Raw genomic sequence first — 141978 nt, 5'->3', positions numbered from 1 at the left:
TAGTAGAGCAGGGGACTCCTGATCTCTGGGTCATGAGTTCTAGCCCCACGTTGGGGGTAGAGATGACAAAAAAGAAAAGTCTCCATTACCTGTGAACTAATGAAAGGCCCTCAAAAATATAAGAGACCTCAATGGGCATATCCTAAGAGAGAAAAGGTTAACTGTTAGTTTGTACCAATCATACCAACTCATAATTCTTTCCATCCCTACACTTGTTCATATGTATACTCTTAAGTTTCTGGAATTCATTATCCTTATTGGGTATGAATGTAGGTGGTAGTTCTTTGTCACTTCAAATCTCCGTTCCTCAAGAGATCTTTTTGACAACAGATACCTGAAGAATCTCTGCAAAATTGGGAACAAGTCAGGAAAGGCTTGTGTTCCTCGTGGATAGTCATTTACCTTCTTTACCTGTTCCACTTTACTCAGTTGACAGCATTTACCTCTTAGGAGTAGCATAAGAATGAAATCATACAGATAAACAAGGTTTGAAAACATTTTTAAAGCAGCATAAAAGTGTAGGTTGTAATATTGTCTCAGTGGTCCCCACGCATTCTCCCTTCCAAAATTATATTTGGAATTCTGAGCAAGAGCCCTTCTAAGCCCGCAAAGTACAGTCTCTGGTCATGGTCTTGCTTACCTCTAGCAGCCTTACTTTCCAATCTCCAACCTTGCCAGTTAGCAAGACAGCCAATGGCAGGATATATGACCAGGAGAAGTGAGCTCCACATACTTTGCCTTTTTACATTATTTCAGGTTCAAATAGACAAATTTGTGGTGGGCTAGGATAAATACAAGACAGTTGGCTCACTGTGTAGTCCTGTATAAAGCTCTGGAGTCAGACAACACCTCAGATAACTTCTGTGAAAGGATGGACGGCAAGGAGGGGAAAAGCTTGTTTACGTCTGCTGTAATCCATGCATTATGGCTGGAACCAGACCTACTCCTCTGATGATCCTAACCCTGGATTCATGGGTGTTATTTTGACTCCTTTCACACCAGCTATCAACATATTTTATATTCATTGTCTACCCGGTGGCTACACACAGTCATTCCTTCAAGTATTCATTGAGTAATATTGCCTATTATTTGCCAGGCGTCATTTTACAGCAAGACAAAAATTCCTGCCTTTGTGAAGCTTACGTTCCAGTAGGGGAAGCAGACAATAACAAGACAATAAATTACACAGACTATCAGAAGGTAATAAAGTGTTAGGGAGAAAAGGCAAAAGCATGGGGGAAGAGAGAGAAAGTGTGGTGTGGGAGGTGAGAGCAGGATGTGCACATACGTAGGGTAGGGTGTTCCAGTCAGAGGGAACAGCAAATACAGAGGCCCTGAGGCAGGACTCTACCTGGATTATTAACGAGTTGCAAGATCACAGCAGCTGGAGGAGAAGGAGGGAGGGAGGAGGAGGAGGCAAGCAGAAATAATAAGGGACCAGGACACACAAGGCCTGGTGGGCCCTCACTACTCCAAGTGTGCTCTGTGGGTAGGCCTGCAGCATCAGCACTGCCTGGGAGCATCTTAGCTATGCAGAATCTCAGACCTCACCCCAGACCTGCTGAATCAGAATCTTCCTTTCAACAAAATCTCTAATTTGCATGCAAAAAATAATAATAATTCGCATGTACTTTGAAGTTTGAGAAACATGTTGGAACGTTTTAAACAGAAGAGTGACATAAATTCGTTTTATAAGGCTTACTCCGGCTGGCAGCTGCTGTATTGAAATCATATATGGTAAAGGTGAGGGTAGAAGCAGAGAGACCAGTTAGAAGGCTATTGAAAAAATAATCTCGGTAAGAGATGATGGTGTCTTGCACCAAGGTGGTAGAAGTGGAGCGGTAAGAAATTGTTGGATTCAGGACCTATTTTTGAAGATACGGCCAAGAAGATCTCCTAATGTGTTAGATGAGGGGTATGAGAGTCAAGGATGATACCAAGGATTTGGGCCATGACCTGAGATGAGGTGTCTGCAGGCAGGTCAGATTGAGAAGGAAAAATTGGAAGCTCAGTTTTAGATACAAGAAGTGAGATGGTTATTAAACACCCAAGTGGCAGAGGTCTGGCCTGAAAATACAAGTTTGGGAAGCATAAGCCAGAGGTGGCATTTAAAGCCAGGAGACGATAAGGTCACCAAGGAAATGAGTGTAGAGGACAGGTTTAAGGCCGGTAGAACCTGAAAAGGAATGGTCAGTGAGGCAGGAAGAAACCCTGGATAGTATGTTGTTATGGCAGCCAAATGGAATGTCTCATGAATCGGGGAGTGAGCAGCTATGGCAAGTGCTGCAGATTGGCCAAGCAAGATGAGGACAAAAATAGGACTTAGTTTAACAAAGAAGGGATCATCAGTGACCTTGACAAGAGATGTCTCCATTCTCACTGAAGTCTCATCTAAGGGAACGGGGGAGAAAAGGAAGAACTTACTGGAGGTTTGTTTTTGGTGATCTTGATGGTGAAGTAGGTAGAGGCAGAGACTTGTGCAATAGGTATGTTAGCAGTTGGGTTGCTCCAGTGTACACAGTAGATGTAGTGGTAGCTGTGAACCAAGTCTTCTCTCTCTATAAACTTTGTGCAGTGCACCCAGCAGTCTTCATACTCCCAAGTCTGTTTCACAGAAAAAGGAAAGAGCACATAGAACGAAAGGCAAACTTCTATTCAAGTCCTTTAGGTAAAGGCAACACACAACAGTAGGGGTTACAGCCCTGCTCCTGGCATCCATTTCTAACATTTTTTAAAATATTTTTTCTTTTTTTTTATTTATTTATGATAGTCACAGAGAGAGAGAGAGAGGCAGAGACACAGGCAGAGGGAGAAGCAGGCTCCGTGCACCGGGAGCCCGACGTGGGATTAGATCCAGGGTCTCCAGGATCGCGCCCTGGGCCAAAGGCAGGCGCCAAACCACTGCGCCACCCAGGGATCCCCATTTCTAACATTTTAAATTGGGATTCAAACTAGAGTCAACTCCCAATTATCTCCACAAGTGAAGGAGAGAAAAGGTGGAGCGACCTGAAGTGAGTGAATAATGCAACATCACTGGAGATCGGGCTTTGGAACACAGAGGCACACACTCAGATGTGTAGGTACACAAACACACCACATATGTATACACACTGACCTGCCTCCAGACCCTTACTTGGGAGGCAAGTTTGGTTAATTGGAGAGTAATTGGAAGTGATTAGAACATGTGTTCTGCACACTCCTCTTGGGAGGCCTTATGACTGGAAAGCAATAAGGCTGATTTTCACAAGCTGTTTTTGACAATCAGACTCATTTCAATGCAGCCATCGGTGGTCTAATAAAATAAGTTTAGAAAAGGAATGAGGGCAGCCCCTGTGGCTTAGCGGTTTAGCGCCGCCTTCAGCCTGGGGTGTGATCCTGGAGACCCACCATCCAGTCCCACATCGGGCTCCCTGCATGGAGCCTGCTTCTCCCTCTGCCTGTGTCTCTGCCTCTCTCTCTGTCTCCGTGTCTCTCATGAATAAATAAATAAAATCTTTAAAAAAAAAAAAAAAGAAAAGGAATGAATCAGGCACTAGGATCATCCAGGCCCCTCAGATCCCTATTTATCCCCTTGGAGAAGTTTTTCTCTCCAAAGCACGAATCTTACTAGTGCCTAGGGCCCCACAGAAGTAGCAATGCAGCCCCTATTCTCAGCACAACGTATGGAATGCTGTAGGTATTCAACAAGTTTGATTCAACTGAACCCCCTTGGGTTGGCGACTGGGGCACAGGAAGCTTCCACATTAAAAAAAATCCTGAATGAAGATGAAGGTCCACAGAAGGAAGGAAGTGGGACAGTCTAGTGATTTCAGTGGTGGAGAAGGAACAGTAGGAGGGGCATGGCTAAAAGACTTCAGGCCCTCTAAAAAAAAAAGTAGGTTGAGCTTCTGCCTCAGCTTCCTTTATTTCAAACTTAGACCCAATTCATTGATTCAGCCAGCCAGACAGGAGCACCAGACTCTAGCTTCCTTGGGATCAGGATTGTGTTTTACTCAAATTGTCATTGCTTTTAATGAAGGAGCCTGCTAACCCTTTGCAGCCCATTGGAACACGTCTTTTCTTTCCAACCTTTTGAAATTAATAGGTTTCTTCAGCCCTAATGTTTAGTCTGTCACACAATCAAGGACTTTGTACCATCATAAGGGTCCCTAGAGATCACTCAGGGAAGCCCTTCACTTTGCAGGTGAGAATATTGGGGCCTAGAAATGGGAAGGGACAGTCCCGTGCAACAGCTGGAACTGGGACTGGGACCCAGGGCTCCCAAGCAGCCAGCTCAGTGCTCTCTCTACCCCACCAGATGTCTCAATTCTAAGATTTTCTTCCTCTCAATTTGGTCCCAAGTGTTTTGTTTCCCTTTGGTGAATTAAGGCAGCCTTAGACACATTAAATTCAGCTATTTCCATCAGGCCAATTTCCCCATTTTTATCATTGTTCAGGCAGCTGACTCTTATGTAGCTCCAGGGAGTGTGTGTTATTCTTGTATTTTGTAATTTTTACATAACATTGCTTCATATAGTCGCTTCCAGGAAACAATATCTCATTGTGCTACTCTACCATGGATGGCTTAGCCAATTACATATTATTGGACACTCAAAATCAACAGGCACCTGGAAGTATATGCACAAAACTGTTATCAATGGTAAGTGACCCTTGAAGGAGTAGAACTGGGTATTATGGGAGTGGCAGGGGAGCTTTTGTTTTTTACTTTGTGTCCTTTTGCTCACTGGGGTTATTTCTTTATAGTCTTATTTTATTATAAAAATAATTTTAACTGTGTGTTAGGCATTGGGGATTTTCTAAATTTTCTCTTATAAAGAACTTATTTGTGTATTCCTATTGCCAGATTGTGTCCCTTAGAATAAACTAATTGTGCCCATTGGCAATGTATAAGTGTACCTATTCCCTCCCGCAAACACACACACCTTTGGACACCAGGTTTAATCATTCTTATTCACATTATAATACCTTAAAATCTTAAATTTGCATTTTTCACTGATAGTAAAACTCCATTATTTTTGTCACCAAAGAAAACTCTTCCTCCCATGGTGGCCAAAGTATATCAGACTTGTGATCAATGCTTTATTTTGCTGCTTAATCAGAAAGACTTAATCAGGGGCACCTAGGTGGCTCAGTCGGTTAAGTGACTGAATCAGTCTCGGCTCGGGTCATGATCTCAGGGTCATGGGATGGAGCCCCACAATGGGTTCCATGCTCCGTGCTCAGTCTGCTTGAGATTCTCTGACTCTCCCTCTCCTTGTGCCCCTTCCTCTGCTCATGCATGCTCTCTCTCTTTCTAAGATAAAAAATTAAGTAAACTCTTAAAAAAAAAAAGGCAGACTTAGGACAAACTGTCCAACCTCTCTGAACCTCAGGGTTTCTTATCTGTAAAATGGGTACACTAATGTATCTACATGCAGGTTTGTTGTGGGGATTAGATGAGATCATATATGAAGTACTTAGCAGTACTAATGTGCCATCCCCTGGTGTATGGTGCACCCTGGGAAGTCTGCCATAAGCTTGAGAAAGCTTTCCATCAGAAATGTCTGACTTTTTTAAAAAAGATTTTATTTATTTATTCATGAGAGACACAGGGAGAGAGAGGCAGAGACGCAGGCAGAGGGAGAGGCAGGCTCCTTGCAGGGAGCCCAATGTGGGACTCAATCCCAGGTCTCCAAGATCAGGCCCTGGGCCAAAGGCAGCGCTAAAACACTGAGCCACCCAGGCTGCCCAGAAATGTGTGACACTTAGATGATAGACTTTACTTCTAGGGCTCACTGCATTAGCAGGGCTGGGAACAAGGTGATTTTGTGTCAGTAGCTATATTAGAGCTTTTAACTTTTCAGTTACCTTCTACTTTCTAATCACCTTATCCTCATTAAAGTCCTACAAAATAGGTAAGCTCTTCATCTGTGAACAAATAACAGTATGGAGAGAATAAATCTGTCTGTGTATTCAACACAAATTTATAGAGCATCTCTGTGTACCTGACCTTTCTAGGGGCTGGGGACAGAGAATTGGATAAAAGTGTCTGCCCTCATGAGCCATATGATCTGTAGGTAGAAGAAAGGCAAAAGGTAAATAAGTAAAATCTAGTATCTTAGGTAGAGCTGAATGCTAAGGGAAAATGTAAATCAGAGGAGAAAGGTTTGCAATTTTACATGAGGTGGCCAGGAAAGGCCTCAGTGAGCACGTGGAATCTTTTTTAAATTGAGCTATAGTTGGGTCGCCTGGGCGGCTCAGTGACTGAGTGTCTGCCTTCGGCCCAGGATGTGATCCCGGAGTCCCAGGATCGAATCCCCCCATCGGACTCCCTGCATGGAGCCTGCTTCTCTCTCTATGTCTCTGCCATTCTCTCTCTGTGTGTCTCTCATGAATAAATAAATAAAATATTTTAAAAACAAAATAAAACAAACTGGGACCCCTGGGTGGCTCAGCAGTTGGGTGTTGGGTGTCTGTCTTTGGCTCAGGGCCTGGTCCTGGAGTCATGGGATTGAGTCCCCCATCAGGCTCCCTGCATGGAACCTGCTTCTCCTGCCTGTGTCTCTGCCTCTATCCCTGCGTCTCTTATGAATAAATAAATAAAATCTTTAAAAATATAAATAAATTGAGCTATAGTTGATATACAGTACTATATTAGTTTCAGGTATACAGCATAGTGTTCAATATTTATGTTCATTGTGAAATGATCACAATAGATCTGTCACCATACAAAATTATTACAATATGATTATATTTTCCCTGCGGTACTTTTCATCCCTGTGACTATTTTATTTTATTTTTGAAGATTTTAAATAATCTCTCCCAATGTGGGGCTTGAACTCACAACCCCGAGATCAAGAGTCACACACACCCCACCAACTGAGCCAGCTGGGCATCCCATGACTAGTTCATTTCCTAACTGGAAGCTTGTACCTCTTAATCCCCTTCACTTGTTTCCCCCAAATCATAACTCCTCCTCTCTGGAAATGACCGGTTTGTTTTCTGTACTTGAGTCTGTTTCTGTTTTGAAACCTTAGTTCATTTGTTTTGTTTTTTAGATTCCATGTGTAAGTGAAATCATATGGTATTTGTCTTTCTTTAACTTCACTTCACTCAGCATAATACTCTCTAGGTTCATCCATGTCATCACAAATGGCAAGACCTCATTCTTTTTATGGCTGAATGATATTATAGTCCATATATACAAGGCTTCCCTTTTCTCCACATCCTCACCAAGACTTGTTATTTCTTGTCTTTTTGATACTAGCCATTCTGACTGGTGTGTGGTGATAGCTCATTGTAGTTGTGATTTGCATTTCCCTAATGATTAATGATGTTAAGCAACTTTTCCTGTGTCTCTTGGCCATCTGTATGTCTCTCTTTGGAAAAAAAATTCTATTCAGGCCATCTGTCCATTTTTTTAAAGGATTTTATTTATTTATTCATGAGAGACACAGATAGAGGCAGAGACAGGCAGAGGGAGAAGCAGGCTCCCTGCAGGAAGCCCGACGTGGGACTCAATCCCCGGACCCTGGGATCATGCCCCGAGCAAAAGGCAGACTCTCAACCACTGAGCCACCCAGGCATCCCATCTGCCCATTTAAAAAAAAATTTTTTTTTGGGTGTTGAGTTGTAGGAGTTATATATATATATATATATATATATATATATATATATATATATATATATAATATTAACCCTTTGTAAACATATTATTGCAAAATATCTTCTCATATTCAGTAGGTTGCCTTTTCACTTTATTGATGGTTTCCTTTGCTATGCAAAGGTTTTTTTAGTTTGATGTAGTTGCAGTTGTTTATTTTTGTTTTTGTTTTCCTTACCTGAGGAGATAGACCAAGAAAAATATTGCTAAGGCTGATTTCCAAGTGTTACTTCCTGTGCTTGCTTTTAGGAGTTTTATGGTTTTAGGTCTTTAGGTCTTTAATTCCATTTGAGTTTATTTTTGTGTATGGTGTTACCATGTGGTCTGTTTTCATTCTTTTTTTTTTTTTTTTAGATTATATGAGAGAATGTGTGTGATAGCGTGTAGGCAGTGGGGAGGGGCAGAGGGAGAGGATGTCAAACAGACTTTACGCTAAGTGCAGAGCCTGACTCAGGGCTTGATCTCAGGACCCTGAGATCATGACCTGAGCCGAAACCAAGAGTCGGACACTCAACTGACTGAGCCACCCAGGTACCCTGCTGTTGGTATTTTGATAATTTTCATTATTATGCGTGTACTGTCCAGCTTTCTTAACACCTTTTATTGAAGAGACTTTCTTTTCCCCATTGTACACTCTTGCCTCCTTTGGCACAGATTAATTGACTGTATAAGTATGCTTTTATTTCTGGGCTCTCTGTTCTGTTCCTTTGAGGTACGTGTTTGTTTTGTACCCGTACCACACTGTTTTGATTACTATAGCTTTGTAGTATAGTTTGAAATCTGGGAGCATAATACTTCCTAATTTGCTCTTCTTTTTTTTAAGATTGCTTTGGTTAGGGATGCCTGGGTGGCTCAGCAATTGGGTGCCTGCCTTTGGCTTCGGTGGCTCAGCCTTCAGCCCGCATCGCTCTCCCTGCATGGAGCCTGCTTCTCCCTCTGCCTGTGTCTCTGCCTCTCTCTGTGTGTCTCTCATGAATAAATAAAGTCTTAAAAAAATTATTCCATTCCAGAAGCATGGTATATCTTTCCATTTATTTGTCATCTTTTTTTAAAATAATTTTTTGTTTAAGATTATTTACTTATTTATTCATAGAGACAGAGAGAGAGAGGCAGGGACACAGGCAGAGGGAGAAGCAGGCTATGCAGGGAGCCCGATGTGGGACTCGATCCCGGGTCTCCAGGATCACGCCCTGGGCTGCAGGCGGTGCTAAACCATTGCGCAACCGGGGCTGCCCTATTTGTCATCTTCAATTTCTTTCATCACTGTCTTATAGTTTTCAGAGTACATGTCTTTCAATTCCTTGGTTAAATTTATTCCTAGGTATTTTATTCTTTTTGATGCAATTGTATATGGAATTGTTTTTTCAATTTCTCTTTCTGATAGAAACTAGCATGTAGACATGCAATAGATTTCTGTATATTAATTTTGTATGCTGCAACTTCATTGAATTCATTTATTAGTTCTAATAGTTTTTGGTGGAGTCATCAGGGTTTTCTACATATAGTATCATGACATCTGCAAATAGTAATGGTTTTACTACTTCTTTACCAATTTGGATGCCTTTTATTTCTTTCTCTTGTCTCATTGCTGCAGCTAGGCCTTGTACTATATGTTGAATAAAATTGGCTAGAGTGGCCATTCTAGTGTTGTTCCTGATCTTAGAAGGAAAGCTGTCAGCTTTGTTTTTTCCAGGATGCTATTAGCTCTGAGTTCATTATATCTGGCCTCTCTTATGTTGAGGTATGTTTCCTCTCACTTTGTTGAGAGATTTTATCATATTTGGATGTTGAGTTGTGTCAAGTGCTTTATCTGTATTTATTGAGATGATCATATGATTTTTATCCTTTATTTTGTTAATTTGTTAACATAGTATCACACTGATTAGTTTGTGTATATTGAAACATCCTTGCACCCCTGGAATAAATCCCACTTGATCATGGTATATGATCCTTTTAACATATTGTTGAATTCAGTTTGTTAATATATTATTAAGGATGTTTGTGTCTATGTTCATCAGGAATATTGACCTGGAATTTTCTTTTCGTGTAGTGTCTGTTTGGTTTTGGTATCAGGGTAATGCTGGTCTCACTGAGTTATTTGGAAGCATTCCTTCCTCTTTAATTTTTTGGAATAGTTTGAGAAGGATAAGTATCAACTCCTTTTTAAATGTTTGGTGAGGGGACCCTGGATGGCTCAGTTGGTTAAGCATCTGCCTACGGTTCAGGTCATGGTCCTGGGGCCTTGGGATGGAGCCCTGCATCAGGCTCCCTGCTCAGCAGAGAGTTTGTTCCTGCCTCTCCCTCTGCCTCCCCCCTCATGCTCTCTCTCTCTCTCTCAAATAAATAAAATTGTTTTAAAAATGAATGTTTGGTGAAATTCACTTGCGAAGCCATCTGGTCCCAGACATTTTTGTTGGGAGTTTTATTCAGTACTGATTCAATTTCATTATTAGTAATTTGTTCAGATTTTCCATTTCTTCTTGATTCCAGTCTTCAAAGATTGTTTCTAGGAATTTATCCATTTCTTCTAGGTTGTTTAATTTGTTTGCAACAAATAATTTTTCAGACTAGTCTCTTCTAATCATTTGTATTTTTTTGGTGTCAGTTATAACTTCTTTCATTCCTGATTTTCTTCCTTCAAGTGCTCTTTTTTCTCGATGAGTCTTGCTGAAGGTTTTTCAATTTTACCTTTGCAAAGAACCAGCTCTTAGTTTCATTGATCTTTTTTAATGTTGTCTTTTTAAGTTTCTATTTCCTTTATCTTTCTAAGATACTTTTTATTTCCTTTCCTCTACTAATTTTGGGCTTTGTTCTTTTTCTAGTTCCTTTATGTGTAAGATTAAGTTGTTTATTTGAGATGTTCTTATTTCTTTTTTTTTAAAGATTTTATTTATTTATGAGAGAGAGAGAGAGAGGCAGGGACACAGGCAGAGGGAGAAGCAGGCTCCATGCACCGGGAGCCCGACATGGGATTCGATCCCGGGTCTCCAGGATCGCGCCCTGGGCCAAAGGCAGGCGCCAAACCGCTGCGCCACCCAGGGATCCCGAGATGTTCTTATTTCTTGATGTGGGCCTATACTGCTACAAACTTCCCTCAGCGTAGAGTCTGCTTAAGTTTCTCTCTCCTTCTCCCTCTGCCCGTCTCCCCTCAAATAAATAAATATTTTTTTAAAAAAATTCCCTCTTAGAACTTCTTTTGCTGCATCACATCAATTTTGTATTGTGTTTTCATTTTCATTTGTCTCAAGGTATTTTTTTTCCTCTCTGACTTCTTTGTTTAACCATTGATTGTTTAGTATCACATTTAGCCTCCAGGTGTTTGTAGTTTTTTCCAGTTTTCTTCTTGTAATTTTCTATTTTCATACCACTGTGGTAAGAAAAAATGCTTGATATGATTTCAGTCTTCTTAAATTTATTGAACCTTGTTTTCTGGCCTCACATGTGATCTATCCTGAAGAACGTTCCATGTGTACTTGAAAAGGATGTGTATTCTGCTGTTTTTGGATGGAATTTTTTGTATATATGTTAAGTCCATCTTGTCTAATGTGTCATTCAAAGTCACTTTCCTTATTGATTTTCTGTCTGGATGATCTACTGATTTTTTTTTTTTTGATGATCTACTGATTAAGTGGGGTGTTCAAATCCCCTATTATTACTATACTACTATCAATTTCTCCCTTTAGGGACACTTGGTTGGCTCAGTGGTTTAAGTGTCTGTCTTCGGCTCAAGTCGTGATCCCGGGGTCCTAGGATCGAGTGCTATATCGGGCTCCCCGCAGGAAATCTGCTATTTCCTCTGCCTATGTCTCTACCTCTTTCTCTATGTCTCTCATGAATAAATAAGTAAAATCTTAAAAAAAAAATTTCCCTTTACATTTGTCAATATTTTCTTTATATATTTAGGTGCTCCTGTGTTGGGTACATAGATATTTACAAGTATATTTTCTTGTTGGATTGACCCCTTTATCATTATGTAATGCCCTTTGTCTTTTGCTACAAGTTTTGTTTTATTTTTTTAAAGATTTTATTTATTCATGAGAGACACAGAGAGAGAGAGGCAGAGACACAGGCAGAGGGAGAAGCAGGCTCCATGCAGGGAGCCCGAGTGGGACTCGATCCCCGGTCTCCAGGATCACACCCTGGGCTGAAGGAGGCGCTAAACCGCTGAGCTACTGGGCTGCCCTACAAGTTTCGTTTTAAAGTCTATTTTGTCTGGTATAAGTATTGCTACTCCAGTTTTCCTTTTTCTTTTTCTGCCATTTTCTTGGAATATCTTTTCCCATCCCTTCATTTTCAGTTTGTATGTGTCTTGAGATCTGAAGCGAGCCTCTTGTAGGCAGCATATAGATGGGTTTTCGTTTTTCATGTGTTCAATCACTCTGTGTCTTATGATTGGAGCATGTAGCCTATTTATATTTAAAGTAATTACTAGTAAGCATGTACTTAAGATTATTTTAATTGTTTTTTTAAGATTGATTTATTAATTCACAAAAGACACAGAGAGAGAGGTAGAGACACAGGTAGAGGGAGAAGCAGGCTCCTTGCAGGGAGCCCGATGCAGGACTCAATCCCGGATCCCGGAATCACGCCCTGAGCCAAAGGCAGATGCCAACCTCTGAGCCACCCAGGCATCCCATATTTTAATTGTTTTTATAGTTCTTCTCTTTTTCTTTTTTCTCTTGCTCTCTTCCTTTATGAGTTGATTACCTTCTTTAATGTTATGTTTGGATTCCTGTGTCATTCGTGTGTCTGTTATAGGTTTTTGGATTGTGGTTACCATGAAGTTCATATATAAGACACCATATATATATATACAGTAGTGTATTTTAACTTAATGGTCATTTAATTTTGAACACATTCTAAAAAGTGCTACATTTTTACTCCTTTCCTCCTGTTTTATATAGTCAAAATAATATTTTACATCTTTCTATTTTGGGTATCCTTTAACAAATTATCATAGCTATAACTGATTTTACTGCTTTTGTCTTTAACCTTCATACTAGCTTTATAATTGATTAAGCTACTACTTCCACTATATGTTTGCTTTTGCCAGTGAAATTTATTCTTTCATAGTTGTCTTCTAATTATAGCCTTTTCTCCTTAAACAAGTCCCTTTAACATTTTTTGTAACACTGGTTTAGTGGAGTGGTGAACTCCTTTAGCTTTTGTTTAAGAACTCTTTATCTATCCTTCAATTCTGAATGGTAACCTTGCTGAGTAGAGTATTCTTGGTTGTAGGTTTTTCTTTTCAGTACTTTGAATGTATCATGCTACTCCCTTTTGGCCTGCAAACTCTCTGCTGAAAAGTCAGTTGATCGCCTTATGGGGGTTCTCCTATATGTAACTATTTATAGTCTCTTGCTGCTTTTAAGATTCTCTCTTCATCTTTTTTGCCATTTTAATTATTATGTGTTTTAGTGTCTTGCTGTGGACCCCCCTGGGTTCCTCTTCTTTGAGGCTTTCTGTGCTCCCTGGACCCAGATGTCTCTTTCCCCAGGTTAGAGAAGCTTTTAGCTATGATATCTTCAAATAGGTTTTCTGTCCCTTTCTCTCTCTCTTTTATTTCTGGGACCCCTAAAATGCAGGTGTTGGTGTGCCTGATGTTGTTCCAGTGTTACCTTATCCTACTCTCATTTCTTAAGAATTCCTTTCTCTTAGGTGCCTGGGTGGCTCAGTCTAAGTGTCCAACTCTTGATTTGGGCTCAGGTCATGATCTCAGGAATGTGACATTGAGCCCTATGTCGGGCTCCACACTGGGTGAGGAGCCTGCTTGGGATTCTCTCTCCCTCTGGCCCTCTCTGCTTGAGCTCTCTCTCAAAAAAATAAAAATAAAAATAGTTTCTATCTCTTTGTTCAAGTTTTCATTGAGTTCATCCATTCTTCTCCCAACTCTTGTACTTTGTGAGCACTTTTATGACTGTTACTTTGAACTCATCAGATAAATTGCTTATCTCTGTTTTTAGTTCTCTCTCTGTAGTTTTGTCTTGTTCTTGTTCCTCTCCTCTCCTCATTTTGTCTGACTCTTCGTGTTTGTTTCTGTATATTAGGTACATCAGCTGTCTCCTGGTCTTGAAAGTAGTGAGTGGCCTTATATAGAAGGTGTTCTGTGGGGCCCAGTAGTATAATCACCCCTTGTCACCAGAACCAGACTCCGCTCCAGGGGTGTTCCATCTGTGGGCTACATGCCCTGTCTTGTGACTCAGCTGTGACTGCTGTGGGGGCACTGGTGAGTGGGGCTGGTTCTTGGCCGAGCTGGCTGCAATGCCTGGTAGTGATTTTTGTGGACATGCTGGTAGGTAGGCCTGGGCCCCCACCTCTTCAGGGTATAAGTTTCTTTGGAGGGACACTGGTCTTGGCCAAGGCAACGCACCAGGTGTGGGCAGGGCAGGAGCTGCTTTAGAGGGGCACCTACCAGGGTAGATCTGCGGGCAGTGCAAGGGTGGAGTCAGTAGTGGTAGCAAGGTAGATGGAGAATGTCAGAACTGGTACCCACCAGTACTTTTGTTCCCACAGAAAGTTCCTACAGATCCCTGCCCCTCTGGCACATAACTCAAAAACTGGCCGACAAATCTCCTTCACATAATAGCCCAGGCACCTTTCAAACCACTGCCTCTTTGTTTGGTCTCAGAGAGAGTGATAGTGTGTGGGCCCTTTAAGAGCAGAGTCTTGGTTTCCTACAATACTCTAGCTCTCCCAGAATTAAGCAGCTCTGCTGATTTTCAAAGCTCCTGGGATTAAGCCCTGCTGATTTTCAAGGCCAGATGTTATAGGGGCTCATCTTCCTGATGCAGATCTCCAGGGTGGATAGCGCCCAGATATGAGGCTTGAACCCCCCACTCCTCAGGGAGGACCTGCACACCTGCAATATCCCTCCCATTTGTGAGTTGCCGTGCAGGGATTTAGTTCCCAACTTTGTCTCTGTCCCTGCTACGCTTCTTAATGTGGCCTTTTATTTATATCTTTAGCTGTGGAAGAGCTCTTCTATTAGTCTTCAGGTCATTCTCAGAGTGAGTGAACAGGCGACATCTTAACAAAGATCTCAAGAGAGGTATGGCATGAACCATGAGAACAGATCACAGGGGAGAGGGTTCCAGGCAGAGAGCACTGCAAGTGCAAAGGCCCTGAGGTGGGAGCATGCCTGGCAGTAGAACAGGAAGGAGACAGATGTGGCTGCAGTGAGGAAGGTGAAAGGGGAGAAGGTAGTAGGTGATGACTCCGAGGAATAAGTTGGGAGGGAGGAGGGGACTCAGATCACTTCAAGCTCTGTAGGCCATTGTTACTTTTGAACTTTTGCCTTTTACTCAGAATAACTGGTGGCATTGTAGGGGGAACTTTTTCTGCTTGTTCTATGTCCCATTTCAGTCTGATTCACAAACTCTGGGTGCAGTAGGCAGAAGCTTTTGCCCAACTCCAAAGGGAGGCATTCTCCAGAGCAAGAAGGTCCAAGAGTAAGTAAATACTTTGCACCATGCATCTTCATTATGCTCTAGATACCCCTTATAATTGAAATGTGTCTGCTGGGGTATAAGGTGTGGAACCACCTCATTTCCACCTGACCGAACCTTCCTAGGGCCTTGGGAACTACCCTTGGGGCCTTGGCTTTGATGGGCTGGCCAGAGAAACTGAGACAGCAGGAAACTTCTAGGGGTAAGGAGTTTGCCTCTACCTGTTTCAACTTTTTTCTCTCCTGAGGAAATACAGTGAATAGGGATTTCAAGCCATTTTTTAATCCACCCCACCAGTTATGCAAAGCAACCCAGGGCCTTCTCTCTAAAGCTCCCAGGATAAGCCACACAAATGGGTCAGAGCCAGGCACAGGCTGAGAAGAAAAAGGAATTCACAGGCACATTCATCATAGTGTGCGGTCTTTGTGTTCAAAACTAAATCAAAAGGATCCATCGGCATCCCCTCTGTGAATATGACTTCGAAAGTTAGTGATAGAGAAGTCTTGTTTTGGAAGAGCAGCTCTCTACTTAGGCCACGAGGCCCCCAGTTAGAGTACCAGCATGGGAAACTTGCTTAACTGGGAATATCGGATTTTCTGAAGGAAATGTAAGGTTAGGATGATACAAACAGGGAAATACGATTGTGCTTTTGGCCTTCAAACTATACCGTGTTGATTTTGAAACCCAGATGGGGACGATGTTTACTTATTTAGTCACCTCTGAAATCATCTAGGGTTTCTGGATTTTAAACTTTTCATCAAACAATCCTTTTCGTTGTTCCTCGCCCTTGTATGCCAATCTGGAGTGGTCAACTAACTTACCAGAACGAACTCCTCAATTTGTTTACGGCCCCTTTCTGCCGTGAATTCACCGTGTGTGATCCAGTTGATGTTTTTGATGGGGTTTTCAGCATCTGCAAAAAAAAGGTGAGAATATGTTAGTCGCCTGGTAGTGTGGCATTGTATAACGAGACAGTCCTCCAGGCCACCAAGCAGGGTTACTACCTTCCACGGTCTTAACAGCAGTAGTGACAACGTTCTTAGCTAACTCTAGAGCTAGTTCGTTCACATTGCCATTATCTTCTGTCTCCTGGCTTATAGGACTTTTATCCACATCCATGTCCTGGATTTTGACATGTTTAGTCCCATCCATTTTCTTTTGCCTGGAAGAAGAAACTCGAGAAGTTATCTCTTGCGCATGTGTGCATGTGTGCGGGTACACACTCATTTAAGTGCAAAGCACCCCTTGAAGGATAACAAGACATAGGAAATGGTTGTTGCCTCTAGGGGGCAACAAGGGCTGAGGGGTGGGGATAGGCGTGAAGCCTTACGGTTTATCCTTTGTGCCTAGCTTCAAAGATCTATTCCTGAAAACCAAGGATTTTCGGATTCTTATAACCATGAACGGTTTAATCAAGCTGTAGTAGAATGAATCCTAACTTCTTTGGAGTTCTAACAATATTGATCTCTGAGTTTTTTTTTTTTAAGATTTTATTTATTTATTTGAGAGAGAGAGTGAGTGTGCACAAGCCAGGCAAGAGGCTGAGGAAGAGAGAAAGAGGGAGAAGCAGACTCCCTGCTGAGCAGGGAGCCCTACACGGGGGCTCGATCTCAGAACTCCATGATCATGACCTGAGTCCAAGGCAGATGCTTAACCGACCAAGCCACAGGTGCCCCTCTAGTTGAGTCTTTAATAGAACCTCAATCCCTGCTTAGGTGACTAAGGGCATATGGCTCTTTTTTTAAAAAGATTTTATTTATTTTAGAGAGAGAGAGAGAGAACCCGCACAGGAGCAGGCGGAGGGACGGGAGGAGAGGGAGAGAGAGAGAGAAAAAGGCAGACTCCCTGCTAAGTGCAGAGCCAGTGACATGGAGCTGATCCCACAATCCTGAGATCAGGACCTGAGCCAAAATCAAGAAGCTGATGTTTAACTGAGCCACCCAGTTGCCCCAATTTTAATTCACTTTAAAGAGCCATGTGCTCCAGGGCATCTGGGTGGCTCAGTCAGTTAATCATCGTCCTCTTGATTTTGGCTTGGGACCTGATCTCAGGGTCGTGAAATGGAGCCCTGCATTGTGCTCCCTGCTCAGCCGGGAGTCTGAGATTCTCTCCCTCTCCCTCTGCCCCTCCCTCTGCTCATGTGTGCTCTCTCTCTCAAATAAACAAATAAATCTTAAAAAATGATAAAGTGAATTAAAATCATTAGGGGCAATATAGCATAGGAGGGGATGGATTTTCAGTTTTTTCTCTTGGAATCTCCAGATGTATAAATTATTTCATCTGCCAGAAACTATCATTTTTTACCATCTTTTTCCCCAAAATATATACATCCGTAAGTATTCTCTTTGATTAATACTTCCCGAAAAATGTTCAGTGAAAGCGAAGATAACGTGCATCGTTTTCTGTCTGACTTCAGTGGGCATGCTTTCTGCTGTTACATCGTAAAGTTCGGTGCTGGTTTATGGCGAGAGATTTATCACCTCAGAAAACTATTTGTTTGCTCCTGTTTTAGTAGGAGGCTTATCATAAATGATTGCTAAACTTTTCCAAATATTTTTAACATCTACTGAGATTGTGAAACACATCACACCGCTAGGACTCTGCACGTCTTCCATCTTTTTCCTCGAGTCTTGGATTCTCTTTCTTTCCTGGCTATTACTTAAGTCTCTTCACTTATGAGAAATCACTTGTAGCACAGTTATGCATCCCTGCAGACAATCCTTACATGAGGGGTGCTGTATAAAAGTGGGAATCTCAGGGCGCCTGGGTGGCTCAGTCAGTTAAGCGACTGTCTTCAGCTCAGGTCATAATGCCAAGGTCCTGGGATCGAGCACTGCATTAGGCTCCCTGCTCAGCGGGGAGCCTGCTTCTCCATCTCCCTTCCCTCCCCCTGGCTCGTGCTTTCTCTCAAATAAATAAATAAAATCTTTAAAAACAAAAAATTTTAAAGTGAGTATCTCTCTCCAAAGGGAGCTCGTTATTCTTCTATAAATAGCAACTCCCAATTTTGAGGTGTTTAATGTGCTTCGTTTCATTGAACTCCCCCCCCCAGCGCATGAGATGGTGCACTGGGCACCTTCCGTTTGCCCTTTCAGATCCCCTCCTCCTTGTCTCCCCTGCTTTCTGCCCTGGAAGGCTGACCTGATTGGACTGCATCAGTGGGCTCTCCCATGCCCTCTGGCTTCCAAGAGGTTCCACACAATGGGGAGACCAGGCTGAGGGAGGAAAATGAGGGCAAGTGATATACTGCCTGGGGAGCTGTCCCACTGCAGGGTCCCCTGTGGCTGGCTGTGTGGCATAGGCCCCACATGTCCCAGGGCAGGTATCTCCCTTCTCTGCTTGGTAAGGACAGTTATGGTCTCTGCCCAGCTCTGTGGCCCCTCTGTTGTAGCACTGGGGAGCTGCCCTTACCCCTATTTCCCTCATGTCTGCCCACATCTTCGTAAATACCCCCTCCACTTAACCCTTCTTTACCTACCCCTACCTTAGTATGCCAGGTTTCCTGCTGGGACCCTGAGTCACAGGGAGTCTCTTGTTACCATGAGAAAGGAGGAAGCCAAGTTCATGCCCAGACCGTCTGGCTCCCTGGCCCCTGCACTCAACTACCCCGCTCTCCTCCCTCCAGGATTCACAAAGCGTTGTGGGGCCGTGTTCTCACTTTTCCATCTGAAGTCCAGAATGTGCTCCCTGGCTTTCTGTGAGCTTCCTTCCAGAAGAGTCAGCTTTTGTTCTCTTGCTCATTGTTGGTTCCGGGTTGTGGTGGGAACTGTGGAAGGCAGCCCAGTTCCTGTGGCCAGGAACGGATTGAACAGCCTTTGAAGCATTCGGTCATGCTGACTTGCACTCATCTGGGTGTGCATATTAGCATTTTAAGCTTGATTTGCATCTGCCTCAGTTCCCTGTTGCTGCTTCAGGGGGGTGGGGAGTGGACAAGCAATCTACTGGGGGAGAATGGAACCTTCCCAGGCCACCCATCCCAGAGAATGAGGAGAGCCTGAAGCGTGGCCGATGAGGGAATTACAAGGCCCTTAATCCTAAAGAACTGGCTCTCCCCAGCCTAAGGGCTATGCCAATTTGACCAACAGCGATTTGCTACAAAGTCTGTAAAGACAAAAACGGAGCTTTTCACTAAATCGGTAAATTTAGTAGGCTTGGGTGAGTTAACCATACAGTACCTTGATCCTTTAAAGAATGAATGGCCCACTTGGCGACTTGGTCATTTAGTGACTTGGTTTCAGCAAATTGCCCCTTGATGAATTGGGTAGAAGCCAAATATGTGACCTCCAAAACCCGGCAAATGAGGCGGGGATTTCATCCAGGGAAGGACCTCCTAAAACCTTCCCTGGGGAGCCCTGTATTCCAGCAGGAGGGGAGGGAAGGGGAGCTGGGCTGGGGAAGCAGCTCAGGTTGTGCCCTCCCATGTCTGTGGGCACAAATCATTCTTAAGCGTCCCTCCACCTGGCCTGGCCAAGTTCTCTTCCTCCCCTTCTTCCTAACAGAGGCCAGAAGTAAGGCACTGCTGGGGAGGGTCAGGGGTGCGGTCAAGCCTGGGGGTGTGGGTGACAACTGGGGAGAAGCAGTGCAAGGCCTTTTGTGGGGCCCTCCCACCCTCACAGTACCCGGTACCTGAGTGACCGGATCCTTGTTTGGAACAGTCCTGGCCGAGGAAGCCCCAGAAGGAGACTCCCAGCTGCTTCCCCCCCACCAGGGCCCCAGACAGAATGTTTACAGGCACTGCCCTGGCAACAGCCATTTCCTCCAATGGGAGGCAGAGCCTCCATGTGTCCAACTGCTTCTGTCAATCCCAGCAACAGTGGGACCTCCACAGGAGACGTACTGTAGGGTCCAGCCTGGCTTCTCCCTGGCAGGGGAGCTGGCAGGGCCAGGCGGGGAGGGACAGTGACGATAAGCTTCACAGGGGTAGTGTCAGGGGCCCTTTCCCGGGCCAGCCACTGGGCGGAGGGCAAGGAGCGGTATTTTCTTTTTTTTTTTTTTAATATTTTATTTATTCATGAAAGACAGAGAGACAGAGAGAGAGAGAGAGAGAGAGAGAGGCAGAGACACAGGCAGAGGGAGAAGCAGGCTCCATGCAGGGAGATGCGAAGGCAGATGCTCAACCGCTGAGCGCCCCGGGCGTCCCAGGAGTGGTATTTTCAATACAGGGGCCCTGCTGAGGCCCCTAGAGTGCTGAGCCTGGTGCTGGCTGGCCTCCTTACTGAACTTCTTCCTTACACCCGAATTCCGAGGTTAGGACCTCCCCTGTGTGCTTGGTTGTTTTCAAAGATGTCTTTTATGAATCTAGGATGAGCTCCCAATGTCATGGGTATCAGCACAGAACCAGAACAACTTACTTCGTATTTCTTCATCTCCTTGTCTACAAAATGGAGATAATAGTGCCTGTGGAATAAAGATTTTTATGAGGATCCGATCAGACGATCTTCATGTGAAGACAGCAGTGCCTGGTGCATCATAAGCTGTCAGATGGTTTTTCTGGTGTTGTTATTAATAGCAGTAATAGTATTAAGTGTTCTTTTAAATGGTGCAATTGAAACTTGTTGGCCTTGGGGTGCCTGGGGGGCTCAGTCGGTTAAGTGTCTGCTTTGGGCTCAGGTCGTTATTCAAGGTTCAGGATCGAGCCCTGCATTATCAGGGCTCCCTGCCCAGCAGGGAGTCTGCTTCTCCCTCTCCCTCTGCCCTTCACCCCAATTGTGTGCACGCTCTCCCAAATAAATAAAATATTTTTTAAAAAAGTTGTTTGCCCTATGTTAAGACGCAGTTTTATTTTATTCATTTGATTAATCTGTGAAATCCCTCCATCTCACAACCCCTGCTTTTGACCACTGTGCTTTGTATACAAAGTGCTTGGCTTTTCACCCTAAGACAATCAGTCTTGATCCCAGTGAAGAAAGGAAGGCGATTTTCTAAGTGTCCTTCTTATCCAGGACTAAATGCTGAGCTCGCTGCCTGGAAGACACCACACGTGTTGTTGTTAAGGTCTTATGCACAGAACCTGCTAGTTCAATGGTGGAGTGCGGTGGGGGCTGGGGCTGGAATGGAGAAGGGTGGAAGGGAGTAGTGTGGCTTATAGGAATTCAGCCTCTATTCCCAAAGGGTTTCACAACCTAGCTCTACCACAGACTGGCTTTGTGACTTTCGGTAAGTTGTTTCACGTCTCTGAGCTGCATGTGTAGGATAGGGATCTTAATAGCAGTCACTTCAGGGGAGCCTGGTGGCTCAGTCAGTTGAGCATCTGCCTTCGGCTTGGCTTGTGGTCTCAGGGTCCTGGGATCGAGCCCCAAGTCAGGTTCTTGCCCAGGGAAGAGTCTGCTTCCCACTCTGCCCCTCCCCCTCAATCCCTCACCCATGCTCTCTCTCTCTCTCTCAAATAAATAAATAAAAATTTTTAAAAAATAGCAGCAACTTCATACCACTGATAAGATGAAACATGGTGGGTGGCCCAGTGGTTGAGTGTCTACTTTCGGCTCAGGGCGTGATCCCGGGGTCCTGGAATCGAGTCCTACATGGGGCTCCCCCCAGGGAGCCTGCTTCTCCCTCTGCCTATGTCTCTGCCTCTCTGAGTGTCTCTCATAAATAAATAAAATCTCCAAAAAAAAAAAAAAAAAAAAAAAGGATGAAATGAGGTGATTCACAAGGAGCTTTCCGAACAAGAAAAGGCACTTTAAGTGGACAATAAACATTAGCTACCACAATCAGGGTGGTAGAGACCAGCCACAACAGAGAAAATAAAAAAGTAGAGGAGTCAAAGAGTCCACCGCTTCCCCAAAGCTGGTCAAATTTGCCTGGGACAAGAGGGATAGGTGTGTGTTGAGCTGTCACTGTTTAGGCCCAGTGCCCAGCAGCCAAGCCAGGAAGAGGACTAGTGTGACACTGTCACTGGAGAGCATACCCGCCCCAGAGCCACAAATGGTCTTGACTACGAGGACCTGCCTCCCTTCTGCTCCCACACAGCCCATCAGACCCGGCTGTGAACTTTCTAGTGCTACAGCAGGCCTAGACCCACAGCCCCGTCCCCCGGATTCCCTAGGAGAGACCCGAGAGGGGGAGGGCTAGGCTCCCCAACAGATGCATTCCAAAAGGGCAGAGCTCCAGCTTCCTCTGTGTCAAGCTTTTGCAGGTGAAGGCAGCGGCACCTTTCCTGAGAAGCTGTGGGCCTCTGGTGAGAGGTGTGGGGTGAAGACCAGGCCTGGGAGGGCGAGCACTGGGGTTCTTAACTGCCTGGAGGAGAAAGACACCAAGGCAAGTGACAAGAAGCTTCTTGTAGGCAAAATGTGTTCATGGGGGAAGCCAGGAGAGATGGCATCTCTTTGGGGTACCTGGGTGGCTCAGTGGTTGAGTCTCTCTGCCTTCGGCCCAGGGTGTGGTCCCGGGGTCCGGGGATCGAGTCCCGCATTGGGCTCCCTGCATGGAGCTTGCTTCTCCCTCTGCCTGTGTCCCTACCTCCCTCTCTCTGTGTCTCTCATGGATAAATAAAAATCTTAAAAAAAGAAGAAAGAAGAAGAAAGAAGGAAAGGAAGGAAGGAAGGAAGGAAGGAAGGAAGGAGAAGAAGAAAGAAAGAAAAAGAAGAAGAAAGAAGAAGAAAGAAGAAAGAAGAAGAAAGAAGATGAAGAAGAAGAAGAAGAAAGAAGAAGAAGAAGAAGAAGAAGAAGAAGAAAGAAGAAAGAAAAAGAAGAAGAAAGAAGAAGAAAGAAGAAGAAAGAAGAAAGAAGAAAGAAGAAGAAAGAAGATGAAGAAGAAAGAAGAAAGAAGAAAGAAGAAGAAGATGAAGAAGAAGAAGAAGAAGAAGAAGAAGAAGAAGAAAGAAGAAAGAAAAAGAAGAAGAAAGAAGAAGAAAGAAGAAGAAAGAAGAAAGAAGAAAGAAGAAGAAAGAAGATGAAGAAGAAAGAAGAAGAAAGAAGATGAAGAAGAAAGAAGAAAGAAGAAAGAAGAAGAAGATGAAGAAGAAGAAGAAGAAGAAGAAGAAGAAGAAGAAGAAGAAGAAGAAGAAGAAGAGGAGGAGAAGAAGAAAAGACGCCTCTTTGAATCGGGAGCTTAAACTCCGTGGCCAGGGCTGACCTGCCCTGGCCCTGCGCTCCCAACCCTGAGAGGCCTTGGAACCCAGGCCGCCGAGGGCCGCTCCTGCAGGCGGCGCCTTGCTCTGCTGCTCTGGCTCCTCCCGGGAGCAGGCGAGCGCGGCCCCCGGAGGTGCAGGGGAGGAGAGCGGGGCTGGGGGGGTCCGTGCAGAGGAGGAGAGCGGAGCTGGGAGGGGGTCCGTGCAGGGGAGGAGAGCGGGGCTGGGGGTCCGTGCAGGGGAAGAGAGCGGGGCTGGGGGGTCCGTGCAGGGGAGGAGAGAGGGGCTGGGGGTCGTGCAAAGGAGGAGAGCTGGGTTGGGGGGGGGTCCGTGCAGGGGAGGAGAGCGGGGCTGGGGGTCGTGCAAAGGAGGAAAGCTGGGTTGGGGGGGGTCCGTGCAGGGGAGGAGAGCGGGGCTGGGGGTCGGTGCAGGGGAGGAGAGCGCGGTTGGGGGGGTCCGTGCAGGGGAGGAGAGCGGGGCTGGGGGTCGGTGCAGGGGAGGAGAGCGGGGCTGGGGGTCGGTGCAGGGGAGGAGAGCGGGGCTGGGGGTCCGTGCAGGGCCGGCGCGGCCCCTCGTTCCCGGGAAGGAGCCGAGGCAGCAGGTCCGAAGCCCCAGGCCCACGTCCCCGCCCCGCCCGGGAGCCTCCGCTCGGGGCGCCCTGCCGGTCGTCGGAGCCCGCGAGCCCGCCCTCCTGCTCAGACAGCAGCCTGTGGGCCCCTGAGAAATCGGGGAGCCTGGGCACAAAAACGTGCCACCGCCGGCGCTTACGGGCCACCAGAGCGTGCCCGCGGCCCCAGGGCCTCTGAGGCCGCCTGGCCGGGCGCACCTCGGGGCGCGGGGAGGCACCTCGGCTTGCCCTGCGTGTGGGAAGTGGGGGTGAGTGGGCGAGGACGCTGTGCTGCCAGACAGTTGCTTAGGAGACCAGGTCTCTTAGGCCGCTTCTCCCGGGAGCACAGCTGGGGAGGCCCCGAGGCAGAGGCGGTTCCCGTTGGAGCCGCCCCCAGGAGGGGCGCTGTGGGGGGGCCCACACCCTGGGCCTGCGTGTCCCTTCAGTCATTTTCACTTCCTCTCGGTGTCTGCCCCCCTCCTGCTCACCTGGTGGCCCCTCACCGGGCTTCTTCTCACCTGCTATCCTCCCTGCGTCGGCCTAGCAAGGCTGGCCGCGGCCCTGAACCCTGCACCGTGGTCAGGTGAACCCGGTCAGCCGGCTGCATCTCTTAAGCTCCCCGGGGGTGCACAGGTGGCAGGCACTGTGGGCAAGTGAAGGTGAGGAGAAAGCCCCCCCCCAACCCAGTGCACCTAGTCTGGTTGGGAAGACAAGGCATGCCCATGTGAAAAGAGAACTAGCGAGGCATGTTGGGTTTGGGCAGGTCCTGGGCCAGCGTGGCTGCAGGACCTGGCTCCACGTCTAACAGGCTGCCCGGCTGTCCTGGGAAGGGGTAGGAGGAGGTAGGAGCTGGGGGCCTTTCCCCGATCTGAGGCCCCTCCAACAACAGTAAAGGCAAGGACCCGGAGTATAGTGCTGGTCGTGGTCAGTCCCCGGTGGGTGGATCCCCGAGAGTCATGAGGTCCCGGAGACCTCGGAACCTTCCAGCCATCCAGGAGCACACACGTCTGCCACAGGGCGGGCGCCTCCTTGAACAGTGCCTCGCTCAGAGCGAAAGCACCGTGGCAGACTGTGGCAGAGCTGTTCCCTGACAGCTGGACTCCTGACGGCACCTGCCTGGATTCTCATCCCCAGTCGGAAGTACAGTGGGCCGCTCTTCCAGGCCCTGGATGCAAACTCCAGCGTTGCTCGAGCCGCCTGAGCCACCCTACCCCCAAGTTGAGCCTCTTACTGGTAAAGAGGGGAGTGGGCTGCTAGGGGCCACCTGTTTTCTGGCCTCCAGAAAGCAAAGGTATTAGGCCTAGAAGGAGAAATCTCTGTGGAATGAAACCGATGTTGCCCAGCCAGGTGTAGGTGGCACACAGGCTGGGGGCTGGGGGCTGGGCAAGGTGGACCAAAGAAAACCTTAAATACATGGGAAAGATGTTTGTTTTCTTGGGGCAGTCATGTTCGGTGTTCCACTGTCTTCCCCCTTTTCTGTTGTCGTTGGAATTACAATTCTTTGGGGTCATAATTGAAATCGCAGGCTTATTTGTTTTTTTTTAGATTTTTAAAAAATTTATTTATTCATGAAAGACACACACAGAGAGAGAGGCAGAGACACAGGCAGAGGGAGAAGCAGGCTCCGTGCAGGGAGCCCGACGTGGGACTTGATCCTGGGAGTCCAGGATCACGCCCTGGGCCAAAGGCAGATGCTCAATCGCTGAGCCACCCAGGGATCCCTCGCATGCTTATTGTGAATTTTATTTTATTTCTCTCTAACCCAAATGTAACTATTGGTTTCTTCATGGTTTCTGGAACTGCAGAAGAACTGCCAAGAAACAAGACAACAGAGGAAACAAAATGTGTTGCAACTAATAAAGCAACAGTTCCCTGGGTTTACACAAGTAAGACCTGCTAGGCCATCTTCTCATGTGATGCCCTGAAAAGAGCAATTAGGTCTCCAATCCTGAACCAAGATTTGTGGGAATCCCAAAAGTAATGATTTGGCAAAAGAGCCTTTGTTGGTGGCGAAGCACATTACAGCCGACAACATCAGACACAGAGGGTACACAGATATGCCAGAGAAACCCTTAACAATCAAAGAGGATGCAAACATAGCATTGGATTTATTCTTTTTTTTCTAATTATTCATGAGAGACTCAGAGGGAGAGAGGCAGAGACACAGGCAGAGGGAGAAGCAGGCTCCCTAAGGGGAGCCTGATGCAGGACTTGATCCCAGGACCCTGGGATCACGCCCTGAACCTAAGGCAAACGCTCAACCACTGAGCCACCCAGGCATCCCAGAATTGGATTTATTCTTTATGGGAATTTCCTTGTCTTTTATCAGCAATGCGCCAAAATGTGAAGGTTGTAAGAACATTTTGAACCCCAGCTCAGTACGCTATAGGGTCTGTCTGTTTCAGCTTTGTCTATAAAGCAAAGGAAGAGCCTGCCCTAAAAGAACTCTCTAGGGAGTGCAAACCTCAGAGATGCGGTATTTTGCCAGGGCGGGTGTGAGAGTGAGTGAGAGGGAGGAGAGGGGCGCTGCACAAGCACACACACCCCAGCCAAGGAGCAGAATGCCAGACTCTGGGTATCTAAAGTCTGCATCGACATATCTGGGAAGAAAAATCTCGAACTGTTCCATGTGTAACTGTTCTTGTGTCTCACAAAAGCGCAGGAGAATTGTGTTCTCAGGACAAGAAAGTATCAGGGTGATAGGAAATCTTGCAAAGCAAGTGATGCCCAGCTCTCAGCCCCCAGCCCCTGTCCTTATCCAGAAGCTTCCTGTTGAGGGCCGGCTGGCTTCAATCTTGTCCACTTGGGCAGCCCCGGTGGCTCAGCGGTTTAGCGTTGCCTTCAGCCCAGGGCATGATCCTGGAGACCCAGGATCGAGTCCCACGTCGGGCTCCCTGCATGGAGCCTGCTTCTCCCTCTGCCTGTGTCTCTGCCTCTCTCTCTCTCTCGAATAAATAAATAAAATCTTAAAAAAATTTTTTTTCCACTCATCACCTCCCTGCAGAAGGGAGCAGGTGGCAGCTGCCAGAGAGGTTCTCACAGTGCCGTGAAGCTGGATTCTCCTCTCTGCTTTCAGAAAATACCGTCAGAGCAATCAGTGTCTTCACTGAACTCTGTATTGCCTGTTGTCTTTGCTTGCCCTGCCCTGGGAATACCTTAGTTGTGATCATTCAAAGAGGGAACCCCAGGCTGCTGCACTTGGTTATGCCCTGGGCCTGAGGGTCCCCCGACATCCCACTTGGGTAAGTGCCTTTTGGGGACCTAGGAGTGGACTGGGCCGCTCTTCAGGGGGTGCTCACAGTGCCAGCCACGATCCCTTCCACGTGCACAGGACTGCAGTTACAAACCACTTCCCGCACAGGACTTCTCAGGGTCCCCGATATCCGGGGCCGCAGGCAGGGCACATCCTATCCTCACCTGGGAGACGGGGGGCCTGAGGCCCAGAGCAGGGAGGCGACTTGCCTAAGGCCTCACGGCCCGGGAGGGTGGGGCCCTCCAGGCACAGGTCAGCTCCTGGGGCGGCGGTCCCGAGCCGCAGAGAAGCCTAGAAGCCCTGCCGGCCTCTCCCACTAGGTGTCAGCAGCGCCTCATGGAAACTGTCCAAACTCCGCAAGTGCGCCCCGGGGCAAACTCGCCGCTGGAGAAACCCGCTTCCGGCCGGCGCGTGCCCGGCGGCAGCTCACTCCCGCCTGCTGCCCTGCGGGGAGGCGGGCGCCCCGAGGGGGCTAGACCAGGCCCTTCCGGCTTCCCTCTGCTCTAGTTCTGCACCCCCGCCCCTAGGTCTTTCCTGCGCAGCCGCGCGTCTGTGTCCCCAGCCGGGCCGTGTTCACTGCGTGCAGTGGCCCCCCTCGGTTGTTTATCTCGTAAAAGGCTTAGTGTGGGCATCACCTGGACGCTTACCCTAAGCCCTTTCTCCTCCCCCTCCCCCCAACCGCCGCCCCCCCCCCCCCCGCAGAATCGAGCCCTTCTTGCTCCCTGCACCTTCTGCAAACTTCAGTTCCTAGCGCCCCTCACCCCATCCCGTCGCTGTTTCACCCCCTCCTCTGAGCTCCTGAAGGGCTGGCTGAGTCTTACTCCAAGCTGAAGCCTGGTGCCTGGCGTGTAGCGTTTACTGAGCGGTGTTTATTGAAGCAAACCCCAAAGAACAGCTCAAGGTACACTGCGTTGGGAGTCAAAACCCCAGGAGTCCAGGCCCACTTCTGCCACTAGTTGGCTAAGTGATCGCTTCCCATCCCTGAACCTTGGTTTCCTCATTTGGGGAATCGGAATTTGGACTAAATGTCTAAGGGTCCTTAGAAATTGGATTCCGGGTGCCTGGGTGGCTCAGCGGTTGAGCGTCTGCCTCCGGCTCAGGGTGTGATCCCGGAGTCCCGGGATTGAGTCCCACACCCAGGTCCCTGCAGGGAGCCTGCTTCTCCCTCTGCCTGCGTCTCTGCCTCTCTCCTTCTGTGTCTCTCATGAATAAATAAAAACCTTTAAGGAAAAAAAATTAAAGACATGCCACCCTGGTGCGTCTGGGTTGCTCCCTACACTAAGCGTCTGCCTTTGGCTCAGGTCATGATCTCCAGGTCTTGGGGTGGAGCTCCACAGCTGGCTCCCTGATCACAACAAGTTGGCTTCTCCCTCTCCCTCTGTGATCTCCCTCAAATAAATAAATAAAAATCTTAAAAAAAAAAAAAAGACAGTGAATAAAGCCAAGTGAATGGTGTTTCCCAAGCATCACTTCAATCTTTTTTTTGCCAAAAATAGATTTATTTTTCAGAGAGCATGCGCGGGTGCGTGTGCCGGGGGTGGGGGGTGGGGGTGTCGTGGCAGGACAGTGGGATAGGAATCTCCAGACTCCCAGCTGAGCATGGAGCCTGATATGGGACTGGATCCCAAGACCCTGAGACTGTGACCCGAGCCAAAATCAGGAGTTGGAGGCCCAGCCAATGGAGCCACCCAGACGCCCCACATCATTTCAATCTTAAGAGCAGAAAGATGAGGGGGGATCAGCGGCCAGAACACCTCTGTCAGAGCTGGTATAAGAAAGCACTTCTGGCTTATTGCACTTGCAAAAAAAATCAAGAGAAATACAGGCTACAAATCACCACTATAATCTTCAAGCTACAGTGTTTGTTTGGTTCACTCTTTGGCAGCAAAGTATAATAATGAGGCCACATTTGATAGCAGGTGCCACAGACAAGGGAGGCGAGTTATTTGGGCCCAAATGCTGAACCTGACCAACTGATTTCTGTCATTTTGTGGCCCTTCACTAGACAGCCCAGAATCCATTTAAGGAGATACTCTTAGTGGATGATCCCCACCTAGAGTCTCAGTAGACAGATAATAGACCTAAAAATCCAGAGACTTAGGGATAGATTAGGTGTCAATGTCTTCCACATCCTTATCTGTACTGCCTGCCCTCTTCCTCTCCAGAACTAGTTCTCCTAACAACTAAGGGAGGCCTGTGCACAGCTAAATGCAGACTAGAGGTGCATACAGTTTGAAATCACAACTGTGGCTTTCCTCGGTTTCATCACAGGACGACATGATGTAAAGAAATGCTCAAAGTATGAACACCACCTCCCTCTTCTGTAAGCCCTGCCCTGCAGCATGAGTTCAATGGAGCACATCCACTGCAGGTATTTTAGGCCACCAGCCCATCAAAGGTTAAAATAGATAAAAGATGGGAGATAGTGACTAACAATTTAGTTTTCTCACCTAGAGGTCCTGTGGTCACCTGGGGGGGGGGGTACACACACATACACACACACACACACACACACACACACACACACGGGGTATTACTGTCTCTCTAGGAGTTAGACATTCAAATCTTTGTACTACTGGGTTATGTCTAGTGTTGAAATGCATCTTTTTTAAAGATTTTATTCATTTATTCATGAGAGACACAGGAGAGACAGAGACACAGGCAGAGGGAGAAGCAGGCTCCATGCAGGGAGCCCAATGTGGGACTCGATCCTGGGACCCTGGGATCACACCCTGGGCTGAAGGCACCCAGGGATCCCATGAACATGCAACTCTTCAAGTAGTCAGTACACTCGTTTGAATAAAATGATTGCTGTCACTGCTCTCCACTAAAACAAAAATCAACACTTCAGTGAATCCTGTGTTAGATGCAGAATGCATGAAAGTTGAAGGTACAATCTCAGTTTTAAAAGCATTCCACCTGGGGCCACCAGGCTGGCTCAGTGGGAAGAGCATGCGACTCGTGATCTCAGGGTCGGGAGTCTGAACCCCACATTCGGTGTAAAGACTCATGATCTCAAGGTCATGAGTCTGAACCCCACATTCGGTGTAGAGATTACTTAAAAAATAATAATAATAATAAAAACCTAATAAAAGCATTCTACCTGGAATTTAACACAATAGGAATCATCCATAAAAAGAACCAGAAAAAAAGGACTACTTTTTCTGTGTTCTCCTAGCAATCTCTGAAGGAATGATGTCTTTTTAAATACATTCCTATCTATTCCAATAGTAACAACTGCCATTTATGACACGTTGGGCAGTGGGCACAGGGACAGGTACTTGCTGAATAGAATAGATAATTCTATCTATAATTTTAAGCCTCAGTTGCCTTCTAGTTTTTTTTTAAGGTGATAAACCCACATTGGGTGAATGGCTTGAGCTTGTATAGTATCCATGGAAAAAAATATAAAGCCTTAGATTTTACTTTTTGTTTTTATTATGTACTACATTAATACATTGCATAACCTTCTAGAAGGGGTAGATGAACCATAACCGAGGTATTTTCCATCAATCAGGAAAATGCTTCCTTAATCGATATTCTCCAAACCCTGAAAAACAGTATAAAAAGGAAAATGTGAGAATTCTGTTGCCCCCACAGATGGACAAGCACAGACATACCTCAGAGATACTGTGGGATCACTTCCAGACCACTGTAGTAAAGTGAGTCAAAGGACTCATTTTCAGTTGTCTAGTGCATATAAAAGTTATGTTTATACGATGCAGTAGTCTATTAACTGTGTGATAGCATATGTCTAAAAAAACAATGTGCACACCTTAATTTTAAAGTTCCTTAGTAGGGGATCCCTGGGTGGCTCAGCGGTTTAGCGCCTGCCTTTGGCCCAGGGTGTAATCCTGGAGGCCCGGGATCAAGTCCCACGTCGGGCTTCCTGCATGGAGCCTGCTTCTCCCTCTGCCTGTGTCTCTGCCCCTCTCTGTCTCTTTCTACGTCTATCATGAATAAATAAATAAAATATTTAAAAAATAAAGTTCTTTAGTGCTAAAAAATGCTAACCATCATCTGAGTTTTCAGTGAGTCGTAAGCACTGATTGCAGATCACCAAATAAAGATCAGCAAATAAAGTAATAATAAAAGGTTTGAAATATTTCGAGAATCACCAAAATGTGACACAGAGACATAAAGTGAGCAAACACCGTTGGAAAAATGGTGCCAACAGACTTGCTCCATGCAGGGTTGCCCCAAACCTTCAATGTGTAAAAAACACAGCATCTGTAAAGGCCAAAAAAATGAGCTATGCCTATACTCTTACTTCCAGTGTCAGCAAATGGCATTCTCTATTAAAGAAAGTACTTTCACATCCCACATTTCTCCAACTGCAACAATAAACTGAACTGAATTTTATAATCATCGAAGTAAAAAGAACGACCTATGATGATTTCTAGTCTCCATTTTCTGACAGCACCAAACATCCCTTGATATGTAAAGTCTCCCCCCTCCCAGCAGAATTAAGACCAAGTTACCATCTGGATCCTTCGGAGATTAAGGACAGTAAGGTAAAACCATCAAAAAAAAAAAAGTAACAGCCACCCGGAGGAAGATACTATTAACCTCATTCTATTTTTTTTTTACAGATGAACAGATGGAGACTCAGCTTCAAAGTAAGGAAGGAGCAGAGTTAGAATTCAAGGTCAGGGACCCCCAACTCCCTAACTCTTGCCCCACAAGCATGACACTGTTTATACTGAAGATTCACTCTCTCTGTACTTAGTTCACAACCAAATACTTCAGAAACTAGAGAGTAAAAGATTCATCAGGGATGACATTTCTTCCAAGTGTTAAAATAACACAGTCCAGGTATTTTGTTTACGATTACAGGCAGAACCGTCTTAAGAGAAATGAAAACTGCCTAGTCCTAGGAGCCACTCTATAGAAATTCTGATTTGGAATCTTCACTTTATCTCATATGGCCAGCTGATTCTGATGGTTATTCTTGGACCACACGGAGAAATACTGCTTCAGTTGAATAGATCTCTCAGTGTGTTCATTAGGTGATTCTCAAATAGCACTGTATGGAGAGGCAGATCAGCTAGGTGGGGTCCTTACAGTGTTATTTCATCACTCAGACCCTGTTTTCTCATCTATAAAATGAAATTAATATTAACCTAGGTTCACTGTGAAGAATAAACAAGGAGGAAACATTAAAAACTACATTTTTTTTTTTTTTACAAAAAATAACAGAGATGGACTCCTACATGATCTAAGAACATACTATCAGGTTTAATCATATGAAAATGCTACCGCTTGGCCATTTCTGACCTACAAAAACGGCAATTCCACAGGATTTAATAAAATTTAAAATCATAGTAATCATAGTAATACCATATGGTATTGGGTGCAGGAACTGGCAAACTCAATGGAGTACAAAAGAGGGTATTCATGAAAGAAGATCATGTGAATATGGAAGTTTAGTTTACTAGAATGGTATTTCAGATAAAAAGTGGATTGTTCTATAAGTGGATAATTGTGACAACTGACTATCTTGGAAAAAAGTTAAATCCTGTGATTTTACATTATACCCCCAAAATGACCTGTAGATGGGTCAAAGCACTAAATGTAAAATAATAATAATAATAATAATAATAATAACAATAATATTTGGAAAAATCTTGAGTAGTGAAGCCATTTGTAAGCAAGACATAAAACCCAAAATCCTGAATGACAAAATATGATAAATTGAGCACCAAAATTAAAAACTATCTGATGAAAGACATCATAAAGAAGACAGAATGGTAAAAAAGATTTTCCCCATATAAAACAGACAAAAGATTAATAACCATAATAAAGAACCCCCATAAAAAACAGCAACAGAACAGACAAAGCCCATATGTAGACAATCCACAGAATAAAAAATACAAATGATCACTAAGACAAGACAAATGCAAATTAAATTAGCTCTGTAAAACATCTGGCAAAGCATTACCAGAACCCATCTCAACCCTGACAGATGATTAGTATCAAAACCATCTTACCTTTGACACATAGTAACGATTAACTCCAGAGACTCGCCTATCTCTTTGCATCAAACTCCACTGATATGGATAATAGGCAACCCTTTTTTCCTACAATTAAAAGAAATTATTATTGCACAATGTTTATGAAAATGAATGACCCAACAGAGAGCTATCGGAACTTATAAGTGACACCCTAGAAAAACGGGATCATCATTGAAACAAAAACCAAATTAAGAGCAGATCCTAAACATTTTTTTTATTGAAGTTCGATTTGCCAACATGAGAACAGATCCTAAATAAGATCGGACTATTAAACTTCAAAATTAGGATGGTAACCATGAGTTCTTATACTTTCTATTTTAACCAGCGCCTGTTTTTTTTCCTTCCTCCTTCCCTCCCACCTCCCTCTCCCTCCTACCCCCCCGTTTTAAAGACGTGACTACTTGTTTCCTTTTGGGACCCCAATGAGAAGAAACAACAGCGATAGATCACACGTGAAGATCACAAAACCAGAAAGCAAATACATTATAACCTGTAGTCAAGCGATAACGTGAAGGGCTAGGAGGAGAGGAAAGTTACGGTCCTGATGTGAAAAGCAGGATCTTGCGGCAAATTCCTAAAGGCTTGGGGAAAAGGGTGGTGGATAAAAAATGTCAAGGTAAAAACTTAATTAAGGGTAGGGAGGCTAAAGGCCGAGAAGCTACCAAGATGTGGATGTGAGAAATTACAATTTTAAAAAAAGGATCAGAGATCCGAGGGAGTGCAGGCAAGACTAAAGCGACGCCCAGGAGTTGGCCCACCTTCTCATCTACCTTTCCAGTTCCCAAACCTGCTCTGCCCACTCTTCGCCCAACAACTAGCTGCTTCTTGCTAGAGTAGAATGTGGTTTCTGTCGGGTTTCGTTCCGCAAGCCTCCGCTTTTAGGCGACACGAAGACAGCTCGACAGCTCCTCCGGACCCCAGTGGCCTCCCACCGCCCGTTTTGTAACGCCAGTCCGCGGAGTCGGCCGTCGGGCCGGAGAGGCCGCCTTACCTTGCCCCCGTTAGTGAACCTGTGGATGTGCGCCGTGGCTATGCCGGGGATGACCAAGCACACGGCCATGACGCCGATCCCGGGCAGAATCTCGAACCACATCGCACCGCGGTTGGCAGGGTCTAACCCTTAATTCCCCACCCCCGGCAAAGGTGACCGCGCCTCGGCTCCTTCCCAGTAGGCTCCGCGGCGGCCTCCCTGCGGGGCGGGGCCACGCACGTCCCCGGGAGGAAGCGACGGGGGCCGGCGGGGCTCAAGAGTGGCGCGTGCTCGCACCTTGGCGTTTTCGTCCTCCCGCAGTCAGCTTCGGGCCGCCCAGATTGCTCCGGGTGGCGGCCGAGCGCACTACGTTCTGTGACGTGAAGAGGCCCCGCGTGGCCGAGCGCGCCATTGCCTTCTGGAGCTCCAGACGCTAAGATGGCAGAGCAACTTTCTCCGGGAAAGACCACAGACCAGGTGTGCACCTTCCTCTTTAAAAAGCCTGGTGGACGAAAAGGGGCTGCAGGCCGCAGAAAGCGCCCGGTCTGCGACCAGGAGCCTGGAGACAGCAGCAGCAGCAGCGACGAAGGCAGCACTGTGGTTCGCCCCGAGAAGAAGCGGGCGGTCCACAATCCAATGATACAGAAGACTCGTGGCAGTGGTAAACAGAAGGCGGCTTACGGCGACTTGAGCAGCGAGGAGGAGGAGGAAAAGGAGGAGGAGAACGAGTCCGAGAGTCTTGGCGTGGTATACAAGTCCACCCGCTCGGCAAAACCCGTGGGACCGGAGGATATGGGGGCGACTGCTGTCTACGAGCTAGACACGGAGAAGGAGCGTGACGCACAAGCCATCTTTGAGCGCAGCCAGAAGATCCAGGAGGAGCTGAGGGGCAAGGAAGATGACAAGATCTACCGGGGAATCAATAATTATCAGAAATACATGAAGCCCAAGGATACGTCTATGGGCAATGCATCCTCCGGGATGGTGAGGAAGGGCCCCATCCGAGCTCCAGAGCATCTACGTGCCACCGTGCGCTGGGATTACCAGCCTGACATTTGTAAGGACTACAAGGAGACTGGCTTTTGCGGCTTCGGAGACAGCTGCAAGTTCCTCCATGACCGTTCAGATTACAAGCACGGGTGGCAGATTGAACGTGAGCTTGATGAGGGTCGCTATGGTGTCTATGAGGACGAAAACTATGAAGTGGGAAGCGATGATGAGGAAATACCATTCAAGTGTTTCATCTGTCGCCAGACCTTCCAGAATCCAGTTGTCACCAAGTGCAGGCATTATTTCTGCGAGAGCTGTGCACTGCAGCATTTCCGCACCACCCCTCGCTGCTATGTCTGTGACCAGCAGACCAATGGCGTCTTCAATCCAGCGAAAGAATTGATTGCTAAATTGGAGAAGCATCGAGCTGCAGAAGAGGGTGGTGCTTCCGATTTCCCAGAAGACCCTGATGAGGGTCCGATCCCCATCACTTAATTTTCCTATTATTCTCACACCTCAAAATAAATCTTTTGTTTGGAAATCTTAATTCATCGTGTCCTTCCTTTCTAGAGAAAGTGAAAGGAAAAGGCGGGTGGTGTAGTGGGGTCCTGGATGGACGGCTTGTAAAGCCTCCAGGTAGGTACAGTCTGGATTTTAACCTGTTATATATGCTGCCTGGGTGTAACATAAACTTTCAGAACCCTTTGGCATAAATTCAGGGGATGGGAGAAGTTCGACAAAAGAGCTAGCTAGAATTTGCTTAAAGTCAAGCAGTAATTGAAAGCAAGAACTGAATCTATTATATCACATTTCTGTATCACTTAATAGTATAGGAAAGTACCTCCATGCATTAGCTCCATTGCGAGCCTGTACTACTTCGAAGCCGGCCCCAGTTAAGCTGTGCGTTTGGGGGGTGGGGGGTGAGTGGGAGAATTGGGGGGGAAGGCTAGTAGACAGCACCCGAGTGCATGTATGGGAAATGGTCCTTGCTCTCTTTAAAAGCACAATAAATAAATAATAATAATAATAAAAGCACCATAGGTAGCCACCCTTCCATGAATGATTGAGAAGGCTTATGCTATGCTGCCCAGTATGATAGCCACTAGCTTCATGTGGCAGTTGAGTACCTGAAATGGGGCTGGTAGCCACTGTATTGGACCCTGAAATTCTAGACTGAACTTGTAAGCCAAATTCAGAGGGCAAAAACCTTGCATTTGATAATCCACTGTCTGAAACTGTGTTCTCACAGACTGTAAGACAGCTGATCATGTTAACCTATGTGCCTGTCTTCCCAACGAGTTTGTGAAATTCTCAGTGACTAACCCAGGGCCTGGCACATAACAAAAAAATAAACCCAAGATGTTTAGAAAGGGATATTGGGGCCAAAGCCTTGAATCCAGGCTGAGGAGCTTTGACTATATCCTGTAGGTAATGAGACAGCAGAGGTTTAGGGAGGGCAACACAATCAGACTTTTTTTTTTTAATGTTACTGTGGTTGCAGGCTATCGGATAGATAACAGGAAAATGGAAGACAAGAGGCTGGGAGGCCGGTTAGACCAAATGATGAATAAATTTTTATTGATCTGATTAGTATTTGTCCTGATCCCAGGACACAGATGCAATAATAAGTTGTGGGTTAGAGTTTTTAAATTTACTCATTAATCCACTCAAATATATTCTCTGAGCACCTCTTCTGTGTCAGGCACTGTGCTTGGCATAGAGGATATTAGCAAACAAGACAGACGGAGCTAGACATCAAACAGAGATAGGTGTGGGGCATGTGAGTGGCTCAGTTGGTTAAGCATCTGACTTTTCTTTAAGATTTTATTTATTCATTCATGAGAGACACAGAGAGAGAGGCAGAGACACAGGCAGAGGGAGAAGCAGGCTCCATGCAGGGAGCCCGATATGGGACTCAATCCCGGCACTCTGGGATCACACCCTGAGCCAAAGGTAGATGATCAACCGCTGAGCCACCCAGGCGTCCCAAGCATCTGACTCTTGATTTTGGCTCAGGTCATGATCGCAGCCTCCCAGCTCAGAAGAGATCTGCTTGAGCAGTTTAGCGCCTGTCTTCAGCCAGGGTGTGATCCTGGAGTCCCAGGATCGAGTCCCACATCGGGCTCCCTGCATGGAGCCTGCTTCTCCCTCTGCCTATGTCTCTGCCTCTCTTTCTGTGTCTCTCATGAATAAATAAATAAAATCTTAAAAAAAAGAAATATCTTCAAGTGAAAGGGAAAAAACCTGGTTGCTAGGTAAAGAATACATTGGGGCAGGAGGGTCAAGGGATGAAGCAGAGCGATCCATTAGAAGGCTACTGCTATCTCTCACTGTCCAGGTGAGAGATGATATTGGCTCAAATCAGGTAGTGGTAAGAAGGGGTCAGATTCTGGATGCATTTTGAAGGTGGGCTAGATATGGGGTATTACAAAGAGAAGAGTCAAGGTAATTCCAAGATTTTTTACCTGAGCAACCAGGTGGAAGGTGGTACCATTTCCTGAGATGGAAAGATGCACATACAGAAAAGCACATAAAACACAACTTTGCAGAATAACAAGTTATTATATAGGAACACTTGCATAACTACCACCTTGGTCAAGAAATGCAAAACTGATGACACTCAAGAACCACGTATGCTCTCCAAATTACACCTTTCTACCCCCAAACACAGAAGTAACCTCTATGATGACTTTTATGGTAATCAGTCCTTTGTTTTTTTCTGTTGACCCCACCTTCCTCTTTAAAGATTTTTTTTATTCATTTGACAAAGACAGTGAGCTAGCACAGAGGGAGCTTCAGCAAGGAGAGGGAGAAGCAGGCTCCCCGCTGAGCAGGGAGCCCAATGTGGGGTTCAATCCCAGGACCCCGGGATCATGACCTGAGCTGAAGGCAGATGCTTAACTGACTGAGCCACCCAGGTGCCCCTCTGCCTTCCTCTTTAGCTATTTATCTCTCCTTCCCTCTCACCAAACCAAGAATAATGTATAGAGCATGTCTTTCATTTTTCATCTCCCATTTACTCTTTTTTGTAACAGCTTTATTGAGATAAAATTCCTATCTCAGTGTGAATATATTCATAGTCACCATTTTAAAGTATACACATGAGTGGCTTTTAGTATATTCACAAGGCTATGCAACCATCACCAACCACTAAATAACTGATTAACATTTTCATAATGTATAGAATTGTTAAATCACTATATTGTACACCTAAAACTAATATAGCACCATACATTTATTCTAGAATTTTAAAAAAATTTTCAACACCCCAAAAAGAAACATATACCCATTAGCGGTCACTCTCCATCATTCCCCCTCATGTCCCACCCTTCACCAGTAACCACTAATCTGTCTCTATATTACCCTTTTCTGGACAGTTCATATCAGTGGAATCATATACTACATGGCATTTTGTTACTGCCTGATTTCACTAAGCATGTTTTCCAGGTTGATTCATGTTGCAGCATGTATCAATACTTTTCGTAATATGGCTGAATAATACTCCATTGTGTGGACATACTACATTTGGTTCATTCATTCACCAGTTGATGGACATTTGGATTGTTTCCACATTTTGGCTATCGTGAATAATGATGCTATGAACATTCATGTACACCTTTTCATGTGGACATAAGTTTCTGTTTCTCTTGGGAAGATACCTAGGATCAGAAATGCTAAGTCACACGGTAACTCTATTTATTATTGTATTTATTATTACTATTATTGTTATTATTGTAGGCTCTACACCCAGCATGGAGCCCAACATGGGGTTTGAACTCATGACCCCAAGATCAAGACCTGACTGAGCCATCCAGGCACCCGTTTAACTTTTTTTTCCCTGTTTAACATTTTTTAAAACATTTTTTTCTTAAGTGAAATTCACATAATATAAAATTAACCAGTTTAAAGTGAACAATCGGGCATCTGGGTGGCTCAGTTGCTTAAGCGTCTGACTCTATTTTGGCTCAGGTCATGATCTCAAGGTCGTGAGATTGAGCCCCACATTGGGCTCTGTGCTCAATGCAGAGTCTGCTTGTCCCTCTCCATCTGCACTCCGCCCCCCCACCTGTCGCTTGCTCTCTCTCTCACACACACAAATGAATAAATAAAATCTTAACGTGAACAATCCAGTGGCATTCAATAGATTCACAGTGTTGTGAAACTATCACCTATACATATATCCAAAACATTTTCATCGCCCCCACAGAAAACTCTACCCATTAAGCAAATGTTCCTCAAATATTCCTCATGTTCTCCTCCCCACATCCCCTGGCAACCACCAACCTGCATTCTGTTTCTATGGATTCAGCCATTTGAAATATTTCATATAAACATAATCATACGATATGTAATCTTTTGTGTCTGGCTTCTTTCACTTAATAATGTTTTCAAGGTTCATCCACATTGTAGCATGTTTCAGAACTTCATTTTTGAGGCTGAATAATATTCCTTTATCTGTATAAACATCAATTTTCTTTTTAGCCACTTATCTGTTGATGGACATTTGTGCATTTTCCACCTTTTGGCTATTGTGAAGAGTGCTACTCTGAAAATCGGTGTACATATATTTACTTGAGCACTTGTTTACAATTCCTCTGAGTATTCACCCAGGAGTGGAATTCCTGGGTCATTATGTTAAAGCCATATTTAACTTTTTGAAGAACTGCCAAATTGTTTTCCACAGAAGCTGCACCATTTTACATTCCCACCAGCTATAGAAGAGGGCTCTAATTTCTCCAAATCTTTGCTGACATTTGTTATTTTCCTTTTTAAAATTTTTAATTTATTTATTCATGAGAGGGGAAGAGACATAGGCAGAGGGAGAAGCAGGGTCCCTGTGGGAAGCCTGATGTGGAACTTGATCCCAGGACCCCAGGATCACAACCTGAGTTGAAGGCAGATGCTCAACCACTGAGCCACCCAGGTGCCTGTATTATCCCTTTTTAGTCATCCCAGTACATGTGAAGTACCACAGTTTGGATTTGGGCTTCCCTAATGACTAATGACAATATATGCAAGTATTTTCTCCAATTCTGTGGAGTTTTTTACTTTCTTTTTGGTATTCTTTGCTTTTTTTTTTAAGATTTATTTATTTATTCATGAGAAACACACAGAGAGACAGACAGGCAGGAGCCTGACATGGGACTCAATCCAGAGCCGAAGGCAGTGCTAAACTGCTGAGCCACAGGCTGCCCTGGTTTTTTTTAAATGTTTTTTTTTTTAATTTATTCAGGCATCCTGAAATTAAAACGTTTTGTAGGGGGATCCCTGGGTGGCTCAGCGGTTTGGTGCCTGCCTTCGGCCTGGGGTGTGGTCCTGGGGTCCCGGGATTGGTCCTGCATTGGGCTCCTTGCATGGAACCTGCTTCTTCCTCTGCCTGTGTCTCTGCCTCTCTGTGTGTGTGTCTCTCATTAATAAATAAGTAGAATCTTAAAAAAAAAATAAAACTTTTTGTGTTTCAAAGAATACCAAAAAGGACGCCTGGGTGGATCAGCAGTTGAGTGTCCGCCTTCAGCTCAGGGTGTGATCCCAAGGTCCTGGGATTGAGTCTCATTCTGGGCTCCTGCGGGAAGCCTGCTTCTCCCTCTATTTTTGTGTCTCTCATGAATAAATAAAAAAGTTTTTTTAATTGGGAAATGTAAGTAAGCCTTCCTACTATTTTGGATATTCTGGATCTCTTATAATTCTTTATGAATTTTTTAATCAGCATAATTTCCACAAATAAATTAGGGGAGATTCTGAAAGAGATTGCATTGAACCTATACAACAACTTAATAATACTAATATTAATTTTCTAATCAATGAACACAAGGTGTTTTTCTATTCGTTTTGTCTTTCTAAGATTTTGAGAGAGAGAAAGAGCAATCATGTGCACACATGTGCATGAGCAGGGGAGGGGCAGTGGGAGAGGGAGGAGCAGACTCCCCACTGAGCAGGGAGCCTGATGTGGTTGATCCTAGGATTCCAAGACCATCACCTGAGCCCAAGGCAGACACTTAACCAACTGAGCCACCCAGGCTCCCCTCTATTCATTTTAATCTTTAATTTCTTTTACAAATGTTTTTAGTGTTCAGATTATAAGTACTGAACTTCCTTTATTAGCTTTATTCTTATTTTTCTATATTATTTTTCTAAAGATTTTTATTTATTTATTTGAGAGGGAGAGAGCACCAGTGAGCAAAGTGAGGAGAGGGGCAGAGGGAGCAGACTCCCCACTGAGTGGGGAACCCAATGTAGGGCTCTATACCAGGACCCTGAAATCATGATCTGAGCTAAAATCAAGAGTCAGATGCCTAACTGACTGAGCCACACAGGTGCCCCTATTCACATTTTTTGAGTTATTTCCCTAATGGCAGCTGTAGGGCTTACCATACATTTCTTAATGTATCATATTCAGCTTCAGATTTATACTAATTCCAGTGAGATATACAATATTATTCCTATATATCTCTATTCCCTTGTGCCCCCCTTTTGTAAAGATTTTATTTATTTATTCATGAGAGGCACACAGAGAAAGAGGCAGAGACACAGGCAGAGGGAGAAGCAGGCCCCATGCAGGGAGCCTGATGTGGGACTAGATCCTAGGACTGTGGGATCATGACCCGAGCCAAAGGCAGATGCTCAACAGCTGAGCCACCCAGGCGTCCCCCTTGTGCCCCTTTTTGTGATATTGTTTAAAATATTACATCTAGGGGATCCCTGGGTGGCTCAGTGGTTTGGCGCCTGTCTTCGGCCCAGGGTGTGATCCTGGAGACCTGGGATCAAGTCCCACATCGGGCTCCTTGCATGGAGCCTGCTTCTCTCTCTGCCTGTGTCTCTGCCTCTCTCTCTCTGTCTCTCATGAATAAATAAAATCTTAAAAAAAAATATTACACCTATAAATGTTACAAACTGAACAATACCCTGTTATATTTTATATAATTTTATGACTTTTAAAGGAGCTAAGGGAAGAAAGGAGAGCAAGTATATATATATTTTTTAAAGATTTTATTTATTCATGAGAGACACAGAGAGAGAGGCAGAAGCCATAGGCAGAGAGAAGCAGGCTCCATGCAGGAAGCCTGATGTGGGACTCGATCCTGGGACTCCAGGATCATGCCCTGAGCCAAAGGCAGATGTTCAACCGCTGAGCCACCCAAGCATCACCCACCCCCCCTTTTTTTTTTAAGGAGAGTAAGTATATTTATACCTTCTCTTATAGTAACCTTCTTATTTATCATTTCTGACTCTCTTTATTCTGGTAGGTTTGAATTGTCATCTGAAGTCATTTAGTCAAGCCAATACATCTTTGCCCCACCTACCTCCTTTGTGCTGTAACTGGCAAATGTATTAGATTTCTATATGTTAGAGGCCCAACAATCCATTATTTTTTAAAAAGATTTTATTTATTTACTTGAGAGAGAAAGCATGAGCAGGGGGAGGGGGAGGGGCAGAGGAAGAAGACGACTCCCCGCTGAGTAGGGAGCCAGATGTAGGGCTGGATCCCAGGACCCCGGGATCATGACCTGAGCTGAAGGCAGATGCTTAACCAACTGAGCCACCCAAGCGTCCCCCCAACAATCCATTATATACATATTATTTTATACAGTTACTATTTAAATCAGTTAAGAGGGGATGCCTGGGTGCCTCAGCAGTTGAGTATCTGCCTTTGGCTCAGGGTGTGATCCCAGAGTTCCGGGATCAAGTCCCACATCAGGCTCTCTGCATGGAGCCTGCTTCTCCCTCTGCCTGTGTCTCTGCCTCTCTCTCTCTCTCTCTCTCTCTCTCATGAATAAATAAATAAAATCTTAAAAAAATAATAAAAGGTTATATAGAGGCCTTAACGAGGATCGGTCACATATCCAGTCCAGAGGGTCTCAACAACACATTCTCAACACTGTGTCCTTCAAATGGCTCAGACTTTAGGCAGAATGTACATTCCAAAGACAGTCATCCAAAGACAACTCCAATTGCCTGGGTCCAGCTCACTCAGCTCACAAGTCAACTTGCAGTAATACCCTCAATGAGCTCCTCTAACAATTTCCTTTACCTGTGGTTCTTTGGTTTTGGTATGGATCTGAATTAATGTCTGAGATCACTTTATTTCAGCCTGAACTGCTTTACTATATCTTGTAAGGTGGGCCCTAATCCAATATAAGTGGTGTCCTTGTAAGACCAGGAAATTTGGAAGCAAAACAAACACTAGGGGGCACCTGTACACAGAGAAACAACCACAGGAAGACCAGTGAATGGTGGTCCTCTGCAAGCCAAGGAGAGAGGCCTCAGAAGTAACCAAACTTGCTGATACCTTGATCTTGGATTTCTGGCCTCCAGAATTGTGAGAAAATAAATGTATGTTGCTTAAACCACCCAGTCTGTGGCATTTTGTTATGGCAGCCCTAGCAAACTAATCTAAGCCCCTATAGTGAATTTTTCATTTCAGTTACTGTAGTTTACAATTCTAGAATTTCCATTTGATTCTTATTCTTATATAATTTCTATCTATTATATTTTCTTTTTAAAAATCTATTTTCTTGAATTACATTGTCAGAGTACCTTTCTTTAATTATGGTTTCCTTTATTTCCTTGAATCTATTTAAAATGGCTATTTAAAATTTTTTTAAAAGATTTTATTTATTTATTTATTTGAAGGAGAGGGAGAGAGCACAGTGGGGAGGAGCAGAGGAAGAAGGAGAAGCAGGATCCCTGCTGAGCAGGAAACCCAATGCAGGGCTCAATCCTAGGACCCTGGGATCAGACCTGAGCTGAAGGCAGACACTTAACCGAGTAAACCACCCAGGCGCCCCTACTTTGTCTTTTTTTTTTTAAGTTTTATGTATTTGAGTAATCTATACACCCAAGTGGGGCTTGAACTCACCACTCTGAGATCAAGAGTCCCATAGACTTCCAACTGAGCCAGCCAGGTGCCCCTAAAATGGCTACTTTGAAGTCTTTGTTAAATATGACACCTGGGGGTATCCCTGGGTGGCTCAGCAGTTTAGCGCCTGCCTTTGTCCCAGGGCAAGATCCTGGAGTCCTGGGATCGAGTCCCGCATAGGGCTCCCGGCATGGAGCCTGTTTCTCCCTCTGCCTGTGTCTCTGCCTCTCTCTCTCTCTCTATGTCTATCATAAATAAATAAAATCTTTTAAAAAAATAAATATGACACCTGGTGGGCGCCTGGGTGGCTCAGAGGTTGAGCATCTGCCTTTGGCTTAGGTCCATGATCCCGGGGTCTTGGGATCAAGTGCCGCATCAGGCTCCCTGCAGGAAGCCTATTTCTTCTGCCTAAGTTTCGGTCTCTCTGTCTCTCATGAATAAATAAAATCTTAAAAAAAAAAAAAAGAATTGAAGAACTCTCTGGTCTCTAACTAAAAGAATGGACTTTAAAATACATACATGCAGGGCAGCCTGGGTGGCTCAGCAGTTTAGCGCTTGCCTTCTGCCCAGGGCATGATCCTGGAGTCCCGGGATCGAGTCCCACATCAGGCTCCCTGCATGGAGCCTGCTTCTCCCCCTGCCTGTGTCTCTGCCTCTTTCTCTCTGGATCTTTCATGAATAAATAAATAAAATCTTTAAAAAATAAAATAAATAAAATACGTACATACACACAATACCTGGTTACTCTCACAGGTAGTTTTTGTTACTTGCTTTTCCATACCCGAAGCCCCACCCCCCTGTATGGGTTATACTTTCCTGTTTCTTTCTTTATTTATTTATTCATGAGAGACAGAGAGAGAGAGAGGCAGAGGGAGAAGCAGGCTTCATGCAGGGAACCCGCTGTGGGACTTGATCCCAATCCCAGCCAGATCCCAGGATCACGCCCTGAGCCAAAGGCGGCTCAACCACTGAGCCACCCAGGCATCCCAACTCTCCTGTTTCTTTGCATATCATATCTGTTGGAAACTGGATATTTTACGTCATGTATTGACTCTTAATAAAAGTTCCCCGCCCCCTCTTTCAGGTTCGTTATTATTTGCAGTAACTGGCTGGATTATTTAAATCTATTCTTGCTACCACCCTCCCACCTGCCACAAACACACCCGTGTTAAACCTATTATGTTGTTTATCAAGGGGTGTGGCCTTTGGTGTGCCCACAGTCACCCTGAGACAACAGAGGTTTTGACTGGCTTCTCTTTGCCTATTTTCCTGACTCCCCCCAAACGTTAAACTCCACTAACTGCAGGATGATTGCTCTATTGTTTTTCAACAATGCCCTGGGGGGCATAAATTGTGGGCTAGACTAATTCAATCAAACTACAATTCCTTTGAAGGAACAGTTCCAGAAGTTAGTGTTAGATTTGTTTTGACCCGAAGAGGGCTCCTCCCGGCTGTCTCTACCCATTTCTCTTGCAGATTAACTGGCCTACAGTTTAGTTTGTATCTCCACTAAATCTACCAATCTCCCAATGGCTTTTCACCACAATCACCATTGTTTTTGAGAATATCCTTAAATTTGGGAGCACCTGACCAGCTTAATTGGTAGAGCAAGCAACTCTTGATCTCCGGTTGTGAAATCTGAGTCCCAAGTTGGGGGTAGAGTTTGCTTAAAAAAAAAAAAAGGCAAGGGCACCTGGGTGGTTCAGTTAAGTGTCTGCCTTCAGTTCAGGTCATGATCCCAAGGTCCTGAATAGAGCCCTGCGTTTGGCTCCCTGCTCAGTGGGGAGCCTGCTTCTCCCTCTCCCCTCTCCTCTTGCTCTCTTGCTCTTTCTCCCTCAAATAAATAAATAAAACTTAAAAAAAGGCATTACAGAGAATATCCTTAAGCTTAAATTTTCTCATCCTATGTTGCCAATGAAGTCAGTTCTTCTGGGACGATATTAGGAGCTGTTTGTGACCTACTTCCCCAAGGAAAAATCTCCAAGCCAAGACAAAGGAGTTGGGGGAAAGATGAATGACTTGCCTCTCAATGAAATCACCCCTTTAAGGACCTGAGTGCTAGGAGGGAGAGGGGCAGTAGCCTCAGGTCTTCTCAGTGAGGAACCACTTTACCACCCAAGACAGGGTGATCAGGGTCCTAGTATTGTCAGCACCATGTTTGTAGCTGGTGTGCAGCGCTGCAAGAGCATCTCACTCCAGGGGTCCCAAACCGACCAGGCTTCGCCACTCACTACTGATAAAATCCAAAGGCAGAGAAATGTGTAGTAGTGAAACAAGAAAGGAATTTATCTTAGTGAGGCCAAAACCAGGAATACAGCAGACTAGTGTCTCAAAGACTGTCTCCAAAGTGCTGAAAATACTCCCACGTTTGTTAGGAAAATGTGGGGCAAAGGTGAGTGGTTACTTGCAGGTAGGCGGTGAAGGTCACATCCATCATTATCATGGAGTCAATCATGGGCGAGGTCTTGCTGGCTCAGGGCAGTCTGCATGTTGGGATGAGAGAGGTGTTAGGTGTTAGGATGATGTGAAGGTTTTCACCCAAGCAACTGGAAGGATGGAGATGGCATTAACAGATCTGGGAGATGTTGGGGGAGAGGCTCAGGAGGACTTCATTCTGGCTGTGTTAAGTTTGCCAGGCCTATTAGACCTCCAAAAAGGGAACTGTCTAGGATGCAGCTGGATCTGTTTGTCAGGAACTCAGAGGAAAGTTCCGGGCAACAGGTGTCCTTGCAGATAGAGTGTTTAAAGACCTAAAACTGAATGAGCTCCTTGAGGAAATGAATGCACAGAGAGGCAGTTGACTGCCCTAGCCCCACGGCTCTCCAACCTCCACATTCTAGATGATGGAGAGAGGAGCCAGCAGAAGGCAAGGACTTTTGAGATCAAAGAGAAATCAGGAGAGTTTGGTGTCCCAGAAGCCAAGGGAAACAAGTGTGGTAAGGAAGACAGAGTGATTGACTAAGCCAGATGCCATTGAGAGGTCCAGTAAGGTAAGTACTCACCACTGGATTTGACAGCAGGAAGGGAGGCCATCGATGACCCTGGCAAGTATGGATCTTGAGGCTTGGAAGCAGGGTGAACTCTATTGAAGTGAGTTCAAAAGGCAGTGGGAAGTAAGGAATTTGAGACTGTTATATTTTGGCTCTCTTCACTGTCTCATTCCCCTATAATTCATCCTGGAAACTGCCTCTAAAATGCAAATCTCATCATTCAACTCTGCTGTCTAAAATCCTTCAGTGATAGTTGAAACAAGATTGACAAAATACAAATAATTGTTTTTATTTTGGCCTCTTTATTTTGTTCCATCAGTCTTAATGTGTCTGCCAGGTTTTTTTTTTAAAGATTTTATTAAAAAAAAAAGATTTTAAGTAATCTCTACATTCAATGTGGGGCTCAAACCCACAGCCCTGATATCAAGAGTCACATGCTCCACCAACTAGGCCAGCCAGGCACCCCCATTGAGATTTTAATAGGGATTGCATTGACTCTGTAGATTGCTTTGGATAATATGGATATTTTAACAATATTCTTCCAATCCATTACCATGTGATATCTTTCCAATTATTTGTATCTTCAATTTCATCAGTATCAGTGTTTTGTAGTTTTCAGTGTACAAGTCTTTTACCTCCTTAGTTAAGTGTATACCTAAGCGTTTTTATTTCTTTGATGGTATCGTAAAATGGGATTGTTTCCCTAATTTCCTTTTCAGATAGGTCATTGTTAGCATATAGAAATGCAACTCATTTTTATATATGTCAATTCTGTATCCTGCAACTTTACTGAATTAGGGTGCCAAAAATACACAATGGGGAATGGATAGTGTTCCCAGTGTTGCTGGGAAAACTGGACAGCCATGTGCAAAAGATTAAAATTGGACCTCTATCTTGTACCATACAACTCAATCTTGTAGCAATCAACTCAACATGATTAATGACTTAAATATAAGACTTGAAACTGTAAAACTCCTAAAAGAAAATATAGGAAATAACATCGTGACATTAGTCTTAAAAACGATTTCATGGGTATGACACTAAAAGGACAGGCATCAAAAATTAAGATAAACACAAGTGGGACTACATTAAACTCAAAGACTTCTGTACAATAAAGGAAACCATCAACTGGGTGAAAAAGCTACCTAAGGAATGGGAGAGAATATTTGCAAACTATATCTCATAAATGGTAAATTTCCAAAATATATAAAGAAATTGTATAACTCAATAGTAAAAAAAACATCTAAATTAATAACCCAATTAAAAAATGGGCGAATGACTTGATTAGACATTTATCAAAGATACACAAATGGCCAAAAGATTTATAAAAAGAAACACAACAACACTAATCATCAGGTAAATGCAAATCAAAACCATAATATCACCTCAAACCTGTTAGGATAGCTATTAACACCAATAACACCAAGTGTTGATTGGCAAGGATGTGGAGAAATTGGAACCCTTGTACACTGCCAATGTAGCTGGTAAGGAAAACAGTATGGAAGTTATTTAGAAAATTAAAATAGAACTACCATATGATCAGAAAGCTTACTTCTGGATATTTATCCAAGAAAATGAAAATCAAGATCTCAAAGAGAGGGATGCCTGGGTGGCTCAGCAGTTGAGTGTCTGCTCTTGGCTCAGGGCATGATCCCGGAGTCCTGGGATCAAGTCCCACATCGGGCTCCCTGCATGGAGCCTGCTTCTCCCTCTGCCTGTGTCTCTGCCTCTCTCTGTGTGTGTCTCTCACAAATAAATAAAATCATAAAATAAAATTTATTAAAAATATCTCAAGGAGATTAGCACTCCTATGTTTACTGCAGCACTATTCATAACAACCAATCTGTGGAAACCACCTAAATGTTCATCAACAGATGCGTGGATAAAGAAAATGTATATATGTGAGAATATAGGGAAACCTCATTTAAACTGGAATCAGGCTTGGGACACCTGGGTGGCTCAGCGGTTGAGCATCGGCCTTCAGCTCAGGGTGTAATCCCGAGGTCCTGGGATCGAGTCCCACATCAGGCTCCCTGGGGGGAGTCTGCTTCTCTCTCTATGTCTGCCTCTCTGTCTCTCATTAATAAATACATAAAATTAAAAATAAAATAAAATGGAATCAGGCTTGATCTTGGAGTCGAGTTTGAGCCCCACATGGGGTATAGAGATTACTTAAACAAATAAAACTTTAAAAAATAAAATAGAGTCAAGAAGCCAGAAGGGGAATCCCTCATGCACTACCACTCCACACCAATTATGGACCTCAACAGGAAGAGATGCACCTTGCTAATCATTAGTTTACTACTCCAGCAGGAGGAAGGAAGATTCTATATTTGAACACCAGGGGCAGCTGGGTGGTGCAGTCACTTAAACACATTCAATTCTTGGTTTCTGTTCAGGTCCTGATCTCTGTCTGTGTCATGAGATCGAGTCCTGCATCACACTCTGTGCTCAATGAAGGGGTCTGCTTAAGATTCTCTCTCCCTCTCCCTCTGTCCCTCCTGCTCCTTTTTTCTCTCAAATAAATAAGTCTTTAAAAGAAACCTACATTACACTTTAAACTCCTAGTTTACTCCAATGGACTTTTTATTTATAACAGGCCCTCCCAATTCTCCTCTTTCCTCTGTAAAAGAGTGTTGTTCTCCTTTGTTCTCTGAACTTGCCCATGGCTTTTCCTATAGCTTGCTTATCTCAAACTGCAATTACTCTGCTATTCCTGAATAAACCCATTTGCTGGTAAAATAATTGACTGTTTTACTTGTGACAACCAAAAACATTCTTCAGCCTTTGCTAAATGTTCCCTAAAGGGCAAAACTGCGCAGTCAAGACCACTGGTCTAGGTATACCAGACAACTAGCAGTTCCTAACATGAAATGCTGTTTCATACCTTTGATAATTTGCATAAACTGTCCCCTTTGCCTGGAATCTCTTCCCTCTCTTCTGCCTGATAACTTTTGTTAATGGTTCAAATAAATGCTTAAAGCTACTGTTTCCTGTGTTCATTTCATTTTGGGAGCTCCAATGTCTAATACAGTCCCTGGCATAAAATAGGTGCTAAATAAATTGTTTGCTGAAAGGATTAATCATCATTATTAAGAGATTTTTATTGAGCTCCTTGTGAGTACTGATTTTTATAAAAGGTACAGAAGGGATCCTCACTCTAAAGTGGTTTACAATTTAATGGTTGCGATAAAAACTGTTAATTATCCCCCATTGTCCCATCTCTCCTTTTGTCTTGAATAAAAACAGCATTGATGGCTGCCTAGTAAAAACATTTCCCAACCTCCTTTACAGAGTAAGTCCTTGACAAGTGATGTAAGTGGAAGTGGTTATGTGTCCCTTAAAAGAAGGGACATGTTCACCTTGCTTTCTTCCTTTTGGCTGGATTACAAATCAAGTGGCTGGAACTCAAGCTGCTATTTTGGACTATGAGGCAAAAGCCTCAGGCTAAGAATGGCAGAGCAACAATAAAGATCAAGGGTGTGGGGATCCCTGGGTGGCGCAGCAGTTTAGCGCCTGCCTTTGGCCCAGGGTGCGATCCTGGAGACCTGGGATCGAATCCCACGTTGGGCTCCCTGTGTATGGAGCCTGCTTCTCCCTCTGCCTATGTCTCTGCCTCTCTCTCTCTCTCTGTGTGACTATCATAAATAAATAAAAAATTAAAAAAAAAATAAATTAAAAAAAAAAAAGATCAAGGGTGTATCCCTGATGAACACAAAACCACCATACTCACCTTGGACTTCATGTCTTCTGACTTTATAGCATAAAGAAATAAACTTTTATCTTGTCTAGAACATAAACTTAAATTCAAGTAATTAAGTTGGGAAGACCAAAAGCAGAAGAGATTGAAGAGGAAAACAGAATCCTAGCATGGATGATAATGCAAGAGGTGGATGCAATACCAAGGATACCTCATGCCCAGAGGTGCTCGGGAGTGGGGTTTAAATTCCTAACACCTGCAAAGTGCAGGATCCCACAGTCTAGCAATAAATGATAGTAACAATAAAATGATAGTTGCAGTAAAAAGAAACAGCAGTACCAATAAAAATAATAGTAAAACAGATCTGAACTGGTGGGAATCGTGCAGCCCAATAGAGATAAACATGCAACTTCTCTGTAAGAATATAGGCATGCCCAAACACGACACTTCAACAGAGAGTAAGCACACTGAGGATGGACTCACCACCAAGATGACAGACCACATCGGGAAATTAATTGCCTTAAGGAAAAGAGCCAGAAGATGCAACAAATGAGACAATTTACACATGAGGAACCAGAGATGATAAAGCAATCTAAAAGAGCTTCTGGAAAAAGGAAGGAATAGGAATTATGAAACAAAAAAGTAAGGGGTACCTGGGTGACAGTTTGTTGAGCATCCAGCTCTTGTTTGGGCTCAGGTCGAGATCTTGAAGTCATGAGATGGAGCCCTGAGTCAGGCTCCACGCTCAGTGGAGAGTGTGCTCAGGACTCTGGCCCTCTCCTCTATGCCGTCTCTCATACATACATTCGTACATCTTTTTTAAAAACCCAAAAAAGTTAAAACATTAAGACAGATGGATCTGAAAAATACCCAAAAAGAAATTTTATTTATTTTTTTTGTGTACACATTTAGTTTTATTTTAACAAAGCACCTTGTACACTTTTAACGTTTAAAACTGAGCATCTTTCCAGTGAAACAAAAAAAATTTAAAAATAAACAGGAACAAAATTACAATAGAGAATGTCAATTCCAAATAAGATCCTACAGGTTCTGCTAATTCTCCCATCGAGTGGCAGGGCTCAAGTCATCGTTAGGAGTTTTATTTTAAAAGTGTCATCTTAAACTGCAAGGATGTCCGTTAAACATCACAATTAAACATGCCAAAGGAGAAGCCATGTTGTCAAAATGCCCACTTAACCCATCCAAACATCTCAAACCCACCCTTTGCTGACCTTCTATAACCCCATTTTTTAAAGTTTTTTTTTCTTTTTTTAAACAAGAGAAAGTAGACAGGTAGATGTTGGTAAATGCTAACTGTCCATATTCACATAGAGACACAGTGTAATCTCTGAGCCCAATATACAGAGAAAGGAGGAAAAAAGCTAGAATTCTACGCACTACTACACGGGCCTAGCACCCTCCAACTTTCAGCAGAGCTAAGGGAGCAGAAGGTTTTTCTTTTTTCCCACAAAGCACGGTGGTGTTGATTCTATAAAGTTTTTGTTCAGACAGAAAGGAATAAAAATGAATTTGGAACAGAGAGGGGTAGAGATTCTTTTCCTGCTGTATTCCGCTCAAGATATTTCCCCTCAAAATAGGTTGAGAACCATGGTATAAAGAGAGAGAAAAGACTTCAAAAAACAGGGCGAATGAGCACAAGAGGAGGAGGAAAAAAAAAAGGGATGCAACTTGCTCCCAGGGACTGAAGAAAACTAAAAAAAGGAAGGTTGGAATCCATCAGTATTCCATTAATCATCATCGTCTTCATCCTCCTCTCCTTCCTCCCCCTCATCATCATCATCATCATCATCATCATCATCTTCATCATCATCATCTTCATCCTCATCTCCTTCATCAATATCTTCCAATCCTTCTTCTTCATCATCATCATCATCATCATCATCTTCTTCTTCATCATCTGTATCAGGAACCAAGTAGTACTGTAATGGATTTGGCCAAATATCATCTTTGATGATCTCTCCTAACTCATCTGCACCTGCATCAGAATGGTCAGTAAACCAGGTGAAGAAGCCCTCTGGTTCCTCGTACTCTCTCTTCCTGCTGGCTTTATTCTGCATTTGACTTGACTGTTTTGTCAAATCCTTTCCAGATTTCCATTTGATTTCAGTGGACCTTGAAGATGGATCACCATTCTCATTCAGATGAAATTCTTTGGAGAGAACTTTATTTTTGAAGTACGGGTTTTCATCAAAATAAAAATCTATTCTGTAACCTGATTTAATATCTTCAGATTCTGTCACTTCAACTCTTGTCAAATAATGCAGTGCCTCTTCATCCTCCTCCCCAAGCAGTACAGACACTTGTGGATGGTTGACAAATGTAGTTACCCAAAAGTTGGGGATTTTGGGGATCAATTCTGACCTCCTCTGAAAAAACGGTTGGCAGAGTTTGTTATATTTCTGTTCTACTTTCAAAATCTCCTCACTGGCTTCTTCATTAAGTCTGTCTATTTCATTTTGTACTTCATCAATATGTTCAATTACTTCTTGCTGTTCTTTTTCTCCGTTCGGCAAGGGCTGAGAGGCTGACATCTCCTCCAGCATGGGGGCAGGAAGCAGCCTCGGTTTCTTCATTTGAGGTGCAAGTGAGGACTGGCGCTTGGGGGCCATGCTGTGAGGAAACTCCACGAAACCAGGAGAGAGGCACCTCAGGAAGAAGCTGCAATTACTGCAAAAAGAAATTTTAAAATAATATCATTAAATTTTGAAAAAAAATTAAAAATTAATAGACAAAGTGAACAATAGACTAGATACAGCCAAGGAAAGAATCCATGATGTGGCAAACAGATATGAAGATGTTACCTAGAATCCAACACAGTAAAACAATGAAATAGAAAAAGCAAAAGAAAACCTGGTTACATGGTAGAGAAAATGAGACATTCCAACATACATCTATTAGGGATTCAAGGAGAGAATGGGAGACAGACAATATTTGAGGAGATAATGACTAAGATTTTTATTTTTATTTATTTATTTTCAATATTTTATTTATTTATTCATGAGAGATACAGAGAGAAGGCAGAGGGAGACAGAGGCAGAGAGAGAAGCAGTCTCCCTGTAGGAAGCCCAATGTGGGACTCGATCCTCAAATTCCAGGATCATGACCTGAAACAAAGGCAGACACTCAACCACTGAGCCACCCAGGCGTCCTGAGATTTTTAGAAATAAATCTTCAAGCCATTTCTTAAAAAGATTTTATTTATTTATTCATGAGAGACATAGAGAAAGAGAGAGAGAGAGAGAGAGAGAGAGAGAGAGAATGGCAGAGAGGCAGAGACATAGGCAGAGGGAGAAGCAGGCTCCATGCAGGGAGCCTGACATGGGACTCGATCCGGGGTCTCCAGGATCATGCCCTGGGCTGAAGGCGGCGCTAAACCGCTGAGCCACCCGGGCTGCCCTCTTCAAGTCATTTTATTTATCTCAAATACTTAGCAAGATAAATAAAAACAAATCAACACCTAGACAAGTTATAGTGAAACTGCAGAACATAAAAAACAAAGAGAAAAATCTTAAAAGATAGATTACCAACTACCAACTAAGTAACAATAAAAAAGTAACTACATATTTTCTCAAGAAAAAAAGATATTAGAGATAATAGTATAATAAAATAATAGAATAATATCTTCAAAGTACTGAAGAAAAAAGTCAATCAAGAATTCTAGGGGCAGGGCAGCCCTGGTGGCTCAGCGGTTTAGCGCCACCTTCAGCTCAGGGCATGATCCTGGAGACCCAGGATCGAGTCCCTCGTCAGGCTCCCTGCATGGAGCCTGATTCTCCCTCTGCCTGTGTCTCTGCCTCTCTCTCTCTGTGTCTCTCTCATAAATAAGTAAATAAAATCTTTTAGGGCAGCAGCAGTTTGGCGCCGCCTGCAGCCCAGGGCGTGATCCTGGAGACCCTGGATCGAGCCCCACGTCGGGCTTTCTGCATGGAGCCTGCTTCTCCCTCTGCCTGTGTCTCTGCCTCTCATTCTCTGTGTCTCTATGAATAAATAAAATCTTTAAAAAAAATAAAATAAAATCTTTTAAAAAAAGAATTCTATATTCATTCAACAGACACAGCAAGCGCAACGAATTTATTTTTTAAAAACCCAACACCTTCTCTGTGCCTGGCATTTTTCTAAATGATTGGGATACATAGCAAATGAAATAGACATGCCCTCAGGTCGCCTGGATGGCTCAGTCAGTTAAGCCTCCTACTCTTGTTTTTGGCTCAGATCATGATCTCAGGATTGTGAGATTGGGCCCTGCAACAGGCTCCATGCTAGGCTCTCTCTCCCCCTCCCTCTGCCCCCCTCAACTCGTGCTTGCACACATGTTCACACACACACACACACTCTCTCTCTCTCAAAAAAACCCCACAAAACCCCAAACAGGAAAGGGAATTGAGATGGTCTGGGGTGGGCTGACTGTTATTAAAGGGCTGTCAGGGTCACCTCATTAAGGAGGTAACATTATAGCAAAGATTTGAAGGAGGTGAGGTACTTGGTAGAAATGTATCCAGCTAAATTTGTATTTAGGCATGAGAGAAATAATAGCATTTTTAGACACATAAAGATGGTGGCTGTTCACTATTCACAGTCTCATTGACATAAATATTAAAATGAAGATTTTGCAAGAAGAAAACTGAACACAAAAGAGAACAAACAAAAAGGAATGGTGAGTAAAGCCTTCACAAATCTTTTTAATTTAAGATTTATATATTTTTTTTAGAGAGCACGTGCACGTGAATGGGGGGAGAGGCAGAGGGAGAGGAAGAGAAGCCTACTCCCTGCTGAATGTGGAGCCTGATGTGAGGTTCAATCTCATGAACCTGAGATCATGACCTGAGCTGAAACCAAGAGTCAGACACTTGGGACACCTGGGTGGTTCAGCAGTTTGGCGTCTGGCTTCAGCTTGAGTTGTGATTCTGGGATCTGGGATCAAGTCTTGCATCAGGCTCCTTGAGAGGAGCCTGCTTCTCCTTCTGCCTATGTCTCTGCCTCTCTCTCTCAGTCTGTGTCTCTCATGAATAAGTAAATAAATCTTAAAAAAAAAAAAAAAGCCAGATGCTTAACCAGCCAACTGAGTTACCCAGGTGCCCCAACTTTGCAAAATCTAAATGTATACTGTTAACATTTAAAGGGGAAGTTAAAAAATGAAACCCAAATACCTTAGAACCATAACATAGAAAAGTAGATGGTGTGATGGGAAGGATTGGAGTTAAAGCCCTGAAAACTCCATGTACTGGTTGGAAGAATGATGTTACTTATTAACTCTAAAGTTATTAAAAATTAAACATGCATGTTGACTTTTTAAATCAACACTAAAAGAGATAGCAAAACCAAACAAAAACATACATTTAAAAAACTAAAAATACAACCCTAAATAGCCAAGAAGTTCATGAGAAACTCTTTTTTTTCTTCTTTTATAACATTTATTTTTCTTCTGAGGACAAGAGCTATTCATGTTTTTTTGCAAACACTTTGGGAAATAATTGCCTGTAATGACAGTACCCAGAAATATATATTAACATTTAAATATGTATCCTTCCAGAATTATCTTTTCTGTGCTTGTAAAACATGTCTTTAAAATTAGAATCATACCATGCGTATGTGATACACTGATTTTTATCATTTGACAACATATCACAGATGTTTTCCATGTCAGCAAAATAAACTATTTAATGGTGCTATAATACTCATGAGAAACTCTGAATGGAAATCATGAAAAAGTTAAAACTGAATCACAATAAATATAAAAACACGTGACATGCATCTAAAATGGAATCATGAAGAAAATTTATATTAAACACATTTTTTAAAAATATGCCAAATTAATGCATAAAATATTATTCAAATTTATTTTTATCTTTTTTTTTTAACAAATCTTTTTTTTTTAAATTTTTATTTATTTATGATAGTCACAGAGAGATAGAGAGAGAGGCAGAGGCACAGGCAGAGGGAGAAGCAGGCTCCATGCACCGGGAGCCTGACGTGGGATTCGATCCCGGGTCTCCAGGATCGCGCCCTGGGCCAAAGGCAGGCGCCAAACCGCTGCGCCACCCAGGGATCCCTATTTTTATCTTTTTTTAAAAGATTTTATTTATTTATTCACGAGAGACACAGAGAGAGAGAGAGAGAGGCAGAGATACAGGCACAGGTGAGGGAGAAGCAGGCTCCATGCAGGGAGCCCGATGTGGGACTCAATCCCGGGACTCCAGGATCACGCCCTGGGCCGAATGCAGATGCTAAACCGATGAGCCACCCAGGGATCCTCTTTATCTTTATCTTTATTTTTTTTTAAGTAGGCCCCACGCCCAGTGTGGGACATGAACTCAACTCTGAGAATAAGAGTCTATGCTGTCCCCGATGTTTATAGCAGCAATGTCCACAATAGCCAAACTGTGGAAGGAGCCTCGGTGTCCATAGAAAGATGAATGGAGGGAACCCTGGGTGGCGCAACGGTTTAGCGCCTGCCTTTGGCCCAGGGCGCGATCCTGGAGACCCGGGATCAAATCCCACGTCGGGCTCCCGGTGCATGGAGCCTGCTTCTCCCTCTGCCTATGTCTCTGCCTCTCTCTCTCTCTCTGTGTGATTATCATAAATAAATAAAAATTAAAAAAAAAGAAAGATGAATGGATAAAGAAGATATGGTTTATGTATACAATGGAATATTACTCAACCATTAGAAATGACAAATACCCACCATTTGCTTCGATGTAGATGGAACTGGAGGGTATTATGCTGAGTGAAATAAGTCAATCAGAGAAGGACAAACATTATATGGTCTCATTCATTTGGGGAATATAAATAATAGTGAACGGGAATAGAAGGGAAGGGAGAAGAAAGGGGTAGGAAATATCAGAAAGGGAGACAGAACATGAAGACTCCTAACTCTGGGAAACGAACTAGGGGTAGTGGAAGGGGAGGAGGGCGGGGGTAGAGGTGAATGGGTGACGGGCACTGAGGGGGGCACTTGACGGGATGAGCACTGGGTGTAATTCTGTATGTTGGCAAATTGAACACCAATAAAAATAAATTTATTATAAAAAAAAAGAGTCTATGCTGTACCAAATGAGCTGGCTAGGTGCCCCAAGAGTTTCATTTTTGAAGCTACAGAGAGACAGAGAGAGCAGAAGAAACCTAAGAGGACGGAGGGAAAAAAATAATACAGAGAAAAGCAAGAAATAATAAACACAATGATAAATCGATCATTTATTGAAATGATCAATAAAATCAAAAGCTGGTTCTCGGGAAAGACTAATATCATAGACACACCTCTATGAAGATTGGCCTATTTAAAACGATGAAAGGTATACATAAGTAACACTAGAAAAAAGATATGGGACGCCTGGGTTGCTCAGTGGTTGGGCATCTGCCTTTGGCTCAGGATGCGTTCCCAGAATTGGGTCCCACATCGGGCTCCCTGCATGGAGCCTGCTTTTCCCTCTGCCTGTGTCTCTGCCTCTCTCTCTGTCTCTCATGAATAAATAGATAAAATCTTCAAAAAAGTGTTTCAAAAAAGAGTAATTACAAGATTCAGTTAAAATTTAAAGCCATCTAGAACACTTTGGAAACAGGACAGAATGAAAATGTTCTTTTCCACAACATTCTAAAATCCCACTAAAATGATAATAGATAATTACATGCAGTGTCTGGCTGGCTCAGTTGGTGGAGCATGCAACTCTTGATCTCAGGGTCACAAGTTCGAGCCCCACGTTGGGCTGGAGGTTACCTTAAAAATAATAAATAAATAAATAAATAAATAAATAAATAAATAAATAAGAAAAATATGGACCCACAAGGACATAAAACTTGCTTAGCTAATGGAAGAATTATGAAACTAGTAATAAGTACATGCATGGGGGAAGCCAATAATATATAATCCAATTTGTGCTGCAGAAACTCAGGAAAGTTCAGAAACTAAAGGCATCAGCATAAACAGTAAAAAGTATCTCACATTATGTGCAAGAATTGTAATATGCTGGGAAAAGGTCTATGATTTCTGTCAGTCAAACAAGTACTGCTGATACTGCTATGCTTTGTTGCCTCCATTCATAATTGAAGGAGATGTTAAAGTTCACGTTAATGAAAATAAAGATGTAATTTTTTTCTTTTTTTAAGATGTAATTTTTTCCATCCAAGTTCACAAGTTTAACATATCTGTGACCCAGCAGGTTCACTCTTAAATATATATGCAATAGAAATACGTGCATGAAGAAACATATAGAAGAATGTATGTAACAACATTATTTAATAGCCAGAAACTGTAAACAACCTAAATGATCAAAACCAGTAGAATGGCATCCAGTAAATGGGAATCTAAGAAAGGCAAAGGAATTTCCAGGATGACATCTATGCAGCAAGCCTAAAGATCAATCAATCCTTATAGGAGTAGAAGGATAGATGGCAAGAGGAAATATGTCTTCAAAAAATAAAAAACAAAATAAAAACTAAACTAAAAGATTACCTGATCCCTTTGACCTTATGGAGTAGGGTTTTCCATCTCTGGAGGGGCCTGGTAGAATAATTACTAAGAGGTACAAGAAAACAAATCAATCAAACAAAATAAAGTAATTATTAACTCTGGATAAAACAAAATATCGTATTTCAAAGGAAGCATAATAAGAGTATACAGCTGATCCTTGAATAATGCAGAACTTAAGGGCACGACTTTCTCAGTCAGCAGTCTAACTTTGGGCTCCCCTAAGACTTAGCTACCTCCAGCCTACCGTTGACTGCAAGTCTTACTGATAACAGAAACAGCTGGATTAACACATATTTTGTATGTTATATGTATTGCATACTGTATTCTTACAATAAAGTAAACTAGGGAAAAGGAAATATTACTAAAAAATCATAAGGAAAATGTTTACAGTAATATCTGTATTATTTATTGAAAAAAATCCATGCATGAATAGACCTGCGCAGCTCAAACTCATGTTGTTCAAGGATCAACTCTATTATATATCTCAGCTATGAACAACATTAAATAATCATAATAATGTTAACACTGAATTATGATTTTTTTTGAATCATGATTTAACAAAAAAATAGAACCAAATAGGATAAGGGGAAGTATATGCACTTTACACTGTGAATAAATCCTGTTAGAAACACTATTTTTTTACTTGTGGTTTGCCAGTCTGCCATGACTTGAGTCATTAATAACAGAAACAATTTGTAAGCTGGAACTATATTCTACAATAGAAGTTTGTGACATTATGAAATTCTCCAAAACATGTTTTACAAGATATTAAAGCTAATACATGCCTTAATATAGGATGCGTAAAGGCAGATTCTTTAGTAAAATAGTAAGACAAGAGTCCTTATCTCTTTATACTGAATGTCTGGGAGGCACAAAAAGAGGTCTCCTGCAGCTTATGATAAAGAACAAAACACAGTCAAATTTACTGATACTTAGAAACTTGCCTTCAAGATGATTATTCAGGTTTTAACAAATTTTCTTATTTAGCTCATAGGGACTTAAATATTCTCCACTTTTTTATTAGTAAAATTAAAAAGGCAATCTATAGCAAAGCACATAAATGAACAGAAATTTTAGGTCAATAAGTGTTTTCTGTGTGCTCAATATGCCTTGTCCATTTTCCCCTTTTAATTGGGAGTGGACAGTACAAAAATTGTATTCTACATTTATCCTCTCAGACACATTCTAACTCCTGTGTGTTTGCAGGAGGTGGTAGCTATAAGAGAACAATGCTTACCTTCAATAAAATTCAATAGATAATTCTCTCCTTTGCTTCTGGGTAAAGTTGAGTAGAAAAGGAAAAGGATTTGGGGAGTTAGGCAAATAATCTTTTGGTCTGAGTTTAAAACTAGGGGGAAAAAAACAAATAAATTTTAAAATGTTTATTTATTTATTTTAGAGAGAAAGAGAACAACCAAGCAGGGGAGGGGCATAAGGAGAGGGAGAAAATCTCAAGCAGACTCCCCACTGAGCACAGAGCCCAACATGGGGCTCAATATCATAACCCTGAGATCACAACCTGAGCCAAAATCAAGAGGCAGACACCCAACCTACTGAGCCCCCAGGTGGCCCCCAAGTAACTTTTTAAAATTGTAGGGTAGGAGCCAAAGGCTGGCAATCTTAAAGTGTGCCACCTGGCATATTGATTATTTTGAATCAAAAGTTACTTAAGGGGCACCTGGATGGCTCAGTTGGTTAAGTGACTGTCTTTGGCTCAGGGTCCTGGGATCAAGCCGCACATCGGGCTCACTGCCTAGTGGGGAGCCTGCTTCTCCCTCTTTGTCTTTCCCCGTACTCATGCTCTCTCTCAAATAAATAAATGAAATCTTTAAAAAACGTTAAGAAATAGCCAGTGCAAGAATACTCTGATACCACCCCCCAACTTTGTCTCCAGAATGCAGGAAATAAATCTCCCATGTGAAAGGTACACCCTCTGTGTACCAGGAAGTAAATAGGCATCCTTATCACCAGAGAGAGAATTCACAGCCAAGAAGGCTGTATAAACAAACCTTATACTTTTACTAATTGACTGCCCCAGCCCAAATTCTGTTTAGAATTCCTTACTAAAAAAAAAAAAAAAAGAATTCCTTAGTAATTAAAGCTCCTAAACATAAGTTTTCTTTGGCCTGTCACTTCTTCATAGATGTATTATCTCATTGTCTAAAAAGTATCAAAAACTGCCTGGCTTGGTCATTTCTTTAGGTCTCAATTTCAGTATTGGACCTCTGTGCATATGTAATTAAACTTTGTTTTTTTCTCCTGTTAGTCTCTCATGTCAATTTTTACTTTTTATTATTTTTTTAAGATTTTATTTATTTATTCAGAGAGACACACACACAGAGAGGCAGAGACACAGGCAGAGGGAGAAGCAGGCTCCATGCAGGAGCCTGACGTGGGAGTCGATCCAGGGTCTCCAGGATCACGCCCTGGGCTGCAGGCGGCGCTAAACCACTGCACCACCAGGGCTGCCCTCTCATGTCAATTTTTAAAAAAGATTTTATTTATTCATGAGACACAGAGAAAGAGAGGCAAAGACACAGGCAGAGGGAGAAGCAGGCTCCATGCAGGGAGCCCAATGTAGGACTATCCTGCGACCCCAGGATCACAACCCGAGCCCAGGGCTCAACCGCTGAGCCACCCAGGTGTCCCTCTCATGTCAATTTAATTTTTAGACCAGCTAGCGTCTTGAAGAACAGAGGAAAACTTTTATTCTCCAACAGTAGCAGACTTTTTAAAAAAGATTTTATTTATTTATTTGAAAGAGAGAGCACGAGTGGAGGGCAGATGCAGAGGGAGAAGCAGACTCCCCGTGGAATAGGGAACCCGATGTGGAGCTTGATCCCAGGACCCCGAGATCATGGCCTGAGCTGAAGGCAGACACTTAACCAATGGAGCCACTCAGATGCCCCAGAAAGACTAACTTTAAAAAAAATTTTTGAAGTAATTTCTGCACCCAACGAGGGGCTTGAAGTCACAATCCTGAGATCAACAGTCACATGCTCTATCAACTGAGCTAGCCAGGCACCCCAGAAAGACTAATTTTACAGTATTCATCTTGGGGAGTGTCTGGGTGACTCAGTTAAGCATCCAACTCTTGATTTCAGCTCAGGTCATGATCACAGGTTGTGAGATCAAGCCCTGCACTGGGCTCCATATGGGGTATGGAGCCTGCTTAAGATTTTCCCTCTCCCTCTCCCCCTCCCCTCTCTCCTTCTCTAAAAAAAATAAAATATTCATCTTCACATCATCAAGATAAATCTTTTCTATTTTGAATTCTCTGTTCTTAGCTGATGCCTCTAAATGATTTCATGTTTAAACTCACCATTATTCATTACATACTCATATGAGTATCTAAACAGTATTTAAAGGAACCAAAAGGCAAAGGGTCTCTAATGTCCATAAAGACAAAATGTGGGAGGCACCTAGGTGGTTCAGTCATTTAAGCATCTGACTCTTGATTTTGGCTCAGGTCATGTTCTCAGGGTTGTGAAATTGAGCCTAACTTCTCATTCAGCAGAGACTCTGCTTGGGATTTTCTCTCTCTACCCTTCCCCCTGCTCACACACATGCTTGCTTGCTCTCTCAAATAAATCTTCAAAAAAAAAAGACAAAATGTGAACTATGAGGTATTTTAACACTGGAAGCTTTTTTTTTGTTTTTGTTTTTGGGACACTGCCCATTTGGTCACTTAACCAACTGCATCACCCAGGTGCCCTGAAAGTGAATTCTTTATGTCATATCTTCTATTACCTCTTGTTTCATGTCATCAGCATACATGGTGAAGGGCTAGTTAACATCTTTTTTTATAATCCTTTAGTGATGGTAAGGTACTTCAAATAATTATACTTTTTTAAGCCTCCTTTTTATGTTGGAGTCCAAAGTCTTCAAAAATACCTTTAACTTGGCTAATATATAAAATGAAATATTATCATTCCTTTATAGATAACATTAAAATTGTAAAAAGTATTTGTGTAAAATAATTTTTTGTACTTTAAAAATTATCCACCTCCTTTTCTAATTGTCTTCTTGGGATTTGGGTAATTTCAGAGCTGGTCAGGGTCAAGAATTAATTACAAACAACGAGTACAACAGTGATTAAATGAAAGCCATTTGGATCTTGAAACAATGTTAGTCTTACGGTTCCCATTATGCTGAGTGAAGCTGAACACCAAGCAGCCCCACATGATTCCCACAAGTTTTATTTGTGAAAGGAGTTAATATAAAAGGGACAAAACAACGTTAAAAAAATGGCCTGCTCAATGAAGACCAGGGGAGAATTCCATAGATCTTCAGAAGAAAAACAGTTTTTCTGTGTGTATATAGATATTTTCCTTCTGCTTTTCAGGGCAAGGAGGGTAGGGGACAACCCTAACCATATTGCCCAGCTCAGGAAATAGGAAGAAGGATCTTAGACTATACAGTGAAACAGTGAGGGTCAATGATATAAGGAACTTTGGGAGAGTTCTATACCTCTCACTCTCTCTTTTTTTTAAAAAAATATTTTTATTTATATATTTGACAGAGAGAGCTTAAGATTTAATTTTTATTTATTTATTTATTATTTATGATAGACATAGAAAGAGAGAGAGGCAGAGACACAGGCAGAGGGAGAAGCAGGCTCCATGCACTGGGAGCCCGACGTGGGATTCGATCCCGAGTCTCCAGGATCGCGCCCTGGGCCAAAGGCAGGCGCCAAGCCGCTGCGCCACCCAGGGATCCCAAGATTTAATTTTTTTGAAGTAATTTCTGCACCCAACGAGGGGTGCAGAGAGAGAGAGAGAGAAAGCGCACAAGAATGGGAAGCAGCAGGCTAAGGGAGAGGGAGACAGGCTCCCTGCCGAACAGGGAGCCCGATGCAGGGGTCAATTCCCAGGACCCTGGGATCAGGACCTGAACTGAAGGCAGACACTTAACTGATTGATTCACCCAGGTGCCCCTCTTTTGGTCTTTTATTCTCCCCTTTAACTGGTGAAAAGGCCTTATACCACACTCTTCCCCCTGGGTTTTGTTTTTTCTTTTGCTTTGTAATAAATGATATATTAACATGGTACAATAACCAAGAGGCTAAGATACACAGTGAAAAAATAAATATATGAAAAGATGGGCAACATCATTAATCATCAGAGAAATGCCAAGTAAAACTACCATGGGCCTCCACTATATGCTTATTCAGTGTTGGCAAGGCTGTGAAGCAACTGGGACTCACACACGGCTAGTAAGAATGTAAGATGTTACAAACACATTAGAAAGCTCTTTGGCGGGATCCCTGGGTGGCGCAGCGGTTTGGCGCCTGCCTTTGGCCCAGGGCGCGATCCTGGAGATCCGGGATCGAATCCCACGTCGGGCTCCTGGTGCATGGAGCCTGCTTCTCCCTCTGCCTATGTCTCTGCCTCTCTCTCTCTCTCTCTCTCTGTGTGTGTGTGACTATCATAAATAAATAAAAATTTAAAAAAAAGAAAGCTCTTTGGCAGTGTGCAAGCCAAGGGTAGGCAGCATCACTTTGGCATAGTGACTATTTAGAATTACTATTACCTCTGCCTCTCTCTCTGTGTCTCTCATGAATAAATACATAAAATCTTTAAAAAAATAGAATTACTATTACTTAAGAGAAAAAAATAAAATTACTTAAAAAAGAGTCAGTGCAAGTAACATTCTGACTTCCCTTTGTCACATAAATCTCCCATGTGAAAGACACATCCTTATCACCAGAGATAGAGACTTCAGAGCCAAGAAGGTTGTATAAACAAGCCTTATTACTTTTACTATTGTACTGCCCTAGCCCAAATTCTGTTTAGAATTCCTTACTAATCAAAGCTCCCAAACATAAGTTTTCTTTGTTCTGTCAATTCCTCACAGGTCTGTTTGCCAAAAAAGTAAAAATGCTGTCTGCCTTGATCATTTCTTTGGGTCACAATTTTATTATTAGGCCTCTGTGCACATGTAATTAAACTCTGGCTTTTTTCTCCTATTAATCTGTCCTATGTTGGGGCACCTGAGTGGCTCAGTCAGTTAAGCGTCTGTCTTTGGCTCAGGTCATAGTCCCAGGGTCCTTGGATTGAGCCCCATGTCAGGTTCCCTGCTCAGTGGTGAGCCTGCTGCACCCCTACTTGTATTCTTTCTCTGTGTCAAATAAATAAATAAAATCTTTAAAAAATATATGTCTTATGCCAATTTAATTATTGGGCTAGGTAGAGGAATGTTAATATGTCAAGTAAAATTTTTACTCTATTAGAGTGGAACAGGGGCACCTGGGTGACTCAGTTGGGTTAAGCATCTGCCTTTGGCTTAGGTCATAATCCCAGAGTCCTGAGATTGAGCCCTGTGTTCTGCTCCCTGCTCAGTGGGGAGTCTGCTTCTCCTTATGCCCCTCCCCAACTTGTGCATGTGCATGCTCTCTCTCTCTGTCTCTCTCAAAAAAAATAAATAAAATCTTAAAAAAATAGTGGAACATATGCTTACTCTATGGTCCAGCAATTCCAATGCCAGGTATGTATCCAATATAAATGCATACATCTGATCACCAAATGATATGTCCTGGAATATTCAGAGCAGTACCCCAAATAGTGAAATGGATACACTGTGATAGACTCATAGGATGGAATATTATACAGCAATGAAAACGAACAATTTAAAGCTACACATGAGAATATAAATGAATCTCATAGTCATAAATGTTTAGAGAAAGAAGGTAGACATAAAGAATACACACCATGTAATTCAGTTTACATAAACTTCTAAATAGGCAAAATTAATGGGTGGCGCTAGCAATTCATCAAGTTGTATATTTATTATTTGTGTACTTGTATTATGCATTATACCTTAATTAAAAGATTAAAAAGAAACTTTACAGTGTGTGGTAGACAATATAATGCCCCCCCAAAAGTTATCTACACCTTAATCCCTAGAACCTGTGACTATGTGTTCAAAAAAAAAAAAAAAAAAAAAAAAAAAAGGAATCACCCTGAGACAGACCCACAACAGCAAACCAAGACTTAATTCTAGTTCAACCTATCCCAGGAATGTGGCCTTTTAACAGTCCAGCTGAAATTTCCTGATCAGCACTAGTGAGATAATCTGTATGATAAACACCCTACCTTTCCTTCCTCTCAGAAAGAAGTCAGAAAAGAAAATAAAAGAAAAAAGAAAGTCAGGGCTTCAAACAATCATTTCTTTCCTTTTGCTAATAACTTCCTTGCCCTGCCCTCCTGTTTAAAAAACCTTCCTTTTGTACAGCTCTTCTGAGCAACTTTCTAGTTGCTAGATGGGATGCTGCCAATTCACGAATCCCCTAACAAAACCAATTAGATGTTCAAATTTATTCAACTGAATTTTGTTTAACATAAAATATGTGGCAGAGGGAATTAAGGTAGCTAATCACCTGACATTAACATAGGGAGAGATTTTGGATTATTCAGAACAATATAATCACAGGGATCTTAAAAGTGGAAGGAGGGGGCACCCGGGTGGGTCAGTCAGTTAAGTGTCCGACTCTTGGTTTCAGCTCAGGTCCTGATCTCAGGGTCCTAAGATTGAGCCCCACGTCTTGGGCTTTGTGCTGGGTGTGGATACTTTTTAAGATTCTCTCCATCTGTCCCTCCTCTTCTCCCTCTCTAAAAATAAAGTGGAAGGGGTCAGTAGAAGAGGGAGTGAAAAGGAGGTAGATAAAGTAGGGTCAGAGAGAGATGCCATGTTGCTGGCTTTGAAGATGGAGGAAGGGGCCCTGAGAAGAGGAATATGAGCAGCCTTAACACTCTGAAAAGGTCAAAAACCAGATTCTCTCCTAGAGCCTCCAAGCAAGGAATTCAATCCTCAATTTTAGTCCAGTGAGATCCCTGTTGGACTGGAAGATAATAAATGTGTATTATTTTAGCCGGCTAAATTTGTGGTAATTTGTTACAGCAGCAATAGGAAACTAATATAGTCGGTGTGGGGAAAGATCAAGTGTTCAGTTTGGGACGAGTTTAGGGAACCTGAACATGTTAGACATCTATGTGGAAATATCAAACAGGCAGCTGGATACGAGTCTGGAATTCTGGGGAGAGGTATGGGCTGGAGATACAAATTTCGAAGTTGGCAGTGAAGAGAGAAAAGCCAAAAGAATGGATGAAATTAACAAAGGAGTGAGTGTAGATAGAAAAGAGGTCTAAGGATTGAGCTCTGGAACACTCAACTCTCACAGCGGACATACAGCTGGTGGTTTAAAGCTAGCGAGCACTCCGGGGTGCCTGGGTGGCTCAGCCAGTTAAGTGCCTGTCTGATGCTTGGTTTAGGCTCAGGTTGTGATCTCAGGGTTGTGAGATGGAGGCCCTCGTCTGGCTCCGTGCTTAAGCCTCTCTCTCTCCCTTGTCCTCTGCCCCTCTCCCTCCTCAAATATAAAAAATAAATCTTAAAAAAAAAAGCTAGCCAGCAGTCCAAAACAGAGGCAGACACCAATATGTAAATGTAGAGGCAGATACTTAAGCTAGGCTTGTAAGAACAGGCAGATACTGGAGACAGGAGTAACAGATCTCAAATACAGAGAAACAGTCTTGGCAAGAGGAATCAGGCATATACTTGGCAAGAGAGGTTGAGAAAAATTTAAGAACAGAGTCTGAGTAATATATTCCACATGTCAGGAAAGATGGGTCTTTGGCTCTGAGCCAGCTTCCTGTCTTGGGCTTCTATTGCATCCTTAACTTGATTTCTGCCCCTTGTGGGTATCTTTCTAGCTTATCATTTGCCCTTCTCTCCCATTTCTCTTCCTTTTTCCTTAACTGCACATAATACAGAAATAATATATTCAACTGATTCTGACATTTGTTTTTCATATTTTAACACCTTCAAAATCAGGATGGGTCTTAAAATTGATGGTGTGTCATAGTTCAATTGGCAGTGTTTTTCTCTTCCTTGGTATGTAAAATAATGGTGGTCTTAGATTCAATGATACCTTTGACTTCATGAAATACAAGCACTTTATCATTTAGGGAAATAATTCAAATTTTGCATTGTTTTAAATTTGAGGGGCTGAGCTTTACTGAAGTTTAATTTACTTAAAATAACATTCACCAATTTTAAGTGTACAATTCAACAAGTTTACACAAATGTGTGCAGTCATGCAACCACCACTAAAACCATGACAAAGAGCATTTTCAAGCCTCCAAAATGCTTCCTGGAGTCTCTCTGCAGTCAATCCCTTCTCCTCACCCCTGTACCCGGGCAATCATCGATATGCCTTCTATTACTGAGTTTTACCGTCTCCAGAATTTCACAGAAGATTGTACAGAATGCACCCTGTTTCTGTCTGGATTTTTTCACTCGGCATAATTATTTTGAGATCATTCACGTTGAAAGACATACCAGTTCATTTTTATCGCTGAGTATTATTTCATTCTATGAATGTACCACATTTTGTTCATTCGTCAGATGAGACATCTGAATGGTTTCCAGTTTGGGGCTATTATAAGAAAATGAATAATTAGTCTTCACAGCGGGGGAGAAAGAGTAAATCCTTCTAATGCAAGTTGAGTAATACTTTATTTTATCCCCCCGTCGTGAGGCGTGAGTACCACGACAAAATCCTTTCGCTCAAAAAAAGGATAAGGAAAACTAATCTCATACATTTTGGTCATACTGCTCCTTTAAGTATCAGTGAATGGTATTAAGTATCTGTGAATCCTAACCAATGCAGGGGAAAAGGAATTCCAGTTTCCGAAAGTGCACTTTAAAGTCAATAATAGAAAATACAAGTCTAAAAGGAAAGAAAGAGAATACAAGTCGTTCCCCCACTGAGGTAAACTTTGGATAACACCGGGTTACCCGAGGAAAACGAAGCCTACAGAACTTACTTTTTTTTTGGCAGAACTTATCTTTTGAACTGAAAAACACTAAACTTTCAAGAGTAAAGATTCCATTTACTTACAAGCAGGGACGCTGAGAGATCTAAGGCTCCAGAACGCCCCAACAGAAGCGGCTAACTACTTTGTACGCCGGGACTTGTAGTTCGCGAAAGAGTCGTTCTCGCCAAGATGGCGGAGTGGTTACTGACGTAAGATGAGAGGCCCCGAGGGAGTCTGGGCCGCGAGGGGATTGGGCGGTGCGCAGATTCTGCACGCGGGAAGTAAAGACCAGGTGCTAAAACCTTTCCATCAAAGGAAGCCTGACGCCCTGAAGCCTCGCGAGATCCTGGCGGGGCCCAATGGAACGCGGGGCCTGGCTTATCACTAGGGGCGTTTGTTGGGGGCGGAGCTCGACGGGAGTGGGTTGGGCGTCGTAGGTGCCCGGCGTAGCGGCGTTCAGGCCGGGCAGCCGCTGTGCGGAGCGAAGCCGTGGCCATGAAGGAGGAGAAGGAGCATAGGCCTAAAGAGAAGCGAGTAACCCTGTTGACTCCCCCGGGGGCCTCAGGCAGCGCCGGTGGGGCTTCGGGGGACAGCGCCAAAGGGGACGATAAACAGGATCGAAATAAAGAGAAGAAAGAGGCGCTGAGCAAGGTGCTTGGCCGGCTGTTGGCCCGGGAGAGGGCGGGACGGGTCCGCCACCCGCGAGGATGGTTGGGAATCGGGCTGCCCTCTTCCTCTCCCAGTCTGCCCTTCTGCTTCTTCACCTGAGTGAAAATCGCGTCCCCCTGACTTCATCCATTCGCTCGAGATGGGGGGAGCCCCTCTCGGCCAATCTCCGGGGTGCGAGTGAGGGAAAAGGGGGCGATTCCCAGACGTGAAGGTTTAGGTCAGAGTTGTGAGAGGATAGAGGGGGAGCGATAGTAAAGAGAATGAGGAATTAAAAGGTTAATCGGGAGGGAATTATTAAACAGTAAAGGGGCCATCAGGAGTGGGAGTAGTTTATGATAGAGTATTAATGGAGGCGACTTGAGCGAGAGTGGGGGGATTAATGGTTGGGGAGCAATAAGGGAACTTTTAGTATTCTTTAGAGTTTTGAATTCTTTACGCTGAATGAGGAAGGATTTTGTTTTAGGATGTGTCGGATGTGTTAGGGAGAGAATAAGTCAAATGTTCATGACACCCAGAAAGACCAGGGTTAGTCTACTAATTTCGTGCTAATACATCTATTGAAAAAATGGGTGCTAGAAAATGATGTGAAAACCTAGTAAACTGCTGGGCTTCCGCTTAACAGAACCTAAGATTTTCCTTGCTCCGTGCAGTTCTCCTAAAGAGTTTATAAAAAACAGCATTATTATTATGTTTAATTAATTCTGAGCATTAGAATAATTTTTTACTGGGTTTTTACAAGTGAGCCGTCTTGTAAAGACCGTCTATTTTCAGGGACGGTGATTCTTTCAGGTATGACAAAATTGATTGTACTAATTTTATCTTCCTTATTCATTTCTTAAGGTGGTAATTCGGAGATTACCTCCCACTTTGACCAAGGAGCAGCTTCAGGAACACCTTCAGCCTATGCCGGAGCATGATTATTTTGAGTTTTTTTCTAATGATACTAGGTAAAATGAATAAATAAAAGAGGGCGGGGGTAAATGAAAAATTATCTTCCATTCTTTTTTTATCCTACTGTTTTCCATTTGATTTTTGAACCTGTCTCTTTAATATATGCATACTTGTAATTCAGCCAGACACCTGCAAGCACATTTACATAATTGCTTTCCTCTCTGCAGTCTGTATCCTCATATGTATGCCAGAGCATACATCAACTTTAAAAACCAAGAGGACATTATTTTGTTCAGGGATCGCTTTGATGGTTATGTATTCCTTGACAATAAAGGTGAGTCCTTGTAACTGAAGGGGAGTTTGTCATTTGTATGTTTAAGACAATGTGTGTATCACGGTGTTTTCTCAGTGCCTTCTTAGCTTTTCTAAAATTCTGGGTGATAAAATGTGCAACATTTGAAGAGTTTTACACATTTGCTGAGCTTATTGCAGTCTTATAAACAGATGAGTGACTTTTCACAGCCCTTGGGTATTTTTTATTAACCTGTTATTTCTGTACTTTGATCAACTGAATGAAATTGCCACTGTTTTACTCTTCCCGGCAAATTTTTTTGCCCTGGATTAGATGGTGTGTTGTTTCGACTATTTACTAGTTTCAGCAGTAATACTGATAAATGACTCTATAAACTTGTATGGCACATTTTAAATATTTACTTGTCATTTTGCTTCAAGGGCCAACATTGATTGATTTATTTTAATTTAAATCCTTTAAGCCAGTAATTCTCAGTTGGAATACTGTTCAACATTCTAATTTGTATTTGTACTTAAAACATCGAACTTGATGATCTCCCACTTTGTATCCAGGAGTCTATAGGGAAGAAAAACTTCTGTCTTAGCTCTTTTTATTTATTATCTGCCACTTGCAACACGTAGCCAGAGAATGTCCAAGCTGCCATTTGCCACTTTTCTTTAGGCTTGTGATCACAGGTAAATGATATGTCTCTTTGTTGGGCTGTTTCTCAGTATTCTAAGTTGGTAAAAGTGAAATCTTTGTCAGGGAATATACCAGTAAAGTTGAAGGATTGCCACTGTGTTTAACCAGCTTTTATCAATCCCCACCCCTCTCATTCCCCAAAGCATTTACTTCTCCACTCCAGCTTTATTCCAGCAGATAGCAATATGTTCCTGGAAATCTGAGTTGTGTTTAAACTTTTTCTGCTTTATTTTATCCCTTATATTTAAAGAAGTGATAAATCTTGTCAGTTAATTGTTTATTTAATATCTCGTTCATCTACTTATACTTTCACACTGTGTCCTTCCCTCCTATTCCTTAGACAACCACTGTCTCTAAGCTTACAGATTTTTCCTTTTTTCCCCCACTTTTGTATAATTCAGTCATTATATTTTGTATAATTCAGTAATGTTATATTGCTGTGAAATTAATGTTTTTGAAAATAGTGATTTCAGATAGCAGTTGCAAGGGGAAAAAGTCCAAATTCCTTAGCCTGGTAGTCAGAGTCCTTCAGAGCCAGGCCTCACTTCTGGGTTCTTTTTTTTCAGCCTCTCTTCCATGATTCCTTCTGCTTCAGTCTTGTTTATCTATTCCTTCTCAAATAGACCAGTAAATAAGCTAATCTGATTCTGCATTCACTAGGATTTCCAAAATCATGTTTCCTCCGTACGACTTTGTGATGTCTTCTGGTCATTTCTACTTATTCTATTCTGGCTTATGTCTATATGCCAAAAATAGTATTTTATACTTTTCATGACATTATTCTAGAGCAGGGATCTGGAGTATTTCCTTTTTCCAGCAGTCACTTGGTTTTTTGTATTGAGATATAACTCACATGACCTAAAATTCAGTGGTTTTTAGTATATTCACAAAGTTGTACAACCATCACTACTGTGTGATTCCAGAATGTTTTCACTACTCCGAAAAGAAGCCTAACCTTTAGTAGTCATCTTCCCTTCTCCCTCTTCTGGACATTTCATATAAACAGAATCATACAATATGTAGCCTTTGTGACTGCCTCTTTTACTTAGCATATTTAAGATTCATTTGTGTTACTGCATATGTTACTACCTGATTCCTTTTTTAGTTTGTTTTTTAAAGGTGGTAAAATACATATAAATAAAATTTACCCTCTTAATCATTTTAAGTGTATAGTTCAGTAGTGTTGAGTACATTCACACTGTTGTGCAACCAATATCTAGAACTTGTTTATCTTGCAAGACTGAAACTCTATACCCATTAAACAATAAATCCCCATTTCTAAGATTGGCTTATTTATTTAGCATAATGTCCTCAAGGTTGATCCATGTTGTAGGGTATGTCAGAAATTCCATTTTAAACTTGAGTAATATTCCATTATATATATGTATATGTATATATATATGTGAGATACATACACACACTACATTTCAACCACTTATCTGTTGAGGGACATCTGAGTTGCTTCCACCTTTTGGCTATTGGGAATGATGCTCCTATGAATGTGGGTGTACAAATAACTGTTCAAGTCTCTGCTTTCACTTCTTTTTGAATATATACCCGAAGGTGGAATTGCTGGGTCATATGGTAATTCTATTTTTAATTTTTTGAGGAACACTATATTTTCCATAGCAGCGACACCATTTTACATTCCTACCAATAATGTACGAGGGTTCTAATTTCTCCACGCCTTGCCAACACTTGATACTCTGTTTTTTTCCTTTAATGGCTACCGTTCTAATGGGTGTGAGGTGATATCTCATTGTGGTTTTGATTTGCATTTCCCTAATGATTAAGTAAGGTAATATTTTAATCTTTTTTTATGCTTGTTGGCCATTTGTATATCACTGTAGAAATGTCTATTCAAGTCCTTTGAACATTTTTAAAATTTTTTGTTGTTATTGAGTTGTAGGAGTTCTTTATATATTCTGTATATTGACCCCTTTTCAGATAAGTGATTTAGAAATATTTTCTCCCATTCTGTAAGTTGCATTTTTACTCTGTTGATTTTGTCCTTAGATGCACAGAATATCTTAATTTTGATGTAATTCAATTGATCTATTTTCACTTTTATTGCCTGTGCTTTTGGTGTCTCCTGGTGTATTTTTTTAATAACAGATTTATTGAGATATAATTCACATGTCATAAAATTCACCCTTTTTAAGATTTATTTATTTATTTATTTATTTTTAAAGATTTTATTTATTTATTCATGAGAGACACAGAGAGAGAGAGAGGCAGAGACACAGGCAGAGAGAGGCAGGTGCCAGGCAGGGAGCCCGATGTGGGACTCGATCCCGGGACTCCACGACCACGCCCTGGGCCAAAGGCAGGCACTAAACCGCTGAGCCATCCAGGGATCCCCCAAATTTACCCTTTTAAAGTGTACAGTTCGTTGGTTTTTAGTACATTCACAGAGTTGTGCAGTTATCACCACAATCTAATCTTAGAATACATTTAACACTCCAAAGAGAAACCCCATATTCATTAGCTGTCACTCCCCACTCTCCTCCACTATGCCCCAGCTCTAGGCAATCACTAATCTTTGTATCTTCATAGATTTGCCTAGTCTAGAGATTTCTGATGTATTTTTTAAATGAAAATTGATCTGTAGATTTTTTTACCCCCACAAATCAAAATATCCCACTTTAGAAGTTGAATTTAAACGAATATTTTACTTCCCTGTCATATCTTTTCATTATGTTATCAGTATAAATTTGGGGCTCCTTTGGTAACACCTTGATTTTAGTTGTGCCCGTGGGATTTCTGCCTATTGAGAGACTATTCAGATGACTGCCATCAAAGGAGGCCTAGAGAGTGGTGGGTTGACTCTCTTGTATCCAATTTTTGACTTTTTTTTGTTATAGCAAGTGTGGTATTTTTTCTAAACAGGTCAGGAATATCCTGCTATAGTAGAATTTGCACCTTTTCAAAAAGCTGCAAAAAAGAAGACTAAGAAAAGAGATACCAAAGTTGGGACTATCGATGATGGTACAGTATAGCTCTAGTTATATAATGCTATTGCCTTGGGTTTTTTAAAAAAATACTATCTTTGTGGGAATTAATTAGATGCCACTCTTTTAAATAGGAAAACATACAGAAAACGTTCATGAGAAATGTAATTCACTGATGAAAGCCTTGTTTGATTGTTAGAATGGAAGTGGGTTTCCTGTAGAATTCCCGTTCTCTCCAGGTAGTGCCATTTCATTCCACCACCATCAAACAATATATTGTTGACCATTGAGCAGTAAATTACCTTGGGTTTTTTGATTAGAAGACAATGGGGGAAAAATGAGATGTATCAAAGTACAACTCTCTGAGGTCTCATACTATTTTCTGATTATTTTTTTGGTTTCCATTTTTATAAAGAGGGGAGGTTTATCATTGAGAGCTGGGATGGAAAAATTTCTATACTCAAGTAACTTAATATAAAATAGCTGAAGTGGCCAGTAAAATTTTTTTAGGTTTTGAATATGCAGTTAACTGCACACATAGTAATTACATTGAACTGGAATACCAGAACTAAAAAACTGGAGTAATTGCCATGTAGAGGAAACTGGATCCAGATTTTGAGCTCTGTGTGATATTATGCTGGATCAAAGCTTAGCTGTAATGTTTTATATCTGATTGATATTTTAGAATCCTCTAGTTTGATTTCCATTATTTATCACAGTGGGTATTTTATAAAGGAAAACATGGAAAATATTGAACACACGGGTACTTACTGATTATATCATAGATTCAGATCTGGAAGACTAGATCAATGATTTGCTCCACGGTACACAGAAACTCCAAATACAAGCAGTGGAATGACTCAGATGCCCTTTCTGATGTCAAATGCATCTAAAAAAGAACTCCAGGAATTACCATCAGCTCCAGTGCAACATCTAGGACCTCAATTTACCTTTCTGGAAAACCTGATTTTCCTATGTTGGGTTTACTTAAAGTGAGGTTTACCCGTACAGGAATTGCTTACATGCTATCAGTAATACTGTGAAGGCCCTATAACTACAACTTAACATTCCTGTGGTGTCTGATTATCCCTGACTCCATGTTATATCAGACTCCCTTAGTGGGTATAGGGAATAGGAGTCCTGAGAGTAAGGGACCAATAAAGCCCTAAATAGTCTAGTGGGTATGTTTAGGTTTATTTTTAATCTTCCATAATGTAGAAAGTTTTTTTAAGTCTGCTATATTTTCTGTTTATTTAAACAATGATTTAGATCCAGAATATAGAAAATTTTTGGAAAGTTATGCTGCAGATAATGAGAAAATGACATCTACTCCAGAGACACTGCTAGAGGAAATAGAAGCAAAAAATAGAGAATTAATAGGTAAGTGGGCAACAGGAATTAAGGACAATGGCTTTTTCCTCAGAAGACCTATCTGAATCTCACTTCTGTCACTTGTTAGCTGTGTGACCATGGGGAAGGCACTAACTTCCCTGAGACTCTGTTTCTTCTACTGTAAAATGCAGGTGATAATACCTGCTTCACAGGGTTATATTAAATCCATTAAGATGGGAAAAATTCTCTGTGACCCATTTTAATGCCACATATATATAAGTAGAAAAAATCTGAAGACTCATGGGACCTTTAGATATTGGTAAGCTTTTGAAGATCAACTGGTATTTTCTAGTAACACACAGCTCACGTTCCTGAAAAAAAAAATTGAACTGAAAATATCAAAAGGTAAATTTAGTTACTACAAAATCGAAAATTTCTTGAGAAAGTCTAATTTGGATATTGGTTCTAGTAGTACATTGTCACTCTTCTAGTAATAAATGGTCACTCCTCTATCAACTCTAAACAAGCATAGCCCCTGACCCAGGATTTCCACTCCTAGGAATTTATCTAAAGGAAGTATGCTTTCAAAAAGCTAACTACAAGGCAGGGTGCCTGGGTGGCTCAGTCAGTTCATGGTTCATCATCCGACTCCTGATTTCTGCTCAGGTCATGATCCTCAGGATCAGGGGTCATGAGATTGAACCCCGTGTTGGGCTTCACACTGAGCATGGAACCTGCTTAAGATTCTCTCTCCTTCCTCTGCCCCTTCCTGCTCTCACTCTCTCAAAAAAAAAAAAAAAAAAACCAAACCTCAAAACATTTAAAAAAAAAACCCTGCATTGTTCAGAATATTGAAAATTGAATTACTCTTCTAAAATGGTTTTGTTTTTGAAGATTTTATCTATTCATTTATTTGAGGGACCCCGAGATCTTGACCTGAGCTGAAGACAGATGTTTAACCAACTGAGCCACTCAGGCACCCCTAAAACAGTTTTTATTAATGAATGCAGAGTATAAGCCCATCTCTGATAATTTCCTTAGAATAAATTCCCAGAAGTGAAATGGTGGGGTCAAAAGATTAGATATTTTTAGCTCCTTCCTCCAATTTCTTCCCAGTTGAACAAATTTATATTTCCATCTGTAAAACAAGAGAATGTCCTTTGCACTCAATTCTCACTGACACTGGGGATTATTCTATTATTAAGAAATTGTTTTAATTAGAATTACTTCACTTTTTAAAAAGTATTTTAAACCTTCAGAATTGAAGTAGAATACTGTGAAACTTCTTTCTTTTAACGTACTTGTGAACTGTTTTAAGGGGTATAGTTTCTCCACCTTGGGTGGTTGGCAGGGAATGTCAGAAAATGGAATCCTTTCTAGGGGTTGATAAGTATTATTAATAATCTGTTTACATTTATGTAGCTAAAAAGACAACCCCACTTTTGAGCTTCCTGAAAAACAAGCAGGTAAACCTTTTGTTTTTATAGTTCTCTCAATACTTTTATTTCATTGGTTTATAGTCTGTAAACATATGAGCACTGGGATCCTAGAGGAGGAATAGCTGCTTTTTCTACCATTATTCTTTAAAGATTTGGCTCATTGGCCTCACCCTCTGGCCTTCTCCTTCAGTCTGGTTGTTGGACCAAGGATTCACTCAGTGAACCCAGAGAGTCTTTAGCTCGTTCCAGAGAAACTCCTTTGATTTTCTGAAAGCCTCTGGAAATATAGCAAGGCAACAGTGGGAGACTCTGAGACTAGCAGGCCCTTTAAGCTCATATTCTCATTGGGGTGGGAAGGGGGTTAAAGAGGTAGAATGCCATTTTATAGAAAGTAGGAAGGAAAGACGATCCAATTTAGTGGGTGCCCACCATACCTTCGGGATTAAGTTTTTGGTGATGATTATCTTGTTTGAAGGCTTATGTTGATTTTTCTTTCCAGAGAATGAGAGAAGAAAAAAGAGAAGAAAGAAGGAGGCGAGAAATAGAAAGGAAAAGACAAAGAGAAGAAGAGAGGAGGAAATGGAAAGAAGAAGAAAAACGAAAAAGGAAAGATATAGAAAAGCTAAAGAAGATAGACAGAGTTCCAGAAAGGGACAAATTAAAGGATGAACCAAAGATTAAGGTATGAAAATAACTTAAACTGACCACATGTTGCTAAAAATTGCACGTATCTACTTCCTTAAGTACGCATGCATCTTGTGTTGGTGTCAATATAGTCTTTTGATTTTGTTGTGTTTTTTTTGGGGGGGGGAGGTAAACCAATAGGAATATTTCCTATAATGCTAATAATAGTATTTTTAAAAATTCGAGATAATTTAAACAGATTAAGTAATTTACATGATATTAATTCAGTGAATATCTGCGTTATCATTGAGAATGTTCCATGTTTGGATTATTATTCTCTCAGTTCTTCATAAGTAAGGGCTTAGGGCTGGCTGGCATGAATTATGGGTTTTATTCAGCTTTTCCTTCATATTTGATACATGAAGTTGCCTCATCTGTTTGTTTTCCACTGTCTTCAGGTACACAGGTTTCTGTTACAAGCTGTGAATCAGAAAAATGTAAGGACCAAGTACATGATACAGAGCACCTAGTATCATGTCACACACACAGGTCTTAGTTAATAAGTCCTTTCGGTGGTGGTGGTAGTGATACCTATAGAAAACTCTTTCAGACTGACTTGAGTCTTCTTAAAATCTGAGCCATTTTAAATTCCTACTTGAGAAGGAGGCCCAGATGACTTCCTGATGCTCTGCGGGGTACCCAGAAGCTTCAATATACAGCTAGAGGACAACCATGCCTAAACAGCTCTTTCTCTTCATGTGCCTCTCCTAACTGGCTGCCTTGTGGGAGTTTTAGGGATAAATATTCTGTATTACATGCTTCCCCTCACATGATTCTCCATGTTACCTTCTTTCATCTACCTGGGAATCTGTGGGTGGCAGATTCTGATTAACACATTACACATAGGAAGAAGAAAACTTGTAGAAAAATCCCAGCCTTACTGATTCCCTTTTGAGGGCATGGCTTAAGCAGCTCTTGCTCCAACAAACTTCCTAAGGAAGTACTAGTACCTAATACTTCAGAGAAAGTCAGAAAAAATCTCTCAGAGATGGTGGCAGGGTCTCCTCCTTTTACCACATCAAAATTAAGCTGTTTGTGTGGTTAAGGGTTTGTTCCCTCAAGGCTCTCCCGGGCTCGTTATTGGCGATAAGGTGCTTGGCAGTGGTGTGGAAAGGTTCCCATCTTAAATCCTTCTAGTGATCTCTCTCTGCCATGCCACAAGTGACCTGACTTGCTTTTCCTATCAGCCAGGCAGAAGGTAGAGCCAGCCATACTAGAAACATTCATTAATGTTCTTAATAGAGTAATGAACATCCTGGCTTCTAACAAAGATGTTCATTAAAAAATAAGAACACTTCCAATGAAACCTGCACATGGAATCCTCACTTTACATTGGTGCCTCCTTAGTAGTTTGGACTTGCCATTTGCAGTGGCTATGTGCTGAAATACTTCATGCTTAAGTCTTGTGGTGCTTTGCCTTTTGCTTGGTGACTTGTGTTATGCCTTCACCCTGAGATGAACCGTTTGTATGATGCCTTCACTCTGAGACTTGAAATTCTTCTACTTTGCCTAAGAATCTCTCTGAATATCCAATACATGAGGGTATTCTAGAGAGGTTTGTGGCAGTGGTGTAAGAAACTATTTTGTTAGCAATTTGGACTTGATAAAGCACATTTTAGAATTGCATTCTGTCATATATGTCTCACATGTATGTACATATGTATGTATATATATGTGACATTGAGCAGTATTCAGCTCAGTAGAGATGGAACTTCACTGTTCCATGAGGTATTTGGATTTTTAAATCATGAAAATTAAGATTATACCATCATATGTATATTATTCTCAGGCTCAAGGCAAAATCATTCTTGCAATGGATCTCTCCTTTGGTGACAAAGGTTATTTGTCATTCCAAGTACTACAAGTCCAACAGTAATCTGCCTAGCATTTTAAATTTGTGGTATAGTTTCTCATCAAGTCATATCGATATGCTAGTTTGCTACTGAAGGCATACTTGGAAGTGTGCCCTGGTTCACTGAAAGGTTGACCCATCTAAAGCCAAAGGAGTCTTGATCCTATTGCCACAAGTGATTAAACCACTTTGAGTGGATAACACTTTCACATTAATAGCATCCTTTTAGTCAATCACTGCTCTTGTGCAATAGTTATTCACCTGTAAGTTTAAGAGTACCTGCAGAAAGAGGCCTTCTATAGCCTAAATTGAAAACACTTAGTATATGGTTTTCGTGGTAGAATCAGACGAGAATGTCCCACCTTTCAAAATAAGAATAAATTTGTTCTCTTTAAAGCTACTCAAGAAACCAGAAAAAGGAGATGAAAAAGAATTAGACAAAAGAGAAAAAGCCAAGAAACTGGACAAAGAGAATCTGAATGATGAAAGAGCCAGTGGGCAGAGTTGTACACTGCCCAAGCGCTCTGATGGCGAACCTAAAGATGAAAAACCCAAGAGGTCAGTAGTCGGGGGCTCTTTGGTACCCTTGTTTTCAGCGTGTTTCTACAAGCTAGCTTTACTGCCACGTCCTGGACTTGTACCTGAATTATGAGGGGTTGGAGGATGAGTAAAAGTTTAAAATATTCTAGCATCTCAGTCTGGGTGAATAACTTCTGGACTTCTGGTGTGCACTTTTTTTAAAAAAAAACACTGTTCTCAAAACGCTAGGATTTTTTTTTTTTTAAATACTGTTTCTCAAAACGCTAGAATTTTTTTTTTTTTTACTCTGTTCCCAAAGTGCTACCTCCCTGTAGTGGTCAGGCCCTAATCAGAGCACTCCTGCATGTGTGGCTAGCCATTCTTTGAGGGTGCTAGCTCAGATCTGTTTCCCATGCAGGCCCGAAGAGGAGAGTGGCAGAGACTACAGGGAACGGGACTATGAGCGAGACCAAGAGCGCATCCTTCGGGAGAGGGAGAGGCTGAAGCGGCAGGAAGAAGAGCGCCGAAGGCAGAAGGAACGCTATGAGAAGGAGAAGGCTTTTAAAAGAAAGGAAGAAGAAATGAAAAAAGAGAAAGAAGTCGTTCGGGATAAAGGAAAGAAGACTGAAAGTACAGAATCAGTAGGCAGCTCAGAGAAAACTGAAAAGAAAGAGGAAGTGGTTAAAAGAGATCGCATAAGAAACAAGGTGCCGCTTTTCATTATATCTGTTTATTTTTACGAGGATTTTTTTTCTTTTCTTGCAAGTGTAAAGGAAAGGGTTAGTTCACTGTTTATGACAGACTTTTTAAGGGAAGTTGAACTATCTGCAACTCTTTTTTTTCAGTCTTGGTTGGGGCCTTTTATTGACTTACTGTAGAAATTTCAAACATACACAAAAGTAGAACAGTAAAGAATATGACACACTCATCACCCAGCTTTAACAATTACCAGCTCACAGCCAACCTCTCTACCCCATTCCTGCCTCTACTGGATTCTTTTCTTTTTAAAAAAGATTTATGTATTTTTTGAGAGAGAGCACAAATGGGAGGGGCGAAGAACAAGGCAGAGAGAATTTCAAGCAGACTCCACACTGAGTGCAGAGTCTGACATGGGGCTTGATCTCATGACCCAGAGATCATGACCTGACCTAAAATCAAGAGTCTGAACACTCGGCCAACTGTGCCACTCAGGCACCCCTGGATTATTTTCAGGCCAATCCTAAACATATCTTTAAATATGTCAATACCAGAAACAGATTATTTTTCTTAATAACATTTCATACCAAAAAAAATAGCATTTTCCTACCAAAAAAATCCTCTGATAATAATTCCTTAATGTCCTACTTACTGTGTTTTTCCCAATTGTCTCACTAACTTCTTTATAGGCTCTAAACAAGATCCACAAATTGTATTGTATCCTTAAGTTTCTTTTAATCTAAACAATCTCCCCTCCTTTTATTTTCCTGCCATTTATTTGCTACAGAAACCCAGTTTGTCATGAAGGAGGTATTGGCTCTAAATTGGATGGACTAATTATATCCCTGTGGTATCATTTAACATGTTTCTCTATCTTAGGTATTTCCTTGAAAAGTAGGAGTTATATCTAGGAAAGGGGTCAGCAGATTTTTTTTTTCTGTAAAGGGCCAGATGGTAAATATTTTAGGCCTTGTGAGCCATATGGTCTCTACTAGAACCACTAAGCTCTGTAGGAAGGCAGACATAGATAATATGTAAAAGAATGAGTATGGCTGTGTGCCAATCAGACTTTATTCATAAAAATAGGTGGCTCCTCACCTACAGGCCTGAATATATTTATGCTCAATTTTTGGCAAAAATACTTCATAGATTGGGACACCTGGGTGGCTCATTGGTAGAGTGTCAGACTCTCGATTTCAGCTCAGGTCATATCTCGAGGTCATGGCATTGAGCCCCACATCAGGCTCCGAGCTTAGCAGAGTCTGCTTCTCTCTTTCCCTCTCCCTCTCCCCTCCTCATGCACTGTCTCTCTCAAATAAAGAAGTCTTTTTAGAAAAAGAATATTTCATAGATGGAGGTGTGTATGCTTGACTGGCTCAGCCAGGGTTGTGATCTCAGGATTGTGAGTTCGAGCCCCATGTTTGGTATAGGAATTACTTAAAAATAAAATCTTAGAAAAAGAATACTTTATAGATTGTGTTGTGTACTTCCTATTGCATCATATCAGGAAGATGTGACATATGGCTGTCTTTCTAGTGTAATGTTCTGATCAATAGCAATTGTATTGTGGTTATGGAACAGGATGTCCTTGTTCTTCAGATATCAAAGCTGAAATATTTAGGGATAAGGGTCATGATGCCTGCAACTTATTCACAGATGGTTCTGCAAAAATAACATGTATATATGTGTACATGTTAGAAGAAGCATGTGACAAAATGTTCATAATTGTGAATCTTAAGAGAAGGGTATTAGGTATTCATTGTATAAGTTTTGCAACCTTTCTATAGATTTAAAATTTCTCAAGGTGATAAAGTTGAAAAAACACCTGGTCAGTAGGTTCGGGTATTATAAGCCTGATCCATCTATTATAAAAAAATTCTTAGCCCAAAATTCAGTTTATACAGGAAGGGCAAGAGAAATACTTGATCCTCTCCCTTTATGGACCAGCATTCAGAGTAATGAGTTGGTGTCCCAGCAACATCTAGGTAATCAGTGAGTTTGGTTTTGTCTATAATTTGTGGATTTAGAAATATTTGGTGTTCCAACTTATCATCAGTTATTGTCCTTGTTGGTGTTTACATTGTCCCATCTTTGCACAGTGGTAGCCCTATCATCCATTTCTTTAAATGCTATGCAGAAATCCTACCTGTTTCAACATTTCATCTTATAAAAATAGTGAAATATTTTGCCGGAATTATTCAGTTGTGAATAATGCTTTAAGGCTAACTTACGGGCAGCCCCGGTGGCGCAGCGGTTTAGTGCCGCCTGCAGCCCGGGGCGTGATCCTGGAGACCCTGGATCGGGTCCCACGTCAGGCTCTCTCTGCATGGTGCCTGCTTCTCCCTCTGCCTGTGTCTCTGCCTCTCTCTCTATCTCTGCATCTCTATGAATAAATAAAATATTTTTAAAAAAGGCTAACTTCCATACACCAGGGAGAAGGGTAAGGAAGGCTCAACATAATTTTTTGTTGTTCTAAAAAGGGCTATACATCTAAGTTTTCCAGGATCATAATGTCATAAACCACATACGTTATTTGAACTCAGAGGTATGTGATGACTTTATTGAGACTTATTTAGGAATTTGAGATCTAAAATGCCACCTAAAGAGTCTCAAGGTAGGGTGTTGTTATATGTGAATTAAGAAATAATCATGTTTGTGGTAAGTTTCATGGAGTCTGAGCTCATAATTTCAGGGAGGTCTCCACGTAAGACTTTGCATTCTTTATTACTGTTTTACTCCTAAAATTGTTCTTATGTGGTAGTGGATATTAAAGTCCATTTACTCATGGGGAAGAGAGACAGGCAATGGCTGAGGTTTCTAAATAAAGGAAATTCAAGCTAATTTAGTTCATCTTGAGATGGTTAAGAAAATTAGATTTATTGCAGACGTACCCTAGGCATATAAAATAATACTTACAAAATGGTTGCTTTTATGTGGAGATGGGGGAAAGGAAGTAAGCAGAGGCAAATTAACCATCAACACTGTCAAGTACTGTGCCCTCACATTTTTGATCTTGTAGTTGTTCTTGGTATATATCAATATATAATTTATGACTCTGAAAATCCCCTGTAAATGTTTAGAAACCATGTTATTAACATTTAATTTTATTTCAGGATCGCCCAGCAATGCAGCTTTACCAGCCAGGAGCTCGAAGCCGAAATCGACTCTGTCCACCTGATGAAAGCACCAAGTCTGGAGATTCAGCAATAGAAAAAAAGCAGGAAAGTGGTATTAGCCATAGAAAAGAAGGAGGAGAGGAGTGATAAGTCCAAAAGGCCTTAGATGTCCTGACTGTCTAGGCAGCCAAAGAGCATGTATTAAGCAATCCAGAAGTGCCTTCAGGGCAAAGGAGTAGAGAGAGAGAAAGGATCGCTGTGCTGGTGGGGTACACTGCAGAGGAGTATGTTTCTTGTTTTCTGTTTTTTGTTTTTTTGCATCAAAGCAGGAACCTGATCGCAGGTTCGGGTTGGAAGTTCAATTTCATTTTTTTATGCAGTTCCTACAAATTAATTTTAAAGTGTCAGGCAAAGATGAGGGAGAGGACATGCATTGCAATTTGCAGGCAGGAAAGGTCAGGTGAGGACTTAATTAGGTATGACACGAGGAGGGGAAAAAAGACAGCTGGTTCTAAAAGCAAGGTTTTGTTAAATCCTGGATTGAATTTTAATTTGAGTGGAACAGAGTCACTGTGAAGTCTTGTTCAGATCTAGTTACATTCATTGTTGGTGATAACTGTTGACTTTGTGTAGTGTAGATGCAAAAGCATGTAATTGTAGAACAAGGACAGTGAAGGATATAACATATTCGCCTGTGCAAAAATTTAAATAGTCATGTCGTGTCTATATCCTATGTCCTAAAGTTTTAGGATTAGTCTTAGTTTTTTTGTTTGCTTACATGAGCTTAGCATAAAGAATATTTTTAAACATCTCCTTTGGCCTTTAGCAGTTTTTATATTAATAAGTAAAATTTAACCCGTTTGGTTCTTGACAATCCAGTCTTTGTTTTAATCTTAGGTCTCGTGATCTGAGTGCATACCCTCTCCAGGAAGGAAACTGTACCAATATTTGTTCCTGTCAAATAGCGACTTTTAGTCCTGGCTTGTTTTGCATTGATGTCAATAAATATCAACATCACTCAAGTATGAAGCTAAGTGTATTTATTAGCTTTACTAAATAGCTATTCATTTTGAGAAATTAAACTTTTGATACTGAATTAATCTCTTGGGTATTTTGAAAGGGGATGAAGGATACTCATTTCTGCCTTCATTAGCCTTATGCTTTTATTTTGCCCACCAAGAAGATCAAATCATGGTTCACTATTCTTGTTCCACGAGAACCAAAAAACGTTTGGACAATATCCTTGGGCTGCTTAAATGTTCATTCTGCCAGCTGCTTCTAACGTGGTGTCAGTCTGCCTTTACTGAGTAAGTCACTGCTTTAGTTTTACTTTAGGAACCAGTACCCCAAGAGGCAGGTAAAGAGGAAGAGCCATCGGAGATGACTAAAAGAGAATAGTCCTCAACTGGGAGAGACTACTAAAGTACAGAAAGGGAAACTTTCAAAGAGAATGGCTAGCAGTGGTCTTTGCTGCAGAGAGGTTAGAGAAGTGAAGAGATATGTCCACTGGGCTTAGCAGTACTGAATTGCTCAGGCAAAAACCAGTTACGGTAAGGGGAGAGTGGCCGGTAGGAAATGGGGATGGGGCAGCCAGATAAACAGACCTTGAAGCTCAGAGAAGAGATCTGGGCTGGAGATAACAGATTTGGAATTCATCTATTTTTAGGTGATCATTGACGCCATGGGTCTAGATTTGGTCACCTAGGGAGAGAGAGTGAAGAAAGAACAAGGAGACCTAGGGCCCAGCCTTGCACAACTCTAAGGTTACAGGTAAGGAAAAGTACCCACAGACAGAAAAAGAGTAGCCAGAGAGTAGGTGGAAAACCAGAAGACCCCGGTATTCCCTGACCCAAGAGATAAGACTGAAGAAGGTGAGGAAAGTGGCCATTAGGGTCGGATGCTGCTGGCAGGTCAAGTGTGATGCCTGAAAAAAGGGTATGGGTTTCAGTGTCTTAGAAATCACTGATGATCTGGAATTATAGGGAACAGATGCCAGACCAGGTTGAAAATAAAAACAACACAGAAATTTAGCAGTGAAAAAATGGAGATAGATAAATAGTGTTGATGAAAGTTTTTTTTTTTAATTTTTATTTTTTTAAGTGTTTTTTTTTAAAGATTTTTAATTTATTTATTCATGAGAGACACACAAAGAGAGAGAGAGACGCAGAGAGAGAGAGAGACACAGGTAGAGGGAGAAGCAGGCTCCATGCAGGGAGCCTGACGTGGGACTCGACCCCGGGTCTCCAGGATCAGGCCCTGGGCTGAAGGCGGCGCTAAATTGCTGAGCCACCCGGGCTGCCCCAAGATTTTTATTTATTCATGAGAGACAGAGAGAGAGAGGCAGGGACACAGGCAGAGGGAGAAGCAGGCTCCATGCAGGGAGCCCGATGTGGGACTCAATCCTAGGACTCCAGGATCATCCCCTGAGCCAAAGGCAGACACTTAACCGCGGAGCCACCCAGGATCCTGATGAAAGATTAAGTATGAGAAATACTAAAGCATGTTTGGAAGCCAAAAGGAAAGTTCTGAGAAAGGAGAAAGACCCAGGGGAAGCGATCATCAGTAGAGTAGGTTTCCTGAGAAGGCAGGTGCAAACGGGGCAGTACAAGGGTAGAGGTAGCCTGTGGAGAAGTGACGCTCCACAGCCATCAGTCTTGAGCTGGCATCACTGCCTCCCTCCCCAGCCTGGAACCTGCTGCCAGGCCTCTTGAGGCTGTTCTCACATCAGCACTCCCTCATTCATTCTACTTGCCTTGCCAGTCCCACTCGGTAAACCACACTTCCCTACGCCCCTTATGTTTTTTTTTTTTCATTTACATATTCATTTTAGCAAACATTTACTAATCACTGTGTGCCAGGCCCTGGGCGTCAAGGACCCAAGTCCTTGTCTTTGAGAAACCATGGTCTAGTGGTGGGAAGAAACAGCTAGGAATAACCAGAGCACAGTACACCATGTGAGGAGGGCTATGATGGCATGGCCTGGTGTGGAAATCTCCTGCCCCTAAAATGCTGAAGTGTTGCTGGAGAAAACCCTACACCAGATCAACTGGTGAGACCATAGGAGGGCCCTCCCACCCACTGAGCAATTTTAAAAATCCATCTTGACTTCCTTCTCCATAGTGCTGCCTTGCTTTTCCTAGTTGGCTCCCCTTGCTCTCATGTCAGGAGTAAGGGGGTGAGCACCACTTTGTCGTAACTCATAATTTCATGTTTTACTGAAAACAAACTGCTGTAAACAACCGAAAAGTAAGCATTCATTCTGTTTTTGCCTGAGACAAAAGTTTGATTTGTTTGGAAATAACGACGGGATGGAGACGGCTGGGATGTTGGTTATCTGAACAATCACTAAGCGCCTCCTCGTGCTGGCACTGAGACTATGGTAGTGAACAGGGCCCCTGCCCTTGTGATACTCAGCATGTAGAGTTTGCTGCTCTGGTCCACAGAGTGGTGCTAAGAGAAGTAGACAGGAAAAATTCAAGGGGTGAGGGCAGTGGGAATAGGTAACTTCAGGGCGGTGACAGATGGATGGCTTTCAGCATTCATGCCTTCAAAATCAGGAACTGCACCACCATTCCATAGCAGGCATATATAAGGTAGTCCTGAGGCAGTAGTTTAACTCTGATTTTATTTTTTAAGAAAGATTTTATTTATTTATTTATTTGACACAGAGAGAGCAAGCACAGGCAGTGGGAGAGGGAGAAGCAGACTCCCTGCTGAGCATTAAGTCCAATGTGGGGCTCGGTCCCAGGACCCCAGGATGACGACCTGAGCCGAAGGCAGATGCTTAACCAACAGAGGCCCCCAGGCACCCCTTAACTCTGATTTTAAATGAAGATCTAACTGTAGTATCCACAGATGCTACCTTTAATTACATAGGAGAAAGGTTAATAAGGGTTTTGTAGTCTCTCGTCGGTATATAGAAACTATGTTTTCATAGTTTCAGGGGCCTGCCCTGAATTTTGCTTATAATCTCTAGGGGTGTATTCTATACCACAGAAATCTATTATGACCACTTTATTAAGGAAGGCAAGCACCTGCTGTGGAGACATGGGTAAATACATAATTGTTCATTACTACTGTAATATATGGTATATTAGCTATATTTCCAGACTTTAAGGTTCTCTTCCATATCTCCAGCCCTGACCACCCCCCTAATCTCAGATGCAGCTGCCTACTAGACATCTGTATCCAAATGACCTGCAAGTATCTCTGGTCCCAACTGAACTCAGGTTCCTCCCCATCTTGTTTTGTTGAGGATGTCAACTTCCTATCCACTCAGCACTGAGGGTCATACTTAACCCCATCCTCACTCCTACAGCTAATCGGTGTATTGTTTGTCTGATTCCTCTCCATCCCTTCACTGCCCTTGTTCAGGTTACCATCATTCATTCATTCACTGTTTTTTGAAACCACACCCTGTGCCATTTACGTTCTAGATTTTGGAGTTACATCGGTGAACAAAAAACAAAATTCCTGCTTTTGTGGAGCTTACATTCAAGTGGAGAAAATAAGTAAAACAAGCAAAATAAGCATTGTTACAAAGTGACTGGTATGAAGTGCCTGGCTGGCTCAGTTGGTACAGCATGCGACTCTTGATCTTGGGGTTCTGAGTTTGAGCCCCATGTTGGGTGTAGAGATGCCTTAAAAAAAGGGGACAGGTGCTTGATAGAAATAATAAATCAGGGAAAGGAAATAATGATGCTCATGGTTGGGGATTGAAAGGCCTAAATGAGAAGGTGACTTTGGAGTAAAGACTTGAGAAGGAAATGAGGGAACTAGCTACATGGGTATCTGGGGGTATAAGTCTCCAAAGGAAGAAGTATGTGAAAAGGCCATGGGGTAGCAGTGTGCCTGGCCTGTTTAGGAATGGCAAAGAGACCATAATGGCTGGAGTAGAGTGAGCAAGGGGGAGGGCAGCCTAAAGGGATGGAGTAAAGTCAGAGAGCTAACAGGCAAGACCCTCCCTTTGGTTCATAGTTAGGACTTGGGCTTTTCTTCCCAGTGATATGGAACCACCACAAAGTTTTGAGCAGAGGTGTGATATATTCTGACCTAATATTTTATTTTTTAAGATTTTATTAATTTATTTGACACAGAACAAGCACAAGCAGGGGGAGCAGCAGAGGGAGAGGGAGAAGCAGACTTCCCACTGAGCAGGGAGCCTGATTCGGCTCGATTGATCCCAGGACCCTGAGATCATGACCTGAGCTGAAGGCAGATACTTAACCAACTGAGCCACCCAGGCACCCCTAATCTGACTTAATATTTTATTTTTTTAAAGATTTTATTTATTTATTCGTGAGAGACAGAGAGAGAGAGAGAGGCAGAGACACAGGCAGAGGGAGAAGCAGGCTCCATGCAGGAAGCCCAATGTGGGACTCGATCCCGGGACTCCAGGATCACGCCCTGGGCCAAAGGCAGGCGCTAAACCCCTGAGCCACCTAGGGATCCCCCTGACTTAATATTTTAAAATAAAAGGATCACATTGGCTGCTGTGTTGAAAACAGGCCAAAGCAGGGGAAAGAAGGAGAAAGAGAGGTTAAGCTATTGCAGTAATTTAGTTGGGAAATGATGGTCACCTGGACCAGGATGGTAGCAGTGAAAGTAGTCAGAAGTGATCACATTTTGTAGGTAGAGCCCACACAATTTGCTGACTGACCAGATGTCCCCGGGGTATGAGAGAGTGAAAGATTATTTAAGCAACTGGAAAGATGGAGAAAGGATTCAGATGGGGAAAACTGCAAGAAAAATGGTGTGTGTGTGTGTGTGTGTGTGTGTGTGTGTGTGTGTGTGTGTCGTGGTGCAGGGGGCTATCAGGAGCTCAGTTTTGGACATGTGAGGCCATGAGATTGAGATCACGGGAGTAAGTATAGATTGAAGGGAAGAGATTCACGGTCTGAGGTCCAGGGCACTTAAGCATTTAGACATGAGATTAAGAACCAGAAAAGGTTTCTGAAGGAGTAGAGAGAGGGAGGAAGAAAACCAAGCAAGGGTACTGTCCTGGAAGCCAAGTGAAGAAAGTATTTCAAGAAGTCAACTAAGACAAATGTTGCTGATAATTCAAATAAGATCCTATCAGAGAAACTAATTTAGGATTTAGCAATAGAGAGGTCACTGGTCATCTTCAGAACACTTTTGGTTTGAGTACTAGGTAAAAACCTGATTGGAGTGGGTTCCTGAGAGGATGGGCACCCACTAAGATGGCTATAATTTTTTTTTTCAAAAGAAAATAACAAACATTAGCAGAAGTGGGAAATTGTAACCCTCATACATCACTGGAGGGAATGTAAAATGGTGGAAGGCAGTCTGGTAGTTTTTTTTTTTTTTTTTAATTTTTTTTTTAATTTTTATTTATTTATGATAGTCACAGAGAGATAGAGAGAGAGGCAGAGACACAGGCAGAGGGAGAAGCAGGCTCCATGCACCGGGAGCCTGACGTGGGATTCGATCCTGGGTCTCCAGGATCGCGCCCTGGGCCAAAGGCAGGCACCAAACGACTGCACCACCCAGGGATCCCTGGTAGTTATTTAAAAGGTTAAACATTGGGATGCCTGGGTGGCTCGATGGTTGAGTGTTTGCCTTCGGCTCAGGGCATGATCCCGGGGTCCTGGGATTGAGTCCCACATCAGGCTCCTTGCACGGAGCCTGCTTCTCCTGTCTCTGCCTCTCTCTGTGTTTCTCATGACTTAAATGAGACTAAAATATTTTTTTAAAAAAGGTTAAACATTATAAGTTATCATATGACCCAACAATTCCACTCCTAAGTATATACCTTAAATCACCAAAAACAGGTACTTAAACAGGTAACTGCATGCCAGTGTTTCCAGCATTGTTCACTACAGCCAAAAAATGGAAGTCACATGTCCATCAACTAATAAACAATTCTACATATTGTAGAATATTGTTCAGCTGTAAAAAGGGATGAAATACTGACATTTGCTACAACATGAAAGAACCCTGAAAACATTATGCTAAGTGAAAAAAAGCCAGACACAAATGGCCACACAGTGTACAGCTTCATGTATATGAAATGTCCCAAGTCTAAATTCACAGAGAGAAAGTGTATTAGTGGTTGCCTAAGGCTGAGGGCGGCGACGGGGAATGGAGGTGACTGTTAACAGGTACAGGTTTCTTCTAAGGGTAACAAGGTATTCTGGAATTAGACAGGGGGGATGGTTGCACAGCCTTGTGAACATACTAAAAAATAAAAAGCACTGCATTGTACACTCTAAAGTGGGGACTTTTATCATATGTGAATGAGATCTCAAAAAAAAATGGGACGAGAGTGATTTAGAAGGGTAGCTATAGACAAATCTTCCCCAGCTTTGTTTTAAAGGGAGGAATGGAAAGAGCAGTAGTGGGAAAGGGGACTGAGGTAAAGGGCAGGTTTTTAAGATGGGAGAAAGGACCATTTGTGTATTCATAATGTGGATGGGAACAATCCCATGAGAGGTAGGGACAGAATGGGAGGAACTGACAGGGCAAGGTTCTCAAATAGGTGACAGGGGTTAAGACAGAGGGCACAGCAAGCAGGAAGGCTGGCTGTAGCATGGACACTTCATCTGTGGGAAGGGGACAAAGGCAGAGGCGTTGGGTGCAGGTGCTGGGAGCCGGGACGTGGTAGGGGAGTTACACAAGTTCTCCCATGATTGCTTACTGGTGCCTCACCGACAGAGGAAGGACTGCAGGTCTGAGGACAGAAGAAAGGCTTGGAACTGTCATCCAAGCCACTGGCTGGCAAACTGTGGACCACACCTGGCCACTGCCTACTTGTGGACAGCCCACCGGCTAAGAATGCCTCTGTATTTTTACATGGTTGAAAACAAAATCAAAAGACGTGTGTGGGATGCCTGGGTGGCTCAGTGGTTAAGTGCCTGCCTTCAGCCCAGGGCGTGATCCCAGGGTCCTGGGATCGAGTCCCGCATCAGGATCCCAGTGGGGAGCCTGTTTCTCCCTCTGCCTGTGTCCCTGCCTCTCTATGTTTCTAACGAATAAATACATAAAATCTTTTTTAAAAAAATACTTGTTTGTGACACCCACAAATTCTATGAAATTCCAAATTCAGCCTCTGTAACTAAACTGTTAATGGAATGTGGCCACACCCCTTCATTTATGTATTGTCTGGCTGCAACAGCACAGTGGAACAGTCACCGTTGATGTAGGTTGCCTGCAAAGCCTAAAATATTTACCATTCGGAATTTGCCAGCCTCTGGCCTAAGCCCTTGTTACTCAGAGTGTGGGTCCATAGCCCAGAGCACACACGTCATCCGGGAAGTTGTCACAAATGCAGAATCAGCATCTGTAGTTTGCCAAGGTCCCCAGGTGACTTATGTGTGCATTAAGCCTCAAGAAGCACTGCTCTAGGAGAATGGAAGTGGGGCTGGATGAAAGAGATGTGGGGCCTGTGCTGGGGGACCTGGGGGAGGTGAGCTGCAAGGAGAGCGAGAACGGGTTAATGCCAAGGTCAGAGCTATGGCTTTGGGATCGATGCAGTGTGGGGAGGACAAGATTACTGGAGGAGGGGAGGCCAAGGGGCTGGAAGCATCTGCATGGATATTACACTCATCAAGAACTACGACAGCAGTGGTCAAGAGAGTGCCAGGAGCTAAGTCGGCAAGGAGTGGGAGGGAGGGACCACTATGTGACTGCAACAAAGGAGAACGTGATGGCTTCGGGGCTGTGGCACCGGCCCCCCATGGGTCTCTTCATGTCCACTCCGCCCTCCACCTCCATCTGGTCTCTACACAGCTGCCCAGAGGATCTCTCTAGAATACTTCCATAATTGACACTTACCCTTCCAAAGCTTGCAGTAGCTCGAGTTTGCCTCAGCAGTCATTTTGAAACCATACAGAGGAACCTTCTTGGCGGGGCAGAAGGGCTCCAGGAGTTCCTCAAGCAGTGTCCAGGCCAAGCAATGAAGATGTAAACTGCCCTGAGGAGCCTGTTCTTGTAATTTGGCTATCTGATGTAGTCGACTTCATTCATTCATTCTTCAAATGCTTACTGAGCACCTGTGAGGCACTAATCTAGTCTCAGAGAAGATAGCAGTGAACAAAACACAAGACCTCACAGGATTTACACTCTAGGGAGGGAGTCGGACAGGAAAGAAAGAAAACATATGCTAGTCAGATATGTTCTATGGAGAGAAACAAAGCAGGAGTAGGAGTAGGGAGTGCTGAGTACGGGGGCAGGGGTTGCCATTGTAGATGGATAAGGTCGTTAGGGAAAGCCTCACTGGGAAGGCAACATGTAAATAAAGACTTAAAAGAGACTGATGGAAGAAATTTCCAGGCAGAGGGCACAGAGAATGCAGAGGCCCTGACATGGGATCATAACTGACCAGCATGGCTGAAGCAGAGTGAATTGAAGGCAAGAACAGTTGAAGTCAGAGGTAGGGATGGAAGGGTCTGATGGTGTATGCCCCTTGTAGGTCACTGTAAGGACTGGGATTTTTCCCCAGAGTGAGATGATGAGCCATCAGAGCTACTTTAGCAGATGAGGGACACAATGTGACAGGTTAACAGGATCACTCTGGCTGCTGTTCTGAGAAGAGACTGGAAGGGGTAAGCGTCAAAAGAAGGGAAAAGAGGGGCACCTGGGTGGCTCATTCGGTTAAGCATCTGCCTTCCACTCAGGTCATGATCCCAGGGTCCTGGGATCAAGCCCCGCATTGGACTCCCTCCTCAGCGGGGAGTATGCTTCTCCCTCTCCCTCGGTGTAGGAGAAAGAGAAGAGTCAAGGGTGGATTTCTATGTAAAATGGCTTTTAAAAACACAGAATTAGGGCAGCCCCGGTGGCCTAGCGGTTTAGCACCTTCCTTCAGCCCAGGGTGTGATCCTGAGGCCCCAGGATCGAGTCCCACATCGGGCTCCCTGCATGGAGCCTGGTTCTCCCTCTGCCTGTGTCTCTGCCTCTCTCTCTGTGTGTCTCTCATGAATAAATAAAATAAAATTTAAAAACACACAGAATTATTCTGCTAAAGAAGTTGCAGATTGTCGGCCTCCAGGATAAAGCTCAGATCCCTGGGCCTGTACTGGGAGGCCTAGGATACCTGCCCTGGGGCTCTGCACCTTTGCAAATAGAGTTTCCTCTTCAAGGAAAGACATCCCTCACTCCCCTTCTCTGCCCCTTCCTATTCCTTCATCAGGATTTCCCTCAAGCAGCCACATCTCTGAAGACCTTTCCCACCCTGACCTTCTCCTGCCCAGGCTGGGGAGGGGGCTGCTCTCCCAGCATCCCATGTGTCCCTCTTAGCACATGGGCCACACCATGCTGCAAATGACAGTATGGTCAATCCGGCTATTGCACATAGTAAGGGCTTTCAACTTCTTGAGTGAATGCATGTACCGATTCCACATCCTTTCCCCTTCCTCCAGATGCCTTTACTCCCTGCAGAAGGCTGGTGAGCCTAATTTCCTGTACTCCAACCCACCTGCCATGCGCCACTTCGGTCTCCTTCCATCCACTTCACAGGCTCTCTCTTGTATGTACCAGGCTGCTTCTGTCAAAGGAGGGCAGGGGTGGGGGGCTATTCAAACAAATATATGAATATCTGAAATGACATGAAAACGAAAATATTCAAGGGGAACCTGGGTGGCTCAGTTGGTTGAGCATCCGACTCTTGGTTCCAGCTCAGGTCATGATTCAAGGTCATGGGATCGAGCTCCAGGTTGGGCTCTGTACTCAGTGTGGAGTCTGCTTGAGATTGTCTCCCTTTCTCTCCTTCTGCCCTTCCTCCACTGACGCATGTACATGTGTGTGCTCTCTCAAATAAATATAATTTTTAAAAAAGAAAATATACAGATATTTTCCAAAAGAAACAATGAAAGGAGGAATCAGCAACTAAGAAAAATTACCTATGGGATAAAATAGCCACTGGGGTGTGGGGGCAGACTGGGATAGCACAAAGCCCTCTGTAAATTGTTTCATTTACACTTTTGTCTGTAGACTCATGTCGATGTGTTTTTAACTTGACACTGAAATAGAACACACACACAGAAAAGTGCACAAACCCAAAGTGTACAGCTAGATGAATTTTCACAAAGTGAACACACCCACCAAAACAGCACCCGGATGGAGAAACTGAGTATGACCAGCGCCCCCTGCCCCCAAGGATAACCACTATCCTGACTTCTCATGGCACAGAATCCATTCTCCTGGTTTGGGTCTTTATGAAAATGGAATCATATAGTATGCGTGCTTTTGTCTGGCTTCCTTTGCACCACATTCCTGTGGATGTTTATGAGATCAAGCATGCCTCTGTGCATGGTTGTAGTTTATTCATTTTCATTGCTGGATAGGAACAGTTTGCAAATGTTTTAGTCTTCAGATTCCTCTATGCTTAAAAATCATTGAGGACCCTGAAGGACCTGTTTGTGTGGATTATGTGTACTGATATATACTGTTTTAGGAATTAAAATAAGAATATTTAAAACACACAAGCACACATTCTATTGTCTAAGCAAAGAAGTCATTCTAAGTCATGCAGCTGCAGCCTCTTGAAAACTCCAGTACACTCATGAGAGCACGAGAGCAAAAGAAGCAAGGGACTGCTTTGTATTATTATAAAAACAGTTTGGACCTCGTGGACCCTCTGAAAGGGTCTTAATGACCACCTCCTAGACTTTCGAGGATCACACTTTGAGAACTGCTCCTGTATAGCAGCCCTTGATAAATAGGCAATGTATCTGCTTACCTGGTGATAGATCAGGACAGCTTCCTGTGTGGGGCTATTGCAAATAACTCTGCTACAAGCAATTTGGTACATACCTTTGGATGAACATTTGTTCACCTCCCTGTAGGAGAAACACCTAGAAGAGGAAATGTAGGGTGATATAGGATGCAACCATGGAAAATACTGACATAATTTAAAAACTAAATTTACAGAAAACATCCTCCCTTCACGTCTTTCTTCTTCCCTCCCAATTGCAGGAAATGACTGTCGTCCTTTTCAAGGGAAGCTCCTCTCCCAATGCCCTTCAGCCTGCCCCCATGTGTCCTCCAAGCCCTCGCTGTGATTCACTATACCTGCATTTCCATGCATCTTTAACCTCTCTCCTTCCCTTCTTCTCCATGATCGAACCAAAACAACCTAGGGGTGCCTGGGTGGCTCAGCTGGTTAAATGTCTGCCTTGGGCTCAGGTCATGATCCCGGGGTCCTGGGATCAAGCCCCGCATTGGGGAGTCTGCTACTCCTTCTGCCTCTGCCCCTCCCCCTGCTCATGCTTTCTGTTTTTCCCACTCTCAAATAAATAAAATCTTAAAAAAAAAAAAAAAAGCCCAACCAACTCTTGAGCTCACCACCCTCTCATGGCCCTTCTTTACCTCCTTCCCCGCACTCAAACATACGAAAAGCATCTCCTCTCCTCAAGCCCTGCCCCAGCTCACCAACCACTCTCCCCTTTTCTCCATGTTCCTCATCTCCATCTATACCGCCCAACTTCCACGGGCACCAAGGAGCACCCGATGGCAAATCCTGGAGCCTTTTCACAACCCTTGTCCCTTGTGACACCTGTGGGACCCAGCTCTGTTGGATTCTGGTCCCTGTAACTTGCCTCCCCTGGCTCCAGCCAACCAAAAGGTACTGCACATCGGCTCCTGTGGCATGCGGCTCCTTCTGGCTGGAATGCCCTCCTCCCCATCTCCCCATCTCCCCCTGTCCTGCTCCCACCTGTATTAGTCTACCAGAGCTGCCATAACAAAATGTCAGACTGGGTGGCTCAAATGACAAATTTCTCACAGTTCTGGAGGCTAGGAGTCCACACCAAGCCATCAGTGGGTTTGGTTTCTCCTGAGGCTTCTCTAATTGGCTTGCAGGTGCCCGGCCAGCTTCCGTCGTGTTCTCACTTGGTCTTTGAGCATCCCTGGTGTCTCCCTGTGTATCCTAATCTCTTCTGATAAGGACACCAGTCGGATTGAATTAGGGCCTACACTAGTAGCAAGCCTCATTTTAACTCGATCACCTCTGTTAAGGCCCTACCTCCAAATAGTCACATTCTGAGTAACTGGGGGCTAGGGCTTCAACATATCAATTTTAGGGGAACACAATTCAGCCCATACCACCACCACTCACCTTCTAAGGCCGGATTCAAATGCCGCCTCCACTCCGTCGCTGGCAATCAGCACCCCTTCAACATTCTTATAATAGCTTATTGGGTTCCTGGCACCATCTGCCCTGTGACAAATCAAGGGAATAAAAGCTGTTGTTTGCTGAGCTGGATGGCTATTATGTGCCAGGTATACATCAACACAGGCTTACTATGCGCTGACCATGCCTGACCAGTCTCTCTGAATCCTTGCCACAGCACTCTGAGTTAAGTAATATTATTAATCCCCACTTTACATTAGAGAAAACTGAAGCACAGACAGGCTAAGTTATGTATCCAAGGCCATATGACTAGTATGTTGCACCTGGTGGTACTCAAACTCCCATAGTCCTGGCTTCAGAGTCAGTCAGCACTATGTTTATTGCCCTTTTCAGTTCAACAGATACCCAGGCCTACAATGTGTCAGGCTTGGTTCTTGGTGCTAGGGGTACGAGAGCAAACAAATCCAAGGGGGAAAAAAAACCCAACCCTGCCCTCGTGGAGGCTTGTGGTAATCGTACATACAGTTCTCTATTTTACTGTGGTGGCAGTTCCATGAAGTTATACCATGGGATAAAACTATATAGAACTCTACACATACACACACACACACACACACATACACATAGAAAAGTGCATATATAACTGGTGAAATCTGAGTGAGCTCTTTGGATCGTTCCAACATTAATTTCCTGGTTTTGATATTGTATGTTTGTGATGCAGGATGCTAATGCTAGAGAAGGCTGAGTGAAGGGTGCACAGGACCTCTGTAGATTTTTATGAGTTCTTATGAATGCCCAATTACTTCAACATAAAAAGGTAAAAAAATGTCTCTGCCTTCATTGTGCTTCATCCAAATGTGGAATTAGATGATCAATAAATGGTTTGACATGATGGAGGGTGATAAGTATTATCGAGAAAAGCAGGGAAAGGGGCTACAGACTGTTTGGGGGGATGGTCTCTCTTAAATGGAGACATCTGACCCTTGATTTGCAGGAGGTAAGGAGACCAGCCACGGGCTACCTAGGGAAATGGAGTCCCCGGCAGAGAGAGTACCTAGTATTAAGGCTGTGGAGAGAACTGTGTCTGGTATAAGGAAGAGCAAGGGGATCAGTGAGGCTTTAGCCAAGTAAGTGAGAGGTAGAGAGCAGATTGGGTCAGAGAAGTAAGGTAATCCATTCAAGTGGGTAGAGCCTTTTAGGCCACTGCAAATTCCTGTATTCTCTTTCATTAGGAGAGGAATGGGGAGCCACTGGAGAGTGCTGAGCGGAGGAGTGACATGATCTGCCTTAGGTTTTGAAAGGTCACTCCAGCTGCTATGGAGAAGCTATAACAGAAGCAGGAAGACCAGTGAGGAACCTTAAAATAATCTAGGTGAGAGAGGGTGGCTCGGACCAGGGTAGAGTTGGTAGGTCCTCAGATTCTGGATAAATTTCAAGATTCTGGATAAGTCAAGCTGACCAGATCTGCTGATAAACCAGGTGCAGGATATAAAAGAGAAGAGTGGAAGATAAATTTTGGCCCAAGTCACAGAAAGAATGGAGGTGTCATTTGTTGTAATGGGGAGGACTCTGAGTGGCCCATTTGGGGGCAGGGATCAGGAGTTCTGTTTGGGACATACTGAGTTTAAGGAATCTATTAGACATCCAAGTGGGTGTTGGGAAGGTAGTAGGAGTTCCAGGAGGGGTCCAAGCTGGAGATATATGTTTGGGTGTCATCAACCAAAAGAGTATTTAGATCCACGATATTGGATGAAATCGCCAAAGGAGGGAGTGTATATAGAAAAGAGAAGAGGTTCACAACTGAACCTTGGGGCTCTCCAAAGTTAAAAAGGAATTGAGATAAGGAAGAATCAGCAAAAGGAACTCACAGTGGATAGTGTGCAACGTAGAAGGAAAACCTGGTAGGATGAAGAGTGCCCTATCAAGCTGTGAGAGTTAAAAAAGATGATTTACCCTTCTCGGTACCTGCTCCTGGGGCCCTGAGGGGTCACAGGCCAAAGAGTAGGAGGTGGAGGGGGAGCTGGTATGCTGGTCTAAGTGGCACAGAGATGCACTCCTGGCAAGAGCTGGGAGCAAGAGGAGGATCCCACAAGGATAGGCCCAGGACCAATGGCATCCAAAGAGGAACAAACAGTGAAAAATCTCAACGTGGAAAATGCAAACCAGGAAAACAAAACAAAACATAAGGATGAAAAGGAGCAAGCTGCCAATAAAGAAGAGCCCCTGCCCTCCCCCTTTACAAGCTAGTGAATACTGTGGGCCCAGAGTAAATCCCAGGCGGTTCCGTGTTAAGCAGCCCAACCTGCAGTATAGGTGGGCCCCGATTCAGATGCCTGGAGAGCCGCAAGCAATGATGAGAGAAGAGAATATGGGAAGGATTGGGAAGGGGAGAGAGCTGAGGAAAAAGCTGATGGGGACAGGGAGAGGGGGAAGCAATTCAGTCAGTCTGTGGGTGGTTAGTGCTGACCCTCCTCACCAGGACCATTATGATGAAGTTTGCTTTATGTCTTGAATCCTGACATTTTCCCTGAAATTAATAGGAAGGCACACCTGCTTCCTAAACTTACATGTTCTCAATGCACTTTTGTTGTAATCCTTTTGTTACACGTCTCCTGTGGGTCTCCTATTACCAGCTTTTTTTTTTTTTTTTTAGGATTTTATTTATTTATTTGAGAGAGAGGAGGGAGACAAAGATCATGTGAGCACAGAAGGAACAAAGGGAGAGGGAGAAGCAGACTCTCTGCTGAGCAGAAGCCTGATGTGGGCTGGATCCCAGGGCCCTGGGATCATGAGCTAAGCTGAAGACAGACACTTAACTGACTGAGCCACCCAGGCACCCACATTACCAGCTTCTAATTGAATGTTGTATTCTGACCCAATCTGTAAGATTCTGTTAGCAGGGAAGTTTTACCTTATTGCATGGCAAGATGCTCATTATATATTGTGAAGTTAATAAAGCAGCTTAAAACAGCAAAAGAATTTGGGGGAGTGCACCTGGGTGGCTCAGTCAATTAAGCATCTGCCTTTGGCTCAGGGTTCTGGGAATTGAGTCCCACATCAGGCTCCCTGCTCAGTGGGGACTCTGCTTCTCCCTCCTCCTTTGCCCCCCTCCACTTGTACTCTCTCTCTCTCTCAGATGAATAAATAAAATCTTTAAAAAAATAAAAAGAAAAAAAGATGATTAGGGGGCACCTGGGTGGCTCAGTCAGTTAAGTGTTTGCCTTCAGCTCAGGTCATGATCTCAGAGTCCTAGGGTCCCCTCTTGTCAAGCTCCCTGCCCAGCCCCCCTCCGACTTGTGCTCCCTCTCATTCTCTCTCTCAAATAAATAAATAAAATCTTTTTTTTAAAAAAAAGGATGATGGGCAGCCCGGGTGGCTCAGCAGTTTAGCACCGCCTTCAGACCAGGGCCTGATCCTGGAGACCTGGGTCTGAGTCCCACGTTGGGCTCCCTGCATGGAGGCCGCTTCTCTCTCTGCCTGTGTCTCTGCCTCTCTCTCTCTGTGTCTCTCATGAATAAATAAATAAAATATTTAAAAATAAAAAATAAATTAAAAAGGATGATTTACATAAGCTCTTAGCATAGGGACGCCTGGGTGGTTCAGTGGTTAAGCATCTGCCTTCGGTTCAGGTTGTGATCCCAGGGTCCTGGGATCAAGTCCCACATCAGGCTCCCTGCAGGGAGCTTGCTTCTCCCTCTGCCTCTGTCTCTGCCTCTCTCTCTGTCTCTCATGAATAAATAAATAAAATCTTAAAAAAAAAAAAACTCTTAGCACAGTGTTATTTCCACCCTAAATCTGAGGTAAATGGTAGCTATAATGATGAAGATGATGATCATTTACCAATTAAAGGCTTATTTGCTGCTCTTTGGGGCCACCAAAAAAGAAAATACTGGCTCTCAAATAAACAGTAAAAATCGAGATTTAGAAGTCTGAGGTCTCGGGATGCCTGGGTAGCTCAGTCAGTTATATATCTGCCTTCGGCTCAAGTCATGATCCCGGAGTCCAGAGTTCAGGGATCGAGAGCCAACCACATCAGGCTCCCTGCTCAGCAGGGAGTCTGCTTCTCCCTCTGCCCCTTACCCTGTTCTTACTCCAGCTCTCTCTCTCTCTCTCTCTCAAATAAATAAAAAAATCTAAAGAAAAATTTTTAAAAAGAAGTCCAAGGTCTCACTTTAATTAAATGTAAATTTACCTGGATGATAGTCTGAATTTAAAAACTGGATGGGATTGGGGCACCTGGGTGGCTCAGTCAGTTAAATGTCTGTCTTTGGCTCAGGTCATGATCCTAGGGCCCTGGGATTGAGCCCCTCACCACCTCCCTGCTCTGCGGGCAGTCTGCTTCTCCCTCCCCCTAATCTTGAGCATGCTCTTACTCTTTATTTCTCTCTCTCTCTCCCAATCTCAAATAAATAAATAAAATCTTAAAAAGAACCAGATGGGATTAAAGTAACTAAACTTTTGCTGTTAAAAAAAATGGTTATTATATTGGGCTCAAGGTTCCTATTGTTTGTGTATTTCCTCTCCAGACCTAAGGCACCAGCATCCAGTTGCTCAAGACAGAAACCTAGAAACCAGGGGCAGGACCAGCAGCTCTGCTCAGCGCGTGCCCCAGCGCCCGGACCTGAGAAACACACGCGAGGTGAAGGAAATGCCTCTGGATCTTCGGGTTAACATTTCCCGGAGTGCACTGAACTTTCCTTGTTCTGGGATCTTCTATACAAAAAAAAAAGAAAAGAAAAGAAAAGAAACTAGAAACCAAGTCCTGTTAATGTCACAATCATCTCTTGATCTTATTTCTTCTTATTCAACATCCTGGGGACTACTTTACTTTGGGCAATCATTTCTTTCTTTTTCTTTCTTTTCTTTCTTTTCTTTCTTTTCTTTCTTTTCTTTCTTTTCTTTCTTTTCTTTCTTTTCTTTCCTTCCTTTCTTTCTTTCTTTCTTTCTTTCTTTCTTTCTTTCTTTCTTTCTTTCTTTCTTTCTTCAGGATTTTATTTTTAAGTAATCTCTACACCCAACGTAGGGCTCGAACTCACAACATTGAGATCAAGAGTCACATGCTCTACCCACTGAGCCAGCTAGGTGCCCCATGGGCCATCATTTCTCACCCAGAATATTTCCAAAGTCTCCTACTAATTTGTTTGTTCTACCATCTGTCACTATACTCCAATTAAGAGATTCCCAACCATTTTTGTTGCATGGAATCCTCTGGCAGTCTGACGAAGTTTATTTTCAGAATGTTTTTAAATGCATAAAACAAAGTACATAGGATTACAAAGAAAACCAATGCACTGGAATATAGTTATCAAAATATTTTCTAAAAGAAATGTGTGCTACAATAACATACAGGCTTAACACAGTTCTACTTATGGGTCTAATAACTATAGTTGACTTTTGACAACGCAGTGGTTAGAGGAGTCAACCTTGCACAGTGGAAAATCTGCATGTCACTTCTGACTCCCCCAAAATTTAATAGCCTACTGCTGACCAGAGCCTTACAGATAACATAAACAGTCACATATTCTATATATTATACATATTATATTCTATATCCTTGCAACAAAGTAAGCTAGAGAAAAGGCCATTAAAAAAATCATAAGGGGGTGCCTGATCATGCCCTGCGATGGGTTCTACACTGCTTAAGATTGTCTTTCTCCTTCTCCCTCTGCACATTCCCAACCCCCGCCCCCTCTCTCTTTCAAGAAGAAGAAGAAAGGAAAAGAAAATTATAAGGAAGGGAAAATACATATAGTACTTTATGTACTGTATTAATCGAAAAAAATCCACCTATAAGTGGATCCAATGCAGTTCAAATCCATGTTGCTCAAGGGTCAACTGTACTATAATTTCAAAAAAGTGATGAGTGTATAAATGATATTTCAAGACGTCTCCATCAACTGCAGTGTGATATGAAACCATCTTTGATTTCCACTGGTGACCAAGTCATAGGTACTGTTAATGCCACCCACTACAGTTTGCTGCCTGTCTGTAAAGAAAGAAAGCGCTACATTTCAAAACAGTTTGATAAAAACGAAGTTGTGATGTCCCCCCTCCCCACCATCCAAGTTCATGGATCCTGTGAATTCTATACATGGACTGTTTGTGGACCCCAGGTTAAAAACCCTTACCTTAATCTACTGGTGCAAAACTGCCTGAGGTGACTGCAAAGATACATAGAGGTTTTTGTTTTTCAACGTGGAGAAGCAAAACACGAAAACGGGGATCATTAACATCCAAAACGTATGCCAACAATTCCTATACATTTTGTAAGGCGGGCTAAGAGCCCGGGACCCCTAGTAGCTGGGGGAAAGGTTGTCCCGAACTTTCTCAGCTCTGGCCTAGGCTTACCGGACCCACCTAATGCAGCCCCCGCCGCCCTCTCCTGCTTCCTCCATCATCACCATCCCTTCCCGTCCGGCGGCCCAGCCGGGTGGAAACCACTTCAAGAGGTCGAGATACGGCCGAGATGGATGCCGCAGGCCCAACCCGGCGGAGGGCAGCCCTCGCAGCCCTCCCCGCCAGCCCAGGAGCCAGCCCAGGAGCCAGCCCAGGAGCCAGCCCAGGACCGAAGTCCCTTGCACTCGGACGTGACGTCTCCCCGGCCCGCCCTTGAGCGAAACCCGCCCACCCTGCTCACTCGGCCTTCGGGAGGGTGACCACTCGGGCATTGACCACGGGCCGTGCGCCACGCCCACAAGGCACAAGGCGCGGTGCCCTTAGCACACTTGACGGGCTCCCGAGGAACCCACTTACGGAAGTGGTGCTAAGCGAATTCCGTCGCGCTCGGCCCAGCGCGCTCGGCCAGGTTCCCACCGGAGCCCGCGCGGGCGTGCCGGGGGAGGGCGGCCGCGGGGAGCCGCCGGGGGCCTACGGCGTGCACACGCCTAAGCTCCGCCCTTGGCGACGTCTTCTAAATACGTGCTTCCGCCCATCTCCTCCTCTCTCCTTTCCGCCGCCATCCTGGTTGCGTGTCGTTGACTGTGATCGCCATGGTAAGTTCATCCGTTACCATCGGCTCGGGGCCGGGTTGCCGAGAGCCGAGATCTCCAGAGCTCGCCGGTGCCGCCCGCTGCGTCGAGGTGCGCGGGCCTCCTTGAGGCTCCCTGCAGAGCGGCTCGAGTTGGGCCTCCGCTCCACTTCCCGGAAAGCTCGCAGGCTCGAGTCGAGGCGGGCTGCGCTGGCGATGCGAGGTCCGTAGTGTGGTGCTTTGTGCGCCCGGCCGCCGCCCAGCCTAGCACGGGTTTCCACTGCCCTTTGCCCCCCACTTTTTAAGATTTTATTTATTCACAAGAGACACAGAGAGAGAGAGAGGCGGAGACAGGCAGAGGGAGAAGCAGGCCCCACGCAGGGAGCCTGTTGTGGGACTCGATCCCGGGTCTCCGGGATCACGCCCTGGGCTGAAGGCGGCGCTGAGCCACCCAGGAATCCTACCGTTTGCCCTTCTGTAACGAACTGTGATTCTGGGGCAGGAAGAGAAGTCGGGGGGCTTCACTCCAAAAATCGTGGCCTGACACTGGGGTGCGCACCACACATACCAGGCATCGAGAAGGGAACGAGGTCTGCTGGTTTTCGGAAATTGTTTTAAGTTGGCGGCCAGGAGCATACCATGTTATGAGCTTACAGGACTTTCTGGCCTTTGTTCACCGACTTTTGCATCTTCCCGTGGAAGTACCTGGAAGGAGGGGTGCTGTAGTGTGCATCTGGGTGCCGTTCGGACGTTCTTGGTAAATGCCAGCTGCGGACAGTTAATGGTCGTGGGTTTTACCTGTGATCGTTTTCAGAGAAATTAAAATTGCTGGATGCTTCTAGCTATGGAGAGGATGAGTGGTGCTTTCTTAGGTGACAGAACGTTTACAAGTCCCATCGTGAGCTGGGTGACAGGAGTGTAATCTTTACCTTCTTTGTAATGGCCCCCTATTATTATGCAAGGTGCAGGATGGATATTGGACCACATAGGCCAGACTTGAGACTGCCACTCCTGCCATTTCCAGATTGCCCTGCAAACTGAGGAGGGAGAGCGTTGCGGTTGGACTTGGATGACCCAAGTTCTTAAATCCAAAAAAAAAATGAAATGAGAAATTGGGAAATAATATTTTAAGTACAGAATTAATAGCAAAAAGGTTAGTGGGTGTGGCACCTGGGTGGCTCCGTTGGTTAAGCAGCCCACTCTTGATTTCAGCTGAGGTCATGATCTCAGGGTCCTGGGATCTAGCCCTGCATCTGGCTCCACCCTCAGCAAGCTATCTTCTCTGCTGGTGGACTCTCCTCCTGCACCACCCCACCACACACACACACGCAGGCAATCTCCGTGTGTCTAAAACACAACTTACATCTTTTCAAAAGATTGTCAGTGAGTTAGAATAGATTTATTGAATGTCGAGGACTTTGTGGAAATCTTAATTACTCTTGGAGTGATCCTTGACTATTCCTGTTTCACATAGTGCGCTGAAATTGACTTGGAAGTGCTAGATTGCTCTGGTTGACAAAAAGCTGTATTCTTTTGTTAAAACCAAGTTCCCCAGCCATTCCCAATGGTCTTCTGGGTCGAGGGTGACAGTAGGAAGACTGAAAGGTACCCTAGCCATGGAATATGGATGACCTGGGTTTGAATCCCAGCTCTGCATTAATATTCTGATTTGGGGTAGGTTACTTACTTTCCTGACTCTTGGTGACTTTTTATTTGAACAGTGGGGGATTATGCCTCTAGAAGTTGCGAGGAACAGAGCCAAGGGCGTGATGGGTTTAGCATTGAAAAGGTGGTTTTTTGGTATGGACGAAGCATTCAAATGTTTGTGGATTGAAGGCGTTCTTGACTGAATCATTTGAGTAAGCTCTGCTCTCTAAATTGATTACGTTTCCTTCCTAGTCTTCTCACAAGACTTTCAGAATCAAGCGATTCCTGGCCAAGAAGCAAAAGCAGAATCGTCCTATTCCCCAGTGGATTCGGATGAAAACTGGTAATAAAATCAGGTAAGGACCCCCACGACCACCTGCTTCTTCTGTGGTGGTTTTTTTTTTAACGTGCTTCCTCAGTGTTTCTGGAAAGCAAACCACCCTACAGCTAGGATTAGGGGCAGACACTCTAACATTTGTTAATTTCCTGTTGTCTTCAGTCTCTTGGGGGACCAGGTAGACCTTGAGACAAGTCTCAAAGGAAGAAAAATAAGCATCAAAAATTGGTGATAACTTGCTCAAGGGCTGACAACCAGTGACAGCCCTTGCATGTTAAACAGCTTTCAGAACTTGGGTTTGTTTGAAATGAAATATTAGATTTTGTGGCTTTCCCAAGTAAGTAAGTCCCGAAGACAACAGAGGAGGAGAAAGCAAATACTGTTACCAAAATTTTTGATTGAAAAGCCTTTTTAAGCTGATACTAGAGTGGGCCTAGCGAGTGGGTCCCTTTTGCAAGAGAAAGACTTGGAAGCTGAGGAGTGCAAGATCATGATGCCAGTATAGAACTCTGATTTGATTGAATTACAGATCTAAGTGATACTAGTTTGCTGATGTGAAGACAAAGATGTGAATTGAGGGCCTGTTAATTCTTTTAGCCAGTTCAAAAGACATGTGAAGATCACCACACCCTGTAGCCCTATAGGCCAGTTAGTTGCTACCTTTAGTTTATTGTGTACTGAACACTGGCATTTATTAATAGGTGTGGGAGATGTCTCTGTATTAGAAATGCATCTAGGTTTTAAAACCTATGGTGTTGCCACCATTCAATACTAAGAAAAAGTATTGAGTCACTTGGAGAAGTGGTTCCTTTGGTAGCTTAGCCCTTCTACAAGCTTGATTGATTTCTGTTGAGAGCATCAGACCATCCATAGTAAAGCCCCTTTTTAAATGTATTGACGTGAACATCGGTTTCTCTGTCATATCCCCATCTGGTGGCGGGACCAGTCATTACAGGTTATTGTGCAGAATGAAAGAATACTACCTCCTCTGTCTTGCAACCTTTTTTTTTTAAAAAAAAAAAAACATTTTATTTATTTATTCATGACAAGGGAGAGAGGCAGGCTCCATGCAGGGAGCCTGACGCTGGACTCGATCCCGGGTCTCCAGGATCACAAAGGAAGCGCCAAACCGCTGAGCCGCCGGGGCTGCCGTGCCTTGCAACTTTAAAAGTGTATTGAAAGCAGGTTGCAATTACAGTGCTTCATTTTGTGGAAGTACTGACATTACCCTGCTGAAAGAAAATGTTTGTCAATCATTTTTGATTTTGCCTTTATGAGGGTAAAATCATGACAGATTGATATGGACAATTCTGGCATGGCCTGAGCTCTGCAAATCACTTGTTTTGATATTGAAATGATTGGGAGTGTTCATATATTGTAAAATTAATACGGGAGCTTTTGTGTGTGTGTGATCCATGATGTAGAAATGCTGCTTTTGATGAAGCTTGGAAGGGATGGTTTCAAAATAAATGTGTGTGGGTTTACCCAGGTATGCTGAATGAAAAGTAGGCAGGTATACTCTTGGGAGGGGAGAGAGCTTCCCCACTAGTCCAGTCTCAAGAACCAGTGTGTTTTCCTAGCTTGGAATCATTTTGAGAGGTTAAAATTTTGATTTGACTAGTTCTTAAACACATTAGGAAGTCACTTTTTAGTTTCCAAAGAGAGCTCCAAACCTGTTCAAGGAAGGAAAAAATGAGACCCTTTGCCTTTCAAGGATTTTATGGTACTTAAAAGACAAAGTTTGTGATTGAGGGCAGACAAATTGAGGTGACATTGTCTTTGTAACCTGCAGTTTCTTTCTGTGCAGGTACAACTCCAAGAGGAGACACTGGAGAAGAACCAAGCTGGGTCTGTGAGGAAGCATCGCACATCATGAAATAGCAAACATAATTGGTACACATATTTAAGCCACATGGAGATCACATGTTCCTATCCTATCAATATGGAAACATCCTTCCTACCTGGCCAATAGACATGTCTTATCAAGGGAATGATTTTCTCTGTTACTATGCCTCTATACCAGTAGGTTGGTTCAGTAATAAATGGGAGACCTTTCAGCTGAGCTGCTGTTGTGTCCTGATTTGTGAAGTACTGAATTCCCCCTCCTGTCAGATCTCACATAGCACCGTCTGATAGAACTTTCTGCAGTGATAGAAATGGCCCTTGACAACGAAGTATTTAAAGTGTGGCTAGGGGACGCCTGTGTGGCTCTGTCTGCTAAGCGTCTGCCTTTGGCTCAGGTCTTGACGGGGAGTCAGCATGTCTCCCTCTCTCTGCTCCTCCCCTTGCTCATGTGCTTTCTCTCAAATAAAATTTTTTTAAAAAAAAATAGTGTGGCTGGTTTGAATAAAGAACCAATTTTCAAATTTTTAATTATTATAAAGCTCTGTGTGGCTAATGGCTCTTATACCTTATGATAATGGAAAGTGAATATATGTGTCATCCTTATACCTGTAAGCACACTTTTTAAGTAGCACGTTATTAAATAGCATCTTTATCTGCTATTCCATAATGCCAGTTTTCAAGTAGGAATCCTCTGAACCAGTGGTTATCAAATTGCCTGATTTTGTGCAGCCTGTGAGCTAAATTTCTGCATTATTGTTGAGAGAAGTCAAAAGACTTGACACTTAATAAATTTAGATTTACAGGGTGATAATGTGCCAGGCACTGTTCTAGGTACTTGGGATTAGTTGGTGGATAGATAATATCTGTTAGGCTAGTAATAGGCCAATTCAGAAGCTAGAGCAAATGTCTGGAAAAGGGAAGGAAAAGTTCCTTATAATTACCTGTGGAATGAAGGTAAATTCAGTTTGGTGGCAACCCTATATCTAGTTTGTAAGGACCCTCTGCTGGATGTAGCAGAGGAGCAAGTAGTAGGAGTGGTATGGTATGGGGGACGCTAACCTAGAACCCCACTAGGAGGCTCTGATGACTATAGTTTGACTAAGGACCACTGCCAGAAATTGGAAGAGTGGGCTATAGAATGCCAACTAACCAACCTAGGAACCTGGGAGCTGCTGCTGTGTGGATAGCACTAAGTGTTACCCTGCTAAAAGTGCTCTCGGGCCAAAGTAGAGGGACCTGATCTAATTGGCAGTTGTGATGTTTTAGAGCATTAAAAATAGCCTCACTATTCAGAATAGGTTGGGACAAGGCAAAGGTGGCACTGGTGGCAGAGTGAGCTGCTCTCCCAACCCTAAATGAGTAGTGTTAGAAATGAAAAGGGGAAATGATGTGGACAGGAGGGTTGGTTATACATACCGGGTTACTTAGGAGCTGGGGAATTAGGCGCCAGTTCTGGCTCCATTGGCCCCACTCTAGCTCAAACAATCGCCCCGTTATTTGATTTCCCAGCTGTGAAGGACTAGGTCAATGCTTCCTGAAGGGGGGAATAACGGGAGTTTTGAGACATTTAAGATCCCCTTTTACAAACTACAACAGGCGTCGCACTAGAGGTCAGTTTTTGGAGGACATGAGGTTGACCCTGTGTTGATACTACCCACCCCTTGCTGGCTGGCTGAGAAGCAGGCAGCAGCAGAAGTCAGTGCGGAGTGCGTAAGGATTGCAGAGTTGGGATTCAAATCCTGCTCTTCCTTTGCCAGATGTAAGCCTTGGTGTCTTCAGGGATGTGAGGCTGGTGGGAGCTCCCTCACAGGGCTGGGAGGATGAACTGTAATAGTACACAGCATTTGGTTTGGTACTTGACTAAGAAAAGAGGAATGGGGAGTGAGCAGGATTAAAGGTTGAGTGTGGATCCCTCCCCAGCAGATATGAGCGATGAGCTGCATAAAGCTAAAGTAAGAGAGTGGGGAGGGGCAGATGGTCAAGGGAGAGGTCAGGCTGAGCTGGCTTGGAGCTGGCTCCAGTGTCAGCCTCTGGATAGATGCCAGTTCCCTTCCAATTCCAGGATTCTAATTTGGAGTACATGAACCCCTCTAGGGCTTGGATAGGAGGCATGGCAACATGAGAGTGAAAATCCTGAACCAGTGGGTCGCCTGGGTGGCTTGGTGGTTGAGCATCTGCCTTTGGCTCAGGGCATGATTCCGGGTCCAGGATCAAGGCCCGCATCTGGCTCCCCATGGGAAACCTGCTTCTCCCTCTGCCTATGTCTCTGCCTGTTTTTCTGTGTCTCTCATAAATAAATGAATGAATGAATGAAAAAGAAAGAAAGAAAGAAAGAAAGAAAGAAAGAAAGAAAGAAAGAAAGAAAGAAAGAAAGAAAGAAAGAAGAAAGAAAGAAAATCCTGAACCAGCTGTGCAAACTTGATCTCTTACAAGACTTCTTCAAAATCAGGCACCTGGGTGGCTCAGTTGGTTAAGTGCCTTCTTCTCAGATCATGATCCCAGGGTCCTGGGATCAAGCCCCACATCAGGCTCCCTGCTCAGCCTCTCCCTCTTCCCACCTGCCACCTCCCCCTGCCCCAGCTCGAGCGCACTCTCTCTCTCAAATAAATCTTTAAAAAGAGAGAAATAATTCTCCAAAATCATACCTACCTTGGGTTTCTAAGGATTTGATAACGTCTGTAAAAATCAGTTGTACCAGGTATTCTCTCATTGTACAGATTAAAAAAGGTTTGCAGCTCTATTCCTGCTAATAGCAATAACATTTTGAGTGCTTAACCTGCCAGGTAGATGGTGTTAGCAGGAATGGCAATGAGAACCAGACTGAACAGAGTGAAACATTAACTATTTACACTTCACTGATCCTGTTCTATTCCAGAGAAGTGAACATCAAACCCTAGCCCACGTGAAACCCTGGTGGGTGTTTGGGCAGCCAGAGGGGAGTATGGCCCGCAAGAGTACTGTGGTCAAGACTAACGTGCACCTGTGTGTGTGCCTGTGTCCATCATATGTCCGTGTCTGAGAGCGGAGGGAGGGAGGGACGCAGACCTTCATCAGAGAAAACTGATTGGGCTGAACACAAAAAATGGTTTGACAGCCATTCTTCATTGGGAGCCGTTTTGCTGCTTGCAACCCTCCCTGCCCTGCCCAGGGGACATTTGACAATGCCCGGAGACCCCTTTGCTTCCAACAATGGAAAGGAAGGTGCCACTGACGGCTAGTGGATAGAGACCAGGGATGCTGCTAAACATCCTACAATACACCAGCATGCCCCCACAGCAAAGAATTGCCCAGCCCAAAATGTCAATTGTGACGATTTTGAGAAATCTTGGTTGTTTTTTTTAAAAGATTTTATTTATTCATTCATGAGAGACACACAGAGAGAGGCAGAGACATAGGCAGGGACTCAACCCCAGGATCCTAGGATCATGACCTGAGCCACTCAGGCGTCCTGACAAATCCTGGTTTACATGCTGCAGTGAGCCAGAGTGAGCTTTTTGAGACACAGATCTGCTCAGCACACCACTCCCCTTTCCCACCACTTCATACTACTCTTGAGGCAAGTCTTTTTTTTTTTTAAGATTGTATTTATTTATTAGAGAAAAAGCACGAGGTGGGAGAAGCAGAGGGAGAGGGAGAGCAGGCTCGATCCCTGGACCCTGGGATCATGACCTGAACCAAAGGCAGACGCTTCACCAACTGGCCATCCAGGCACCCCTGGCGCAAGTCAATATGGCCTAAAAGAAGTGCAGAATGGTTCCTACCCTCTCTTGACTCTAAGCTGGATCCAGCCACGTTGGCTTCTTCATCTCCCAGAGTACCAAGCTCCATCTTGCCTTAGAGCCTTCCCACGTACTATTCCCTGTAACGAATGCTCTTCCTCTTTACCTTGTGAAACTCCCATTTGTCCTTCAGGTCTCAATCCAGTTTTCACCTCCACAGAGATCTTCCCTGACGACCCACCCCACTCTCCTCTCAATCCAGTTTGGTCCTTCTGCTTTAGTACCTCTGACATCAGTCTGTAGGTTTCCTTCAAACTGGAACTAGAAAGAAATGTGTTGGTTAACTATCTGCCTCTCTCACTAGACTGCGCTCTGCAAGAATAGGGATGGGTTTTGTCCTGCTCGCTGCTGATTGCTTTCTCCTAACAGCATTTGGCACAAAGTTGGTGCTCAATAAATGTACTGAATGAGCAAGTGAATGAATGAAGGGGGAGAACAGGCATGCAAGTGAGCAAGAGCAGGACAAGTCGTATGCCTTAACACATATGCAAAGAGTGAGGGAGCAAGGACTTGCCGGGGAGTTGGAGAAGGCCTCAGCCGGGTTCCCAAGGAGACAAATTGTGAGCCCACCCCCCCAAACACACACAGTGGGTAGGTAGCTGGGTATAGGGTGCTAGAGAAAGGACCTGGCGAATGGGGCATGCCATGCATTGGAAATGGCACTGTTGACACCACTCACCCTCTTGTAGGGGTACTTCCTTCACCACACCAGCAGGCACTTGTCCCTGACAAGGCCACTTGGGACTGCGCGTCTAAGTTGCTGATAGAGACTGGCTGGAGCGGCCAGACCGGACTTGGCTCTCAGCCTGACCTTAAATGAAACTGTTCTCTCAATCAGTTGGAAAAATTTAGATTCCAGCAGAGCTGAAAATACAGATATCTTAGAGAGGCTGCAGAAAGACAAAGATGCACGTAAAGTAGCAAGCAGGGAAATGTCAGAGAAGCATCCCAAAAAAGCAAAGACCAGCAGCGCGGGCCAGACCCAAGTCATTTCCTAGAAAAAGCAAAGAAAAAGAGGAAGTTTAAAATTTAACACACAGGGCAGCCCTAGTGGCTCAGCACTTTAGTGCTGCCTTCAGCTCAGGGCCTAATCCTGGAGACCCGGGATCGAGTCCCATGTCAGGCTCCCTGCATGGAGCCTGCTTCTCCCTCTGCCTGTGTCTCTGCCTCCCTCTCTCTCTCTCATGAATAAATAAATAAAATCTTAAAAAAAATAAAAATAAAATTTAACACACACCCCCCAAAAAATCTGGATTATCACCTCCCTCCCCAAAAGTCTGGAAGCATAGGCTATTTTTAAAATTCTATTAAAATATAACATACAGAAATGTATACTTATTTATTATAAGTGTATAACTCGATGAATTTTTGAAGAGTGAATCCAATTGTGTCACCACCATCCAAGTCAGGAAATAGAACGTGATCAGCATCCCAGAAGCCCCCCTTGGGAACCCTTCCAGTCACTATCACCCCCAAATGTAACCACTGTCCCAATATCTAACAGCAGAGAGTAGTCTTGCCTATTTTTGCACTTTATATGAATGGAATAATTGACTTTGCACTTACTGTGTCTAATTTCTTTTACTCATTGACCATCATATGCGATTTTGTTATTGCATGCAGTTGTAGATGACTCATTCTCATGGCTATAATTGATTAACCTTAAAAATAAAACTCAGTTATTTTACCAGCAAAAATGGGTTTATTCAGGAATAGCAGATAATTGCATTTCAGGACACGCAAACCAAGGCAAAAGCAGCAAACAAGTTGATGAAGGCTCAGTTGGAAAGGAGAGAGTTGGGAGGGGCGGTTACAAACAAAAAGTCCATTGGAGTAAACTGACAACTCAAAGCCTGGTGGCTTTTCAATGGAAGGGTTGTAACAGTTGCTCATTGGCAGAGCAAGGAAAAAATCATTCTTCCTCTTCCTGGGGTAGTAAAGTATACAGGCTTCTTCCTGTGGGCAGTGCAAGGTCCTGCTAGGTCCTGCTAGGGTCTGCAATTGACCACGAATGATAGGGTATAGGAGCTTGCCTTTTTGGCCTCCTGACTCCATTTTATTTTTATTATTTTTAAAAGATTTTATTTATTTTGGGAAGTTGGGGGAGAGACAGAGGAGGAAGGAGGGGGAGAAAGAATCCAAACCCAATTCCACCCTGAGCGTGGAACCTGTGGTGGGGCTGGGCCTGGAGCTTGATCCTACCACGGGAAGATCACAGCCTGAGCTGCAACCAAGAGTCAGATGCATGACTGGCTGAGCCACCCAGGTGCCCCTCCTGCCTCCATTTTAAATGAAGTTTCCTTTTATCAATTTTCACAAGTGTTCCAGTGTGTGACTATAACACAATTTATTTCCCCATTTTCCTCTTGATCGGCATTTGGATAGTTTCCAGTTCAGGGCCTTTACAGAGCTGCTCTGAACATCCTGGTACATATCTTTTGTTGAACATGTGTATGCATTTCATTACAAGTGATTTAGTTTTCATTTTATATTTCTTGGGATGTATAGACATAACAAAAATGTTTTTATAATGAGAAGAAAGCTAATTAAAATTTCTACAAGGAACATGTGTTTATAATCAGAAAAAAAAATTTAAGGAACAGGAAAAGTAAACAACTTTCAGGGTTAAAAGGGAGCCACTCACATATGTTGCTTTATTTTTTAAGTGGGATGTTTATTTATTTTTTAAAAGATTTTATTCATTTATTCATGAGATACAGAGAGAAAGAGGCAGAGACACAGGCAGAGGGAGAAGCAAGCTCCATGCAGGGAGCCTGATGTGGGAATCAATCCTGGGACTCCAGGATCAAGCCCTGGGCCAAAGGTAGGCACTAAACCACTGAGCCACCCAGGGATCCCTTTTTTTTTTAAGTGGGGTGTTTAATATAAGCCTTCAAAGGTGTCTCATGGAACCCAAGGGCAGGGGACAGCCATGCTTTAAGAAGAACCAGAACCAGGGTCTTGAAAGCCATTAAGAAGCCAGGCAATCTGTGCTCCCTCTGGGGCCTTTCTTTCAGCTTCTTTCTGAATGTCCACTTTATGCTTGTCTTCCTTGGCAGACCTGTTTCCTCTGCTTCTCTTAGAGCAAAGCCAAACATGGCATCCACTCTGTCCCAGAGAGAACTGGGTAGGAATCTCTAAATCCCGACAGCAAGATCATGAGAGGGTGAGCCTGATTGGCCCAGCCAAGAATCAGTCAACTATAGATGAATGGCAGGGTTCTTTTTTTTTTTTTTAATTTTTATTTACTTATGATAGTCACACACAGAGAGAGAGAGAGAGAGGCAGAGACACAGGCAGAGGGAGAAGCAGGCTCCATGCACCAGGAGCCCGACGTGGGACTCGATCCCGGGTCTCCAGGATCGCGCCCTGGGCCAAAGGCAGGCGCCAAACCGCTGCGCCACCCAGGGATCCCCAATGGCAGGGTTCTGTGTATGTAAGCATGACTGCCCAGTGGGTGGGCCGGTGCCTAGAGAGAGCCTTATGGACTGAGGCGACATCTCCCAAGAGCATCCCCAGCTCTGAGCTGGGAACAAGACAGCTGCACCACTAGTCCTGGGGTTGCTTCAAGAAATATCTTACTTCTCTGGGCCTCTGTCCTCTTCTGGTTGCTTCTCTTCACCCAGTGCTTTCTACAGTTCTTTATGTTGATTTTTGTTTAAGTTTGCTTTTCTGTGTATCTTCAGAAGTTTCCAAGAATACGGAGATGTGGGAAAGATGACATGTCAAGTAAACAAGAGATGGTCCTGAAATAAATTAGACAAGCTCATGAGCTGTGGGATTTGAAAAAGACCTACCCTTTTGACCTTAGACCAAATTCTTAGTTTGGGACACAAGGCCAGTTAGAAGTTCAGGCTAGAATAAAATGTTACTTCTCTTTAGAGACTTAAAGATAAGTCCCATGTTCTTTTTTTTTTTTTAAATAAAGATTTTATTTATTTATTCATGAGAGACACAGAGAGAGAGAGAGAGAGGCAGAGACACAGGCAGAGGGAGAAGCAGGCTCCATGCAGGGAGCCCAATGTGGGGCTTGATCCATGGACTCCAGGATCTCGCCCTGGGCAAAAGGCAGACGCTCAACCGCTGAGCCACCCAGGTGTTCCAAGTCCCATGGTCTTATCTGGAGCTGCTTGTTCTGGAAGAAGCCCATGTGGCTGCCTTATATACTACATTTACATGGGTTCCAAACAGCACATGGTAGAGGCAACTTGTTTGATTGCTATCAATTCATTACTGTGGTTGTTTTTGAAAACATTTTTTAAAAAGATTTTATTTATTTGAGAGAGAGAGAGCACAAGCAGGGGGAGCAGCAGAGGGAGAAGGAGAAGCAGATTCTGCACTGAACAGGGAGCCCAATGTGGGGCTCAATCCCAGGACCCTGGGATCATGACCTGAGATGGAGGCAGAGGCTTAACCAACTGAGAAACACAGGCACCCCTTGTTTGAAAACATTTTCAAAAATACAGTGACCATAGGCGAAATTGTGTGCAGGACATACAGGAACGCTCTGTAATATTCTTGCAACTTTTCTGTAAATTTATAACTATTTGAAAATAAAACATTTATCTAAAAATAGAATGAAATAGGGGTGTTTGGCTGGCCCAGTTGGTAGAGCATGCAACTCTGGATCTCGGGGTTGTAAGTTCAAGTCCCACGTTGGGGGTATAGATTACTTAAAAATAAATCTAAAAAAGAAAAAGAAGAAAAAAGAATGAAATAACCAACCAAACAGCTAAGCCTAGGGATGAAATTAATTAAATACACATTTTAGGGGCACTTGGCTGGCTCAGTTAGTAGAACATGCAACTCTTGATCTCGCGGTTGTGAGTTTGAGCCCCACATTGGGTGTACAGATTACTTAAAAAAAAAATCTTTTTAAGCCACACTTGGGTGGCTCAGTGGTTGAGCATCTGCCTTTGGCTTAAGTCATGATCCTGGAGTCCCTGGATCAAGTCAGGTGTTGGGCTCCCTGCATGGAGCCTGCTTCTCCCTCTGCCTATGTCTCTGCCTCTCTCTGTGTCTCTCATGAATAAATAAACAAAATCTTAAAAAAAAAAAAAAAAAAAAGAGTTCCTGGAATAAACCTGTCACCAATATTTTTTCTTTTTTCTTTTTCTTCCCTTCCTCCCTCCCTTTCTCCTTCCTTCCCTTCCTTTTTTACTTTCCTTTGCTTCCTTCTTTATCCTTTGACTGGATTGGGGAAGGGATAGACCTTTTCCATTTCAGCAGGCAGTTAAGAGAAAGCTCACACCGGTGCAGATATTTAGGAGCAAACTGAAAACTAAAAACTGAAAATGAATGAATAATAAATAAACTGCTATAAGACTCCCTAATTTATGGAAGGAGTGGAAGTCTGGAGGCCAGCACTATTAGGAAAGAGTAAAGGGTCCCAAGAAGATGAGGATGTTCATCTCCAAATAGGAAATGTCAACAATAACAAATATTTATAGAACATCTAGATGTGTCAAACAATATGCTGGCTGCTGGGGATACAGTGGTGAATAGGCTAGGCATGGACGCTGTATTGGGATCTCACAGTCTAGTCCAGTAGCCACACACACACACACACACACACTTGCAAGTTTCTTGATTTAATACTTATGTGCGACACATATTTTTGTTTTATTCTATTTCATTAAAAATACATTTCATAACCCATTAATAGGTTGCATCCACAGTTTGAAAAACATTGATCTAGTCAGGGAAATAGACAAATAGACACACAGACACTTAATTATCCTACAGTTTTATAAGTGCAATGACAGAGAAGTATTTCTGGAGGCCAAGAGAAGTATTCTGAACTCATATATTTTAAATTAAAAGGTCTGGTTAAGCCTAGTGCCAAAACAGTATATGTCCCTAGTGTGAGATGTATTTTTATCCTTTATTTATCTTTTTTTCATTTTTGCTTTTTTAAAAAAGATTTTATTTATTTATTCATGAGAGACAGAGAGGGGGAGAGAGAGAGAGAGAGAGAGAGAGAGAGAGAGAGAGAGAGAGAGGCAGAGACATAGGCAGAGGGAGAAGCAGGCTCCACACAAGGAGCACAATGTGGGACTCGACCCCCAGATCCGGGGATCACACTCCGAGCTGAAGGCAGATGCCCAACCGCTAAGCCACCCAGGTGTCCCTCATTTTTACATGTTTTGTCTTTAATCACCAAAGTGACATTCCTATGTTTCTAATATGCATGCAACCATATACTTAGTATGTAATTTGGGGATCCCAGAATGGCGACATTTTATACAAATAAAAGCTTTGTGCTTTATAAGATTTTCACTGACATTTCAAAGAATACTAGGGACAGTACATTTTTCCATTATCTATTGCTGGGTAACAAACTATCCCTGAACTTAGTGGCCTAAAACATTTTGTTTCCATCATTATTTTATGAGTCAGTAACTTGAATAGGCCTTGACTGGATATTGGGAGCAACAGGGCCTGGAGAATCCACTCCCAGGATGGCCTCTTCACTTATGTTGAGAAGGGAAAATTTCCTCTACCCTTCAAGGTTCTTCTGACTGATCTAAGAATTGTCTTGCTATGAGACAGACTGACAAGGGACAATCAAATTTAATTATATATGTATGAGGAATCCAATAAACATGAGCATTCTAAAGACCAGTAAAATGAGGTATATATGTCATCCTGAATGAAGGATAAGAGGGTAGGGGCCTGGGACTTCAAAGAGAAGGAAAGCAACTGGCAGGAAGATAGAAAGGAATAAATGTTTGGTAAACATATAGTTTGCAAGGCCACACAGAAGCAATGGATCATAGAACTTAGATCAAACAGGCCTTGCTAGGTGCCTCCTTGTCTACCATACTTAGTTCATATTACACTGTAGTTATCTATGGTGTTAGTTCTCTTCTTGGAGCAGATTCTTCCTCCAAATTCTTTTAGGCAGCTGGAGGGAAGATCAAAGTTTCTTCCTCAGTCTTTTGGGCCTTGATTGTTTTCAGCTTGAAATAATCTGCGTGTAAAAGTGGCACATCTTGAGGTGATCGTTCTGAACCCCTACACTCACATGCTGAGCACCTTGGCATTCCTTGGTCTGTTTTCCTCCATATGGCATCTCATCTCCCCAGGGCCTTTCCATGTAGCTTGGGCTTCTCACAACATGGAGATCTCAAGCTAGTTGACTGCTTACATGGCACCTGCTTGACCAAATGTTCCAAGAAACAAGAACTGGAAGCTGCTGACAGTCTCTTCTGACCTGAGCTCTGAAACGGGCAGCAGGAGCATGTTCATGGGAGTACAGACTGTGCAGTTGCACAGGGCTCTCTGCTGAGTTTGACGCCCTGCTTTTGCCATTTTGAAATTATTTTTTTAAATTATTCTATTTTTTTAAGTTTATTTATTGGGATGTCTGGGTGGCTCAGGTGAAGTGTCTGCCTTTGGCTCAGGTCATGATCCCAGAGTCCTGGGATCAAGCCCCGTGATGGGCTCTCTGCTCAACAAGGAGATGGCTTCTCTTTCTCCCTGCTGCTCTGCCTACTTGTGCTCTCTCTCATTCTCTGTCAAATAGTAAATAGAATCTTTTTTTAAAAAATGAAGTTTATGGGATCCCTGGGTGGCGCAGCGGTTTGGCACCTGCCTTTGGCCCAGGGCGCGATCCTGGAGACCCGGGATCGAATCCCACGTCGAGGCGTCGCCTCTCTCACTGTGTGCCTATCATAAATAAATAAAAATTTTTTAAAAATAAAATTAAAAAAATGAAGTTGATTTATTTTTTTAGTAATCTCTATACCCCATGTTTATTTATTTTTTAGTAATCTTTATACTCGATACCTGATGTAATCAAGATCAAGAGTTGCATGCTTTTCCAACTGAGCCAACTAGGCACCCCACTATCTCAAAATTCTTTTTTTTAAAGATTTTATTTATTTATTCATAGACACACAGAGAGAGAGGCAGAGACACAGACAGAGGGAGAAGCAGGCTTCATGCACTGGGAGCCTGACGTGGGACCCGATCCCGGGTCTCCAGGATCACACCCCAGGCTGCAGGCGGCGCCAAACCACTGCACCACCGGGACTGCCCTCAAAATTCTTTTTTTTTTTCCCCTCAAAATTCTTAATACATGTTTAGAAGGGATACATTATCAGTTTGGGCTCCGTCCAATATATCTCTTTTGCTGTATTTATTGATCTAAGCATTACAGAACCCACCTGGATTCAAGGGAAGAGGATATAGAACCCACCATTGGGAAGAGTATCAAAGAACTCATGATCACCTTTAATCCTTCACAGCATGGTGTAAGAGAGGGCATAGAGTACTAAAATCAAGAAATCTGAGGTGTGGGGGTACCTGGCTGGCTTAGTCAGAAGAGCATGCGACTTTTGATCTCAGGGTCATGAGTTTGAGTCCCACATTGGATATAGAGATTACCTAAATAAATAAACTTTATTATTATTATTATTTTTTAATAAACAAACTTTAAAAAAAAAGAAATCTGAGGTCTAGTCCCAGTTTTATAGCTACAGTGGGCCTGCTCCTAACAACCAATTCAACTTTGGGGACTTTAGTTTCCTTCCACTTGAAATAAGGAAATTGCTTCTAAAGCCATGAACCTCTAGTGCCACATTTGTAACTCTAAATGTATCTGTGATATGGTATTCATTAGAGAAAGTGAAAAAAAAGTGTTTCTACGGGGCTCACCAAAGGGAGAAAGGCATGGGAACAGAAGGCAAATGAACTACAAAAAAATGATTTAGTTTAATCAGAAGGACCTTGGATCTAAATTCAAGATCGACTGCCTCCAACTCCCACTTGTTCATTCCATAAACACCCATTATAGACTATGAGGTCGACCCTCAGTGCTGGGCGCTGGGTGCTGGGTGTTGGGCTGCAATGGTGAGCCACATCCACAGGCTCCCATCTTCACAGGCTCACAGTCTACAGGCGAGCATGCAGACATTTGCAGCTCTTAATGCTGAGTGCTGTGGTGAGGAAGGCATGAAATCCTTGTGTACCTGTCCTGAACATGGGAGGGGCTGAGGAAGAGCAAGCTGAGCTCTGAAGGCTGAAGAGGAGTTAGGTCTGAGAGATGGCGTGTGACATGTTCATGTCCTATGCAGAAGAAGGAGACTGTGAAAAGGCCCAGTCAAGAGGAAGCTGGAAGACTTAGGGAACTGAGAGTCACTGTCTGTGGCGGAAGTACAGAGAAGTACATATTCGGTGGTGGCAGGAGAAGGTGCTGACAGAAGTAGTGATGAGGGATGAGGCTGGAGACATAAGCAGGGGTCAGATCATGGGGAGCCTCTAAGTTTTGAGAGAGATTTTGTTTTTTTGTTTTTTTTTTTGAGAGAGAGATTTTGAATTCTATCCTGAGGCCCAGAAAAATATCGAAGGTTTCAAAGTTGGACAATGGTCTATCAGATTTGGGTTTAAGGAGTCATCAGGATTACTGTGTGGACTGCTGAGATCAGATTGGTTGGAAGTGGGGCAGGGTAGGCTAGGAGTAGACTGGTCAGAGGCTGTGGTTTGCAGTCTGGGTGAGTAATGATGGAGACTCCAGGATCACACCCTGGGCCAAAGGCAGGCGCTAAACTGCTGAGCTACCCAAGGATCGCCAGGAATTTTTTAAAAAAGAGTTCAGGGGTGCCTGGCTGGCTCATTGGTAGAGCATGCAACCCTTGAACTCACGGATGTGAGTTCATGCCCCACGTTGTGGGGAGAGAGTACTTAAAAAAAAAAAAAAGAATTTAGATTCTGGAGAACACTTGGTTCTGGCTGTGAGACCTTGGGCAAGTCACTTACTCTCCCTGAGTCTCAGTTTCCTCAACTTTAAGATGGGAAAATTATGAGAACCTACTAAATTTGGTCTAACAATTAAAGGAGATAATGCATGTAATAGGCTTATTATTGTGCCTGGCACATAGGTAGGTAGCATTGCATAAATGGTAGCTATTATTATTATAACAGGAGCACAGGAGGAAAAGAATGGGTACACATGCAAGTCAGTTCATAGGCTTTGTTGCAGAAAGCTGAACAAATTATTTTTAGATATTTTATATATTTTTGATGAAATAAAAGGTGAGGTTATCTATGGAGGGCTATCTACTAATGTCTCTGGGAATAGAAAAGCCACTTATTTTGCACTGACTAGGAGATAGGATAGTCACTATCATAGAGGGTCAGCAAATTACCGGTCACTAGAATCATCAAGATTTGCTTTTAAATTAAAGTAAAAAAAAAGTGGGGTGCTTGGGTGGCTCAGTTGGTTGAGCACTGACTCTTGGTTTCAGCTCATGTCATGATCTCAGGGTCGTGAGATGGAGCCCTGCGTTGGGTTCCACACTTAGCAGGGAGTGTGCTTGGGATTCTCTCTCTTCCTCTCCCTGGGCCCCTCCCCCAGCTCCTACTCTCAGTCTCTCTCAAATAACCAAATCCTTTAAAAAAATTAAGTAGGGACACCTGGGTGGCTCAGCGGTTGAGCATCTGCCTTCGGCTCAGGGCATGATCCCAGGATCCGGGATTGAGTCCCACATTGGGCTCGCTGCATGGAGCCTGCTTCTCCCTCTGCCTTTGCCTCTGTTTCTCTCTCTCTGTGTCTCTCATTAATAAATAAATAAAATCTTTTTAAAAAATCAAAGTAAAAATGGAAATAGCAAAATGACTCCTGATTTTGTAGCCTAGTACTGAAACTTGTATACAGTGCAGTCACAAGTATTTGTTCATCCGATCTTTTCCTGATCTAGTTTATTTTTTAAAAAATGATTTCAGGGCGGCTCAGTGGCTGAGCATCTGCTCTCAGCTCAGGGCGTGATCCCGGGGTCCTGGGATCGAGTCCCACATCGGGCTCCCTAAGGGGAGCCTACTTCTCCCTCTACCTGTGTCTCTGCCTCCTCTCTCTGTGCATCTCTCATGAATAAATAAATAAAATATTTTTAAAAAAGATTTCATTTTTTGTCTTGTTTTTATTTTTTAAAAAGATTTTATTTGTTTATTTGACAGAGAGAGAGAGCACAAGCAGGGGGAGTGGCAGGCAGAGGGAGAGAGAGAATCAGGGTCCTCACCAAGCAAGGAGCCCAATGTGGGGCTCAATCCCATGACCACAGCATCATGACCTGAACTGAAGGCAGATGCTTAACCAACAGAGCCACATAGGTGCCCAAAAGATTTTATTTTATTTTTAAAATAGTCTCTACACTCAACGTAGGGCTCAAACTTACAACCTTGAGATCAAGAGTCATGTGCTCTCCCATCTGAGCCAGACAGGTGCCCCCCTAATGCAGTTTTTTAAATAGACTTTCTAAAGAACAGTTTGAGATTTACCAAAAAATTGAGAAGACAATACAGAGTTAAAGTTCATGGTTTATTTGGATTTTCTTAGTTTTTATCTAATATTCTTTTCTGTTCCACGATTTCATCCACCTTGCATATAGTTGTTATGTCCTTTTAGGCTCCTCTTGGCTGTGATAGTGTCTTGGACTTTCCTTTTTGATGACCTGGATAGTTTTTTTCTTTTTGGTCACTTTTTAAATTTTAAATTCAATTAATTAACATATAATTATTAGTTTCAGAGGTAGAGGTCAGTGATTCATCAGTGTTATATAATACTCAGTGTTGATTACATCACATGCCCTCCGTAATGTCCATCACCCAGTTACCCCATCCCCCCACCACCCTCCCTTCCAGACCTTGACAATTTTGAGGAGTACTGGTCAAATATTTTGTAGGATGCCCCTATATTGGATTATTTGATGTTTTTCTCATTTTTAGATGGAGGTTATAAGTTTTGGGGAGGAAGATGACAGAGAAAAAGTGCCATTCTCATCAGATCACATCAAGGGTACATACTATCAATATGATTTATCACCCTTGATATTGACCTTGATCACCTGGCTGAAGTAGTGTTGGTCAGGCTTCTCCACTGTAAAGTTACTTTCCCCCTTCTCAATTGTACTTCTTGGAAGGAAGTCACAATATGCTGCACTCTCTGAAGGAGTGGGAAGCAGACCATAAGGAAGGCATATCCCTATAAATTATTTGGAATAATTCTGCATGTGAGATTTGCCTCTTCTTTCCTATTTATTTATCTATTTATTTATTTGTTCTATCATTTCTTTATATCAAAATGGACATGGATATTTCTTTTATACTTTGTGTTATAATCCACTACCTCCCCAGCCCTAGAATCAGTCATTTCTCCAAGGAAACAAGGAACTTTGGTTTCTTGTATTAGAGAATGGTATTAGAAACCATGATCTGGGGCAGCCGGGTGGCTCAGCGGTTTGACACCACCTTCAGCCCAGGGCGTGATCCTGTAGACCCCAGATCGGGTCCCACATCGGGCTCCCTGCATGGGGCCTACTTCTCCCTCTGCCTGTGTCTCTGCCTCTCTCTCTCTCTCTCTGTCTCTCATGAATAAATAAAATCTTTTAAAAAAAAGTGAACTATGGATTTAATTACATCTGTAAAACCTTCACTGCAACACCTAGATTACTGTTTGAATAAATGAGGACTGTAGCCTAGCTAAGCTGACACATCAAAAAGACCATTCCATCTTTAAAAGGCTCCAAATCCTGGAGCACCTCATCCATTGACTGTGTTCCATAAATGTACATTTTCTGTATTACTGAGGAGTACCCTCTTATGAACTAAAGCTTTCAGACTGTTACATATTCAGAACAGAGGGTTTTTTTAAGTAAGCTCCATGTCCAATGTGGGTCCTAAACTCAAGACCCCAAGATTAGGAATCACATGCTCTACCAACTAAGCCAGCCAGGTACTCCCTAGGCTGTTACATATTCAGGATGCACCATAAAGTTCTTGCCTTCTTCAACTGAACTGCTGGATATTTTACTCTGGTCATAATCACCCAGGGCCCCCAATGTGAACATCATTTATCATACTGAGCTGAGCTCACAGGGATGTCTCAGGGCCTCTGCAGCCTGGAAAACACCTTACCCCCAAGCCCAGGAGCATCGTTACTCCACATCCTTTAGTTTATCTGCCAATTTTCTTTTTAAGTTCACTTATTTAGTTAGTAATCTCTACATCCAATGTGGGGCCTGAACTCACAACCCTGAGATCAAGAGTCACATGCTCTTCTAACTGAGCCAGCCAGGCGCCTCCTCTCTGTGAGCTTTCTATTTACAGACTTCTTCCTCCTTGCCTTTTTTTTTAAATTTTTATTTATTTATGATAGTCAGAGAGAGAGAGAGAGAGAGAGAGAGGCAGAGACATAGGCAGAGGGAGAAGCAGGCTCCATGCACCGGGAGCCCGATGTGGGATTCGATCCCGGGTCTCCAGGATTACGCCCTGGGCCAAAGGCAGGCGCTAAACCGCTGCGCCACCCAGGGATCCCCCTCCTTGCCTTTCTGAGGGCTGCCACTTCTCACAGTCATCAGCCCAACTCTCCTACACACCACATGCAACAATTTTGCTGGGTGATGAGGACTGAAAGCCAAGTGTACACAGGTTGTTGTGGGAACAAATGTCGGTCCTATGGGTCTCTCTCTGTCCTTGAGGTTGAGACAAGTGTCAAATATGAAATGGATGGGCCTAAAGCATGATGCAAAAGGAATGCTCATATTTCTGTACTGGGTACTGGGATATAAGGATAAATGAGAGTTGATACTTTCCTTTCATTATTTATTCAGTAGCTCCCTCTGTGTGTGTTATGTACAAGGTAAAGGTTATAAGGCAATTAGCTAATCTTTCAGCAGAAAATTAGCAGGCCAGATGGAGATGGCATGATATATTCACAGTGCTGAAAGGAAAAACCTACAACCAAGAATACCCGGCAAGGTTATCATTCAGAATTAAAGGAGAGATAGAATTTCTAAGGCAAAGAAAAGTTAATGGGGTGCCTGGGTGGCTGAGTCGATTGGGTGTGTGACTCTTGGTTTTGGCTCAGGTCATGATCTCAGAGTGTTGAGATCAAGCCACACATTAGGCTCTGTGCTCAGCATGGAGTCTGCTTGAGATTCCCCCCTCTCTCCCCCCTCTTCTCCCCCTGCTTGCTCTCTCTCTCTTTCTCTCAAATAAATAAATAAATAAATAATCTTTTTTAAAAAGTTAAAGCAGTTCATCACCACTAAACCAGCCTTCCAAGAAATGGTAAAGGGTCTTTAAGCAGAAAAGAAAAGGATATAACTAGAAGTAAGAAAATTATGAAAAAAATTTCATTGGTAAAAGCAGATATGGAGTAAAGGTAATATAGACCAATCGATTATAAAGCTAGTATGAATAGTAAAAGACAAAAGCAATAAAATGAATTACATCTAAAAAATTAATTCAGGGATTCACAAAATAAAAAGATGTAAAATATGACATCATATACATAAAAGGAGTAAAAATGTAGTGCTTTTAGAATGCATTTGATCTTAAGTCACCATCAACTTAATATAGACTTCTATAAACTTACGATGTTACATATGAACCTCATGGTAACCACAAACCAAAAACCTATAATAGATACACAAAAAATAAAGAGGAATCCAAAGATAACACTAAAGAAAGTAATTAATCAACAAGGGAAGTGAGCAAGAGAAGAAAAAAAGGAACAGAAAACTACAAAAATGACCAGAAAACAATTAACAAAATTGGCAATAAGTACATACCCATCAATAATTACTTTAAAAGCAAATGGTCTAAATGCTCCAATAAAAAGACTAGGATTACTGAATAGATTAAAATAACAAAACAAGACCCATCCATGTGCTGCCTACAAGAGACTCACATCAGACTTAAAGACACATACAAAAAAAAAAAAAAAAAAAAAGACACATACAAACAAAAAGTGAATAATGGAAAAATATACTCCATGTAAATGGAAGCAAAAATATAAAAGGTGGGGTAGCTTACATCAAACAAAATAGACTTTACAAGAAATAAGGTAATAAGAGACAAAGAAGAACATTACATAATGATAAAGGGATCAATCCAACAAGAGCATATAACAATTGTATATGCACCCAACAGGGGAGCACCTAAGTATATAAAGCAAATATTGACAGATATAAAGGAGAATGTGACAGTAATACAATAATAGTAGGGGACTTTTAAAATTAATTAATTAATTAATTAGTTATCTGAGAGAGAAAGCATATACCCAAGAGTGAGCACAAGCAGGGAGAGGGACAGAGGGAGAAGGAGAAGCAGACTCCCTGCTGAGCAGAGAGCCCCATGTGGGGCTCGATTTCAGGACCCTGAGGTCATGGCCTGAGCCAAAGGCAGACACTTAGTCGACTGAGCCACCTAGGTGCCCCAACAGTAGAGGACTTTAACACCCACTTACATCAGTGGATAAATCATGCAGACAGAAAATCAGTAAGGATAAATGACTTTGAATGACACGTTGGACCAAATGGACTTAACACATATATACAGAACATACCATCCCAAAACAGCAGAATACATATTCTTTTCGAGTGCATATGGAACATTTTACAGGATAAATCCCATGTTATGTCACAAAACAAGTCTCAATACATTTAAGAAGACTGAAATAATATCAAATATTTTTTCCAACCACACGGTTTGAAACTATAACTCAATTATAAGAAAAAAAAACAGGAAAAAAACACAAATATGTAGAGGCTAAATAATATGCTACAAAACAACAAATGAGTCAGCAAAGAAACCAAAAAGGAAATCAAAATATACCTGGAGGCAAATGAAAATGGAAACATAACAGTTCAAAATCTTTGGGACACAGGAAAAGCAGTTCTAAGAGGGAAGTTTATAGCAACACAAGCCTACCTCCAGATACAAGGAAAAAAGTCTCAAACAATCTAACCTTACACTCAAAGGAACTAGAAAAAGAACAAAGAAAGCCCAAAGTTAGTAGAAGGAAGAAAATAATAAGAATGAGAATGGAAACATAAAACAGAAACTAAAAAAACAAAAAAAAAACAAAAAAAAAAAAAACAAGAAAAATCCCTCACACAACCCAACAGTAGAAAAGATCAATAAAACCAAGAGTTGGTTCTTTGAAAAGATAAATGATATTGATAATCCTTTAGCCAGACTCATCAAGAAAAAAAGAGAGGACTCAAATATATAAAATAAGAAATGAAAGAGGAGAAGTTACAACCAAAGAAATATGAAGAATTGTAAGACACTACTAAGAAAATTATAAGCTGGATCCCTGGGTGGCACAGCAGTTTGGCGCCTGCCTTTGGCCCAGGGCGCGATCCTGGAGACCCGGGATCGAATCCCACGTCGGGCTCCTGGTGCATGGAGACTGCTTCTCCCTCTGCCTGTGTCTCTGTCTCTCTGTCTCTCTCTCTCTCTCTCTCTCTCTCTCTGTGACTATCATAAAAAAAATTATAAGCCAATAAAATTGGACAACCAGGAAGAAATGCATAAATTCCTAGAAACATACAATCTTCTGAGCCTGAATCAGGAAGAAATAAAAAATCTAAACAGAGCAATTGCTAGTAACAAAATTCAATTGGTAATCAAAAACTCCTAAAAATGGGCAGCCCAGGTGGCTCAGTGGTTTAGCACTGCCTTCAGCCCAGGGTGTGATCCTGGAGACCCCGGATCGAGTCCCATGTCAGGCTCCCTGCATGGAGCCTGCTTCTCCCTGTGCCTGTGTCTCTGCATCTCTCTCTCTCTCTCTGTCTCTCTCTCTCTCTCTCTCTGTCTCTCATGTATAAATAAACAAAACCTTTTAAAAAATAAACTCCCAAAAAATGAAAGCCCAGGACCAATTGGCTTCACTGGTGAATTCTACCAAACATTTAAACAAGAATTATATCTATCCTTCTCAAACCATTACAAAAAAGAGAAGAGGAAGGAATCCTTCCAAATTCATTCTATGAAGCTACCATTACCCAAACACCAAAGTCAGGCACTACAAAAAAAAAAAAAAAGAAAGAAAGAAAGAAAGAAAGAAAATTACAGGCCGATATCCTCGATGTACATAGATGCAAAAATCCTCAACACATTATTAGCAAACCGAATTTAAGAATACATTAAAAGAAGCATTCACCACCATGATCAAGTAGGGTTTATTCAATATTCACCAATCAATCAACATGATACACCACATTGACCTAATGAACGATAAAAATCATATGATCATCTCAATAGATGCAGGAAGACCATTTGACAAAATTCATCATCTGTTCATGATAAAAACTCTTGACAAAGTGAGTTTAGAGGGAATATACCTTAACACGATAAAGGCCATATATAACAAACCTACAATTAACATCATATTCAATGGTGAAGAGCTGAAAGCCTTTCCTCTAAGATTAGGAGCAAGACTAGGAGGTTCATTACCACTTTTATTCAGCATAGCACTGGAAGTCCTAGCCACAGCAATCAGACAAGGAAAAGAAATAAAAGGCATTGAAATAGGGACAGTTGGGTGGCTCGGTGGTTGAGCATCTGCCTTCAGCTCAGGGCGTCGTCCTGGAGTTCCGGGATTGAGTCCCACATCAGGCTTCCTGTGGGGAGCCTGCTTCTCCCTCTGCCTGTGTCTCTGCCTTGTCTCTGTGTCTCTCATGAATAAATAAATTTTTAAAAAATTTTAAAGGCATCGAATAGATAAAGGAGAAGTAAAGGGATGCCTTGATGGATCAGTGGGTTAAGCATTCGACTCTTGATTTTGGCTTAGGTCATGATCTCAGGGTTGGGATATTGAGCCTTGCATTAGGCTCTCTGCTGAGTGTGAAGCCTGCTTGGGATTCTCTTTCTCCCTCTTCCCCTCTTCCCCCTCCCTGGTTCATGTGCTCTCTTGCTCTCTCTCTCTCTCTCTCTCTCATAAATAAATAAATAAATAAATAAATAAATAAATAAATAAATAAATGTTAAAAACAGATTCTATCTCTTCCTCTCCCTCTGCCCCTCCTCCCCACTCACACTCTCTAAAAAAGAAGAACGGAACAGAAGAAGAAGAAAAAAACCTTCACTATTTGCAGATGACATGATACTATATGTGGAAAACTCCAAAGACTCTACTGAAAACTAGAACTAATAAATGAACTCAGTAAAGTTGCAGGATACAAAATTAATATGCAGAAATGTGTTATATTTCTGTACACTAATAACAGAAAGAAAAATAAAGAAAACAATCCCACTTACAATTGCATCAAAAAGAAAAAAATACCTAGGAACAAATTTAACCAAGGAAGTGAAAGACCTGTACTCTGAAAAACTCTAAGACATTGATGAAAGAAACTGAAGATGATGTAAGTAAATGGAAAGACATTCCATGTTCGTGGATGGGAAGAATATTGTTAAAATGTCCTTACTACCCAAAGCAATCTACAGATTCAATGCAATCCCAATAAAAACACCAATAGTGTTTTTCACAGAACTACAAATAATCCTAAAATTTGTACGGAACCACAAAAGACCTTGAATAACAAAAGAAATCTTGAGAAAGAAGAACAAAGTTGGAAGTATCACAATCCCAGATTTAAAACTATACTACAAGCCTACAGTAATCAAAATGGTATGGTACTGGCACAAAAATAGACACATAGATCAATGAAATGGGATAGAGCACCCAGAAAGAAACCCATGCCTATATCGCCAATTCTTCTATGACAAAGGAGGCAGAAATATACAATGGGTTAAAGACAGTCTCTTCAAAAAATAATGTTGGGGAAACTGGACAGCAATATGCAAAAGAATGAAACTGGACCACTTTCTAGCACCATACATAAAAATAAACTCAAAATTAAAGATTAAAGACCTAAATGTAAGACCTAAAACCATAAGACTCAAAAAAAAAAAAAAAAGCACCTAGGGTACCTGAGTGGCTCAGTTGGTTAAGCATCCGACTCTTGATTTCATCTCAGACCATGATCTCAGGGTCGTGGGATTGTGCTGCACATCTGGCTTCATGCTCAGTGGGGAGTCTGCTTGAAATTCTCTCTCTCCCTCTCCCTTTGCCCCTACCCTACCACTCTCTCTCTCTCTCTCTCTCAAATAAATAAATAAATAAATAAATAAATAAATAAATCTTCTTTAAAAAGCAGTAATCTCTTAGTAATCTATTAGTCTTAGCAATATTTTTCTAGATCTATCTCCTCAGGCAAGGGAAACAAAAGGGAAAATTAAATAATTGCAACTATATCAAAGTAAAAAGCTTTTGCACAGTGAAGGAAACCATCAAGAAAAGAAAAAGGTAACCTATTGAGTGTGAGAATGTATTTGCAAATGATCTTATTAATTTTTTAAAAGATTTTATTTATTTATTCATGAGAGACACAGAGAGAGAGGCAGAGACACAGGCAGAGGGAGAAGCAGGCTCCACGCAAGAAGCCTGATGCGGGACTTGATCCTCGGACTCCAGGATCATGCCCTGGGCCGAAGGCAGGTGCTCAACCGCTGAGTCACCCAGGCATCCTTAAATAAATTTTTAAAAGAAAAACTTGCATGCTCTTCCAACTAAGCCAGTCGAGCACCCCTCCATAGTCCATTTTAGAACATTTTCATCACCTTGAAAAGAAATTCCCTGCCCTGTAGCTATCAGCTTGTAGTCTCCCTTCCTCCACAGCCCTAGGAAACCATTAATCTCCTTTCTGTCTCTATGGATTTGCCTATTCTGGACATTTCATATCAGTGGGATCATATAATAGGAGGTATTTTGTGACTGGCTTAATTCACTTCTCATTACCTTTTCAACGTTCATCCACATTGTTGCATATATCAGAATTTCATTCCTTTTCTTGGCTAAATAATATTCCATCATATGGCAACCACAAATTTTGTTAATCCATTCATCTATCTGTTGATAGACATTTATTGATAGACATTAGGGTTATTTTTACCTTTTGGCTATTATGAATGATGTCACTATGAACATTCATATAGAAGTTTTTGTGTGGATATATGCTTTCATTTCTCTGAGGTAAGGAACTCCTGGGTGGTTCAGCATCTAAGCATCTGCCTTTGGCTCAGGGCATGATCCTACGGTCCTGGGATTGAGTCCTGCATCAGGCTTCCTGCATGGAGCCTGCTTCTCCTTCTGCCTGTGCTTCTACCTCTGTCTCTGTGTCTCTCATGAATAAATAAATAAATAATCTAAAAAAAAAGTCATTTTTCCTAAGTAGATACCTAGGAATGGAATTTCTGGGTTATATAGTAAACAGATTGTTGTACCAATTCCAACGTGTGTGTGTGTGTGTGTGTGTGTGTGTGTGTGTCGGGGGCGGGGTTCCCCACGCTACAGGAGAAACTCTCCCACGCCAGCTGAGTATCCTACAGTTTAACTCAATTTCACTTAATTCTGACACTATCTACTGAGAGCATCAGATTCCACAGGTTGAGGACGGAGTCCTAGAAGACTCACCCCCTCCTCTGCCAACTTTAGATACCAGTCATAAACCCAGATGTCACCTGTGCTTCTGACTGACCAGCTATAGATTGCAGATTCCATGGCCCCTTTCTTTAGGTTTGATTAATTTGCTGGAACAGTTCAGAGAAATCAGAGAAACATTTTACTTATTAGGTCCCGAGTTTATTATAAAAGGATATGACTCAGGAAGAGACAGATGGAAGAGATGCATAGGGCAGGGCATGGGAAATGGGCTCAGAGCTGACATGCCCTCCAGGGTGCCACTCAGCCAGCACCTCCATGTGTTTACCAGCCCAGAATTTCTTTGAACCTTGTCTTTTTGGGTCTTTGTGGAGGCATAACATAGCCCCAGTTGATTAAATCATTGGCAATTGACCATGGACTCAACCTCCAGGCCCTCTTCCTTCCCAGGAGGTTTTGCGGGGAGGTACTGAAAGTTCCATTCCTATTATCAAAGTTGATTCCCCTGGCAACTAGCCCTCATCTTAAGGGCTTTCCAAAAATCACCTGCTTAACATAACAAAAGACACCATGCTCACTCTTATCACAGGAAATTCCAAAGGTTTAGGGGCTCTGGGCCTGGAACAGGGTCAAGACCAAATATATATTTATTATAAATCACAATATCACATTGGTAACTCTATGTTTCACTTTTTGATGAGCCGCCAGACTGCTTTCTAAAGGGGATGCACCATTTTACATTCCTACCAGCAGAGTATGAGGATTCTAATTTTTCTGCATCTTTGCCCAATGCTTGTTATAATCTGGTTTTTAAAAGATATTTATTTGTTTGTTTGTTTGACAGAGAGAGAGAGCACAAGCAGGGGGAGCAGCAGAGGGAAAAGGAGAAGCAGGCTCCCCGCCAAGCAGAGCTGAACTCAGGGCCCAATCCCAGGAACCTGGAATCAGGACAAACCAAAGGCAGATGTTTAACCAACTAAGCCACCCAGGTGCTCCTAATCTCCCTTTTTGATAACAGCTATCCTAGTATATATAAAGTGGTATCTCATTCTGAGTTTCACTTGCATTTCTGTAACGACTAATGATGCTGGGGTACTTGGCTGGCTTAGTTGGTATAGCATGCAACTCTTGATCTTGGGATCATGAGTTCAAGCCCCACTTTGGGCCTAGAGATTCCTTATAAAAACACAAAACAGGGATGCCTGGGTGGCTCAATCGGTTAAGCATCCACCTCTTGATTTTGGCTCGGGTCATGATCTCAGAGTCATGGGATAGAGCCCCATGTTGGGCTCCACGCTGAGTGTGGAGCCTGCTTAAGAATCTTTCTCTGGGGGCGGGGATCCCTGGGTGGCCCAGCGGTTTAGTGCCTGCCTTCAGCCCGGGGTGTGATCCTGGAGTCCTGGGGTCGAGTCCCATGTTGGGCTCCCTGCGTGGACCCTGCTTCTCCCTCTGCCTGTGTCTCTGCCTCTATCTCTCTCTCTGTGTGTGTGTCTCTTATGAATAAATAAATAAAACCTTAAAAAAAAAGATTCTCTCTCTCTCTTTGCCCCTCCCCCTCAAACCAAACCAAAACAAAGTCCTAATGACTAAGGATGTTGAGCATCTCTTCAAGTGCTTGTTGGAGATTTCATATGCATCTTCTTCGGAGAAATGTCTGTTCAAGTCTTTTGCCCATTTGTAAGGCAGGTTGTTTATATTCTTTTGTTATTGAGTTGTAGGATTATTTATATATTTTGGATCTTGGACCCTTATGAGATATACTTCTGCAAATATTTTCTGCTGTTCTGTGGATTGTCTTTTTACCTTTCTAATAGGTGTCCTTTGAAGCCCAGAAGTCTTTAATTTTGATGAAGTCCAATTTATCTATTTCTTGTTTTGTTTCCAGTGCTTTTGAATTCAAATTTATGATTCCATTGCCAATCAACATTGATTTATGAATCACCTTCCATCTACCAGGAACTAGGGATACTGTGATGAATAAGATGACTCAGTCCCTGTCCTCCTGGAATATCAGTGTAGTGGTAGTGGGGGAGATAGTAATTAAATAACTGCTGGAATAATTTCCTCCAGTGTAATAAGGACTATGAAAAAGGAGCAGAAAAGGGGAGCCTGGGTGGCTCAGTTGGTTAAGCATCTGCCTTGGGCTCAGGTCATGATCCCTGGGTCCTGGGATAGAGTTCTGCATTGGGTTCCCTGCCCAGCGGGGAGTCTGCTTCCCCCCCTGCCTCTACCCAACCCCACTCCTGCGTACTCTCTCTCAAATAAGTAAATACAATCTTAAAAAAAAAAAAAAGGAAAGGAGTAGAATGAGTGAGGTGCCAACCTAGCCTAAGGGGCAAGAGGTGCTCCCCAAGGCGGTGACTAACATCTGAAGGATGAGTGTGGAGTGGGCCGTGTGAAGGGGGCAAGGAATAGAGGGAAGAGTGTTTCTGGAGAGGGAACAGTACGTAGGCATCCCAGAGCTCAGAAGAACATGTCTCTCTCTCTTTTTTAAGATTGTATTTATAGGGATCCGTGGGTGGCCCAGCGGTTTAGCATCTGCCTTCGGCCCAGGGCATGATCCTGGAGTCCCGGGATCGAGTCCCGCGTCCGGCTCCCTGCAGGGAGCCTGCTTCTCCCTCTGCCTGTGTCTCTGCCTCTCTCTGTGTGTCTCTCATGAATATATAAATACAATCTTTTTTTTAAAGATTTGATTTTATTATTTATTCATGAGAGACATAGAGGCAGAGACACAGGCAGAGGGAGAAGCAGGCTCCCTGCAGGGAGTCCGATGTGGGCCTTGATGTGAGACTTGATCCCGGGACTCCAGTATCACGCCCTGAGCCAAAGGCAGACACTCGACCGCTAAGCTACCCAGGCAGCCCGGACATGGCTCTTTCAAGGAATAGCTAGGAGACCCCTGTGACTGGAGCGGAGAGAGGGAGGGAGAAGGGGGGGACGCGGGAAAGGAGAAAAAATCTTGGGGAGAGAACAGAGAAGGTCGAGTGAAAAGAAAGATTTGCTAAGACTTCAAGTTGGTAAGTGCCAGCAGTTAAAGCTGCCAGAGATCACAGAAGAGTAGAGAAGAGTTTCAAGGACTGGAAAGTAGCCAACAGTGGCTGCTGGTGAGGCCAAGAAGTGACTTAAGGACTTGAATTTGGCAGTTGGGAGGTGATCGCTGGAGAGCCTTGTGGAAGGAACTGTGTGGGGATGGTGGAGGTGGAAAGCTGGATGCGGAAGGTTGAGGAGAGATTAAGAAGTAAGGAGCTGGACAGAGTGAGGGGAGGAGACCTCCTTTTGGAGAGCACTGGCTGTGAAGAGGAGAGGGAGCGTCAGGAGATTGGGCCAGAAGATGGGGCAGTGTGGCGGGGAGAGACTTGAGCCTGTTTGTTCCCTGCCCCCAAGAGCCTGGCTTCTTAATAAACGTTTGTTACACTGAACCACGCTGATGGGGAGTTTAGAGACAGGAGAGAGGGACAAGTGACAGAATTAGGCCCTGGGAGGAGCTGGTGTGGAGAGCCAGAGTCACATCTTGAGAGGAGACAGGCATCTCCTTCCTTAACATGAATGGAAAGAGGGAAGAGGTCTCAGGAAGCCGGATGTGGAATGTAGGGTCAGGGATGGAAGGAGGCATTTGTGTAGATAGTAGGGTCAGGAGATAAAGCACTTGTATGCATTTACCCTCTTCAGAGGATTTCGGGTTTAGCCCTGACTCTAGTTTATGACTTTATCTGGAAACAATATCTAATGTACTTAGTATTTGTGGGCCCCTGTTAACTTGCTGCTTTTACTTCTGTGGGCTGGAGAACAAGCCAAGTCAGCTTGCTTTGATCTTGTCTAAAGTCAAAGTATAGGGGCTCCTGAGTGGCTCAGTTTGTTAAGCCTCTGCCTTTGGCTCAGGTCATGATCCTGCGGTCCTGGGATCAAGCCCGGGATAGAGCCCTGGGTCGGGCTCCAGGCCTGGCGGGGAGTCTGCTTCTTCCTCTCCTTCTGCCCCTCCCCCTGCTTGTTCTCATTCTCTCTCTCTCTCTCTCTCTCTCTCTCTCTTCTCTGTTTATCTCAAATAAGGAACATAAATCTTAAAAAAAAAATAAAGTCAGGGGTGCCTGGGTGGCACAGCGGGTTAAGTGTCTGACTCTTGGTTTCTATTCGGGGTTGTGAGATCGAGCCCCACATCAGGCTCCACACTCAGTGTGGAGTCTGCTTAAGATTCTCTCTCCCTCTCCCTCTGCAACTCCTGACTGTGCTCTCTTTCTCTCAAATAAATAAATAAATAAATAAAGTCAAAGTAGGTAGGTTGTAAAGAACATCGCAGAGGGAGCAACCACTTGTCGGGCACAGAGAGACAAGGACTTGTAATCAGTGTGCACACATTTTAGAGAGAGGTTAACACAGGTAACCACAAGATCCTTCCCGGACCACCATGGCAGAGAAACTAGTTTTACCACAATAGCCTGCTGAACACCTTTAAATTCTTCCAAACAGCTACCTGTTTTCTGTGTCCTGCAGTGTGTTAGGTGATGCGTATCCATGATCTCAAACCCTCTGCACCCTACTAGGGAGATTGTATTTGTCTGCTTTTACTGATGAGGAAAGCACAACACAGAGGGGTGAATGACCTGCTCAAGGTCACTCACCAGTAGTCAGCATTCAAACTCAGGTTAGGCTGAGCCGCTGGCCGGGCATACCAGTGATTTTGGATTTTGCTCCAGGCGTCACCGTGTGCTACCATCTATTCGCCTCTGTGTTTGCCAGTTTTACACGTGGGGCTCCGAGGTAAACTCTCCGACAGCAAATTCTATGGGGGGATAAAAGTCTGAAAGCCAGTGCTCCCCACAGGCTCCTTTGCACGTCTCAGCTGAAGCATGACTTTTCTCCAGAAATGCTTTGCTTGCATGATGCTCCATCCTCCCCACCCCTACCCCAGTTGTCCCCTTGCTTCCTGGCACATCCCATCCTCTGTGTGACTGCCTGCTGGAGAGACTTTTCTAAAATCCCATCAGGTTACTCCTCTCTGCTTAGAAACCTTTTTGGGTTCCTGGCTACCTTTAGGTTAAAACCTGGGTTCCTCTTTTAGCAGGCCCGATGAGACCCTGGGTGATCTGAGCGCCCAGCCACTTATTCAGCTTTGCCTTTAGTGACTCCAGCTCCCACCTTCCTGCCGCGAGGGCTGACTTCCATTTCCTGGTACTCACTCTATTCTCCCAGACATACTCCAGGGCTCTGCCAAGAGGCCCCTCTGCTTCTGCACTGACCAACTCCCACTCACCCCTGGAACCTCAGATCTGGCCTTACCTACCTCCCAGGAAAGCCTTTCCCGCATCTTTCACCCTGGGTCAAGCCCCGCGCCTGTGCAGCAACCAGCCCCCCTCCCCCCCGCCCCCAACTGCCACGCTCACCTGTCACAGCCCTGCTTCTATCTCCTTTCTTGTCCCTTGCTCTACGAGAACGAGAACGTAGATTTGTATCATCTGCTTAGCTCTGTTTTGCTCCCCTGGAAAGCAGTTTCTTAGGGAATTTGTTCTTTCTCTTGGGGTAAGCATACCAGTCTTGCCTCAAAAAGCATACCAGAAATGCCAATGGCTTGATGTTAGGCACGGAGAGTTTTCAGCATGGGAGTTTGTCCCCTGCAGCCAAACCTCAATTTTACATGGAGGAGGTAGGCTAGGCACTTTCACATGATGAGAAAAATCTGTGGGGAAGAATAGCTGACTGCAGGAGAAATGACAGAAAGAGCTTTCAAATCCCCCAGCTGCCTTGGTTTTCATGTTGGAAAAAGCAGGGTAGATGCTTGTCTCCGGTCCCCAGATCTGCTCATAGTTATGATGCTTAGGTTCAGCCTTTTCCCATGAAGAGGGGACTACTGTTCTCAGTGTCCTTTGAATGTTGGGCAAAGGCACAAGCCACTCTTCCCTCCGAGCCAGGAGCCTGTAGACCCAGCCATTTGGCAAGAAGGCCCCGTCCTGGCAGTCTTCATCAAACCCGACCGGCCTTGGCAGCTGTCAAGGGTGACTGTGGAGCGGAAACCGCAGCCCTGCATCTATAAAATGGGCACGGGCAGGGCGCCTGGGTGGCTCGGTTGGTTAAGCGTCTGACTTCCAATCAGGTTGTGATCTCGGGGTGCTGGGATGGAGCCCCAGGGACAGCTCCCCGCTCAGCAGAGAGTCTGCTTGTCCCTCTCCCTCTGCCTCCCACCAGCTCATTGCCTCTCTCTCTCTCTCATAAATAAATAAATTCTTAAAAAATAAACTATAAAATGGGCCCGGGGGATCCCTGGGTGGCGCAGCGGTTTGGCGCCTGCCTTTGGCCCAGGGCGCGATCCTGGAGACCCAGGATCGAATCCCACATCAGGCTCCCGGTGCATGGAGCCTGATTCTCCCTCTGCCTATGTCTCTGCCTCTGTCTCTCTCTCTCTCTGTGACTATCATAATTAAATTTAAAAAAAAAATTAAAAAAAAAAAGAAATAAAATGGGCCCGGGGGTGGAGGGAGTTATGCCAGATGCTGATGCCAACTGCCAGAATCCAGAACCAATCGCCCTCTCCCTTTCAGACATTGGAGAAGTTCATTGAGAATGCAGTTATTGCTACATCACACTGTGTAAATATGTTTTAAGGTGTAGTTCCTAGAAACATGTGACCGGCTAAAAACACTGATAGGGGGTTTTGGATCATTTCATGGATGAGAAGAATCTAATGGGTTATTAAGAGAAGATTGGACCATTATGAGCACAGAGGAGGTACTAGGGGGGCAGGCAGGCCCGCCAGCAGAGAGGGAAACTTCTATGGATTCGCTCAGGGTAGTGTTTCTGGGCTGTGCTCTGTGATGACTCAATTTCTTCCTGGTGTTTAAGGACAGGGATGGGAGGGCTTGGGGACACAACAGTCCATTGCAAGAGCACCCCAAGCTTCCAGGGATACAGCGCTATGTTGAAAATGCACTATTCTTTAAGGCAGCATGGGTCCCTGGCCACCAACTGCTTTCCCTCCTCTCAGCCAAAGTCAACCCTCCTGTATTTCACTCAATTCAGACCATTTCTGAATGGGAGCCATTTTCCAAACTACAACTTACATATTAAAGGTAATTAAAAGGCAATGCTGATGATTAAAGCCCTATGTATTGGAAAAGGTGTCAGTGGGTGTGTCTCACAGGAAGGCAGAAGTCAAGGTAAATTACAGGACTCACCACAAAACATCAGAAATGTACATTTGGAGATTTTTCCCTTTTTACCCCCCCCCCCTTACAGACAACTGGCCTGGGATGAGACTTGTGCCGGAAGCAGGACCTAGCTGCCAAAGAGCCCAGGAGACAGGCAAACTCTGTTTGCCCAGGTGAATGCAGCTCCTGCCAGCGGGTGGCTTGGCCATTTGCTGTGGGAACGAGGTCCAGAGCAGCCCGATCACTAGCTCAGGGCCATGGATTGGTGAACTTTTCCCTGCGAATGTAGAAAGCTTGGCACACTCAGTGGTTAATGGGGGGGGGGGGGGGGAGGGAAAGTCACCCCAAGGACAGCTTTGTCATGTGAAAGGAAAACATACCCCGCTTTAATATGCTTAAGAAGTCATCGGTGCTACATTAGAACAAGTACCGGTAAAGCCTGATGTCTCGGAGCAGGCTGGGGGGTAAGGACGACTCGCCGGCAGGAATAGCAGAGTCCAGCCTTCAGCTGGGCGCTTCCTCTGTATCCGTGGTTTACAGTCTTAACTCCTTCTTCTAGCAAGTGCTTCCCAATACCCTGAGCTTTTGCCTGCCCAGAACCGGCTCCTGGAAGCCCGACTCTTCCTCTGCCAAGCAGGACCACACTCCTGCCCCTAACTCCTTAGTCCCCAGTCTTGGGCCTCGGCGCCAGGACAGATTGGCCTTTGCGCTCTCCATCTCGGTTAGGGCGCGTCCTGGTCCCCAGGTCTCCTGGCCCATGACCGTGGGAGACCCGGGACAGGCATCTGCGACAAACCTGTAGGTGGTCCGCTGCTCGCCGGCCCCGCGCACTCGGCTGCGGCCAGAGCTGCCACCCCTCCGGGTGCGGCCCAAGACAACCCGAGACAGGGGCTTCGACGCAGCGTCGCCGTCCCTCCGCGCTCTCCAGTGTCTGTCGCCCTCAACGGTCCTGGAAGAAGGGGAACACTTGGCGGAGGAGGCCCTGAATCTGCGCCACCCGGCTGCCCGTGTAGTTCTTCTCCTTGCCGGTCGCCGCCGCCGCTCTCGCCTGTGTCTCCGCGGAGTTCGTGCCCACTGAGCTCGGGGACCGTCGCGGCGTCCACGGGGCGGCGCCGCTGCTGTTGTTGTTGGCATTGTTCCGCTCGCTGCGGCCCGCCGTCTCCCACTCCTCGGCCCCCGACAGCTCCCGCAGGCTCTGCGGCGCGTTGGGCCGCAGGTAGTGGCAGGCCCGGTGGCCGCTGTAGTCGCGGCGCGTGGGGTCAGCCCCCAGGGCGCCCACCAGCACCTTGATGACCATGTCGTGGCCCTGCAGGGCCGCCAGGTGGAGGGGCGTGAGTCCGCCGCTGCCCGAGCCGCTCACGTCGAGCTGCAAGCCCCGGCGCTGGGCGAAGTCATGCACCAGGATGAGCTCCTCGTGGCACCCGTGCTTGGCCAGCCAGTGCAGCACCGTGTAGCCCGTGACCGGGTCGCACCGCAGGAGCAGCCCGGGCTCGGCTTCCAGCTGCTCCCACAGCACCTCAAGGCGGCCCTCGGCGGCCGCCAGTATCCACGCGTGCTCGTGGGGCTCCAGGCCCAGCCCGCCGCCGCCCGGCCCGTTTGGCCCATTCGCCGCGTTCGGCGCGCTCGACCCGGCGGGGGACTGCTCCTCGGCGCGCTCCTCCGACAGCCGGCCGGCGGGGGCCGCCCCCTGCAGCCCCAGCAGCTCCCGCAGCGCTCCCCGCCGGCGGCCCGAGCCCGCCGCCGCCGAGAGCATCAGCGAGCCGTGGAGGAGGGGGTCCCGGGAGGCGACGGCGGCGTGGCCCCGGTACCTGCCCAGGCTGCCGGTGTCCGCTCTCGAGGGGCGGGGCGGCGGGGCGCTCCGCGGGCTCAGCGCGGTGGCGACCAGGGAGGCCTTGGGCCCCCGTCTCGCGGTCCCTCGGGGCTCGGCCATGGTCCCGCCGCCGCCGCCGCGGCGCTTCCAGTGCCGAGCGTCCGCTGCCCTTCCCGGGCCCCTCCGGGAGAGGAACTGGCGCTGGCGTTGGGGAAGGAAGCGGCTTGAGCAACTGGGCTCGGAGGGAGGGAGCAAAGGAGGGGAGAGGGAGGGAGAGAGCCAGCGAGCCGGGGGAGGGCCCCGCGCGGGAGGTGGGGGGCGTGGAGTGTGGGAGCTCCGGCCGGGTCCCCGGGGCCAGCCCTTGCAGCGCCCCGCGGGGACCGCCGCCACCTCCCCGGTCCCGGGTCGCGGGCGGCCCCGCCCCGAACGGCCAGGTGCGCCGGGCGGCCCCGCCTCCGGCCCCGCGCGCCACGGTGGGGCGGGCACCGGGTGGGGGCGAGCGGGCCCTGGGCGCCGCGCCGCCGGCTTCTCGGCATCCCCGCAGCTGCCGGGGTGAAGAGGCTCTAGGGCGCCCCCTCCCCGGCGGGCAGGGCTCGGCTGGCAGCCAAGGCCTCCGGGAGCCCGATCTTGCAGCTCCAGGGCGCTGGCTCCCCGCCCCCCGCCTTCGCCCTTCCCTCTTATCTCCTGCACTTTGTCCCCGAGCCGCCTTCGTCCCGCCCCTCGATTCGCCGAGGCGGCCCGGGACTCGGGCTCCCCCGCCTTGCCCTTTGTCTGGCCTTGACCCTCCCCGCAGAGCGCGGGGTTGCCCGGGATTCCTGCCGCGGAAACGGAGACAGGGGTCTAGGCAGAAGCTCTGGCGGGGAACGGAGAAGGGATACTCCCCCCCCCCCCGCGGGTCCCTGCCCGGCCCTCCGGCCTCCCCTCTTTATCCTCCCAGGTCGCCGCCAAGAAGCAGCCAGTGGCCGCGGGAATGCCCTGCCCTCTTCAGGGGTGTGTCCCTGTGGTCTCCTTGAGGATAGTTTGCCTTTTCACTTCTAACAGTGGCCTTCTCTTTGCTCTTCCCTGCCCTCAGGAAGTGGTAGGTCTTGCCTCCTGCCCCCCACCATGTTAGGGAGTTCAGTTTTTGAGCGACTGAGACCCTGAAAGAAGATTCTTGA

General features: G+C 43.8%; 6 protein-coding genes and 1 non-coding gene across 19 annotated transcripts; 4 read left to right on the top strand and 3 right to left on the bottom strand.

Annotated features, from left to right (window-relative positions):
• Positions 1-30431: 30431 nt before the first annotated feature.
• NDUFA1 (NADH:ubiquinone oxidoreductase subunit A1) lies at positions 30432-34287 on the bottom strand. The gene is made up of 3 exons (XM_025986767.2): positions 34022-34287; positions 33007-33096; positions 30432-30566 (listed from the first exon to the last, which is right to left on the bottom strand). The coding sequence occupies exons 1-3, from the start codon at positions 34121-34123 to the stop codon at positions 30546-30548; spliced, it is 213 nt and encodes a 70-aa protein (XP_025842552.1). The 5' UTR covers positions 34124-34287; the 3' UTR covers positions 30432-30545.
• Positions 34288-34405: 118 nt separating this feature from the next.
• RNF113A (ring finger protein 113A) lies at positions 34406-35537 on the top strand. Its single transcript, XM_025986766.2, has one exon. The coding sequence runs from the start codon at positions 34439-34441 to the stop codon at positions 35483-35485; it is 1047 nt and encodes a 348-aa protein (XP_025842551.1). The 5' UTR covers positions 34406-34438; the 3' UTR covers positions 35486-35537.
• A 15858-nt stretch (positions 35538-51395) lies between these two features.
• LOC112910567 (protein SET-like) lies at positions 51396-103928 on the bottom strand. Of its 11 annotated transcripts, none has more exons than XM_072744175.1 (8): positions 103821-103928; positions 97053-97154; positions 95750-95790; positions 92774-94532; positions 68921-69105; positions 68359-68455; positions 59005-59067; positions 51396-53225 (listed from the first exon to the last, which is right to left on the bottom strand). In XM_072744175.1, the coding sequence occupies exons 6-8, from the start codon at positions 68364-68366 to the stop codon at positions 52286-52288; spliced, it is 1011 nt and encodes a 336-aa protein (XP_072600276.1). In that variant the 5' UTR covers positions 68367-68455; positions 68921-69105; positions 92774-94532; positions 95750-95790; positions 97053-97154; positions 103821-103928; the 3' UTR covers positions 51396-52285. The 11 variants fall into 11 exon arrangements, with proteins under 11 accessions (XP_072600276.1, XP_072600281.1, XP_072600278.1 ...); XM_072744180.1 differs by lacking the exons at positions 68359-68455; positions 68921-69105 and adding exons at positions 58181-58269; positions 60260-60297 and having other exon boundaries at positions 94413-94532; positions 103821-103926; XM_072744177.1 differs by lacking the exons at positions 92774-94532; positions 95750-95790; positions 97053-97154; positions 103821-103928 and adding exons at positions 58181-58269; positions 60260-60370 and having other exon boundaries at positions 68921-69158.
• On the top strand, positions 69333-85002 carry UPF3B (UPF3B regulator of nonsense mediated mRNA decay). 2 transcript variants are annotated; one of them, XM_025986742.2, is made up of 11 exons: positions 69333-69488; positions 70347-70453; positions 70625-70731; positions 74281-74379; positions 75612-75722; positions 77097-77140; positions 77613-77795; positions 78196-78234; positions 80047-80207; positions 80587-80875; positions 83978-85002. In XM_025986742.2, exons 1-11 carry the CDS (start codon positions 69333-69335, stop codon positions 84125-84127), a joined length of 1446 nt encoding a protein of 481 aa, XP_025842527.1. In that variant the 3' UTR covers positions 84128-85002. The 2 variants fall into 2 exon arrangements, with proteins under 2 accessions (XP_025842527.1, XP_025842528.1); XM_025986743.2 differs by lacking the exon at positions 78196-78234.
• Positions 103920-108080, top strand: RPL39 (ribosomal protein L39). Its single transcript, XM_025986769.2, has 3 exons — positions 103920-104059; positions 105934-106037; positions 107826-108080. The coding sequence occupies exons 1-3, from the start codon at positions 104057-104059 to the stop codon at positions 107872-107874; spliced, it is 156 nt and encodes a 51-aa protein (XP_025842554.1). The 5' UTR covers positions 103920-104056; the 3' UTR covers positions 107875-108080.
• On the top strand, positions 107197-107328 carry LOC112910598 (small nucleolar RNA SNORA69). The gene has a single exon (XR_003233276.1). It is a non-coding gene; the product is annotated as a small nucleolar RNA SNORA69 (small nucleolar RNA).
• A 5256-nt stretch (positions 108081-113336) lies between the features above and the next one.
• Positions 113337-141634, bottom strand: SOWAHD (sosondowah ankyrin repeat domain family member D). Of its 2 annotated transcripts, none has more exons than XM_072743326.1 (2): positions 139392-141634; positions 113337-115388 (listed from the first exon to the last, which is right to left on the bottom strand). In XM_072743326.1, exon 1 carries the CDS (start codon positions 140939-140941, stop codon positions 139952-139954), a length of 990 nt encoding a protein of 329 aa, XP_072599427.1. In that variant the 5' UTR covers positions 140942-141634; the 3' UTR covers positions 113337-115388; positions 139392-139951. The 2 variants fall into 2 exon arrangements, with proteins under 2 accessions (XP_072599427.1, XP_072599428.1); XM_072743327.1 differs by having other exon boundaries at positions 139808-141634.
• Between the last annotated feature and the right edge of the window lie 344 nt (positions 141635-141978).

The sequence above is a fragment of the Vulpes vulpes genome, chromosome X, assembly GCF_048418805.1.
Source record: "Vulpes vulpes isolate BD-2025 chromosome X, VulVul3, whole genome shotgun sequence".
NCBI classification, from domain to species: domain Eukaryota; kingdom Metazoa; phylum Chordata; class Mammalia; order Carnivora; family Canidae; genus Vulpes; species Vulpes vulpes.
This window is presented reverse-complemented; position numbering and strand designations above follow the sequence as displayed.

Coding starts and splice junctions, on each gene's coding strand:
- NDUFA1 (XM_025986767.2), bottom strand. CDS start 34,123: ATGTGGTTCGAGATTCTGCCCGGGATCGGCGTCATGGCCGTGTGCTTG. Junction 33,097..34,021: donor GGTTCACTAACGGGGGCAAG/GTAAGGCGGCCT, acceptor TTTTAATTGTAG/GAAAAAAGGGTTGCCTATTA. Junction 30,567..33,006: donor ATCGTTACTATGTGTCAAAG/GTAAGATGGTTT, acceptor ACTGTTTTTCAG/GGTTTGGAGAATATCGATTA.
- RNF113A (XM_025986766.2), top strand. CDS start 34,439: ATGGCAGAGCAACTTTCTCCGGGAAAGACCACAGACCAGGTGTGCACC.
- UPF3B (XM_025986742.2), top strand. CDS start 69,333: ATGAAGGAGGAGAAGGAGCATAGGCCTAAAGAGAAGCGAGTAACCCTG. Junction 75,723..77,096: donor AAAAAATAGAGAATTAATAG/GTAAGTGGGCAA, acceptor ACATTTATGTAG/CTAAAAAGACAACCCCACTT. Junction 77,141..77,612: donor GCTTCCTGAAAAACAAGCAG/GTAAACCTTTTG, acceptor TTTTCTTTCCAG/AGAATGAGAGAAGAAAAAAG.
- LOC112910567 (XM_072744174.1), bottom strand. Junction 53,226..59,004: donor CATAAGGTCAAAGGGATCAG/GTAATCTTTTAG, acceptor TTCTTTTTGCAG/TAATTGCAGCTTCTTCCTGA.
- RPL39 (XM_025986769.2), top strand. Junction 106,038..107,825: donor AAAACTGGTAATAAAATCAG/GTAAGGACCCCC, acceptor CTTTCTGTGCAG/GTACAACTCCAAGAGGAGAC.
- SOWAHD (XM_072743326.1), bottom strand. CDS start 140,941: ATGGCCGAGCCCCGAGGGACCGCGAGACGGGGGCCCAAGGCCTCCCTG.